This window comes from Oryctolagus cuniculus, chromosome 6 (genome assembly GCF_964237555.1).
Source record: "Oryctolagus cuniculus chromosome 6, mOryCun1.1, whole genome shotgun sequence".
Taxonomy (NCBI): domain Eukaryota; kingdom Metazoa; phylum Chordata; class Mammalia; order Lagomorpha; family Leporidae; genus Oryctolagus; species Oryctolagus cuniculus.
Window position 1 is genome coordinate 78,546,542 of NC_091437.1, and position 121,896 is coordinate 78,668,437.

At 39.9% G+C, this 121,896-nt stretch overlaps 1 protein-coding gene across 4 annotated transcripts; it reads right to left on the bottom strand.

Moving 5' to 3' along the window:
• Positions 1–9,981: 9,981 nt before the first annotated feature.
• Positions 9,982–121,381, bottom strand: ATP6V1H (ATPase H+ transporting V1 subunit H). Of its 4 annotated transcripts, XR_007919035.2 has the most exons (15): positions 121,011–121,364; positions 119,836–119,983; positions 116,571–116,673; positions 112,341–112,430; positions 101,152–101,265; positions 98,639–98,743; positions 94,550–94,603; positions 82,815–82,912; positions 75,353–75,545; positions 67,825–68,003; positions 65,433–65,558; positions 53,864–53,965; positions 40,938–41,051; positions 36,482–36,572; positions 9,982–10,322 (listed from the first exon to the last, which is right to left on the bottom strand). XR_007919035.2 is itself a non-coding variant. In XM_008255525.4 (14 exons), exons 2-14 carry the CDS (start codon positions 119,946–119,948, stop codon positions 10,262–10,264), a joined length of 1,452 nt encoding a protein of 483 aa, XP_008253747.1. In that variant the 5' UTR covers positions 119,949–119,983; positions 121,011–121,381; the 3' UTR covers positions 9,982–10,261. The 4 variants fall into 4 exon arrangements, 3 of the variants coding, with proteins under 3 accessions (XP_008253747.1, XP_008253748.1, XP_069932707.1); XM_008255525.4 differs by lacking the exon at positions 36,482–36,572 and having other exon boundaries at positions 121,011–121,381; XM_008255526.4 differs by lacking the exons at positions 36,482–36,572; positions 94,550–94,603 and having other exon boundaries at positions 121,011–121,320.
• Between the last annotated feature and the right edge of the window lie 515 nt (positions 121,382–121,896).

Below are 121,896 nucleotides of genomic sequence, written 5' to 3' on the forward strand. Positions count from 1 at the left end.
AGGACACTCATTTTAGGGTGATGAAAGGCACAGTTGCTTCCTCTACTGGATGGTCGCATCCACCAGTACAAATGTCTTATAAAATGGTTTTGCAACAGTCTATCAATTCAAAACCTCACTTTTGCAATTATTTCTTTAAAAAAATTTACAAGGAGGGTCACAGTCACATGGTCTGTTTACAAGTATACAACACATACATTTGCTTAATCTTTTATGTCAAAATGTGGCCTAAATTATTTAGCGTTAAAAGCATTTTTAAGATACTACTTGCAAGGCCAGCATCCCATAAGGGTGTAGGTTCAAGTCCTGGCTGTTCCACTTCATATCCAGCTACCTGCTAATGGTCTGGAAAAAGCAGCAGGAAAATAGCCCAAGTACTTGGGCCCCTACCACCCATGTGGGAGACTGGGATGAAGCTCCTGGCTCCTGGTTTCCACATGGCTGAGTTCTAGCCAATGCAGTCAGTTGGGAAGTTAACCAGCAGATGGAAGGCCTCTCTCTCTCTCTCTGTCTCTCCCTCTCTCTGTAACCCTTTCACATAAATAAATATGTCTTTTTAAACAAATAAATAAAAACAATAACATTTTAAATGACAAAAAGAATGAATTTATGTTTTGGAATCAATAAAAAGAAAGTAATTTGTTTTCTTTTTGTTTAGTTTTTTTTTTTTTTCATTTTATTTGAAAGGCAGGGATAGTAACATAGACTGAGGGAGATTTTCCAATCACTGGTTCATTCCCCAAGTTCCAGGGCTGGGCCAGACCAACCCCAAGAGCCTGGAACTCAATCCAGGTCTTTCATGTTGGTGGCAGGGAACTGAATACATGAACCTTCATCTGCTGCCTCGCAGGGCATTAGCAGGAAGGTGGATCAGAAGTAGAGGAGCTGAGACAGTCACTCCTATATGAGATGTTGCCATTCCAAGTGGCAACTCAACTGCCACACCAAATGTCCATCGAAAAGTAAAAGGTAGAATTTTACCCAAATATTGAAAATAAAAAGAAACTGATATGAATGACCTTCTAAAAGTTTGTTAGAAATATATATTATCAAAAACCCATGCATAGGTTTCAAATTATTTGCACCAAATTCCTTTCCACAATTGAAGTACCCATGTACTTGATCAAAACAATAACATTCTAACTAGAGCTATTTGTAATGAAACATGTTGCCCATCAATAGTATAACTCAAGTACAGGCAGGATATTCACCTGTTAAGTTACATGAAATGATCATCATATTAACTGTATGTAATGGTTATAGTCTGATTTTAATCCAAACACATACTGATAGCAACTGCAGATGCTAATAAATATTTGTTAGAATAGACAGCCTCTAATATAATGTTTCAACTATGAGTCCAGAATCTGGTACACCTGCCCTCTGTATTCCCACATGTAAAAGGAACTTATTCTAAAATGGAGTCCACATGTCAACACGAATTAAAAGTACCACCTCTGGACTTTGGTTCATGTGACAAACTAAACACACACATTTATTTCTGCTTCCACCACAACCCTATTTGAGATACTAAGCGGATTGTTTTTTTATTCAAATACTTGGGGCCACAATGCTGTTATCCCATATAGCAGCAATGATTTGAGTCCCAGCTGTTCCACTTCTAATCCAGCTCCCTGCCAACGAACCTGGGAAAGCATCTGCAGATGGGCCAAGTGCTTAGGCCCTTGCGATCCATGTGGGAGACCCAGGTGGAGTTCCTGGCTCCTGGCTTCAGCCTGGCCTATCCCCAGCCATTGTGGCCATGTGGGGAGTGAACTTGTGGATGGAAGGTCTTTCTCTCCCTCTCTCTCTCTCTCTCTCTCTCTCTCTCTCTGTTGCTCTGCCTTTCAAATAAATCTTTCTTAAAAAAAAATGGAATATGCAAAAAACAAAAGGAATAAATGCACATGGGTACAGAGAACAAAAGAGAAGATGGCAGGCAATACTATCATGAAAGTTTTAGAAGCCAAAGATTCATTGAACAAATTATTCCTGTTGTTTCCATTGTATTAACAGCTTGCAAAGGAGCAGGAGCAGAAGTCAGCCACGTGGCACACTGAACAGCCCTCTCTCCAAATCCTGAACTGGAAGCAATGGAACAAACAATGTATATTGGTGGGATTCTCAGATCTCCACCTGCTACTGAGGTTACCGTTAGTGTTTTTTTCTTATTTTAGAAAACTTTTATCTGATAAATATAAATTTCGAAAGTACAACTTTTGGATTATAGTGGTTTTTCACCCCATAACCTTCCTCTCACCTGCAAACCATCCCATCTCCTACTCCTTCTCCCATCTCATTCTTCATTAAGATTTATTTTCATTATATACAGAAGATCAACTTAGTATATACTAAGTAAAGATTTCAACAGACTGCACCCACACAGACACACAAAGTATAAAATACTTTTTGAATACTAGTTTTTCTGTTAATTCGCGTAGTATAACACATTAAGGACAGAGATCCCACATGGGGAGTAAGTGCACAGTGACTCCTGTTGTTGCCGTTAGTGTTAAGCTTACTTTCTTGCCATTCTCTGCTCCTCTTTCCCTGCCCTCTTTTTGATTGATCAAGTATTTTTAGTATTCCATTTTATCTCCACAAATGTCTCTTTAGCTCTCTTATTTTGTTTATTGTTTGTGTGGTTGCTCTAGGTAATTACCAGGCATCTTTAACTCATCACAGTCTATTTGATGTTAATGCTACACCACTCCATGTCTGATGGAAGAAACTTATAAGAGAACAATTCTATTTGCAACATTTGTGGTATTGATACAGACATCTTATTTTGACAAGTTATAAGCATTTATTTGATGCTTTTTGTATATTGGTTGTTTCAACCAAGTTTCTTGACATTTCCTCCATCCTTTCCTTAAGATTTATTTATTTTTGAAAGGCAGTTAGAGAGAGAGAGAGGAGAGGAGGCGGGGAGAGAAATCTATCTTCCATCTTCTGGTTAACCCCCCAAATAGCAGCAACAGCCGGGACTGGGCCAGGTTGAAACCGGGAGCCTAGAACTCCTTAGGTCTCCCATGTGTGTGTCAGAGGCCCAGGCACTCAGGCCATCTTCTGCTGCTTTCCCATACACATTAGCAGGGAGCTGGATTGGAAGTGGAGCAGCTGGGACTCAAATTTGTGCTCCTCTATGGGATGCTGGCAATGTGGCCCCATGTCTTCCATTTATATTATGTGGTCAGCAATACATGTGGTGGCTTTACCGGCTGTACCACATCTGCCCAAATTTTTCTTTCTTTAAAAAGGAAAAATGACAGTGGTTTATAAATACTTATTGTAAAGTAAAATATTTTAGACCAGTTTTCCTTCAATCATACATGTGTTTTCTTCCACTTTCATTCTATTTTTGGGAGACTAATTGCACTTTCTCTTTGGAGAACTAAAAAAGAATGTGAGCTTAGTGTCAGATTTGCACACCATGTTGAAGGAGCTTAAAATTGTTCAGAGACCTTCCTTCAACTGACTCCCACTGGAAACTTGTTCAGGAAGTTAAAGGAGCCACATCTCTTAACCAGAACAGAACATTTTGTATAGCAAACAAGAGAAAAACTTCAAACTAAAAAGAGATTTCATCTCAAGGTTCAGATTTGGAAAGTAACTTTGCCACCTACTAACTTTGACTGATTTCAAAATTTAATCTGATGTATTTTGTATTATCAAAGGCAAAGAACAAGAACAGAGAACCTTTTAAGTAATGTTCAAATAAATCAAAAGCACCAAGCTTGACACCGTGCTTCCCAGATTTGACAACTGGAAGTTACAAAAGTATTTAAATTTTAATTATATGCAAATTAACCCATTATTCTGATATGGCTAAATAGATTTTTTTAATTGAAGTCTTCTGATATTTGTACGTGGCAGGTGCAATGTGTGGGAATGAGCTCCACCTGCCAAAAGGTATGGGCATCTGATGTGTCTTTTAAAAGAAGCAGGGTGAAGCCTGTGCTGTGGCATAGTGGGTAAAGCTACTGCCTGCAGTGCCAGCATCCCATATGGGCACTGGTTTGAGTCCCAGCTGTTCCACTTCCAACCCAGCTCTCTGCTATGGCCTGGGAAAACAGTAGAAGATGGCCCAACTCCCTGGGCCCCTGCATCCACGTGGGAGACAGGGAAGAAGCTCCTAGCTCCTCATCGGCACAGCTCCAGCCATTGTGGCCTTCTGGGGAGTGAATCAGCAGATGAAAGACCTCTCTCTCCCTCTCTCTTTGCCTCTCCTTCTCTGTGTAACTCTTTCAAATAAATAAATTAATTAAAAAAAGCAGAGTAAGACCCACAAGAAAACAAGGTATGAGTTAATTCTTCCTTCAATGTGAATGTGTGCTTCTGAAAATGTTGGAAGTTTTCTTTTCGTCAAATTTCTATGCATATGTTCAGGGTAATCTGATGGCTAATGATTAATGGATGAAATTTTAGAAATTGGTTTATTTGCTGTTGAAATCCTTACTTAATGTATACTAAGCTGATCTTCTGTATATTAAGATAATCGAAAATGAATCTTGATGTGAATGGAAGGGGAGAGGGAGTGGGAAAGGGGAGGGTTGTGGGTGGGAGGGACGGTATGGGGGGGAAGCCATAGTAATCCATTATTCGTACTTTGGAAACGTATATTCATTAAATAAAAGTTAAAAAAAAAAAAAAAAAGAAATTGGTTTATTTGGTTGGGTCTCTTGTTAAACTCTATAGAACCTATTATGCCCTATAAGAAATCCAAACACACATGTAAATTCTACACTAAGTCTTTTCCAGTGTATTTCAATGTTAGTGAAATTGTTTTTGATAAGTTAAGAACAGACTGATGGCCAATGAAACACAAAAGGATTTTTAAGAAAAGAGAGAAAGTGGCTAAAAGGTCCATGAGAGTCTCACAGGCATGGGAAGCCATGACGCGGTGGCAAAAAGCAATCTAAATGAAAGATCCTGGTGAACAAGACCCCAGCAGAAGGAACAGGCCATCAAGGAGGGAGGCGCCTTTCTCTGAAAGGAGGAAGGAACCTCCACTGTGATATGGCCTTGACTAAACAAGTTCAGAGTCAGTGAACTCAAGGGGCTTCCATAGCCTAGACAGCTCATAGCAAGAGTCTCGGGTGATTGCTGATGTCATAAATAAGAGTGCCAATTGTTAAATCAACAACGGAAGTCACTGGGTACAGGCTCCCCATGCAGGATCTCTGTCCTTAATGTGTTTTACTATGAAACTTAAAAACACTACTAGTCGAACAATGCCTATACCTTGTGCGGTTGTGTGAGTGCAGCCTGTTGAAATCCTTGCTTAGTGTATACTAAGTTGATCTGTATATAAAGGTAATTGAAAATGAAACTCGATGAAGGGCGGGATGGGAGAGGGAGGGGGAGAGGGGAGGGCTGCGGGAGGGAGAGAGGTTGGGGGGGAGCCACAACAATACAAAAGTTGCACTTTGTAAATTCACATTTATTAAATAATAAAAAAAAAAAGTGCTCCTAACAGGCAACACTGAACTCAGGTTGTATACATTACCTTGTTGCAAAAATAAATTTGCATAATTGATTAGACCACCTGAAGAGCCTCAGCTTTAAAAACTCTAATGGAAAAAAAAGCTGACCACACCACCATATGAAATGTGCCCCATCAGCAGTTGGATTGTCTGGGACAGCACTTCCAGTCCCCAGATCTCTATCAAGGTTTATTGCTTGGCCAGTGCCGCAGCTCAATAGGCTAATCCTCCACCTGTGGTGCTGGCACCCCGGGTTCTAGTCCCAGTCGGGGTGCTGGATTCTGTCCTGGTCGCTCCTCTTCCTGTCCAGCTCTCTGCTGTGGCCTGGGAGGGAAGTGGAGGATGGCCCAAGTGCTTGGGCCCTGCACCCGCATGGGATACCAGGAGAAGCACGTGGCTCCTGGCTTCGGATTAGCGCGGTGCACCGGCCACTGCGGCCATTGAGGGGTGAACCAACAGAAAAGGAAGACCTTTTTCTCTGTCTCTCTCACTGTCCACTCTGTCAAAAAAAAAAAAAAAAAAAAAAAAGGTTTATTGCTTAGCCCATGTGGTGCCTCACATATTCAACCAAGTGTCATTCACAGCTCTGTGACAGATACTCAGAGTCTTAATCTAGTAACCTCAGCTGGCCTGAAATGCTAGGTCTTGGCCCTCTGTGTTGGGTCAGTCCTAACAAACCAGCCAGAGAAAATGAAACAACTATTAATGCCTATAAAATTGATGATTTTGTGTAAACTGTGACTATATATGGGTATAATAAATAACACACAATTACTGGACTCTTCGTTTATGCTGTTCTTAAAAAAAATGCTTGGCCTGCGCCGCGGCTCAATAGGCTAATCCTCCGCCTGCGGCACCGGCACCCCAGGTTCTAGTCCCGGTTGCTCCTCTTCCAGTCTAGCTCTCTGCTGTGGCCTGGGAGTGCAGTGGAGGATGGCCCAAGTCCTTGGGCCCTGCACCCCCATGGGAGACCAGGAGAAGCACATGGCTCCAGGCTTTGGATTAGCATGGTGCGCCAGCCGCAGCGGCCATTGAAGGGTGAACCAATGGAAAAGGAAGACCTTTCTCTCTGTCTCTCTCACTGTCCACTCTGCCTGTCAAAAATTTAAAAAAAAAAAATGCTTAATAGAACTTGTTCTACTATATGTATGCCTGATTAGACTCATAAGTATTTACTCCTTAGATTTTGCCAGATTTATATAGCTACTCTGTTAGATGTTCACCGTTTAATTGAACATGTAACTAGTATTAAATTTTAAGGAGGATTTAATCACTACTAATCAAAAATATTATACAAAGAAAAATTGAAAGTATGTTTTTGAATTCTATATGTTCTGTAAGCTAAGAGTAAATGTTTAAAGGGGAAAAGGTACCTAGAGATGCCTAATTTTAATATACAGGATAATAATCAGAACACAACATGGGAGTACTGCTTCTCATATACAAAAAGCACTTTTTGGGAACTAAAGCACTAATGATTTCCACTGGAATTGTAACTGTACCAAAAACATCTTTCATGTTCTGATTAACTACTGAGCTTGCAACTAATTAGTGTCTGTTCAATTCAACACACAATGCTTGTTTGTGAATTCCAGAAACCAGCCTTGGGAGTCAGCTGAAGTTGCAAAGCAATCCGGCCCTCCCTCCCGGGTCAGCATGACCACAGGATTGGGTGTTTTGCAACAGAATGAAAAGGGATACAAATAACTAAGGGCATAATAAGCTTGTGCCCTAGGCTGAGTGGGCCTCATCAGGGTTAGTCAAACACTTAACTGAATACTTGGGCTCTTTCATACACTAGCCAAATAATACTCTGTAGCTGCTTCCTTGTGCAGACCATCCAGTTTTGCCTTCTGCATGATAATGTCAAGTCATCAGCAAGTTTCTCAAGGAGCTGTGTTGACATTCAAGATTCATAAAACACCATTATCAACACTGTTTTCAGTGCCTCTCTACTTCTTTTTTTTTTTTTAAGATTTATTTATTTATTTGAAAGGAAAAGTTACACAGTGAGAAAAGGAGAGGCAGAGAGAGAGAGAGAGAGAGAGAGAGACATCTTCCATCGCTGGTTCACTCTCGAGCTGGCAGCAATGGCCAGAGCTTTGCTGATCTGAAGCCAGGAGCCAGGAGCTTCTTCCAGGTCTTCCATGCAGGTCAGGGACCCAAGGACTTGGGCCATCTTCTGACTTCCCAGGCCATAGCAGAGAGCTGGATTGGAAATGGAACAGCCAGGTCTCGAACCGGCACCCATATGGGATGCCAGCACCGCAGGCATTGGCTTTACCCACTACGTCACAACACTGGCCCCACCTCTCTACTTCTGACATGCCATTAGCCATTCTCAGCAGCCTAACTTCTTTTTCACTCCTTAAAAACCCCAGACGACGCTCACTGATGAGGATGGTAGTTCTTGAAACATTAATCTGCCACCCTTCTTATTCACTGAGGGATTGTTAAGCTTTCTCTTTCCTTTATCCCCAAACCTTGTCCTCATTATTCTGATTTGGTATGAATGACAAGGACCAGACTTCCAGTAACAGAATGATAGTCACTGATCTCTACTTTTAGGACTACAGGGTTATACAAAATGAAATTAAGATCAGAATCCACAACATCAAAGAATCAATGTGTCCTTGTGAAATGCAGATGATTCCAGTGTCTCTAGATATAAGAATTTCAAGAGATTGACTAATTTAAAGTCTAATAGCTTTAGAGACCATTAATACATTAACATGAAAATTGATCTTTTGCTAATATAAAATCTGCAATCACCACTGAAAAAAAGCTCATTCTGGTATTTGTGCATTTTTCAGAGAGTAAAAATATCTAGGTTTAAACTATTTTTTTTTAAAGATTGATTTATTTATTTGAGAGACAGAGTTACAGAGAGGGAGAGACAGAGAGAGAAGCTTCACTGGTTCATTCCCCATTGGCTACAATGGTAGAGCTAGGCAGATCCAAAGCCAGAAGCCAGGTCTCCAATGTGGGTGTTGGGCCATCTTCTACTGCTTTCCCAGGCCACCACTAGGGAGCTGGATTGCAAGTGGAGCAGCCAGGACTCGAACTGGTGCCCATATGGGATGCAAGCACCTGCAGGCAGAGCCTTAACCTATTATGAACAGCACCAGTCGAAGCTAAGCAATTTTTAAAATTTTAAACATTCAGTCAAAAAAAATGTTAATTTGATCACACTACTTATATTCTAGCAAATATAACCCACCCAGTCACATAAACACACTGCCAAACCAAAAACATCCATCATTGTAACTATTTTTTCTTATAGGTCTCTAAGGAGATTGTTTCCGTTTTAACATAAGCAAGTTATGAAGCCTCTAAATGTCTTTTTATATGAAAAAAAACTATCAAAATAAATAAATTTATCCTAGCATATTTGCTCAATGACTGAAAACTCATAAAACTGCTAGGAATGAAAAGTTTTCATGCATGCCATGGATGCCCTGTTGAAGGGCTAGAGCTCTAGAAAAAAAGGGGAAGGGGAAAAATAAAATATTTACTGGCAATAGTTAAGTCAAAAAGTATAGCAACAGAACAAACTTTAGGCATTAAAACCAAGGATAAAAATACAGAAAATCAGGACTGGCACTACAGCACAGAAGGTTAAACTGCTGGTTGTGACACCAGGATCCCATATTGAAATGCTGGTTTGGGCCCCAGCTACCTGCTTCTAACCCAGCTTCCTACTAATGTGCCTGAGAAGGCAGTGGATGATGGTCCAAGTGCTTGTGGGAGACCAGGTTGGAGTTTCTGGCTCCTTGCTGAAGGATGGCCCAGATTTGGCTATTGTGGCCATTTGGGGAGTAAACCAGTGGAGGAAAGATCTCTCTTTCTCTCCCTCTCTGCTATTCTGCCTTTCAAATAAATAAATCTTTTTAAAGATATATAGAAAATCAATGAAATTAATCTAAAGCTAAAACTTTTCATTGAGCTCAAAAGCAAAACTTTTACACCATAACATCATGTTAAAAATTAATTTAAGATTTTAAGGCTCGGCCGGCGCCACGGCTCACTAGGCTAATCCTCCACCTTGCGGTGCCGGCACACCGGGTTCTAGTCCCGGCCGGGGCGCCGGATTCTGTCCCGGTTGCCCCTCTTCCAGGCCAGCTCTCTGCTGTGGCCAGGGAGTGCAGTGGAGGATGGCCCAAGTACTTGGGCCCTGCACCCCATGGGAGACCAGGAGAAGATTTTAAGGCTCTCTAAATATTGCTAACTCTAAGTAACAGATACAGTGTGTGTACAGATAGCTGATAGAGTAGACATGAAGAGACAGACATTAGAGATGAGGGATGGATGACTGACAGGTGGACAGATAGATGGACGTATGTTACAGATAATGGATAGTTGGATGATAGATAACTTCAAAACATTTACTTGCCATTAAATACCTTGCAAGAAAAATTCTTTCAATTTGCTTTGAAAAAGGACAACAGGTGACTTTTGTTCCAAGTCAGGAAGAAGTAACACAAAATGACACGTCTGGAGTGAGAATCCTTTAATAACTATATTCATTTCCAGAGAACAATAAATACAGGAATTGCAAGCAGTATATATAACAGTAGTATTTTCTTTAGATACAGAAAGCAGCAACTTTTTTACAACTTAAAGACCAAACACTTGTTTTTGAAAATAGCACTGAGAAAAGCCACACGATGGAAGAAAAATACTAGCAAAATGAAAAGTGATTCATTCTCAACCCTAAACACTGAGGTCCCCACTCCAGGTGCTCTGCCACAGATAAGGGGGCTGAGAGGCAGCGCTCAACTCCGTGCAGCAGTAGTCTGAGGCTGCTCTGATTGAAGCTGTTTGCCGAGATATTCCCTAAAAAATAAGAATGAAATGACAGAAGCAAATTAGAATTTAAGGAACACTTTCAAAATTGAAACACAAATACACTGTCATTATAGACTTATTTTAACATCTGAAAGTTAGTAATAAAATAGCCCTAGCAAACTAAATTTTCCACATTTCAAAAGTACTTGTACTATATGGACTCTACTCTTTGTACCCTATAAAAGTAAGTCATGACACACAACTAGTAATTCTGCAAGCATGAATGATCACAAGGCAATGTGAGCAGATTTCCCGAGGAAAGTCTACTTTCCTGTTCAGATGAAAGTTTTGTTTATTACCACTGCCACTTCCTCAATTTTAGAAGTTCAAAAAAATCAACTGAATTATGATTCCAAGTGGCCTCCTACATGGAAAGCACATTTCCTGATGCTAGAGAACACACCCATCTGCACCCTTGGGGGAACCTGCACGCACAGGAAGGGGAGGCCTGAGAGTAACATCAGGATCACAGATCTAACAGAAACTGTGAGGTGCACTCATTTTGCATGGCTCGGCCGAACGCCTGCACGAAGCCAATTGCACTGAACCCCCAGAACCATCACAAGCGCTGAGTGATGGGATGCCCACTCTACACATGGAGCAACAGCACCTTGGAGCAGTCTCCTTCAGAGAAAAAAACTGACTATGTACCCACAATTTAGCTCTATGTAACATACAGATGCTTCTATTCAGTCCAGGACAAAAAAATAATCTTTTTCTAGCCTGTGAAGGAGTTGCCCAAACTTTTCTTTAGAACTAACTAACAAGAGCCCAGAAAAATATTTTTTAAGACTATGAAAAATATTCCCTTTTATAAAAAAGAAGAAAACATGTTTCGGAGACCTAGGTTTGCATTCCAGCTCCTTCACTTCATAGACATTCTAGCCCCAGGGGTCACAATGTCCCTGCAAGGGTTCAGAGGTACTGTGTGTGATGGCCCAGGATAAGCAGCAGGCAGCATGAGTCAGCACCATCCCCTCCTGCCTTTCAACCAGCCATTCCATCGCTTCTATTTATTTATGTATTTATTTATTTGAAAAGCAGAGGAGACATACAGAGAGAGAGAGGGAGAGAGAGAGAGATCCTATTGGTTCACCCCCAAAATGGCTGCAATGGCCAGGGCTGGGCCAGGTGGAAGCCAAGAGCGTTATCCAGGCCTCCTACTTGGGGGCAAGGGCCCCACACACCTTCTACTGTTTCCCCAGGTGCATTAATGGGGACCTGGGTAGGAAGTGGAGCAGTTGGGACTTGAACTTGCACTCATATGGGATGCTGGCACCACAGACAGCAGCTTAACCTGCTATGCCACACCTCTTCTTGTTTGTGCCCCACTAGGAAACTTTGGGTGCCATCAGTGTCTAGTGAAAATTGCTACTCTTCCTTTCTCCAGAGAGGCCTGAATAAGGAAAAAGGAATAACCTGTGTGTTCCACCTGCTATGCACTGTACTTTGCTGTTACAGCCTAGTTCAGAGCACTAAGATAGGAAACAAGACTGAGAAAAGCAAGAAGCCCACACAACAGGAAAGGGGAAAATGACATGCAGTGGTATAGGAGAAGGAAGAAGGAAATCCCTACTTGTGAGATGTCCCAGATCCCTTAAAGGCTGAAGAAAGTGAATGGTGGTTGCAGACGCTGGGAGGCTGACATGAAAATGGTTTATGATCTTTTTTTATCCTTACAGGAAAGTTCTGATGACTGACTCACTAATTTGGGGTGTCACATCAAAGTGTATAATAGTTTCATGTTACTAGCAACTACCCAACATAATTAGGCAATGGAATCTTAATTCTGTAAATTATTCTGTAAATAGCAATGTCTAATTTATGTAAAGATTAAAAGGAAAGCCATCCTATAAACTTCATTAGAAGGAAAATTGCAAGAGTTTACGACAACTGTTCATGATGCTCCTCTGGGAAGGCCTGAAACTAAGACGTATCTGTGCTGCCAAGGTTGGTGTTCTTAGGGTGGGTGGCTGCAGGGTGGGGTGATGACATTTACCACACAATTTCCAGATCTTGCATTAGCTTTTTCTAAATGTACATAAGTAATTAAGCCTGAATTTAGATATATGCACTTCAAGGGGCTCTTCAAATATTCTGACTTTGAATGCTCCTCTGTTTAGTGTGGTTTCTTAGAAAAAAAATGTAAACAGGGAACTTAAAGACTTTGTGCTGCCTTCAATTCCTCAGCCATGGTTCTTGCCATAAAGGACCAATGTCAAGGACCTTGTCCTAAGATGTAAGTTTCCTAGACACCTGGCAAGAGGACGTAGCAATGCCTCTAGGAGCTCACACTGTGAACTGCTAAGTGACACAAAAGGTCCTCACGGGTTTCGTCACACACAGAGGCCTCCAGATATTTAAAGCCTGGCTCATTCCCCTACCAGACTGAACCAATATTTAGGGAACAAGAGTGAATTCTTGGAGCTGGGGAAAATCACTGATTCCCAAACAGGGCATTACTGAAGGAGGGTCAAGGCAGGAGGGTATTTCAACAACAAGGAGGTGAGTTGTTCTAGCAGAGAATTTAGAGATAAAGCAAATCACAGCTCCTTTCCTGTTCATCTTCTTCCATTTGTTCTCCTGGCCAAAAGTATACATTTGGACAACAGCCTCTCCTACACTCTCATTTTTTCCATATATACAGGTGCATACCAGAGGCATCTCCTTCTGCATAACCTGTGGAAAAATCACAGTCTCCTTTCCTCTGTCTGCCAAGGAGTCTATATAATTTAGTATTTGGGGGAAAGACAGGGACACAGATAGACATAAATGATGCAACTGACAACTTAGAGGCCAAGGGCCCCACATGGAACTTCGTGAGCTGAACTTGTGGAAATATAGATCACAAAATGACAAAGGCCAATCAAACGAAGAATCCAGACAGTAGGCATAGAGAAACTAATCAAATCTCCTGAAGGGTTCTTAAAATCACCATGTTTGGTGTGGTGTGTGGGTTGTTAAAATACTGGAGGGAGCTGACTAGTGCTCACGTGGAAAAGATCCTGTACTATGGAAAAGGACTGGAACTGCTGTTGTGGTGTAGAAACTTAAGCCACAGCCTACACCATTTTGCTCTTCTTGTCACTCTACCTTTCAAATAAATCTAAGTTGAAAAAAAAAAAGCAAGCAAAGGACTTAATATACACAAGGGTTGGAAGGAAACTGACTCCTTTGAACTTGGCTTATAAAGTGTCATAATCTGCTCCCCTGGGCCCAAATGCTACCTATCATCAATGATAACATTCCCAAGATGAAAGGACACAAGTCCTGCCTCTGAATCCCAGTGACCCCAGGCACAGTGAAGTTTAACAACACGAACTGAGGATTGAGAATACAGACTGGCTACCACCATTCCCACTGAATCACAAGCTCTCACAGAACATTTACTTCAGGACATCCACACATTATCCCCTTTCATTGTTTTATGCCCCTGGTGAAGTAGGTGCTCCCTTCCCTAGGACAGCTGCCAGTTTCCAAAAAGAGCCTGGAAAGGTGCAGAAAATAGATGCTGTTTTCTGTTTTTCAGATTGGAAGACAACTAGAAGGTGTGAATATTTCTTCAGATTAAAGTTACATTACTATTAAGACAAAAGAAAAAATTAGTATGGATTTTACTTTAGGGGTTATAATTATAACAAAGGACTCAGGAAGAGATGTTTTAAAAGAATTATCTGAGTACTGAGTCAATCTTTCTTTATACACGTGAAGATGACCAACAAAAATTCCACTTACAATTCACTGAAAAGGAGCCTGACTTATATCAGCAATCTTCAGAAGTCAAATCTTCACTTCTACTACCTACAAACCATAATCTGAGAAGTATAAATGTTTCTCTTTGATTTCATCCCTAACTGAAATATTTTGGAATCCCAACATCTCTGAAACTGAAAAAAAGGAGTAGTCTAAACATCAACTTGCCTTGTTAAGAATCCAAAAACAGTTCACAAAGAGATCACACCATCTGGTGCAAAAGTGTCTGCATCTCCCTAAGAAATACTGAAAAGCTGCTTGCCAGTCCTATAAGGCACCATGAAGCAGCTGAGATGGGACAGAGGCTGAAGATAATGTTTGCTATCTGGCTTCCATTCTGATTTCTAGAAGCTAAGGCACCAGGAAGCATCATTAACTCAGAATATCAGAAAGGCCTTCAATGTGTTATGTACAGGTAAGCCACACTGTCATAGTTCCTTAGTTGTTTCAAGACTCAAATGTTCTTTCTTTAAAACTGTACTTGAAGATACTGACTGATAGAGTGTGACCTGTTAACTTCACCTGTGTAGTTTGAAACACATGGTAACTTCAGCTATATAGTTTAGTGCTAAAAAGCACTTGGTAAGTTTACCTATAAAATTTAGTGGCATGAAAAAAAATGAATTTTTGACTAACAAACATATCAGGCAACAAAAATCCAAAGTCTTATTTTTCTTTTGCCTTGACTCCCACAAAAGTTCAACAGAAAACCCACTATTAATAGTATTTTTGTACTATTTTCCCTAGTTTTCTTTCAGTATGTAAATTTTTCATAACTAAAATCATAGTGTTCCCAGAATTCTAAACCCCAGTTTTCTGCATGTTTATCATAATAATTAATAAAAGTGCATTTTATTTGATCTATTTGTCATAACTTTTACCTATTCTGCTTTGGAAACAAGTTAGTATAATACAGAGCATTAATAAAATCTTGTTTTCAAATGTACAAAAACAATTTATCTTAGAAAATATGAACTTTGTAGTTTTTTATAATTCTAATTTATATTTGGTAAAGAGAAAAATAGTGTAAACAATTTTATAATTACTGTCTTAATGCTAACTCACTATAGTTTAGTTAATGAATTTAGTAATTCCCCCTACTTTATCTGGATTTTGAATATTAAACATAAAGCAAATTTTGTTTTTATGAACTGAAAAAAATAGCTTTTCCTATGTAAAAAGTGAGCACATAAAAATTATTTGCATCCAATTTATAGAAACATTTAAATTCCAAAAGTAAGTACTGTATAGCCAGTTTCCACAATATTTTAAACTCAGTAATATAGTATTTAACATCACAATACAAACTATTCCTTAGTGTTTGCTATTTATTTAAACACTGTGCTACTTGCTTGAAATAAATTTTCTTCACAATAATATCCATAAATATAAATGAATCCCATTTTATAAATAAACAGCTAGAGTTTAGCAATGATAAATGACATATAAAGTTAGGAAAACCAATTATTAGCAGACAACATATCTGCTCAATTTTGCCTGACTTTAAAATTCAGTTTTAATCACTACACACTACTGCCTCCTAGTACATTATTCTACTTCCTACTGGCTGTAGAGCTATTATTGTGTAGATTTAAGCAGAGTAAGTGCAAGAACATTTCTATGTGAACCCTCAATTTATATTCTCAAATATATTTTCATAATCACTGGCCATTTTCTTTTCTAATAGCATCAAGATTCAAAGATTGACAGATTAGCAGAATTCCTAAAGAGGTGATTCATGGAATTTTTTTAAACAGTCAGTGATCCTGGGGCCAGCACTGCAGCATAGTAGGCTAAGACTCTGTCTGCAGCACTGGCATCCCATACGGGCATGGGTTCATGTCCTAGCTGCTCCTCTTCAGATCCAGCTCTCTGCTAATGGCTTGGGAAAGCAGCAGAAGCTGACCTAAGTGCCTAGGTCCCTGCATCCACATAGGAGATCCAGAAGAAGCTCATGGCTCCTGGCTTAGGATCAGCCCAGCTCTGGCCATTGCGGCCATTTGGGGGAATGAACCAATGGATGGAAGACTTGTCTCTCTGCCTCTCCCTCTCTCTGTCTACAACTTTACCTCTTAAATAAATAAATAAAATCTTTAAAAACAATTAGTGATCCTAAGAAATAGTCTACTTATGCAAGTTATAGCAAATCAGAAACAAAAGCACACATTTTAAAAGCAGTTGTATTTAAGTTCTCAGTAACAAGTTAGTTTTGTACCTGCTTACCTGATCTACCAGTGCTATCCCTACACCAGCAGTATCTTAGTAATACAGGTCATCCTGTTTGTAATCTATGGTTGCATAGAACCTGAACCTCTCAAAAAGCTAAAACTGGCAGTAAACACTCCACTTCCTCTTCAAAATGCTGGTTCCTGATCAGCAAGTAGTTACAACCACAAGCAATATGCACAGCATGCCCCTCAATGACCACAATATATACAAATCCAGTTACACAATGTGCACAGTGGGAGATAGGTAGGGCTATGTTGTTATAATGACTTTTAAAGAGAAAGTTTATTTTAAACTTGTTACAAAGACAGCAGGAAAGCAAAGTCCACTTGAACTACAGACTCCTTTTTCTTAAGGATATTTAGAATGCTAGACTAAGTACCTGAGCGCAGAGAGGGTATCTGATCCATCTTACTCAGATCAGAGCCTGGCATAAACTAAGAGCTGAATGACTATAAAATGAAAAGAAGCTGAAGAATCCTACAAGGATCCTAGACCCTTTAAAAGGGTGCATTCTTCTCCTTAACGTGCAAAGTGCTCAAACCCCAGTAGAGACAGCCACTCTACTTCCACATACCTGCTCAAACAAAAACGTAACTTTAAAAAAAATTATACTCTGCTTATAACACAAGAATGTTCAATTAAATCCATGGTAAAGAATCAATATTTTAGGAAGCGAGTTCAATGTTTTAATGATAGGGGTGGAAGTAGAATTAAATAAACTATTTTATAATTAAACTTAAAAGACTCCTGGCTTACAAAAGTATTCTTTGGGAATCATTTCCCCCGAGATATGCAAAAGATCTAAAATAAACAAAACCATGTCAGCTAATTGTTTCTTCAATATGAATTATAACCTAAAATGGGTTTCAGAGCTAATTAAAGAATGAAGCAAGTTATAAAACACTGGCACACTACACACAAGCAACAAGCTTTGGTTTCTCTGATTCTTTTTGGTAACTAAGAATATCAGCGAAAAACCTGGGGAATTGTTAGTCTCCCTTGTCTTATTTTCCCCACATCCAACTGGTCTTCAGGTCTTACAGTCTATTTCCTCAATATACTGAGCCCATCCTATCCTCTCCAACCCTTGCTCCTGCCTTACTCAGTGGATATGCTCATACTGTACAGTGTAGCTTAAATCTGCAGCCTCCTTAATGGTGTTTTTCCTCCAGTCTTATCCTATCCAATCCAAGGGCTTCCACTGTCTCTCAAATAGTCTTGATTTAATTTTTACAGTCACTTGGTAGTTTTCCATAGCTTTCAGAAAGTAATCAAATTTCTCATCTCAGCCAAGATGGTTTGTCATGATTGGGTCACTGTGGATGTCTCTAACCTTATTTTTAGTTTCTTAACAAGATGCCAGTGATTTGGAACCACTGGTAACACTCCAGCTGGGTCAAGGTCTTCTAACTCAACATATACAAATTCATGGCTCTCCCTTCCTGGAACATCCCCATCCCATCTTCCCAAAGTACCTTTACTGCCTACTTCCTCCTAGCAGTTAACAGCTCTCAGCCAAGAACCTTCACAGGTCTGGACCAGGCCCATTTTCCACATGGTCACAAATCCTTTCCCCATATTATGATAATGAAGTATGTTTGTCACCTTCCACCACAGGATGAACAATCTAGCTTTCCCTGCCAAAAAGGGATATCCAGAAAATTTAGATTTGTTCATATTTGGAAATCTAATATAAATGTCATAAGTATAGACCTGCCAACAACCATTGAACTTGTGTGTCAAAAAACAGTATTCAAATTAAATTAAAATGAATTTCATTTAAATAGAACCCATAATCAGGTATTTTTCAGTTAATAATTCAATAGAAGTGGTATAACCAGTTCAGTGGTTTTAATTTCTAAACATTTAAACATAAAAATTATTGGCAATATCTATGCTGTAAGAATTACTAAGTATTAACGTGCAAGGATTACAAATGATTTTTCTAGGGATTTCCCGCAAGATGCCAGAATAGTGAGGGCGCGCACTGATAGTCCTGGAAAAGATAGTTTAATAAAAGTGGAGTTACTGTAGTCTCAGGAAAAGACTCAGGAAAAAATCGCAGAGGAAACTCTTCCAGATCTAGTGGATGTGACACGGAGGACCTATGGGAAGAGCAAGGTTGCCCACCGCGTGGAAGCCCAGCCGCAGAGTCTGCGCGCCAGCGCTGGAAGTGGAGGTGAGACAAAAACCTCGATAACCCGAGACATTGGCGGGGAAAGGCAGAAAAAGCCTAGAGGGAACGAGGCTTGAAGCCCCACTGGGGAAAGTTCACCAGGCTGACTGGAGGAGAGAAAAAATAAATAAATAAATAAATAAATAAGGGGAACCAGCACGGACACTAGCCTCTCTCTCCACTCACCTTACAAAGCCAAACAAGACAAAGAGCAGACACCAATTTTGGACATACATAAAGCGGCGCCCGCCATCAGCCAAGCAGAAAAAACTGACTCTGGTGGGGAGAAATACCAGGTGGCTAGGACCTTGTGAAAGGGTGGAGCTAACGAACTGAGACTGTGAAAATCTGAGGGGGAAGCAAGAGAACTCACCGAGTACACAAACTCGGTAACCTTGGCAACCCCGTGAGAGACTGTGGAGAAATTCGAGACCACACTGAGGGCTGCATAAACTCTGTGTGTGGTTCCAGCGGTAGAACAGATGAATACACATAGGAGCCAGACTTCATACATCAACTACCCTCAATTCCACTCAGCTGTGTGGAATTACTTCCCAACTGAGTCAAAAAAAAAAAAATACAAAAGAGAGCGAGAGAGAACAATCTAGATGAGTCACCTTTGACACACCCTTAAACCTGAAGAACCAAACAGAGCTCCCTGGCCACACCCATCACAGCCTCTAAGGATCCATCAAAAGCAGATAGTCCACTCAATCTAGAGTCATAGTATAACGAGAAAAAGCACCACTGTGAAGAAACCAAAGAGTATCTCCACAATGCCAAACAACAAATGCAAAAACAGAGGTAACAAGAACAAGGAAGACACTATTATGCCCCCAGATGAAAAAGACACCACAATTCAAGATCATGAAGAAGATGAGATAGAAGAAATGCAAGAAGCAGATCTCAAAAAATTGATAAGAACATTAAGAAGTTCTCAAAAAACAAATTCTTGAACTACAGAAATCCTTAATGGACAGGATAGAAAATCTATCTTGTAGTGTCAGGCAAGATGGTGGAATAGGAAGGGAGCACACTGATAGTCCAGAAGAGACAGTTTAATAAAAGTGGAGATACTGCAGGTTCAAGGAAGAGTAGGGGAAGAAACAGCAGAAGAAACTCTTCCGGAACTAGTGATTCACAGTGGACCTGCGTGGAGAGCGTGGGAGCCCACAGTTCGGGACACCAGTGGCAGACTCCACACACCAGCGCTGGAACGCGAGGTGAGCCAAACCTCAATAGCTTGACACACCGGCAGGCAAGCGGAAAGAGGAGACTAGAGGGAATGACCCCCGGGGGGGGAAAGTTCACCAGGCTAACTAGAAGAGAGAGAGAGAGAAAAAAAAAAAAGTGACCAATACGGACACGGGTTTCTGTCTCTCTGCTCACCTCTTAAAGGTGAGCAAGACAAAGAGCAGGCGCCATCTTGGACATACGTCATAAGCAGAGCGACCTCAGGTCTGCACTGGCCCTAAGCCTAGCAGAAAAACCTGACTCTGGGTGGGGTGAATTAACAGGAGATTATGACCTAGTGAATTTGTGGTGCTACTGAACTGAGACTGTGAAAAAAGAGACGGTGGGGGAGAGAACTCACGGAATTCATGTGAGTACTCTCCAGAGACGCTGCAATTCCGTAACTTTGGCAACCCAGTGGGAGACTGAAGGAGAATTTGAGCCCTCTCTGAGGGCAGAACAGATTCCCGGTGTGGTCCTTGGGAAAGAGCTTCCGATCTCTGGCTCCTGTGGGTATATCATTTGCCTGCTAACTACCTCCAACTTCATTCAGCTGTGCGGAATTACTTCCCTTTTGAATCAAAAAAAGAAAGAAAGAGAGAGAGAGAGATCTACCACGCCTAACCTGGGAGTGTCACCTTTGGCACACCAAACAGAGCTCTCAGGCCACACCCATCTCAAGCCTCTAAGGCTCCATCAAAACCAGACAGTCCACTTAATCTAGAGTCATAGTATAACAAGAAAAAGTACCACAGTGAATAAACCAAACATCTCCAATATGCCAAATAACAAATGCAAAAACCGAGGTAATAAAAACAAGGAAGTCACTATGACGCCCTCAAATGAAAAAGACACCCCAATTCAAGATTATGAAGGTGATGACATAGAAGAAATGCAAGAAGCAGATCTCAAAAAATTGATAAGAACATTAAGAAGTTCTCAAAAACAAATTTTTGAACTACAGAAATCCTTAGTGGACAAGATAGAAAATCTCTCTCGTGAAAATGAAATATTAAGGAGGAATCAAAATGAAATGAAACATCCACTAGGAACAGGAAACTGTGATAGTGACGAGAAATCATAATGAAGTGAAGAATTCAATAGATCAAATGAAAAACACATTAGAGAGCCTTAAAAACAGAATGGGTGAAGCAGAAGAGAGAATATCAGACTTAGAAGACAGAGCACAGGAAAGGATACAGTCAGACCAAAGAAGAGAAGAGGAAATTAGAAACCTAAAACATATTGTCGGGAATCTGCAGGATACTATTAAAAAACCCAGCATTTGGGTTCTAGGAGTTCCTGAAGGCATGGAGAGGGAGAAAGGATTAGAAGGCCTTTTTAGTGAGATACTAGCAGAAAATTTCCCAGGTTTGGAGAAGGACAGAGAAATCCTAGTACAGGAAGCTCACAGAACCCCTAATAAACACGACCAAAAGAGATCCTCACCATGACACGTTGTAATTAAACTCTCCACAGTGAAACATAAAGAAAAGATCCTAAAATGTGCAAGAGAGAAATGTCAGATTACTCTCAGAGGATCTCCAATCAGACTCACAGCTGACTTCTCATCAGAAACCCTACAAGCTAGGAGGGAATGGCGAGATATAGCCCAGGTACTAAGAGAGAAAAACTGCCAGCCCAGAATATTATATCCTGCAAAGCTCTCATTTGTGAATGAAGGTGAAATAAAGACTTTTCATAGCAAACAGAAATTGAAAGAATTTGTCGCCACTCGTCCAGCCCTGCAAAAGATGCTTAAAGATGTGCTACACACAGAAACACAGAAACACGGTCCTCAATATGAAAGAAGGTAAATGAAGGAAACCTCATAGCAAAAGATCACAGGGAATTCAAAGCATATATTAGAACTTATCTTTGGCAAATGGCAGGGCAAAGTTACCACTTATCATTAGTCACATTGAACATTAATGGCCTGAACTATCCAGTTAAAAGACACCGATTGGCTGATTGGGTTAAGGAACAAAACCCATCTATTTGCTGCTTACAAGAAACACATCTTTCCAACAAAGATCCATACAGACTGAAAGTGAAAGGCTGGAAAAAGATATACCATGCCAACAGAAATGAAAAAAGAGCGGGCGTAGCTATCTTAATATCGGACAACATAAACTTTACCACAAAAACTTTTAAGAGAGACAAAGAGGGACACTATATAATGATTAAGGGATCAATTCAACAGGAAGATATAACAATTATCAATGTATATGCACCTAATTACAGGGCACCAGTTTATCTAAAAGATTTGTTAAGGGACTTAAAGCGAGACTTAGACCCCAATACAATAGTACTGCGGGACTTCAATACTCCACTCTCAGAAATAGACAGATCAACAGGACAGAAGATCAACAAGGATACAGTAGATTTAAACGACACTATAGCCCAAATGGATCTAACAGATATCTACAGAACTTTCAATCCTACAGCTAAAGATTTTACATTCTTCTCAGCAGTACATGGAACCTTCTCTAGGATTGACCACATTCTAGGCCATAAAGCAAGTCTCAGCAAATTCAAAAGAATTAGAATCATACCATGCAGCTTCTAGAACCACAGTGGAATGAAGTTGGAAATTAGCAGCTCAGGAATCCCTAGAGCATACGCAAACACATGGAGATTGAACAACATGCTCCTGAATGAACAATGGGTCATAGAAGAAATCAAAAGAGAAATCAAAAATTTTCTGGAAGTAAATGAGGATAACAGCACAACATACCAAAACTTATGGGACGCAGCAAAAGCAGTGTTAAGAGGAAAGTTTATATCAATAGGTGCCTACATCAAGAAATTGGAAAGGCACCAAATAGATGAGCTTTCAATTCACCTCAAGGATCTAGAAAATCTACAGCAAACCAGACCCAAATCTAGTAGGAGAAGAGAAATAATTAAAATCAGAGAAGAAATCAACAGAATTGAATCCAAAAAAACATTACAAAAAATCAGCCAGACGAGGAGCTGGTTTTTTGAAAAAATAAACAAAATTGACACCCCATTGGCCCAACTAACTAAAAAAAGAAGAGAAAAGACCCAAATCAATAAAATCAGAGATGAAAAAGGAAACGTAACAACAGACACCACAGAAATAAAAAGAATCATCAGAAATTACTACAAGGACTTGTATGCCAGCAAACAGGGAAACCTATCAGAAATGGATAGATTCCTGGACACATGCAACCTACCTAAATTGAACCAGGAAGACATAGAAAACCTAAACAGACCCATATATGAGACAGAAATTGAAACAGTAATAAAGGCCCTCCCAACAAAGAAAAGCCCAGGACCAGATGGATTCACTGCTGAATTCTACCAGACATTTAAAGAACTGACTCCAATTCTTCTCAAACTATTCAGAACAATCGAAAAAGAGGGAATCCTCCCAAATTCTTTCTATGAAGCCAGCATCACCTTAATTCCTAAGCCAGAAAAAGATGCAGCATTGAAAGAGAATTACAGACCAATATCCCTGATGAACATAGATACAAAAATCCTCAATAAAATTCTCGCCAATAGAATGCAACAACACATCAGAAAGATCATCCACTCAGACCAAGTGGTATTTATCCCTGGTATGCAGGGATGGTTTAATGTTCGCAAATCAATCAATGTGATACACCACATTAACAGACTGCAGAAGAAAAACTATATGATTATCTCAAGAGACGCCAAGAAAGCATTTGATAAAATACAACACCCTTTCATGATGAAAACTCTAAGCAAACTGGGTATGGAAGGAACATTCCTCAATACAATCAAAGCAATCTATGAAAAACCCACGGCCAACATCCTATTGAATGTGGAAAAGTTGGAAGCATTTCCACTGAGATCTGGTACCAGACAGGGATGCCCACTCTCACCACTGCTATTTAACATAGTTCTGGAAGTGCTAGCCAGAGCTATTAGGCAAGAAAAAGAAATTAAAGGGATACAAATTGGGAAGGAAGAACTCAAACTATCCCTCTTTGCAGATGATATGATTCTTTATTTAGGGGTCCCAAAGAACTCTAAGAGATTATTGGAACTCATAGAAGATTTTGGCAAAGTAGCAGGATATAAAATCAATCCACAACAATCAACAGCCTTTCTATACACAGACAATGCCATGGCTGAGGAAGAACTTCTAAGATCAATCCCATTCACAATAGCTACAAAAACAATCAAATACCTGGAATAAACTTAACCAAGGACGTTAAAGATCTCTACGATGAAAATTACAAAACCTTAAAGAAAGAAATAGAAGAGGATACCAAGAAATGGAAAAATCTTCCATGCTCATGGATTGGAAGAATCAATATCATCAAAATGTCCATTCTCCCAAAAGCAATTTATAGATTCAATGCGATACCAATCAAGACACCGAAGACCTTCTTCTCAGATCTGGAAAAAATGATGCTGAAATTCATATGGAGACACAGGAGACCTCGAATAGCTAAAGCAGTCTTGTACAACAAAAACAAAGCTGGAGGCATCACAATACCAGATTTCAGGACATACTACAGGGCAGTTGTAATCAAAACAGCATGGTACTGGTACAGAAACAGATGGATAGACCAATGGAACAGAATTGAAACACCAGAAATCAATCCAAACATTTACAGCCAACTCATATTTGATCAAGGATCCAAAACCAATCCCTGGAGTAAGGACAGTCTATTCAATAAATGGTGCTGGGAAAATTGGATTTCCACGTGCAGAATCATGAAGCAAGACCCCTACCTTTCACCTTACACAAAAATTCACTCAACATGGATTAAAGACTGTACATTGTGATTTAATGCTATATCTAGTACTCAAACAGTATTTTACACTTTGTTTTTCTATGTGGGTGCCAACTGTTGAAATCTTTCCTCAATGTATGCTAAACTGATCTTCTGTATAAAGAGAATTGAAAATGAATCTTGATGTGAATGGAAGGGGTGAAGGAGCAGGAAAGGGGAAGGTTGGAGGTGGGAGGGAATTTATGATTGGGGGGAAGCCATTGTAATCCATAAGCTGTACTTTGGAAATTTATATTCATTAAATAAAAGTTAAAAAAAATGATTTTTCTAAACTCTTATATAGATGAGGAGGTTGTGAAAGGTCATGAACCCCAGGCCTAATTACATCTTCCTTGATTATCTACCCATGGGAGGTGGGTCATATGGCTCCCAAAGTCCTAAGGGTCAAAATCAAAACAATTATCATTTTAATTCACAAGAGCACAGAGCAAATTTTACAACCAAATAAGAACCTGCCAGTTGTTCCCTAATACTCTTGTCTCTTTCTTCCCTGGTAAGAGAACCCCAGAATTTTGGTGCAGCACACAGACTACCAGAACAATGACTTTTCTAGTTCCTTGGATCCTCCTAGGATCCTCCCCACTGCCTGGAAAACCTATAAGGAGCAAAGAACCACACCACAGGGATGGAAGCAGGCTTAGCTAGAAGAAACCTAGATCCAAGTACTTCCCAGTCCCATATTTTTATATGAGGTGGAAACACACATCTACCTTGTTTATGCTATGCCTGTTCTGTGGGTTCTATTACACCATTAGTTGAACCTATCCTTCTGGTGATTTCTTCTCTTGAATAAAAATATCAATATATATACAGGCATACTTGTTTTAATGGTAGTGCATGTGATTAGATCAGTGAACCTGGATAAAATATGCTTAGCTTATAGTTTAGTTACAAAAAACTTAAATAAATCCACACAGATAGCAGTAAAACTCAGATTATTTTTAAATAATAAAAGTATAAAAGTTTCCTCTGTGGCTCATTTCAATATGCAACAGTGATGACACAATTCCCACCTGACAGCTTGTCTATTATTTGTTGCTCCAATTGTAATTCTCATCCATGCAAATGAACACAAAGGTTGACTGTGGCATGAGACCAGAGCTAACAAAATAAAGGTTAATAATAAATGATACATGGCCAGCGCTGTGGCTCACTTGGCTAATCCTCCGCCTGCGGCGCCGGCACACCGGGTTCTAGTCTCAGTTGGGGCGCCGGATTCTGTCCCAGTTGCTCCTCTTCCAGTCAAGCTCTCTGCTGTGGCCCAGGAAGGCAGTGGAGGATGGCCCAAGTGCTTGGGCCCTGCACTCGCATGGGAGACCAGGAGGAAGCTCCTGGCTCTTGGCTTCAGATTGGCGCAGCTCCGGCCATTGCAGCCAGTTGGGGAGTGAACCATCAGATGGAACACCTCTCTCTCTCTTCTCTCTCTCTCTCTCTCTCTCTCTGCCTCTCCTCTCTCTGTGTAACTCTGACTTTCAAATAAATAAATAAATCTTTTAAAAAAGGATTTTTAAATTTCAAATCAAATATTAATGATATTTCTAAAAGCATAACACAAAGGTACTTCAAAAAGTTCATGGAAAAGAGAAAGAAAACATTCTGTTAACAAAAATTTTTTGAAATCCATGCATAGTTCTTTTCAGAATGTGCACTTCCACAAACTTGTTGAAGCTCCCTAATACATGACCAGATAACTTTGAAGAACAGTACCACTGTCAACAAGCCATGAAGTGAAGAAAAAAACTAGGAGAAATTTTTAATTAGCAAAATGCAGAGTAAACCAAAATTCTCTTTTAAACATTGCAGATTACAACTTATACTCAAATCTACCCAAAAATCATTCAAAAACATTAATCTGAGCCACTCTACTAGTTACCTATCTTTGAAAAAATGTTTTCTCTATGTTATGCCATAGAAAACAATACTTTCAAAAACTGCAAATATTCTGTTGTGCAAACTTACATATTTTCTTTTGTGTTTAGCAACCAACCTTGATTTTATGTCATAATTTACCATATTTACTTTCATTTAATGTCATATAAAGCAAAATAATCTCTCTCTCTCTCTCTCTCTCTCTCTCTCTCTCCCTCTCTTCCTCTCTCCCACTCTTTCTCTCCCTCTTCTCTCCGTAACTTTGACTTTCAAATAAATAAATATTTTAAAAATTCTTATTTTCAGGAAACTAACTGCTTCCTACTTGTCATAATATTTTTAAAAAATTCTGTTCTTATATATGTTAGTGAAATGGTGCCATTCTATCTGAGGTGCCACCTTAAGCCCCAGATGCCATCTTAGGCTCTGGCCCAGTCGCCATCTTGTACAGTAAGTTTGACCTCTCCAGAATTCAGCCTGGCTTACTAGGAGTCAGGTGACCAAATGGCCCAACCACAAGCGTCAACTCCACCCCCACTTTAACAGGATTCACCGCTCCCACCCCCTCATGCCTACAAGGCTACAAGAAGGTGTGCTTTCCTGCACAGCCTCTCTCTTCTTTTTCTTTTGCTCTCTCCTTTCAGCCAGTCAGGTCCCCTCGCCCCACCCACCCCCAACTCCACAATAAACTTTTTCCCTTACTCCTGTGTTTGCTGCGTTTTGTGGTGGCCTTTCAATGGTGCTGTGACTCAGATCCAGTTTCTCCTGTCAACCCTGCTGTCCCCTTGGGGATCTGAGCTGCTTCCTGGATTCCTGCCAACCACAAAACATACCCTCGGACCTCCTTCTTTGCCATTGAATACTATGCTCTCCATCCACACACAGGCCCTTCACAATTTTGTGGTAAGACGGGATGGGTGGAGGATTCTCTCATTGTGACTTTCTATGGGTTGTGGGTCTATGTGACTTCACCCCAAAGTCCTGGTACCTGGTACCACAACTCCTATGGCCTTGTGCCCCTCTACAGACTTTGTGTCCTGGGCAATAGCAGATGTGGGTGATGACTCAACCCCTGTTTCCCTTCTTCAGGCTTTGTGCACCGGGCTCCAGCAGGTACAGGTGACGACCCCTACCCTCTGCTCCCTTACTCTCCTTGTCAGACTGCCATGATCTCTGGGACACCTGCTATCCACCAGCCCAACCACCACAAATCACTATGGGAGCTTCCTCATGCCACATTCCGTCCGTCTGATTCTCCCTTCAGCTGTCTCTTAAGTAATCTCATTTCTTTTCAATTGGCCCCAGAACTCAAATGCCATCACCTCATCTTTCTTGGTAATCAAGTGTGGCCCATTTATGACCTCAACAACCAGGCCAAATGGCCACTTGATGGTACGTTTAACCCCAACATTACTGGGGAATCTCTACCACTTCTGTGAGCATTTGGAAAAGTGAAAGGAAATTTCCTATGTCTAAGCCTTCTCCTATCTCCACTATAAATGCTCTCTCTGCACCTCATGTCCTCCAGCTCAGGTCCTCATAGCTTCCAAGGTTCCCACTGAAGAGCCAAAATGCCTTTCTTCTACGTTTGCTGCTCTGTACCTCCTCCTCCCACCCAGGAATTCCAAGCAGTGGCATCTGTTTCCACTCCCCCTGTCTCCTGCTTGCCCTTATCTCAGAATCAGCCCTTGTCCATTTCTACTCCCCTTGCCTATCTCATGATCCTCCTCTAACACTGTCTTCCCAGAGGAGCAAAGGCAAGTTTGGGATGGGCAGACTGACCCTGCCAACCCCATGGGTGCAGATGTGGCCCTGGGACAAGACCCCAACTGGGATTATAACTCTCCCAATGGCTTAATGGCCAGAAATCATTTCATTACCTGCTTATTAGCTGGTGTAAGAAAATCCACCAGAAAGGCAAAGTTAAAGTGGCTCAAGAGGGGCCTATTAACTCCACAGGCAAAAATGCTAGAGGTGGGAAGAGAGCTCAAAAGGCCAAATTTCAAATGCTGGCAAAGGCCTTTCTACAACCTGCTGCCTCCAACAGCCCCACTGACTGCAGGGGTCCTCTGGGTCTGTGCTTTAAATGTGACCAAATGGGCCACTGGGCCACAACATGTCCTGACTCTAGGGACCCACTGAGTCCTTATCCTAAATGTCACCAGAAGGACCATTTGGGTGTGGACTGTCCTCTTGTCTATCAGGTCAGTGGCCTTCCAATCCACCCATGCCCTGAGTTGGCCTTCTAGGACTGGCAACCAAGGATTAAAAGAGCCCAGACTCCACCACCCAACTACAACCATCACCCCATAGGAGCCCAGGGTGACTGTGAAGGTAGCAGAATTTTTCTACAGACAAACCCTTCTACCCACAAGAGATGAATGGCCTTTCTCCTGGTTTTGGTTGGGATCAACTTCACAGCCTTCCTCTCCTCAGTAGTGATCTCAGGAACAGCTTTGGGCCACAACGGTATCTTGACAAACCGACTCCAAAAACTCCAAAAGTTACAAGAAGAGGTCACTAGGTCCACTGAGACCTCAGCTGATGCCATCTGAGGTCTCCAAAGCCAAATTACCTCACTAATAGGCGTGGTCCTATAGAACAGGTGGACCTTAAATCCTATGACAGCTAAAAAGGGAAAATTTGTATTTTTCTGGGAGAACAATGTTGCTATTAATCAATCGGGCCAGGTAAAACAAAATTTAAATTACTTTATTACTGCCACTCCTAGGAACACCGACTGCTATTCTCACCCTGGCCTTTATATTACCTTGTTTGTTTAAATGCTTATACAGGGAGTGATAATGGAAGGAACCAAAGCCTTCACCAACCAGGCAGTCAACCAAATACTGCTACAGGGGTATACTCGGCTCTCTACCCAGGAGATTGTGGCTTGAGACATCGCCCCATACCAGCAGAGAGTAACTTGTCGCCCCATGTCAACAGGAAGTGGTTCTAGAAGATAGAGATCATCATCCCACCACCCATCCTGGGCTCTTGAGGCCAATGTAATCCCACATAATACTTGCTTTATAAAAAATAAAAGGGAGGTGTTAGTGAATGCTGCCATCTTATCTGAGGCACCATCTTCAGCCCCAGATGCCATCTTAGGCTCTGGCCCAGTCGCCTCCTTGCACAATAAGTTTGGCCTCTCCAGATTCCAGCCTGGCTTACTAGGAGTCAGGTGACCAAATGGCCCAACCACAAGCGTCAACTCCACCCATTCTAACGAGATTCACTGCTCCCACTCCCTCATCTCTGCAAGGCTATAACATGGACTGCTTTCCCACACAGCATCTCTCCTCTCTCTTGCTCTCTGCATCCAACCTGTTGGGTTCCTCACTCCCAACCCCCCGACAATAAACCTTATCCCTTATGCCAGTGTTTGGTGAGTTTTCTGGTGGCCTTTCAATATAGTCATAATTTTAAAAGGTATGTTTTTAATTATTCAAGTTTAAGGCACCAAAAATTTTTAATTTCCATAGAGACAAGTGAGCAGCATTAAAATAAATCAAAGCTAAGAGATTCTAAGTAGACACTACTGTACCATGCTACCAAGAGGAACTTCAGAATACTATTTAAAGAAGACACCCAGAGCCAGCATTGTGGCATAGCAGGTAAAGCTGCCACCCGTGATGCCAGCAACACATTTGGGCACTGGCTGCTCTACTTTCAATCCAGCTCCCTGCTAATGACCTGGGAAAAGCAGTGGAGGATAGCCCAAGTACTCGGCCCCTGCCATCCACGTGGGAGACCTGAATAGAGCTCCTAGCTTTGGCTGGGTTCACCACTGTGGCCATCTGCGGAGTGAAACAGCTGATGGAAGAATTCTCTCTCTCTCGCTCTCTGTAACTCTAACTTTCAAATAAATAAATACTTAAAAAAGACTTCATGATTTCTCTTTGAAAGCATAAAAACAAGAGCCCCCCAACAATTAAAATATTCTGCTATCACCAGCAAATAACTTCTGTATATCTGAAACCCTAAAATGTAAAAAGGCAAACCATAAGAGAAACATAAAATAGTACTCCAACGAGATTACAAAATGATAAAGAAGTGTTTTCTTAAAAATATATGATGATAATACAGAAATTTCACAGTATGGGGTCTTGGACAAGAAAAAAACAGGCCCTAAAATTGCTGGATTAAAAATCACTACTTGTAAAAAGTCTCAAGTGAATATTTAATATAGGCACAGATTTTATAACTTTTTTTTCTTCGAAAGACCCAAGAGGAAAACAGAGAGAAAAAAGCTTCTATCCACCAGTTCACCTCCCAAATGCCCACACCAGCTGGTGCTGGGCTGAGGCTGAAGTTGGGAGCTGAGAACTCAATCTAGGTCTCCCAGGGTGTCAGGAATTCAATTACTGGAGTCATCACTGCAGCCTCCCAGAGTCTGCATTAACAGGAAGCCGGAGGCAGGCATCACACCCAGGTACCCTGAGGTAAGATGCAGTCATCTTAACTGCTAGGCTAAATGCCTGCCTCAGTTCTTTAATATTTTAAAATACTAATTTAACATAAGTTATCTAATTTATTTATTTGATTCTATACTAAAATGAGCATAACAAGCAAAGTGATTACATGAGATAGAAATCATTCTAAGCTGGCTTGAGGCTCACCAGGCTAATCCTCTGCTTTGCGGCACCGGCACACCGGGTTCTAGTCCCGGTCGGGGAGCCGGATTCTGTCCCAGTTGCCCCTCTTCCAGGCCAGCTCTCTGTTGTGGCCCAGGAGTGCAGTGGAGGATGGCCCAAGTGCTTGGGCCCTGCACCCTATGGGAGACCAGGAGAAGTACCTGGCTCCTGCCATCGGATCAGCACGGTGCGCCGGCCGCAGCACGCCAGCCGCGGCGGCCATTGGAGGGTGAACCAACGGCAAAGAAAGACCTTTCTCTCTGTCTCTCTCTCTCTCACTGTCCACTCTGCCTGTCAAAGAATAAAAAAAAAATTTAAAAATTTAAAAAAAAAGAAATCATTCTCATGACTTAAAAAAACAAGAAACCAAAAAAGAGAGGGAGAGAGAAGCAAATAGTATTTATTTAATCTGTAAAATCTGAAAGCAAAGATAATAGCCATATTTACTTGATTAAAATACCTGTAACTCATATTCTGTCCACTCTTAAAATTATCGGGAAGATGATTAATTTAGGGCTTAGGAGTCAGGCGGAATTCTATTTTTCTCAGAAGTCATTTTCTTAACACCAATGAAGTCTAGTCACTTTCCCTTTTACTGGCAACAGAATCATCACTCCAAACCTAAAGGAGAAACGGGGGTGAAAAGGCATCTCCTTCTACCAACAGCCAGCCAGGAGCAGCATGCAGTGCTTAACGCCAGCCAGTCAACCTACTGGGGCAGACCTAGTCCCTGGGCATAGGAAAGGAGAATCTGATTGCTAGGGAAGACCTGCATATAGTCAGATCTCCTGCACAAAAGCCAGAGTGTGTGGGAGGAACAAAAGAAGAGACCAACAAGAAACATTTAAATCATTCCATAAACCGCTGGCAAAGCAGCTGCAATGGAGACAGAACTGGCCAGGGCTGGGGAGATGGTGGATAAGGCAATAGCAACAGACATCCACAATGAAAACAGAAAAGACAAGCTCCACAGCAGCGCCATCTGCCTGGTACAACAGACAGGCTGGAGATGTCAGAAACCATGTGGCTCACAGGGAAACGGAGATGGAAAAAAATTACCGCTTGCTTCTTGTCAGCTTTCTAGTTCTCAGTATGAGGAGACAGCTTGACTTTACCTACCATCAGATCTTGTGTGCTACCTATATTTAAGCTAATGAATTAATCTTCCTGTATTTAAGCTAACTGGAGTAGGCTTTCGTTTTGGGCAAACAAACCAATCCTGGTGAAGATAAGGAACAAGCAAAATATATTTAGACTTTAATTTACTAAGATATTCTTTTCACCAGTAGAACCAATTACAATTCTGTTTTGCTCTGGTAGAAACTCTAGTAGCTAACTTTTTTCTAAAATATTATTTTTAGACTGGGTTAAGCCACCACCTGCAGCACCAGCACCCCATATGGGAGCAGGTTTGAGCCCTACCTGCTCCACTTCTGACCCAGCTCTCTCCTAATGTGGTGGGAAAGCAGCAGAGCTCCTGGCTACAGCCTAGTCCAGCCCCAACTGTTGCAGCCATTTGGGGCATGAAACAGCAAATGGAAGCTCTCTCTGTCCCTCTCTCTGTCCCTCCCTCTGTCCCTCTGTAACTTTGCCTTTCAAATAAATAAAACAAATCTTTAAGAAGTCATCATTTACATTATTTCTTAGCTAAATGCACAGCTTCTTCTGACAACCTATGAAAAGAGTGCATTTTTTTAGATTATCATTGAAGGGTCAACTTTAACATCACTTAAATTTTAGCAAAAATGTAATAAATCTGGAAACATTTTCTTAATAACTTGTACTTCTTAGTACAAAAATTTTTGACAAAAGTGTAGGTTGTCAAGAAATAATAAACTGTACATATCTGACTTTAAACACACAATATGCAAGAGACATCTTACAAACAGGAAATGTGTGCATGCCTGCACAGGCACAACAACACAGTTCTGTAATGTAGGCAAAGCAAAATTAGATATGAAAAAAGAACAGCCTCAAAATTATCATGCTTAATGTTCTACTAGCATATCTAACATACAAGCCATGAACATAGGAATCTTACCATGCGCTACATCTCACTCACAGTAACTGAACTAGTAACTAAAGAAAACAAATGTCTGAAGTAATCTAAATTCCTTAGGAGTTATGTTCTTTGTTTGCTTTTTTAATTTTATAAATAAGATTGATTTATGTTATTTGAAAGTCAGAGTTACAAAGAGAGAGAGAGGTACAGTCAGAGAGAGATCTTCTATCTGCTGGTTCACTCCCCAAATGCCCACAAAGGTTGGAGCTGGAATGGCTGGAGCTGGGCTGATCCAAAGCAAGAAGCCAGGAGCTTCTTCCAGGTAGCAATTGCCCCCAGTTTGTTGGACAAACTGACTCAGGAGCTTCCTGACAGAAACACTGGAAGCACATCACATAGCCCTTGTGGTGTTCCTGCACAAAATGCACAGCCTCAATCTAATCATAAGGAAGCATCACAGTGACATTCTAAAAAGTAGCTGCCCCATAGTCTTCAAAGGTAGCAACGATAAGACCGACCAAAAAATTGTTATATTTAAAACAGACTAAAGAGACAATAACAACAAAATGCAATGTGAGGTTCTGGATTGGACAAAAAATATGAAGTGACTTCAAAAAGTCTGTGGAAAACAGGACATTTAGGCTAGAAGTGAAGATGCCTCTTGAAACATCTGTATCCCATATCAGAGTGCCTGGATTAAAATTCTTCCACTCCCGATTCCAGCTTCCTGCTACTGTACACCGTGGGAGGCAGTGGCAATGGCTCAGACACTTGGGTTCCTGCCAACCACATAGGAAATTTAGGCTGAGTTCCCTGCTCCTGGCTTTGATGTGGTCCAGCCTCATCTGTTACAGGCATTTAAGGAGTGAAGCAGGAGATGGGCATTCCATCTGACTGTATTTCTCTACTTCTCACATAAATAAAAATAAGCAAATAATAATAATAAATTAATGATATAAAAAGTTATTGTATTGCTATATAATTCTTATTAAATGTAAATTTCATAAAACTTCAATTTAAGGATATTTACATCAAGATGACAGACTTAACAACCATTTGTTTGGGCAATTCCTCAGATTTTTAATAGTGACAAAGACCTGTCAGTTCATTTCCATTATACATAAGTTTATGTTGTCTCCATCAAGATGTAACAACTGGGTGACACACATAAAAGAAAACTTGGAAAATAATTATAAAAATGTAATTAAACTTCTTAAGGGATAAATACAAAGTTTACTTCAGTTTTCATTTTTAGCATTATCTACAGGCCATTCTACTGCTGTTTAATTATTTAAAATATACACATGGGGCTGGCGCTATGGTGTAGCGGGTAAAGTCATCACCCACAGTGCCAGCATCACATATGGGCGCCGGTTCAAATTCCAGCTCTCTACTATGGCCTGGGAAAGCAGTAGAAGATAGCCCGAGTCCTTGGGCCCCTGCACCAGCATGGGAAGACTTGGAGGAAGTTCCTGGCTCCTGGCTTCAGACTGGCCCAGCACTGGCTGTTGCAGCCAACAGGAAGTGAAACAGTGGAGTCAGAATGAACTTTCTCTGCCTATCCTTCTTTCTCTGTGTAATTCTGACTTTCAAATAAATAAATAAATCTTTAAAAATTAAAATAATAAAATAATAAAACATACACACACACAAAGCCCAAATAAAACAGGCCAGTGACCACAATGTAACTGCCCCACCCACAGAAAGAAAAAAAGAGAGAAAACATTTAAAAGCAAAGCAAGTTAACTCATTTGTTTTCTCTGTTGCTTCTTACTGGACAGCCTTTGTTTTTGTCATTGCTTTACTAATCCTTCAAAACCCAATTCAGATATTTACTTGTCTAACTGACTGACTGGTCTTATTCAAACAAAAACATGAACTCAATCCACAGATCCATACAACTCAGTCACATGCGCATGTGCAAAATCTGAGCTGGTTTCATAATTATTTATAAAGGACACAGACTCCATTACCCATCAGGCATTTTACTTTCTTTACTGTCAAGTGGCTATTAGCCATCTCTTCCAAACGGTAATTTAGGTTGGTGCTTTGCAACCATCTAAAATTTGTATTACACTGGTATTTCTAAAGTGACTGTAATTAAGTGTAGGGTACATAGTGTCCACGGAAATAAAAAGTACAGCCTCAAGAAGCATCTCTTTTTTTTAATTTTTTTTAAAGATTATTTATTTACTTGAGAGGTAGAGTTACAGAGAGTGAGAGGGGGAAACAGAGAGAAAGGTCTTCCTTCCATTGGTTCACTCCCTAAATGGCCGCAACAGCCGAAGCTGTGCCAATGTGGAGCCAGGAGCCAGGTGCTTCTTCTCAGTCTTCCATGTGAGTGCAGGGGCCCAAGGATTTGGGCCATCTTCTACTGCTACCCCAGGCCACAGCAGAGGAGCAACCAGGACTAGAACCAGTGCCCATATGGAATGCCGGTGCTGCAGGCAGAGGATTAACCTACTGTGCCACGGCACTGGCCCCAAGAAGCATCTCTTAACTAGCAAAGCTGAAGCAACTTTAGACTAGAAAAGAATCATCAACTGATGGTGAGAAAACGGCTCCAAAGAATTCCTCTCTCCTTGGAATTGGTTGTGATATTGTTTTAAACCTGGTTGCATTTGTATTTTTAAAATACACAAAACCTAGGATGGTACAGATATTTGGAAAGAGTTCCCCATTAAAAATGTCTTAAGAATACTGTGAAAAATTCCAGGTACCAAGAAAGAGACTATAATTTTCTAAATTAATTCTGGAAAAATATTATATCTGGACATATGAGTTTTTAAATTCATATGGAATATCTTAGTAACATAATTATTAATGTTAAAAGATTTTCTTCTTCAATTCAGATAAGTTACTATCTTTTTTTTTCTTTAAGATTTTGTTTATTTATTTGAGAGGTAGAGTTACAGATAGACAGAGGGAGACAGAGAGAAAGATCTTTCATCTGCTGGTTCACTCCCCAAATGGCTGCAATGGCCAGAGCTGAGCCAATCCAAAGCCAGGAGCCAGGAGCTTCTTCTGGGTCTCCCATGCGGGTCCAGGGTCCCAAGGACTTGGACTATCTTCTACTGCTTTCCCAGGCCAGGCAAGATTGGAAGAGGAACAGTCAGGACTAGAACCGGCATCCATATGGGATGCCAGTGCTGCAGACGGAGGCTTAGCCTACTACGCCACAGCACCAGCTCCATAAGTTACTATTTTAATCACTATGCATGGTTACATCCTTAAAGACAAACAAAAATATTGTAGGCATATGGAAACATCACACAACAAAGTAGCATTACCCATATCTGAGGCTTGGTGAATTTCTTTGCTGTATTAATTTACCTATATATAAAAGATATAGAATGGGTAACACTCATATAGCTTATTATTCCGTTTGAGAAAAGGTTGAAAACAAATCTAGAAACACAAGCAAGAAGTTCTACACAAGATCCTCTACCTACAAAATTCAGTGTGTCTTTCCTGAAGTCCTGAGCTGTCCATATGCACACATTGCTGCTTCTGAATTAGAGGTTGATTACATTTAAAATCATTCTGTAGGAGAAAAATGATGACATTTTATGATGTTAAATTATTAAGTTTGAACTGCGAGTAAATACAAAAGTTCTTCAGAGTAAGTTAAGTTGTCATTGCTTATAAATCTTGTCAAATTTATGAGTATAAAAATGTAGTACTGCTGAAAAGAACAAGAGATGCACCAGGAATGCCATAGTGAGTATGACAGGATCAGAGATCTGCATGCATCATTTGGAGGGGCACCCGTGAGTTGGATCACCCTACCCAACCTCCTGAGTTGAGGGGGCCCAGTGTGTGCCAACTGTCCCCTCCCTCCCAGCAACTCTACTCCTCCACTGTATTCCCCACCCCCACTCAGGGTTATTATAATCCATTTTGTAATGTCAATACAGATGTCAAGTGGAAATGGAAAAACACTGGCTATTCTAAGACCTATAATTCATGAAAATAGTTTTGAATTAATCATAAAATCATGAAAAAGAATTATTTTAACATGTTACATAACTGTATTCTATGCCATATATAAACTCAAATCTTTCTCTATATCATCAAGAAACCTAATATTTATCTCCTAAAAACAGAATCAAAACCAAGGTAGATAGCTAGCCAGTTCCATCACGCTGTAAGTATTTAATTTAAACTTAAAAACTTAATTTTAATATTATACTCATTATTTTTAAATTCCCTGCAGAAAGAAAGGTTAACTTTACTGTATCCAAATTTATGATTTAGTCTAATAGAAACTTCCAGAGTAGCCTAATATCAAAAAATATCAAACTCATTTAGGGGAGAACAGTAAAAACATCAAAGTTGTACTGGAAATCTGAAAGCACAGCCTCAGCAAACCGGGCTTAGAGACCATCCTGGGGGTCAGGAGAGGCCCAGTCTGCTGCCACACAGACTTCTACTCTCCTTTCAGCCATGACTGTATTTTAATTACTTTCAAATAGTTTATTTCACTTGGAGTATTATAATAACTCATTCTAATCTAAATCAAAACAAAGATTACAAAAAAAGAAAAATCAATGTGTTTTCAAATTTTCACATAGCATGAAAGTGAACTCCAAAAGAATTTTATAAGATTTAATCAATATCTTCAGAATATGGTAGCATATTTCAGGTCCAAAAGCCCATATTTTAGGTAAGTAGAAAGACAGACTTTACTAGTATAGTTTAGTAAAAGCAAGTAGGATACTTACACAAAAGCATTGATTGAAACCCCTTTTACACTTGGGAATATATTTTGCAAGTTTACTTTCCCAAATGATATTCTATTTGGTCTCATAGTAAGCTGATATTAAACTAAATTGCTACAACTGGAGCAATTTTCATTCTCTGGCACAAAGAGCCAAAGAATAAATCACAAGGAAGTACAGGGGTCATACGTGAATTCTAATCTTCCTTTATAGGAAAAAGTCTTTATAAAGAAATATATAGAAAAACTGCAACTAAGCTGCTCCATTAAATGCAAAAGAGATATGTCATAATAAAATACTCAATACTCTGGAACATAATTAGAGACAGGAAAGAAAAGGGAAACTTCTAGTCAATAAGGAAGAACAAATGCCCTGTTTATAAAGATACACACATAATCACACATGGAAAAATGTACTGAGAGACTAAGGCAAGTTCCTAAATTCAAGGGGAAAAATCTAATTTTAAAATTTTCATCTTTCATGTGTGATCCTTGAACAACAAAAATTCTCAACCAAAAATTTTTCTTCACTGGCAAAGGGAAAAAAATCAACATTCTATTTCATACAAAATACAAACAAGAAAAACAGTACATAATAGCAAATACTACATAAAATAAAAAAAATAAGAAAAATATTAAACCTTACAGCAATTTTTAAAAGAACTATAAGAATGAAAAAACTTTATTAATAAAAATGAAAATTATATTTTAGCAACCCTAATTTCAACAAAAAGAAAAAATCTTTAGAAAAGATTTCACAGAATCTTTAGAAAAACATCTGGCAAATATTGTGTTTATTGGCTGGAATAGCATTGAACACTATTAAATATCAACATTCTTTAATTCCACAAAAGATAAATAATATCAAATTATTCAACAAATCATTTATGTTGAAAATTCTATTTTGGAGTAAAGTGAAACAAGAGAAATTCAACCTAAAGATTCTGTGAAAGTCAGTTTTATTTTTCCTTTTTGCTGAAAATAGGGTTGCTAAAATATAATTTTTATTTCCATCTTTTACTGACAGGCTTGAAGTTCTTTCCTCCCACTAAATAGATGAAAAACAGTTTAGCATACTCTCTGCTTTAATTCCATTCCTCTTGTACTAAGGACATCCAGAAAGTAAAAATACTTTTAGATCATCAAGTGTGGTTAGCACAAGCCCTGAAATTTTCTTCAAGTCTATCTATTTCTCATCTCAGTTTTTGTTATCTAGCCAAATCACCAACCAACTCTATACTAGACCACCATGAGAATCAATTAAAACAGTCTTCTTGTTTTCATATTTACCCTATTCTGGCTTGTTGTTGTTGTTGTTGTTGTTGTTTTTGACAAGCAGAGTTATACAGAGAGAGAGAGAGAGACAGACAGACAGAGAGAAAGGTCTTCTTTGTGTTGGTTCACCCCCCAAATGGCTGCTACAGCTAGAGCACTGCGCTGATCCGAAGCCAGGAGCCAGGTGCTTCCTTCACAATCTCCCATGCGGGTGCAGGGCCCAAGCACTTGGGCCATCCTCCACTGCCCACTGCCCTCCCAGGCCACAGCAGAGAGCTAGACTGGAAGAGGAGCAACCAGGACAGAATCCGGCGCCCCAACTGGGACTGGAACCCGGGGTGCCAGCGCCACAGGCGGAGGATTAGCCAAGTGAGCTGCGGTGCCGGCCTACAGTGTTCTTTATAACATAAACAAATCTTGTCTTTGCCTTGCCTGAAAACCTTTCAACAGCTTTCACCTCTTTGTACAACAGCAAGAGTCAAACAACAGTCTACAGGAATCCACATAACTAAATCCCTGCCTAACTCTCCTCATCCATATTTTTCAAAGCTGACCGATGCATCTTCCTTTGAATGAATTTCTCTGCCTGAGCACTGACACAGAAGGCCAGAGAACTGCCTCATGCAGCAGACTTCCAGTGCAATGCAGAATATTTAGCAGCATCCCTAGTGTCTACCCCTCAGGTGAAAGTGGCAACAATCCCCCAAATGTCACAACTAAATGTGTCTCCATACATTGCTTTAAACAAGCCAAGATCATTCTTACTCCATGGTCTTCCTGTTCTTATTCACTCTACCTGAAATGCTTAATTAAGCCCAATAACTGAACCGTATGGCTGGTTCCTTATTTATTATCTCAGCTTAATTGTTCTTCTCTTACTCATCCTCTATAAAAAGTTTCACTTATTATCATCAAATCTATAGCCCAGCATTTAACATAACATGATACAAAGCAAATGTTCAAAAAGTAGCTGCTCTAAGAAGGCATAAAAGTCAGTATTTATAAGAAAAGCATTCAGGTGACAGAATCATAACCTTTAACATATGATATCACAGTAGCACTCCTGGGTATTCCCCTACCCTGCACTGGCTTGCATCTTCAAATGTACTCCTTCTAGTGCACCATTAACTCTTTCCTTTGGAAGCACTAGTAGCATTGTCATCAGTTAGAGGCAGTGCATATTTGTTTATTGGGCCTTGACAAGGATAGTCCAAAAACCAGAGTATCCTTCTGTGAAGTGGAGAATTAAGAAATATGTGCACTTTCCACAAGACAAATTATAGTACTGAACAGCCAACACACAGCTAAAGACAGCCATGCCAAAGAGAATCTTAATTGGTTTCACCACGTACACAGAGGGCTGGCTCCCCACTACAAGCAGTTATCCTTTATTTTATTTGAAGTGGATACAGAAAAGGTCAACACTCTTGAAAAGCATGACTTCGGTTGCTTCAAAAGCAAAAAGATATAATAAATAAGATGTGAGAGTTGAAACTGAGTTGATCAGTTTTCAGTGTTTTTATGTGAGCTGGTAAAATCCATTCAGCTTAACTGTATGCTTAACAGTTAAAACTTGCAAAACTGTAGAAGAATCAGTAAAGTAAATACATTACATTAACTCCAGAGAACATGTATTCACTTATGCCACAAGGCCCTCTCAGTCACCTCTGGAGTCGTTTTTGATAGTAATACTTCAAATGTATATTTTGTGAGACCATTGCACAGTTCATCTCTCTAAAATTATCACATCATTGACGCTCTGAATTACTAAAATACATTTCTCAGTTTCTAATGAAAATTACCAACTTTAAAAACAATATTTCATGGGCACATTTTACATAACAACTTTTCAAATAGCCCAAACAAGAGCCTGAAGACCAACACAGAAGTGTGAACAAAAAGCTGTGACATACCAGTTGTGCACCATGAGCTTCTGCACGGCCAGCAGAGCATTGTAGCGGACCTGTTGGTCTTCATGATGCATGTGGTTCATCACCAGCTGCTTCCCACCAAGCTGTTCAATAACCCTGCACAATGCAAGAGACTTGATGAAGATGCTGCCATTATTTTCAAACTCATTCTGTTCAAGAGCAGAAAGTTCATGGACCCATTGCCAAGAGATTTTAAAAAGAAAAGTCACAATATGTATAAGTAAATCAACACATGTCCTTTTTATGTCATACCCTGAATCATAGATTTAATCAAGTATTTTCTCTTTAAAATTCCTAAGGACAAACCCAACTATTATTCTCACTTATTATAATTAGGATTTATTTAATTGTGATGGGAAGAGAGAAAGAAACAGAGAGAGAAATATCTTCGTCTGTTGCTCATTCCCCAAACAGCTACAACTGAGGCTAAGCCAGGCTGCAGTCAAGAGTGAGGAACTCTATCTGGGTCTCCTAAGTGAGTGGCAGGGGCCCAAGCACTTGGGTCACCATCTGCTGTGCATCAGCAGGGAACTGGATCCAGAGTGCAGCAGCTGGAATTGGAACACTAGCACTTCACTTTGGGATGCTGGTATCACAAGCATCAGATGAACTCACTTTGCCACAACACTGCCCCTGTTATTTTCATTTTTGAGTCCAGGAAAATATCATCTACTTGGATACCTCACAGTCTATGGTATTCCAGATTATAGTTTTCAACATGACTGAGTATTGACTTATTACCAGTATTTCTGACTTGCTTGAAATCAAAACTGAATAAAATCTAACATTCATAACAATATAAGATCAACATTAAATCACCAGTTATTGTGCTGTGTCATAGGCATTGGTTTTAGATGAGAGGATAGGGGTCAGAGGATCGATAGGATATCCCATGTGATCTCTGGCAGTGAGACAGAAAAAATTCTTATCTTCAAGAGCAGGACAAGATAACAACCTACACTGACCTCCTACCATTGTACCCCAGCACCCAGAAAATCTATTTTCTACAGACACAAAAAGAAGTGAAAATGGCTATATGCTTCATGAATAAAAAATGGTTCTTTGTTTCTATGCAATAGTGGAGTTGTTTAATTTCTTGACTCCAACACAACAGTGTAGATTTCTCCATCCACCTAGTCAGATGGTTGACACCTTAACACAATAGGGCATTTCATGATTTAAGACAATTTCATAGATCAGTAAGCTTCTAGAACAGATAAGAAGTGCACGGATGGAGGTCAGAGAGGAAAGGGAGGCTTTCACCTGTATACCTTCTCATACTTTGTGTTTTAAGTATCTTTTTTTCCCTTAAATTCAATAAAATTTTAGAGCACAACATGAGCATAACCAAATACTATCAGAGGGCCTGTCATGTGCAAGGCACTATGTTTTGAAATGTCATCTTACCTAACACATTAACTGGATTATTTACATGAAGCAGGTCATTTAATCTAGAGGATTTTTCCCTGAAAATGCTGTGAAGATGAAAGGACAGTGAGCCCATGCCTACTGCCATGATGATGATGATGCTGAGGATACAAGGGGCTGCTCCTCTTCAATTCATTCTCCTTACTTTAGTCAAATTGGTCTTTCACAAAACTCGCAATATCATTTCCCCTGCTTCAAACAATTCCATGACTCCCACTGCTTTTAACAAAAGGATCAAAATCTTTACAATGATGAACAGGCCTTTCACCAGCTGCTATAGCGAACCTGCCTCACTCCACAGAGCATTCTTAGTTCCTGGGCTTGCTCTGCACATCAGGCTGGGGGCCAGTAGCACTGTAACTTCCACCTGAAGGACATGGGCCTGACCCACACATTTTCTCCACAGGTGCATATATCACTGCCTCCTAGGCTTAGGAACATTTGTGATACTTCGGCACTACATTTCGGAGCCATTTTGAACAGCAAAATTGCAAAAAGCAAGCACAGAAGTTCAAACGATGTGCCACTACATAGATCCTGTAAAGGACAAATGTTTATAGTCCAAGAACAAACACATCATCTTGTTCTACATTAGCTTGGAATTTGCTAATGATGACTCAAGTTTTCCACCACAATGAAGTTGAAGGTTACTTGTTTCTGTGCTCACGAAACTTATAATATAGACAGTATTTTTCTACATGGATATAAACACATTTGCTTTCATGTAAACATAACTATTTTATCATAATTATAACTGAAATATAACTATTTTATCAATATGTGTGTAATCATATCATGTGATATAATTACATTATGCACTAACAACCATAAACAGAATACTAAACAATAGAATCCTTATCAGCATATTTTAGAGAAATTTGTCTGAATTTTTAACTACATTAATAGGGAAAAGACCTTTGGAACAAATGAAAATAGTTCTGTGCTTTTTAGGATATTTATGGTTTATTCTAAAAATACATTTCTCTGTTTTCACCAGCTGGTGCATTCCTTAAATGTTCTTGCCAGTGTGGAGCTTGTTAATGGTATATGATAATATTCCAAGTCTTTAAAACTCAAGACACTATTGACTCCAATGGTTTTGAAATACAGTTAGCAAGGGGCCAGTGTTGCAGCATAGCAGGTTAAGCTGCCTTCTGCTATGCTGGCATCTAACATGGGCACTGGTTTGTGCCCCAGCTGCTCTGTTTTTGATATAGCTCCCTGCTAATGCACCTAGGAAAGCAGTAGAATACGACCCAAGTTGAACCCTTGCACCCATGTGAGAGACCAGGAAGAAGCTCATGGCTCCTGGCTTCCACATGGCCCAGAACTGGCTGTTGTGGCCATTTGGGGAGCAAACCAACAGATGGAAGAAACCTCTCTCTCTCTCTCTCTCTTTCTCTCTCTCTCTCTTCCTCCCTCCCTCCCTCCCTCTCTCTCTCTCTTTCTGTAACTCTGCCTTTCAAATAAGTATAAATAAATCTTTTTTGGAAAAAAATGAAGTATGGTTAGCAAGGTTTTGCTACTAACTTGTAAGTGAAGCATTCTAATTTAGTTCTACATTAAATCAACAAATATCCTGTCTTTTAAACAGTCTTTTTATAATCTGCCAACTGATTCTTTTTCCACCATTTATTCAAACACCCATGATATAAAACATGTTTTAATATGAAAGTAACCAGTTCTTCACTTGTATCATAGCAGTGAATTTCGGTGGGGTGAGACTATCCACTGTCAGTGAGACAGCCAGAATCTCTTGGTTGGAGAGCAGCAACATATAGTTTGAAAGTGAATGCTTAATAAATAAGTAGCATAATATCAATTGTTAAAAGCACAGCTCTCCAAAACTTCTTGGCTGGAAGTACGACGAAAAGATAGTGTAAAAAAGCAAGTTTTCAAAGTGCCAGAAACACTTTTCTACAGAGTCCAAGGCAGTAAGTACACTTGTTTTGAAAATTACATGAGATACAAAATACAAAGCATTTTGCATTTAGCACAGTGCCCAACACATAGAAAAAATGCTAATAAAAGTATTACTGTAAATGGTGTGTTATCTTTCTGTTTTTATCAGTCTTGCTTTTAAAATTTATTTATTTTTATTTGTTCAAAAGGTAGAGAAAAAGGGAGAGACAGACAGTAAGACAGATTGCTGGTTGGTTCACTTCCTAAATGCCTCCAACAGTGTTGGGACAGGCCAACATCAGGATTCAGGAACTCAATCAGGGTCTCTCACATGGGTGCAGGAACCCAACTAATCGAATCATTGCCTGAAGCCTCCCATGGTGCATACTAGGAGGCAGCTGGAGAACAGAAATAGGACTCAAGCCCAGGCACTCCAGTATGGTATCCCAACCACTAAACAAACACTTGCCCCAAGTTAGTTACGTTTTAAAAATTTTATGCAGAATGTTTGTAAAATTATGTGGGGAATATTGCACATAAACAGGTAAAAGTAGAAGATAAGATAGAGTTATCACAGTTCTGGAAGAAAAATAAATACATAGAAGAGAAAAATTGATTGTTATAAACTTTCATCTCAGAGTTTATAGTATTAAAAGTGTTTTTCCAGGGCTGGAACTGTAGTGCAGCATTCCATATGGGCGCCAGTTTGAGTCCTGTCTGCTCCACTTCCAATCCAATTCTCTACTATGGCCTCGGAAAGCAATGGAAGATGGCCCAAGTCCTTGGGCCCCTGCACCCGTGTGGGAGATGCAGAAGAAGCTCCTGGCTCCTGGCTTCGGATCGGCGCAGCTCCGGCCATTCCAGCCAATTGGAGAGTGAACCATCGATGGAAGACCTCTCTCTCTACTTTTCCTCTCTCTGTGTAACTCTGACTTTCAAATAAATAAATAAATCTTTTAAAAAAAAAAAAAAGTGTTTCTCCTTCACTATTCTTTTCTGCATTTTTCAAGTTTTCTATAATGAGCAATTGTTACTTAACTATGAATTTACAAAAATTAATTAGGTTTCATGGATAAAATGATTTTTATCTGTATGTGCTGTTCTGGGTTTGTGTAAAGGAGAGACATTAATGGGATATAAAAGTCTATATTTGAAGAGAACAAGCATGAGTTCTTCGGTAGCTCTCATCTCCCACTGTGTAGTGAATGCTATAGAGGTCACATTCAGCTGTTCTATTTTCAGAAGTTCACAATCTAGTATGGGAAAGAGACATAATCAGGTTATTATTGTATAACTTGAGAAGTTCAATATAGTGGAAATAGAAATGTACAGAATATTGTGCTTTCATACAGAAGCTGGACATTTGTGTCATCTATCAAAAGTTTGTCTTAAAAAAAGGAGAATCTTGTGTCACAGTCAGCACTTTTATGCAAGTAACAGAAACCTGACTCAACTTGATTCAGCACCTTGAAATGAGCCAGATCCAAAGAGACAAATATCAGATGTTTCTCTGATTTATGGCAACTAATAGATAGAGTCTGAAAAATTTTAATGTATATGAGTAAAATTGACATTTTCAGATTTATTATTTATAAGTCCTTGCCTATATGCCTGTAGAACAGTGCTCTTTTTTTCTTGTTATTGGAGCATAAAGCCTTTGACTATAAAGTAAATTAAAAATGTCATCACAAAAATTTAAAAAAGGGAAAGGAAAGGGAAGGAAGAAGGGAGGGAGAGAAGCATCATTACGTTCTTAGAATTAGACCTATGCACTACATGCAATCTGTTCTCTTTATGTTAATAAAACATAAACTTGTTTTAAAAGGAAGGCAAGCTATCCAGGCTGAATGGCAATTGATGTATCCAGTAAGGGTGCTGTTCTGGCTGGGCAGCTGACCTTGAAGTTTACTCTTCTTGCACGCAGGCATCAGAATACTATCACTCCTCCTCTCAAGACTGCTCACCCTGCTTCCCTCCTTCACTCACTCCTGCTGGAAGTCTGGGGAAACTACATCTGATTTGCTGAACTAGAGCCATGGCAGAAAGAGGGCTTTGCAGCTGCACATGCTCCATAAGAGAGTTCAACAAGGCTCTGGTATCAAAACAGCATGGTACTGGTACAGAAACAGATGGATAGACCAATGGAACAGAATAGAAACACCAGAAATCAATCCAAACATCTACAGCCAACTTATATTTGATCAAGGATCCAAAACCAAATCCTGGAGTGAGGACAGTCTATTCAATAAATGGTGCTGGGAAAACTGGATTTCCATGTACAGAACCATGAAGCAAGACCCCTACCTTTCACCTTACACAAAAATTCACTCAACATGGATTAAAGACTTAAATCTACGACCTGACACCATCAAATTATTAGAGAGCATTGGAGAAACTCTGCAAGATATAGATACTGGCAAAGACTTCTTGGAAAATACCCCAGAAGCACAGGCAGTCAAAGCCAAAATTAACATTTGGGATTGCATCCAATTGAGAAGTTTCTGTACTGCAAAAGAAACAGTCAGGAAAGTGAAGAGGCAACCAACAGAATGGGAAAAAATATTCGCAAACTATGCAACAGATAAAGGGTTGATCACCAGAATCTACAAAGAAATCAAGAAACTCCACAACATCAAAACAAACAACCCACTTAAGAGATGGACCAAGGACCTCAATAGACATTTTTCAAAAGAGGAAATCCAAATGGCCAATAGGCACATGAAAAAATGTTCAAGATCACTAGCAATCAGGGAAATGCAAATCAAAACCACAATGAGGTTTCACCCCACCCCGGTTAGAATGGCTCACATGCAGAAATCTACCAACAACAGATGCTGGCAAGGATGTGGGGAAAAAGGGACACTAACCCACTGTTGGTGGGAATGCAAACTGGTTAAGCCACTATGGAAGGCAGTATGGAGATTCCTCAGAAACCTGAATATAACCCTCCCATTCAACCCAGCCATCCCACTCCTTGGAATTTACCCAAAGGAAATGAAATTGGCAAACAAACAAGCTGTCTGCACATTAACATTTATTGCAGCTCAATTCACTATAGCTAAGACCTAGAACCAACCCAAATGCCCATCAACAGTAGACTGGATAAAGAAATTATGGGAAATGTACTCGACAAAATACTATACAGCAGTCAAAAACAACGAAATCCGGTCATTTGCAACAAGATGGAGGAATCTGGAAAACATTATGCTGAGTGAACTAAGCCAGTCCCAAAGGGACAAATACCATATGTTCTCCCTGATCGGTGACAACTAACTGAGCACCAAAGGGGAAACCTGTTGAAGTGAAATGGACACTATGAGAAACAGTGACTTGATCAGCTCTTGTCCTGACTGTTGATGTACAATGTAATACTTCATCCATTTTAGTATTTTTTTTGTTTTGTTCTAGAACTATTGGTTGAACTCTGTGATTAACACACAATTATTCTTAGGTGTTTAAATTTTAACTGAAAAGTGATCCCTGTTAAATATAAGAGTGGGAATAAGAGAGGGAGGAGATGTACAATTTGGGACATGCTCAATCGGACTTGCCCCAAATGGTGGAGTTAAAATCATGCCAGGGGATCCCAATACAATCCCATCAAGGTGGCATGTACCAATGCCATCTCACTAGTCCAAGTGATCAATTTCAGTTCATAGTCGGTCACACTGATAGGTCTAAGAGTCAAAGGGATCACACAAACAAGACTAGTGTCTGCTAATACTAACTGATAGAATCAAAAAAGGAGAGAATGCTCCATCATGGGAAGCAGGATACACAGCAGACTCATAGAATGGCAGATGTCCTAAATAGCACTCTGGCCTCAGAATCAGCCCTTAAGGCATTTAGATCTGCTGAAGAGCCCATGAGAGTATTTTAGGCATGGAAAGCCAAGACACTCTGAAAAAAAAAAAAAAAAAAAAAAAAGAAGAAGAAGACCTAAATGAAAGATCTCTGCAAGTGAGATCCCAGTGGAAAGAACGGGGCCATCAAAGAAGGAGGTACCTTTCTCTGAAGGGAGGAGAGAACTTCCACTTTGACTATGACCCTGTCAGAATAAGATCAAAGTCAGAGAACTCAAAAGGCTTCCATAGCCTTGGCAATTCATGACTAGAGCCTAGGGAGATTACTGACGCCATAAACAAGAGTGTCAAATTGTTAAGTCAACTACAGGAGTCACTGTGTACTTACTTCTCATGTGGGATCTGTCCTTACTGTGTTGTCCAATGTGAAGTAGTGCTATAACTAGTACTGAAACAGTATTTTATACTTTGTGTTTCTGTGTGGGTGCAAACTGATGAAATCTTTACTTAATATATACTGAATCGATCTTCTGTATATAAAGATAATTGAAAATGAATCTTGATGTGAATGGAATGCGAGAGGGAGCGGGAGATGGGAGGGGTGTGAGTGGGAGGGAAGTTATGGGGAGGGAAGCCATTGTAATCCATAAACTGTACTTTGAAAATTTATATTTACTATATAAAATATTTTTTAAAAAATCAAGATACTTTTGTAAGCCATGATATTTAGTCCACCAGTAAGGAATTGAGGGTCCTGGAAATTTAATCATGGTAACGCAGTCTTTTTTAAGTTATTAATTAAAAAAAGAATGGGTGCACTTGAAAGAATTTTTTTTTTTGAACATTAGGAAACAAAAAGAAGTCAGATGAGTCAAATATAAGCGTAAGGTGCACATCTTTTGGTTTCTCATCAAAGCTCACAAAACTGCCCTTGTTCATTGCAAGGAATATGCAATAACTCATTTGTATAATGGACAAGGACTCCTGAAAAAGCTTTGCTGGGTGTTTTTCTGCTAAAGCAAAATACTCTCACAGTAAGCAGATGTTATTATTCTTCAGCTTTCCAGAAAGTCAAAAAGCAAAATGACTTAAGCATCTCCAAAAATGCTTGTTAAAACCACTGCTCTTGAACAGGTTGTTTTTGTTTTGACTGGACCACTTCTACCTCTTGGTAGCCCTTGCTTTGTGCTTTGTCTTCAGGATCATACTGGTAATGTCGTGTTTTATCTCCAGTTCAATTCCTCTTGTTTTCTTAATTTATTTGAGACGCAGAGGGACAGACAGACAGAAAGCTCACATCTACAGTTTCATTCTCCCAAAAACCTTCAATGGCTGGAGCTGGGCAAAGGGCAACACCAGGAGCCAGGAACTCTATCTAGGTCTCCCATGTGAGTGGCAAGAACCCAACTATTCGAGCCATCACTGCTGCCTCCTAGGGTCCTCATTAGAAGGAACCTAGAATTCAGAGCCAGAGGAGGTAACTGAAACCAGGCACCTAAACTTAGGATGTAGGTATCCTAACCACTAAACCAAACATCTGCCCCTCCATTTGTCTTTGAAGCTTCTTGTAATGCACTAAGCTCTTTAACACACACACACACACACACACACACACACATATTTATATGCCTATTTGTACCTGTGCTACTTGCTGTCTGAGGTGTACCCAGATTAAAGTTCTACACAAGACCCAGTAACAAGGATTTGCACTAGTGAATCAAAATGAAAATGAATACCATATAAACACTGAGTGATTCACTAGCCATACTAAAGCAGTTCCCACTTTCCCTAAAGTATTTACCAATATCCTGAATAATGTCCCATGTGTCACTCGCCTACTGTTTCTTTTCTCATTTATCCTCAAGAAAAGCTCCAATTGCAGAACACCCATGAGGTTATCATGCTGTATTTTGCAAAATTATCCATTGTTTCCACATTATTCCAATCTAAAACAAATGTCAAAGACAGTCCCCTCATTCCAAAAGGATCTGAACTACAACCTTGCCTTTGCTTATCTGAACCTGTATCTTACCTATTCTAAGCCAAGTTCTCCATATAATAGTGTCAATCCTGACAGCTTAGTATGGGACCCAAATGTTGTTACATTCCATAGTAACAAAAAATTCTGTTTCAGATGAAACTATCATAATTTTGGAGTTAGGGTTACCAAGATGCAACAATGCAAAGCAGCCTGAGCTATAAAATATAGAAATAAAATAAGATAGGGGCTGGCACCACGGTGCAGTAGGTTAATCCTCTGCCTGTGGCGCAGGCATCCCATACGAGCGCCGGTTCTAGTCCCAGCTGCTCCTCTTCCAATCCAGCTCTCTGCTGTGGCCTGGGAAAGCAGTAGAAGATGGCCCAAGTGCTTGGGTCCCTGCACCCGCGTGGGAGACCAGGAAGAGGCATCTGGCTCCTGGCTTTGGATGGGCACAGCTCCGGCTGTTGCAGCCATTTGCGGAGTGAGTCAACGGACGGAAGACCTTTCTCTCTGTCTCTCCCTCTCACTATCTGTAACTCTACCTCTCAAATAAATAAATAAAAATCTTTTTTAAAAAAAAAAAGAAGTGTAAGTGCACAGTGACTCCTGTTGTTGACTTTACCAATTGACATTCTGTCTATGGCATCAGTAATCTCCCTATGCTCCAGTCATGAGTTTCCAAGGCTATGGAAGCCCTCTGAGTTCTCCGACTCTTATCTTGTTTAGACAAGGTCATAGTCAAAGTGGAGGTTCTCTCCTCCCTTCAGAGAAAGGTACCTCCTTCTTTGATGACCTGTTCTTTCCACTGGGATCTCACTCGCAGAGATCTTTTGCCAGAGTGTCTTGGCTTTCCATGCCTGAAATACTCTCATGAGCTTTTCAGCCAGCTCCGAATGCCTTTAGGGCTGATTCTGAGGCCAGAGTGCTATTTAGGACATCTGCCATTCTATGAGTCTGCTGAGTATCTCACTTCCCATGTTGGATCACTCTCCCCTTTATTTACTCCATTGGTTAGCGTTAGCAGGTACTAGACTTGTCTATGTGCTCCCTTTGACTCCCAGTCCCTCCACCATGACCAACTGTGAACTGAAACTGATCACCTGGAACAGTGAGATGGCATTGGTACATGCCACCTCGATGGGATTGAATTGGAATCCCCTGGTATGCTTCCAACTCCACCACTTGGGGCAAGTCAGCCTGAGCATGTCCCAAATTATACATCTCTTCCCTCTCCCATTCCCACTCCCATGTTCAACAGGGATCACATTTCAGTTAATTTTCAACACTTAAGAATAACTGTGCATCAATTACAGAACTAAACCAGTCATATTAAGTAGAACAGACAAAAAAAACTACTAAGAGGGATAATGTATTAAGTTGTTCATCAACAGTCAGGGCTATGCTGATCAAGCCACCGTTTCCCATAGTGTCCACCTCACTCCAACAGGTTTCCCTCTTGGTGTTCAGTCAGTTGTCACCGATCAGGGAGAACATATGGTATTTGTCCCCTTGGGACTGGCTTAGTTCACTCAGCATGATGTGTTCCAGATTCCTCCATTTTGTTGCAAATGACTGGATTTCGTTGTTTCTTACTGCGGTATAGTATTCTAAAGAGTACATATCCCATAATTTCTTTATCCAGTCTATCGTTGATGGGCATTTAGGTTGGTTCCAGGTCTTTAGCTATTGTGAATTGAGCTGCAATAAACATTAGGGTGCAGACTGCTTTTTTGTTTGCCAATTTAAATTCCTTTGGGTAAATTCCAAGGAGTGGGATGGCTGGGTCGAACGGTAAGGTTATCTTCAGGTTTCTGAGGAATCTCCAGACTGCCTTCCATAGTGGCTTGACTAGTTTGCATTCCCACCAACAGTGGGTTAGTGTCCCTTTTTCCCCACATCCTTGCCAGCATCTGTTGTTGGTAGATTTCTGAATGTGAGCCATTCTAACCAGGTGAGGTGAAACCTCATTGTGGTTTTGATTTGCATTTCCCTGATTGCTAATGACCTTGAACATTTTTTCATGTGCCTGTTGGCCATTTGGATTTCCTCTTTTGAAAAATGTCTATTGAGGTCCTTGGCCCATCTCTTAAGTGGGTTGTTGGTTTTATTTTTGTGGAGTTTCTTGATCTCTTTGTAGATTCTGGTTATTAACCCTTTATCTGTTGCATAGTTTGCAAATATTTTTTCCCATTCTGTCGGTTGTCTCTTCACTCTCCTGACTGTTTCTTTTGCAGTACAGAAACTTCTCAATTTGATGCAATCCCAATAGTTGATTTTGGCTTTGACTGCCTGTGCCTCCCGGGTCTTTTCCAGAAATTCTTTGCCTGTGCCAATATCTTGAAGGGTTTCTCCAATGTTCTCTAGTAACTTGATGGTGTCAGGTCGTAGATTTAGGTCTTTAATCCATGTTGAGTGGATTTTTGTGTAAGGTGTAAGGTAGGGGTCTTGCTTCATGATTCTGCACGTGGAAATCCAATTTTCCCAGCACCATTTATTGAATAGACTGTCCTTGCTCCAGGAATTAGTTTTAGATCCTTGATCAAATATAAGTTGGCTGTAGATGTTTGGGTTGATTTCTGGTGTTTCAATTCTGTTCCATTGGTCTATCCATCTGTTTCTGTACCAGTACCATGCTGTTTTGATTACAACTGCCCTGAAGTATGTCCTAAAATCTGGTATTTTTTTTTAAACTTTTATTTAATGAATATAAATTTCCAAAGTACGACTTATGGATTACAATGGCTTCCCCCCCATACCGTCCTTCCCACCCACAACCCTCCCCTTTCCCACTCCCTCTCCCCTTCCATTCACATCAAGATTCATTTTTGATTATCTTAATATACAGAAGATCAGCTTAGTATACATCAAGTATGGATTTCAACAGTTTGCTCCCACACAGAAACATAAAGTGAAAAATAATAGATGATTTTTTTTTAAATGATGATGAAATCAGAGCAGACCTATTGTCATGTTTAATCCCAGTGAGAGTCAAGTTGGGAATTGATAATTTCTTTTTTTTTTTTTTACAGAGGATCAGTTTAGAATGCATTAAGTAAGGATTTCAACAGTTTGCACCCCCATAGAAACACAAAGTGAAATATATTGTTTGAGTACTCGTTATAGCATTAAATCTCAATGTACAGCACATTAAGGATTACTATTTTTCCAACAAAATAAAAAAGGCTTTTTGCCCCATTTAATGTTTTCTCCCTTATAATACTGACTCTTTGATTTCTCAATTTTCCAAAATAAATCCACCCATTTTTGTAAGCAATGTATGAACATTTAAGAAAATTTAAATGATGTGACAGTATCACTTCCTCTATGAAACCTTACCTGTCTCTTCCTATGCTTCAATACTTTGAAATATATAATTCCATTATCATGCACCTACTGTAACTTTTCTTTACAAATGTTTTCCTTTTGTACTTTGAATCTTACTAAAGTCAAAAACAATGTCTAATTCAGCTCTGTGGTTACAAAGGGTAGTTAAAAAAATAACAGTGCTCAAATAATAATGAGTGAATTAATTATACAAATTGAAGAAAATATCTAACATAAAATTTTTAATGTGATCTCTGGTGGCTACTATAAAATAGTAAGCAAGTGTAGTCGTTTTTATACTATCCAATTTTTAACTGAGTTTGTCATAATACCCACTACTATGGTGATTTTTATTTCATTTACTCCACTAGTTCTTTCACTAAACCGCTCTATTTCAGATATGTTCATGATCTAGGAGCCTGTGTTGAAGATTTCAACAAATCCAAATGAGAACAATGGTTTTGTCTTACCGTTTGCCCCGTGGATAATGCCGCACATATTCTCCAACATCGTGAGCAGCCACAGCTAAGACTTGGGGGTCATCTGACACCTCTAGAAGTTTTGTCAAGATTCTGAAATAAATTTAATTCAAAGAGAGATCAAGTTCTAATTTTTCTATGAAGCACAACACAGTGTAGCTATAACACAGGTATCATCCTAAAAATAGATATCTATAAATATATTTTGCCAAGGATTTAACTATTACATATAAGTTAGCAGTTTTAAAACCTTTATACATACATAACTGATTACTTTCAGATTCACAACGTTTATGATGCGCAGTTCCCTAAACATCAAGGACGCCTACTCTCTCTCAAGAGAGACAACTAGAATATCAGTTAAAGTTATTTCAGTAAGATTACAAGTGGATCTTTGCTAATTATATTTTCTTGATGAATCACTTGTAAACCACAGGCCCTACTATTAGTAGTGGAGAAAATTCCTTTCAGCATCCTATGATCAAGATGGTAGGTTGAGCCCTGAGCACACATAACACAAACGTCACAAACAGAATTAAAACCCCAACAGCAAATGTTTCTTAGAAGACAGCAACCCACAACTACTATCCTGACTTCCATGTCCCCCTCACATTCTCTACAAGGCAACCATACCAACTAATATTTCTATTGGAACCCAAAAGGGACTTCTAAGAACAGGAGCGAAGGACTAACATCAGAGAAGGCTTCCTCTGCCATAGTTCTGGTCTCCCTCCTCAAGGACCACCATATACCCAGGGGTGTACAGATCCTAGGGAGTGAAGGGGTGGACACTGATGCTGCTCAGAACCCAAGGAACTGGGAAAGGACTGCCCCTCATGCTTGCAAATGGAGACCATTCAATACATAGATAATTCCCGATGTTCTCAATTCATCCTTCAAGCAGAGCATAAATGGCGTAACAAATTGCTAGGGAAAATGAAGAAATGCACATTGAGCTAAGTTTTATTTCTGAGTTCTCTTTCATAGAAACTCTTCACACAATTATATTTTTAACACATCAAACTATGGATGCTCTTTCCAAAAGGTTAGCTTGCAAATTATTTAAAAATTAAATTTAATTCAACTGAAACAGCTTAATAATTTCAAAGAATTAAGTGTCTTTGATATTTTTATTGAAATTTAGTATTAAGAAATTATTTTATGAAATCATAATCAAATTAACCTAACATAAAATTCCTCAAATGCATAACATATCATTTGCTCTGAATACCTCAAACCATAGGTCAGAAAAATCACATCTCAAGTACAAACATGGCTGCTTTCTCTTCTTTTAAATAAAATTTTAATGGAACACAGCTACACTCACAGCTCACAAACCCTAAAATATTTTCTATCTGGGCCTAAACAGAAAGTATTTGCCAATTACTGCCTTAAACCAGTGACTTAAGTGTCTCCATAGAGCTGACACTCGTGTCATTCAAGATATGGCATATACACCAGCAGCTGTATCATCTGGATACTTACTAGAAATACTAACTAACAGGCCCTACTCTAGACCTACTGGTGAATCTGCATTCTAGCAGGATCCATCAACATTTGTAAAGCATTGTCTTTGCCTTAAAGATTCTTAGAATTGGAAGTAATCAGATTTCTCATCCTATCTATGAAACACAGAAATGATTTTTATGGTTATCCTGTAGGGCCATTTGGTCCACTGAATATCTTCAGCAACAGTGAAAGTATTATTATCTGTAAATATGCTGAGCATGCTACTTCTATACTCAAATCATCTATAAAAAATGTTCAAAGAACAGGTTCAAAGAAAAGGACTCTTGTGGTAAGAAAAAAGAGAGCTCCCTCCAAGTTGTCTCTTACTACTATTGTTAAGTCAACAATGGATTCATCAATTCTAATCCAAATTCCTATCACCACATCAACCACAAGCCCTAATTTTGTCACATTCTCCCATGGTGTCCAAATAGCAACATACTGCAGCTTCGTATTTGAACTAAATGTGAATTCCTACTCTGACATTTGCTGGAAACGTACTCTTTAAAAAGGTCTATTCAAATCTAAACAAAATTTACATTATTATTCTACTTAATCACTCAATAAATTTGCTGTTGTCCTCTTTCACAACATTTTCCCCAGGTTCATAAATCTGTTTGTGCTCTCTCATCCTTTGCTTTTTCCTCTATCATCTCCATGTTTTCTTCTATTTCAGAATATCTCCCTTTTCAAAAAATATATACTTAGTTCAAAATTATGAGTTACAAACTACAAGGTGGTAAGAATTCTCAGATGTCCTAAAATAAGTTACAAGGTAGAAGACAGAAGAAAGAGTTCAGAGAGGATTATATTAAACTGACAGCTCTGGGCTAAACCAATAAAGACAAGACAAAAAGAAATTATTTCACATTCCTTTCCTCCATGAGAAAATAAGACAAAAAGGCAACACAACTAACCAGCCAACAAGCAGCAGACAAGCAGACAAACAGAATTAACCAGTCAACAAGCAGCAACCACTTTTCTTCATGGACTATCCTCTATCGCAGGACTTAGTCCATTGGCTATTGTTCTACCCCTCTTATTTATAGACAGTGTAGGTTCAATATAAGTGACTTACATTTTTTTCTCCTTCAGTTTTACCTATAAAATGCCCTGCCTTTTTAGAGTCCATGGACATTTTTCAAATGCTATCTGCCATGCTGCTAGTGGCCAAGGGAAACTGTCCAAGGACGACTCCTTTATTTTGATGAGCACCTGTAACATTGCAATACAGCCTCTTAACTTCAGAGATTTCTTGGTATTTAAATTTTTGTTTTAAGAAAATTATTTTCTATATATTATTATGCTCAAAGTGATAGAAGGAAAAATAAACTTAGATACTTGCTAAGTTTGGAATGGACAGAAAATAGGTCATAATCTAATGTAAGTGTGGTTTTCCACAGATTGGGGGTGGGGGGGACCCAGAAGTACTTGGTTTTTTTAAATAGTAAAATTAAATAAAGAATTCATTAGCATCAATTTTATCAACTAATTTGAAGGCAGCCCTGCCATGCTTTTCCTGTCAGTCATCTAACCATCCCATCAATCATTTCATGATTTCACGCAGATAATTTATTGGAATAAAAATTAAAGATAAACATTGATTTCAAATTTCTCATCATCACATAAAAATAAAACAAAATACCACATATCAGTGTTTTCAGCTACACAGAAAAACAACAAAGGTAAAAGAAGTAATCTGAAGGAACAATAAAAATTAAAAGCTAATGCAAGAAAACAGAACACAGACTCTGAAAGGCTCTTATTATGTGTATCATAATGAAGATACACATAATGCTTTAGTAATCATTTGCTAAAAGCTTCCCTCCATTATATTAAGCTTTTCCAAAGATTACATTTAAAAAACAATATCCAAGCTCTTTTTTTGCTGTTAAAAACAAAAATGGTGGGGCTGGTGCTGCAGCACAGCAGGTTAAAGCCCCAGCCTGCAGCTCTGGCATCCCATATGGGTGCCAGCTCAAGTCCCGGCTGCTCCACTGGAAGCCCCAGCTCTCTGCTATGGCCTGGGAAAGCAGTGGAGGATGGCACAAATCCTTGGGCCCCCGCACGCACGTTGGAGACTTAGAAGGAGCTCCTGGGTTTGGATCGGCACAGCTCTAGCCGTTACAGCCAATTGGGGAGTGAACCAGCAGATGGAAGACCTCTCTCTCTCTCTCTCTCTCTCTCTTTCCTTGCCTCTCCTTCAGTATGTAACTGTGACTTTCAAATAAATAAATAAATAAATCTTTAAAAAAAAATTCCAGTTCACAATAGCATCAAAAGGAAAAAAATTTAGAAGTAACTTTAAATAACCTAAATAAGTGGAGAAACATATTGCTCATAAATATGAATAGTGAATGCTATTAAAATGCCAATATTTCCCAAATTGAAAGTTTCAAAAAATCCTCAATAGATTCCCAACCAGTTTTTTGGAGAAATTAACAAGGTGATTCTAAAATTCACCTGAACTAGCAATGGGACCCACAATAGTCAAAACCATCATAAAAAGAACTGACTTCCAGTTCAACATGTAAACAGCATAGAACTCATCATTCCATCCCCACAAGCAAAACCCTAGTCAAACTAAAAATCAATAATTCATTATAGATCCAGGAATCAGAAAATTGCGGTCCCAGAGAAAACTTCCACCACAAGTTAGAGGGGTGAAGACAGAGAATCAAAGCTTACTGGGAGCAAATACTGCTATTGGATCCATCAGTTGTCAGGAATACTTAAAGGGTAATTGATTAACTCCTAAAGATTAAGCAAGGACTATTTTGAAAAAAAAAAAAAAAATTCGGGGCCAGCGCTGTGATACAGTAGGTTAATCCTCCGCCTATGGCACTGGCATCCCATATGGGCGCTGGTTCTAGTCCCGGCTGCTCCTTTTCCAATCCAGCTCTCTGCTATGGCCTGGGAAAGCAGTATAAGATGGCTCAAGTCCTTGGGCCCCTGCACCCATGTACGAGTCTGGGAAGAGGCACCTGGCTCCTGGCTTCGGATGGCGCAGCTCTGGACATTGCGGCCATTTGGGGAGTGAACCATCGGACAGAAGACCTTTCTCTCTGTCTCCTCCTCTCACTGTCTGTAACTCTACCTCTCAATAAAAAGGGCCGGTGCCATGGCTCACTTGGCTAACCCTCGACCTGCAGCGCTGGTACGCGGGGTTCTAGTCCTGGTTGGGTTGCTCCTCTTCCAGTCCAGCTCTCTGCTGTGGCCCGGGAAGGCAGTAGAGGATGGTCCAAGTGCTTGGGTCCTGCACCCGCATGGGAGACCGTGAGAAGCACCCGGCTCCTGGCTTCAGATCGGCGGCGCAGCGCCGGCCGTAGCGGCTATTAGGGGAGTGAACCAACGGAAGGAAGACCTTTTTCTCTCTCTCTCTCACTGTCTATAAAGAATAAGAAGAAAGAAAAATTCCTAGAGACCCAACAAATAATCTGAATTGGTCTGCATCTACAAAAAATATTAAATCAAAAATGTATAACCTCCAAAAGAGAAAGCAAGAGGCCCAGACAGTCTCACTGGTGAATTCCATCAAACACTGAAAAAGCAAGTGGCACCAATTCTCTATAATCTCTTCAAAAAAACAGAAGCAGAGGGAACACTTCTTGACTCATTCTATTAGACCAACATTACCATAATCCCCAAATCAGACAAAGACATCATAAATATACATGAAAAAATCCTCCAAAAAATAGCAAATCAAATCCAACAATATATAAAAAGAATGACATACCACAGTCAGCACTGATTCCAAGTATACAAGACTAGTTCAATATTTGAGAATCAATTAATGTACTCCATCACATCAACAGACTAAAGAATAAAAAAACACATGATCACAGCAATATACGTAGGAAAAAAATCACTTGACAAAATTCAATATCCATCCATGATAAAAAATCTCAGCAAATTAGGAATATAAGGGAATTCTTTCAACTTGATAAGGAAGAAAATCTACAACTAATATCAGACTGAATAATAAGAAACAGATCTTTCCCTTAAGACTGGAAACAAAGCAAGAACATCCCCACTCACTATAGACTCATTCACTGGAGGCTGGAGGTACTAGCTAGTTTAAAGACAAAACAAGAAGGGATAAAAGAAATAAGCAATTACAGCAAAGTTGTGGAATACAAGGTTAATTAACAGCCAATTCTTTCCTATACACCATCAATGAACAATTGTAATCTGAGATTAAAAACCAAAATACCTAGGTATAGATCTACTAAAACAAGTACAAGATCTCTATGAGGAAAATAGGAGAGAAATGAAAGAAATCAAATAAAATCCAAGTGGAAAGATATTCCATGTTCATAGATAGGAAAACTCCATTGTTTCAAGCTATCAATTCTTCTCTGCTTGGGGCGCCGGATTCTGTCCCGGTTGCCCCTCTTCCAGGCCAGCCCTCTGCTGCGGCCAGGGAGTGCAGTGGAGGATGGCCCAGGTGCTTGGGCCCTGCACCCCATGGGAGACCAGGAAAAGCACCTGGCTCCTGGCTCCTGCCATCGGATCAGCATGGTGCACCGGCCGCAGCGCGCTGGCCGCGGCGGCCATTGGAGGGTGAACCAACGGCAAAGGAAGACCTTTCTCTCTGTCTCTCTCTCTCACTGTCCACTCTGCCTGTCAAAAAAATAAATAAATAAAAAATAAAAAATAAAAAAATAAAATAAAATAAAATTCTTCTCTGCTCAATCTATAGATTCAAAGCAATCATAATCAAAATTCTAGCAACTTATTATACAAATACTGGCAAACAAACTAAAGTTTGTTTCCTTATATTTTCAAGTTATGGAAAGCCAAAAAGTTCAGAATGGCCATTAAAACACTGAAGAAGAACAACAAAGTCAGAGGACTAGCACCACCAGCTTGATAACTTACTGTAAAGCTACAATAATCAAGGCAGTGTGATTTTGGCAAAAGAACAAATAAAACAGAATAGACAGCCCAGAAATAGAACCACACAACTATAGTCAACTTTCTCCAACCAAGGAGGAAAGATAATCTTGTCAAAACCAATAGAACCATAAAACACAGAGAGTAAACTATACAATAAGAAAAGTGAACCCTAATATAATATAAATTATGGACTTCAGTTAATAAAGTATCAATATTGGTTTATCAACTGTAAAAAAGGGTGCCATACCCTAATACAAGATGTTAAAACAGGGAAACTGCTGCTGGAGACAGAGGGAATACATGATTTTTTTTTTTTTTACACAGAGAGAGGAGAGGCAGAGAGAGGTCTTTCATCTGATGGTTCACTCCCCATTTGACCGCAATGGCCGGAGCTGCACCAATCTGAAGTCAGGAACCAGGAACTTCTTCCCAGTCTCCCACGCAGGTGCAGAGGCCCAAGGACTTGGGCCATCTTCCACTGCTTTCCCAGGCCACAGCAGAGAGTTGGATTGGAAGTGTAGAGCTGGGTCTCGAACTGGCACATACATGGGATGCCAGCACTTTAGGCCAGGGCATTAACCCACTGTGCCACAGCGCCAGCCCCAGGGAATATATGATTACACAAGTACTTTCTGCTCAACCAAAGGGGAAACCTGTTGAAGTGAAATGGACACTATGAGAAACAGTGACTTGATCAGCTCTTGTCCTGACTGTTGATGTACAATGTAATACTTCATCCATTTTAGTATTTTTTTTGTTTTGTTCTAGAACTATTGGTTGAACTCTGTGATTAACACACAATTATTCTTAGGTGTTTAAATTTTAACTGAAAAGTGATCCCTGTTAAATATAAGAGTGGGAATAAGAGAGGGAGGAGATGTACAATTTGGGACATGCTCAATCGGACTTGCCCCAAATGGTGGAGTTAAAATCATGCCAGGGGATCCCAATACAATCCCATCAAGGTGGCATGTACCAATGCCATCTCACTAGTCCAAGTGATCAATTTCAGTTCACAATTGATCACACTGATAGGTCTAAGAGTCAAAGGGATCACACAAACAAGACTAGTGTCTGCTAATACTAACTGATAGAATCAAAAAAGGAGAGAATGCTCCATCATGGGAAGCAGGATACACAGCAGACTCATAGAATGGCAGATGTCCTAAATAGCACTCTGGCCTCAGAATCAGCCCTTAAGGCATTTGGATCTGCTGAAGAGCCCAGGAGAGTATTTTAGGCATGGAAAGCCAAGACACTCTGGAAAAAAACAAAAACAAAAACAAAAAAAAAAAAAAAAAAAGAAGAAGAAGACCTAAATGAAAGATCTCTGCAAGTGAGATCCCAGTGGAAAGAACGGGGCCATCAAAGAAGGAGGTACCTTTCTCTGAAGGGAGGAGAGAACTTCCACTTTGACTATGGCCCTGTCAGAATAAGATCAAAGTCAGAGAACTCAAAAGGCTTCCATAGCCTTGGCTACTCATGACTAGAGCCTAGGGAGATTACTGACACCATAAACAAGAGTGTCAAATTGTTAAGTCAACAACAGAGTCACTGTGTACTTACTTTTCATGTGGGATCTGTCCTTAATGTGTTGTCCAATGTGAAGTAATGCTATAACTAGTAAACAGTATTTTACACTTTGTGTTTCTGTGTGGGTGCAAACTGATGAAATCTTTACTTAATATATACTAAATCGATCTTCTGTATATAAAGATAATTGAAAATAAAAAAAATTAAAGTTGATAAAAAGTTACAGTAATTCTTGCAATGAATTAACAGGAAAATCTGGAAATAATCTTAAATATCCATCAATGGGAGACTGACCAAATAAAGTGAGAAACAGGAAGGAAGGGGAAGGGATTGAGGTAGAAAGGGAGAGGACTCACACTTCCTCTTTTTGAAACCTAATATAAAGCAATAGTAATCAAGACAGTGTGGTGCTGTATCAGGATAGCCATCAGACCAATGGAGAGTCCAGAAACAAATACATGTGTCTAGAGTCAATTTATTTTTGGCAAGAGGAGCCAAAGACAAAACAAAATGAACTGGACCAAAAGTTTAAAACATTTATGTTTTGACGGATACTATCAAGAAAGAGAGAAGACAACTCACAAAATGGGAAAAATATTTGCAAGTCACATTTCAAATGAGGGACTTATATCCAGTATATATAATCCTCAGGTTACAACAGTTTGATTTATGATTTTTCAACTTTATGATGGAACAAAAGTTTGATAGGCAAACAGTAGAAACTATGCTTCAAATTTTATTTTGCCAGGCTAGCAGCATGTAGTGTGATCCTTGGATAATGGGCAGCAGCACCAAAATCAGCTCTCAGTCTGCCATGATACACTGAGTGCAAACCACTGATTCCCTATAGTATACTGTGTTGCTAAGCTATTGTGTTCAGTAGAATGGAAATTAAATGAATTTTTGACTTATAACATTTATCAGGATGTAACCCCATTCTAAATTGAGAAGCACTGTATAAAGAACCTTTACAACTAAAGAAAAAAATGGCAACTCAACTAAAAGCTGAGCAAAGATAGGGCAAGCATGTGGCACATGGGTTAAGCCACTGGTTGCGACACCCTCATCTCCTATCTGAGTACTAGTTTGAGTCCTGGATTCTCTGCTTTTGATCCAGCTTCCTGCCAGTATACCTGGGAAGGCAGCAGATGATGGCCCAAGTACTTGGGTTCCTGCTACCCATATTGAAAACTCAGATAGAGTTCCTGGCTCCTGACTTCAGCTTGGCCCAGCCTCACCACTGTAGGCATTTAAGGAGTTAACCAGCAGATGGAAGATTCTTTCCCTCTACCACCACTTCCTCCCTTTCTCCTGCTTTTCTTTCTCTTCTTCTCTCCTTTTCTTTATCTACATTCTGCCTTTCAAATAAACAAATCTTTAAAAAAAAATGAGTAAGTGGGGCCAACATTGTGGAGTAGAGAGTTAGCTGCCGCCGGTTGCACCGGCATTCCATATGAGTGCCAGTTGGAGTCCCAGCTGCTCCACTTCTGATCCAGCTCCCTGCTAATGTTCCTGGAAAAGCAGCAGAGGATGTCCAAGTCCTTGGGCCCTGCACCAGCATGGGAGACCCAGAAGAAGCTCCTGGCTACTGGTTTCGGGCTGGCACAGCCCAGCCACTGTGGTCATTTGGGGAGTGAACCAGCAGATGGAGGACCTCTCTCTGTCTCTCTGTCTCTGTCTATCTGTCTCTCTCTCTCTCTCTCCCTCCCTCTCTCTCTCTGTAACTCTGCTTTTCAAATAAATAAAATAAACTTTTTTCAAAAAAAAGAATCTGAATACAAACTTTGCCAAAGATATACAAGTGTACAATAAACACATGAAAAGATGCTTGAGAACATTTGCCATCCAAAAATACAAACAGAAACTACAAAGAGATACAGCTGCAAACCCACTAAGATTGTAGAATCAAAAGGTCATATACTAACAAGTCTTGGCAAAGAGGTGGAAAAATCAGAACCCTCATATATTGCATCTACCACTACAAAGTGCTAGAAAGCACTTCGGTAGTTCATCAAATGGCTAAACAGAGCTACTACATGACTCTGCAATTGTACTTACAGGTACCCAACCAGGCAAAGGTAACAAAAATACAATTCTGCACAACACTTTGTATTGCAAGTATTACTGGCAGCATTATTCATAATAACAAGAAGGTAGAGGAGCCTTAGCTGTGGCATAGCAGGTGGGGCTGCCCCTGCTGTGCCAGCATCTCCTGTGGCATCCCAACTGCTCCATTTCTGATCCTGCTCTCTGCTGTGGCCTGGGAAAGCAGTGGAAGATGGCCCAGGTCCTTGGACCCCTGCACCCGCATAGGAGGCCTGGAAGAAGCTCCTGTCTCCTGGCTTTGGATTGGTGCAGCTCCGGCTGTTGCAGCCATTTGGGGAGTGAGCCAGCGGATGGAGGGCCTACCTCTACGTCTACCTCTACGTCTACCTCTACCTCTACCTCTACCTCCACCTCTATGTCTACCTCTACCTCTACCTCTACCTCTCCTCTGTGTAACTCTTTAGAGTAAATAAATAAATCTTAAAAAAAAAAAGGTAGAAATAACTCAAACATCCATGAACTGATAAGTGAATAAATAAAATGTGTTCTTAGCCATACAATGAATATTGCTATGGTTTGAATGTTTGTCCCACCAAACTTAGGGGTTAAGTTCCTAAAGTCTTATTTATGTTAATGGAACGAAGAGGCTGAAAACCTAATGCAACTATGCTGTTTTGAGATAGAACCTTTGGGAAGTGATCAGGTAGAATCAGGTCAACAGGGTAGAGCCCCCATGATTGAACAATGGCAGCTTTATAAGAAGAGAGACCAGTGTACACACTCATGCTCCCTGTTTCTTGCCACATGATGCCCTGTGCACCTCACGGACTCTGCCAGAAAGAAAAACTGCCATCACCAGAAGCTGAACCAAGAGAGTCCACTGAACTGAACTGTGAACCTCTAGAACTCTGGGCCAAATAAACCTCTTCTTCATAAAGTTAGGCTGCCTCCAGTACTTTCATTGTAGTAACGAAACACTGACCAAAACAAATATTGTTCAACCATAAAAAGGAATAAAAACATTGGTGAAGCTTCAATATATTATGGTAAGCAAAAGAAGCCAGTCACAAAAGGACAAATACTAAATTATGCCATTTGTATGAAATTTCTATAGTAGGAAAATCTTCAGAACACAGATTTGTGGTCACTTAAGGATAGGCAAATGGGTGGACAGAGATCTGACAGCTACAGAATATAAGGTTTCTTTCTGAAGTGATGAAAATGCTCACAATGGACAGTGTTGATGGCTGTACATATCTGCGTATATACGAAAACCACTGAACTGTACACTTCTAGCAGATGAATTGTATGATATGTGAATTATATCTCACTAAAAAGGAAAGATACTTACACATATTTGGCCATCTTATTATGACAAAGGCAAACCTCAAAGCACCAGAGGAGATGTTATTTTTAGCAAACAGTGCTAACAAATGTTTTAGCAAACAGATGTTTTGAGAGAAACAGAAAGGGAGAGGAAAAAAACCACATCCACACAACTTTTAGACTACTAAATTTAAAGAGTGACAAAAACGTGCCAGTGAATATTTGAAAAGAGGAATAAAAAACTTACTTTAAGAGTTCGTAATTCTTCTCATTTAACCTCACTGCATTCTCTCTCCAAAATTTCTCAGATTTGTGCACAGGACTCCATTCCAACCTTCCAGATTTAAGTTCCGAACTGTACTCATCAAATGAGCTATAAAAATTTCCATAGAATTCAAAGTTTACAAATCTGAATCAAAATGCAACATCTTCACTGATGATTTACTTACAAAACTAACCATCCTTTATATATTAACAGTGCCATCAAACAAAGTGTAAACAACTTTAAAATATCTAACAAATCATGTAAAATTTTACTTAGGGTATTAAAATGCAACACTCCTGTTACATTTGCATGCTTGGCAGGCAACACTGAAATGAGTTCTTGCCTTCAAAAATCCTTACCTCGATATATACATGAATGTATATCAGTAAAAAAAAAAAAAAAAGATCTACCAGAATTCCTATCACTATGCACTTAAAATTTGTAGACTACTAGAGATATTAATGTAAATTATGTAAAATCATAGTCCTTGTACACAAAATAATAAACTCTAAATAGAAAGTATAAATATCACAAACCACCATAATATATCACAAAAGCAATATCACAAAAGTATCAGTACATTTTATAATATGATTATCAACAATGTAGAGGTAACATATTCATTAAATGAATCCATTATAGATGAATTTAATATAAAACTTCTGTATACAACAAACTATAATTCACCTTGATTCAAAAACTATTCATCATTTGTTAGTTTGTTATTTGAAGCTTTACAATATGAACATTTTTAATGAGGTAGGCTAGTTGGCAAACATAGTATCAGAATTTGCTTAGACTTTCTTTCAAGCAAAAAATTTTAAAAAGAAATGTAGCATCTCAGCATCGACTGATAATTCCACATAACTGGGATTTTCTAGGTAAGTTGATCAGTTTGAATAAGGTAGTAATTTAATGTAAGGTCAGTTATTATAAAAAGTAGGTCAGTATTTTTAACTTTCATATCCAAACCTAAAGAAAAACAGAGACACTTCTTTCAGCTGCATCCATTATCCTATTACCTTCACATCAAAAATAGTATTTTTCAAATTATGAAATTCAAGATGAAATAGCAGTAAGTAATAATAATTGGCCTACATGAATTAAATAATTTAGAAAGCTATCATTAATATTATTTTTAAAAGCAAGCCTTGATGATTACAGAATTGATCATATTTCTTAAAATAGACATAATAATAAATTTTATAATTGTGAAGCCTATTGCTGACCTATCATATTGTAATTAACTTCTCCCTATTTGAAATTATAAAATGTAATAATTGCATCCCTCCATGTAAAAATTATCACAAATCACTGATTTAGAGAGCAGCTCCCACCTCTATGAAATCCTCTGGCATTATGGCTTCACTGAATTATCCAGTAAACACATTTATATAGCATATATGGAGGCACTTCAAAGAGTTCATGAAAACTGGAATTAACAGGTAAAGTTTATTTTGGTATCTAAAAGTTTCATAGTTATGTTTATAGTGCATATTTATGTGTTTTCTATGAACTTTTTTAAGGTCCCTCAGAACTGCACTGAAGGGATTGCTGGGCAGTAGGAACCTCACAATAAATCATGCAAAATTAGCATTTTGATGACTGTGAAATCAAAAGAAAAATTCAGAATGTTTTTCTCCATGCATATGGAGAAAATAGTCAAACAATTCAAGTCCAAGTCAGCTTTGGCTCCCAAACCCAATCCACCTACAGGAAGGGTTCTATTTCCAGAGAGTAACTCTCTTTCAAAAATATGTCAATAGTTTAAAAACAAAGAATATACTTGTTAATGGGGAAAATCATCAAGATATTACTAAACAAAACAAGATGCAGAAGGCTGTATAAAACCCCAGGTATGGGGGATGAGGGGAAGGAAAAGGGACTAGGAGGCTTCTGGAAGCAAATAAAGAAATCCAGAGGAGGGAAACTGGGTGGAGAAGATGGCAGGTGCAATGAGACCCTTCAGTATATACTATGCAAGAGGCCTCTTTTTTATGTATAACATTTCTATGATTTCTAATATAAAAAAATAAAATATGCCAATAGAACATTCAAAAATAGAAAAAAATACTTTCCAAATTGAACAAACATTGACAAATTAACCAAGTCCCATTGCTGCCTAAAAAGACTCCCAAGGAGTTCCAGGTTCAGGCCAACATCCTGTGAGAGTAAGGCACTCAGGCTCTAAACAGAAAACGAAGAGGTCACACACAGCTCTGACCAAACACCGCCATGTAAGTGTGGCGTCTTAACACAAGATGTCTCACTTGATTCTAATAGTTGGTAAAAATTCAGATTTTCTTAAAAAGCTATGCAAGTGAAACAAAGCCCAACAGATCTAGCATGTGCAAATTCAAAAAGAACAACACACCTAAGATCCTGGACACTCTCACCAAGTTTTTCCAGAAGAAATTTGATATCTTCACTGATATCTTCGTCATCATATTTCTGCTGTTCCAAGTTCTCCAACTGCTTCAGAACTTTGCACTGAATCATTGCCAAAGCATATTCTTGGCGAGTTTCTCTTTCAGTTGATTTTTCTAAAAAGTTCTGGGTTAAGACAAACAGATAATGAGAAGCTACATAATTTGTCATGTGCTGTTCTAAGACTTCTGCATTTTCTTTTACCCTTCTCTCTTCTGCCTAATCTCAGGTTTAACCATCACCTTAAGTGGATGACTTTATCTCAAATCCTAACTTATTTCCTGAGCCCGTCCTTTATCAGAAACCTATTTATGATTACTTACATAATAACTGGCTTACTAAACATCCTTACTTATTGATCCACATGAATCTCAAAATACTGAACATATTAACTATGAAATCCATTGCAATCCTTCCTCCTTGCAACCTTGCTCCTGAGCATACTGCAGTGAACATGTTCGTTGCCTACCTAACGTACTTAGAAAAAAGGTTTCTTCAAATATCTCTAGTTTCCACTCAGTCATCTTCCCCAATGGCTAATCAAAGAACAACAGGGAAAAGTGAAAAACTCTCCTGCTTGAACAATTATTAGAAAAGTGTTCTGATTCCAGAAAATTCCATAGCCTTCTACAATTTTCTGCTTTCAAGAGTACTTACAAAAATAGCAAAGGAACTCGTGAACTTAAAAATTGTTCATTAAATTAACCAATATTTCTGAGTAAGGATCATGCTCAACCCAAGGACAAACAAGCTAGGGCCCCTCCAATCAAGAAAGTTATTTCACCACTCTGGTAAAGACAATCTGTCAAATGCTAAAATAATAATAATAATATAAAATCACTTAGTAACTATTAACTCCAAATTAATTGTTCCCAAAATTGTAATTTTAAAATGTCTTATTGTAAGCAAGTTATACCTTTAATAATCGTGCTAAAAAAAAAAAGCAGAAAGAAATTCAGCCTAACATGTGGAAGTTAGTGAGATCAACCTCCCTTTATGGTTTTCACCAGATTTTAAGTACCTTTAGAATAGTGTGTCTCATTTTTCTTTGTATCACAGTGCTTGGCACAGTATTTGGTTTACAGTTGAGAGTCAATAAAATATGTGTAAACCTAAAATTACCCCCTCAGTGTTTACATCTATAAATGTCAATATTTCTAGTAATCTTTTTTTAAAATTTATTATAGATAACAAGTAGAGTAGCAACACAAAACCAAGTTAATGTGCTTCTAGAACTACTTCAATGCCATTTTTTAGGCCATTGAACAAGTGAGGAAAATGATTTTTTGAAAAAACCATTCTCAAGTTGCTACAGTCTTTAAAAAAAGGATTTCACTGATGAGATTGTTTGACGACGTTCTGGTCACATATTTCTTTCCCATATCCTGAAGTTTTTGTGCTTAAGACCTTAGGAAGCTTGCAGAGCTACTGTCTTCAATTCATTATTTCACAATGATGACAGGTTTATTTCTTTCCTTTAAAATTTATTTAAGATACATAAGTTTTACTTATTTCATATATACAGATTTAGGAACATAGTGATACTTCCCACCCCACCCTCTTTCCCGCCCATGCTCCAACCTTCTTTGTCCTTCCTATCCTATTTCCACTCTAATTTTTATAAAGATCTATTTTCAGTATACTTTACACTCATAAGGTTTAACCCTATGCTACAAATTCACCAAATAGTATGCCTTAATAATAGCTCAATTTTAATTCAGTTGTATGGATGTCTAAAGCATTCTTCTTTCAGTCCTCAGCATATTAGCATGGCAACCGTATTAACTCAAATTTAGCATAGCAGAGCCACAAAAAAAATAAATAAATAAATAAAAATAACCCTAGTATGTCTGCCAATGGATTGGGTCTATAAACTGATATCCAAAATCAGACAATGAAAGCTCAGAAGATATCCTATTAAGTTCTAGGCATTTTGGTTTTTAAAAACATAGCAACTATAAATACAGCTTAAAATAAGATTTTTAAATCTTGCTAAATATTTGTAAAATATTCATGCTGCCTCTTCTAAATCAAACAAAACTTCACTAGATTTTTGTCTGGGCTCAACATCAATTCAGCACGACTCCAAGTTGTGGAGAGAAAAGGTCTAAAAAGGCAAGCTGTAAAGAGAAAAAGCAGGGAAACAAATATTGTATGTAACTATTTCTAGGCACTCCATTTGTCACCTCATTAAGTCTCTACGCAGTATTGAAAAGAGTTAAGTATTATTAATCATCTTCCAAGTTCTATCTACTCCAGTCTGTCATTCTATCATACCATACTGAAAATGAGGAAAGAGTTACACTATTCCACTTCTCAAATTTCTTTTTTCTTTAAATTTATTTATTTATTTATTCATTTATTTGAATGGAAAGGCAAGAGAGAAGCAGAGAGAGAGGTCTTCCATCTGCTGGTTCACTCCCCAAATGGCCACAATAGCCAGAGCTGTGTCGATCCAAAGCCAGAAGCCAGTAGCTTCATCCAAGTCTCCCACACAGGTGCAGGGGCCCAAGGACATAGGCCATCTTCTACTGCTTTCCCAGGCACACTAGCAAGGAGCTGGATCAGAACTGGAGCAGCTTGGACTTGAATGAGTGCCCAAACAGAATGCTGGCATTGGAGGTGGCGGCTTTACCCATTATGCCACAGCGCTGGCCCCCACTTCTCAAATTTCAATGAAAAGTACATCACAGATCCAGAGAGCTCCCAAATCAGGTCAAAAGAATGGCTATGATTTTGGATCCACTCTATGCTTTTATGAATTATTGGGCCTGCGTATTATAAACATGGTGATTTCATCAAGTTACTCCATCAAGACAAAGAGTCTTTTTCATCTTTGCACAGCCTTAGAACTAACACATTACCTTCATATATTTGGTCTTCAATAAACTTCTAATGCATTCTTAGGTGAATAATGCATGAGACAGAAGGAAAGGAGGAAAGAAGAAAGACCTATTTCCAATGACCCATTTACTTTACATAGTAATGATCCAAAATGAAAAACAATGGAGAGAAGGAACAACTAAGTGAGGACAGAAAACTAAAGACTGTCAGAAGCTCAGATATAATGGCTATCTTATGATGTTTAAGGTAGTTTACGCTGACCCAAAAATTCAAAGTTCAAAATGTTCCAAAATCCAAAACATTCTGGCCAGGCAATTCAGAGCTTTGATTTTTGGAACAGGGATGATCAATCAGTCGAGTCTTTCCAAATATCCCCAAATCTGAAAAACTGTGAAATCTGATACACTTCTACTCTCAAGCATTTCAGATAAGGAGTACTCAATCTGCACTATAACTTATTAGAAGTCCATTGTTTTCTAGAAACCTGAAAAAGATGCAACAGAGAAACAGATTACAGACCAATGTCCCTGATGAACATAGATGTAAAAATCCTCAACAAAATTCTAGTCAATCAAATCCAACAACACATCAGAAAGATCATTCACCCAGACCAAGTGGGATTTATCCTTGGTGTGCAGGAATGGTTCAACATTTGCAAATCAATCAATGTGATACATCACATTAACAAACTGCAGAACAAAAAACATATGATTATCTTAATAGATGCAGAGAAAGCATTTGATAAAACACAACACCCTTTCAGGATGAAAACTCTAAGCAAATTGGGTATAGAAGGAACATTCCTCAACACAATCAAGGAAATTTATGGCAAACCCATGGCCAGCACCACACGGAATGGGGAAAAGTTGGAAGCATTCCACTGAGATCCAAAACCAGACAAGGATGCCAACTCTCACCATTGTTATTCAATATGTCCTGGAAGTTTTAGCCAGAGCCATCAGGATAAAAAAAAAAAAAAAAAAGGAATCAAAGGGATAAAAATTGGGAAGGAGGAACTCAAACTATCCCTATTTGTAGATGACATGATTCGATATATAGGGGATCCAAAAGACTCCACAAAGAGACTATTGGAACTCATAGAAGAGTTCTGTAAAGTTCCAGGATACAAAATCAATACACAAAAATCAATAGCCTTTGTATACACAGACATTGCTATAGCTGAGAAAGAAATTCTAAGATCAACCCCATTCACAATGCCTACAAAAAAAAATCAAATACCTTGGAATAAATTTAACCAAGGATGTTAAAGATTGCTATGATGAGAATTACAAAGCTTTAAAGAAAGAAACAGAAGAACATACAAATAAATGGAAAAATCTTCGATGTTCATGGATTGGAAGAAGCAATATCATCAAAATGTCCATTCTTCCACAAGCATTTTACAGATTCAATGCAATAGCAATCAAAATACCAAAGACATTCTTCCCAGATCTAGAAAAAATAATGCCAAAATTCATATGGAAATATAGGAGACCTCAAATAGCTAAAGCAATCTTCCACAACAAACACAAAGAAGGAGGCATCATAATACCAGATTTTAAGACATACTACAAGGCAGTTATAATAAAAATGAATCTTAATGGAGAATGGAACTGGGAATGGCAGAGGGAGGAGGTAGTGGAGTGGGAGTGGGGTTGGGAGGGCGGGTATGGTGGGAAGAATCACTATATTCCTAAAGTTATACTTAAGAAATCTGTACTTATTAAATAAAAGGTTTCTTTGGTGGGAAAAAAAGTATTTGGCATTACTTATCAAAAGAGTAAAAAAGCATATCTCTCTGACTCAGTAATTCCATCTCTTGACTATATTCAAATGAAATAGTCATCAAAGTGGGGAAACACATAAAACACATGTAACAGAAAATGGAAATACTTGACATAACCAACAGCAGGACACTAGTAAAATAAATCACTTTACAACAACACAATGGAATAAATATAGTCATTAAAAAGAATACTAAAGATCTGTTTATACAGAAATGAAAATATATTTATTCTTTGCTGTCTTTAAAAAGTTGCAGAACAGTATTTAAAGTAAAATGCTGTTTTATTTTTACATACAAATAAAGCATACATCTATTTACATGTTTCTCTCTACCTGCTTAGAAATATCTGAAATGTTAGTTGCTATTTGGCAAATGTGTTTTCTACACTATTAACATTTTTGCATATATCTTAACTACTTTTTATTTTTGACTTGTTTATTTAAAGAAATCACAAGAACAAAGAGTAGGTAAGCCGGCGCCGTGGCTCAATAGGCTAATCCTCCACCTTGCGGCGCCGGCACACCAGGTTCTAGTCCCGGTTGGGGCGCCGGATTCTGTCCCGGTTGCCCCTCTTCCAGGCCAGCTCTCTGCTATGGCCAGGGAGTGCAGTGGAGGATGGCCCAGGTGCTTGGGCCCTGCACCCCATGGGAGACCAGGAAAAGCACCTGGATCCTGGCTCCTGCCATCGGATCAGCGCGGTGCGCCGGCTGCAGCGGCGGCCATTGGAGGGTGAACCAACGGCAAAGGAAGACCTTTCTCTCTCTGTCTCTCTCTCTCACTGTCCACTCTGCCTGTCAAAAATTAAAAAAAAAATAAAAAATAAAAATAAAAATAAACAAAGAGTAGGTAAGAACACAAATTCTGGGGCTAGTGTTAAAGAGGGTTAAAGTCAATATTTGTAATACCAACATCCTGATGTGGGCACTACTTCCAGTCCTGACTGCTCCATGTCCAATCCAGCTCCCTGGGAAGGCAGTGTAGGATAGCCAAGTGCATGGGCCCCTGCACCCACGTAGGAGACCCAGATGGAGTTCCAGGCTCCTGGCTTTGGCCTGAACCAGCCCTGACTGTGCAGAAGAAAGATGCTCTGTCTCTATCTCTTCATTTCTCTGTGTAACTCTGCCTTTCAAATAAATAAATAAATCTTGATAAAAGATTCTGAAGGCAATAACCTATAATTGAATATCTATCAACTACCAACAATGTGATCCCTTTGCCTCACTATCCCTATCTACAAAGTGAAGACCAACATAAATACCCATCATACCCATATACTATGGTGAGCATTAAATGAGTTAACAAATGTAAGGCCCTCTTGGAGCAAGTGGAAGGCACCGAGCAAGCACTAGATTGGTTCACTATTATCACTGTTGAGTAGTGTTCTTAAAAGACCTAGGTCAGAGCCAACGTTGTGGCATAGTGGATAAAGTTGCCTCCTGCAACACCTGCATCCCATACCAGCACCAGTTTGAGTTCCAGCTGCTTGACTTCTAATCTACTTCCCTGCTAACGTGCCTGGGAAAGCAGCAGAGGACAGCCCGAGTACTTGAGCTCCTGCACCCATGTGGGAGAACTGGAAGAAGCTCCCAGCTCCTGGCTTTGGCCTGGCCTAACCCTGGTCATTGTAGCCATTTGGTGAGTGAACCAGAGAATGGAAGAAACCTCTCTCTGCAACACCCCCGGCCTTTCAAATAAAATAAATCTTAAAAAAAAAAAAAAAACATATAGAGACACATGTCAACCAAGCCATTTTCTCAGAAGCCCTCTAACACCCAAGGCAAACAACAAAATCATCAAGGCAACTGCTAGAGTGAATACATTGTCTCTTGGTAACCAATTAGCAGTACTTCCTTTGTATGTTACAACAGCCTGGAAACCTGGGCTTCATATTCTACCTCAGCTCCTCTCTGGTGCTCAACTTTCTCACCTATTCAAGGGAGGAAGCTGACTTAGATAACTGATAGATTTAATAACCTAAAAAATAAATAAACCTGCATAGTGTCTCAGAAATATAGTGCTAATCAACAGATCTAGAAACAAAAACACAATTGGTCAAGGAAGGGGGAAAAAATGGAGTAACATTAGTTTGGGGCACTTACAATGAGTTGGGAAGCCACTGTTAAACCAGATTTCAGCTAGACACACTTGCAGCTAAACCTTTAAATGAGTGTGCAACCAGGTGCATGCTGTTCACTGGACTAGACCAAACTGAAATTCAGTAGCTTATGTTAACCATTTGTAAAACGCCCTGCCTCTCCTGAATTATAGGACAGCTTGATTCTTGACAGCACCATGCACAATTCTTAACAAGCAAATAATGTAACCACCACCACCACTTTGTGATCTTAAGCTTCAAATACAGCTATCATCTTGTAAAATCTTGGAGCATGCTTTCAAGACTGCTTGAATCTGTCTTCCAGACTACAATCCTGCATAGCCACAAATAGATGTTATTTACTCTGTTCTCAACTATGTTGATTTTATCCTATGCCAGAAAACTCTATAACTAAAATATGGGCACAAGAAGAGAAAAATTTCAACAGTCTCAGAATGCACTATTGCAAAATGGAACCTCTCTCCCTCTGACATTTTCTTAAACGAACACACTTCATTCATCTAGATGGTCTCCTCCCACTTGTCCCATTGTCACATGTCAGAAATACAAACTAGTGGTATTTCACTCTATGTTCACCACGACTCTATAGTTTCACAACCACATGGAAAACAAGCAACTTTTTCTATAATAACAGGGAAAACAAGCAACATTTTCCAACCTGCTAAAAACTCAAAAATATAGCACAGTGGAAAATGCCAGACACTTACATATCAAATACAGACCACTTACACGGAATGCTGCAAGAATGATTCTTGTTACTTTCTCTTTGACGGATTCTTGAAGGATATCGGACAGAACAGGAATGATATTGTAGCGCCGCAGGTGTTCACACATTTGAGGACTGAATGCCAGGAGCCATATTGAAAAAATCATTTGATATTGGAGTTGAAAACCACACTTGTTACTCAAAACTCCCATTATGCTGAAAAAAAAAAAAAAGGCACACACATTTAGAAAACATTTAATATGATGGCACAAGAAGGAGGAAATTACTCCCTTTTTGCATTAACGAAGCAAGTTTCTCTGAATTATGTCCTCTGTTTCTGCTGGTAGCAATATGCAGCTAGATTGCTACTCACAGAGGGCCATTTCCAGCACAGCTCCTCTCTCCAGAAGTCACAGGACCTCAGAAAGCAGGAATGCTTGCTACAAAGAAGCAACAAGAAGACAAACAGCAGAAACTTGGAACATGGCAGAGGGAATGGGGACAAGAATCTAACAGGGGGCCAATGCTGTGTTGTAGTGGGTAAAGCTGCCCCTATAGTGCCAGCATCCCATATGGGCACTGGTTTCAGTCCTGGCTGCCCCTCTTCCAATTCAGCTCTCTGTTATGGTCTGGGAAAGTAGTAGGAGATGGCCCAAGTGCTTTGGCCCCTGAACGCGTTTGGGAGACCCGGAAGAAGTTCCTGGCTCCTGGCTTCAAATCAGCCCAGCTCCAGCCCTAGCAGCCATTTGGGGAATGAAACAGCAGTTGAAGACTTCTCTCTCTCTGCCTTTGCCTCTCTGTAACTCTGCCTTCCAAATAAATAAATCTTTAAAAAAAATCAATCTAACAGACAATAGGAAGCTCAAATCAGCAGGCTGCAGTGACAAAATGGATATATCAATACTTTAAGCCTGGGCAACCAAAAGGATCATTTTTTAGCTTCGGTTCGGCACAGCTCCAGCCGTTGCAGCCAATTGGGGAGTGAATGATCGGATGGAAGACCTCTCTTTCTCTCTCTCTCTCTCTCTCTCTGCCTCTCTTCTCTCTGTGTAACTCTGACTTTCAAATAAATAAATAAATATTTAAAAAAATAAAATGTACAGAAAACAGGATGAGCTTGGAGGAAATCTGTGACGAGTCCAAATTTGACACAGCCAATCACTGATTTTGGGAAAATCAGAAAAAACTTGGAGGCTTCTAGTCTGATCTCTTATTTTACTGGTGAGAAAACTATAGGGCCAGTATTGTGGTATAGAGGGTTAAGCCACTGCCTGGGACAACAGCATCCCAAATGGGTGACAGTTTGATTCCCGGCTGCTCTACTACCAATTCAGCTCCCTGCAAATGTGCCTGAGGAAGCAACAGAAGATAGCTCAAATCCCTGGGTTCCTGCACATGGGAGACCCAGATGAAGTTCTTGGCTCCTGGCTTTGACCTGGCCCAGTACTGACTGTTGCAGCCATTTGTGGAGTGAACCAGCAGATGGAAGATCTCTCTCTCTCTCTCTCTGCCTCTCTCTCTTTCATATAAAATAAATAAATCTTTTAATAAAGACAACAGAGGGGCTGGCGCTATGGTGTAGCAGGTAAAGCCACTGCCTGCAGTGCTGGCATCCCATATGAGCGTCAGTTCAAGTCCCAGCTGCTCCACTTCTGACCCAGCTCTCTGCTATGGCCTGGCAAAGCAGTAGAAAATGGCTCAAGTCCTTGGGCCCCTCACCCATGTGGGAGACCTGGAAGAAGTTCTTGGCTGCTGGCTTTATATCAGCCCAGCTCCGGCTATTGAGGTCATCTGGGGAGTGAACCAGCAGATAGAAGACCTCTCTCTCTCTGTCTCTGCTTCTCTGTAACTCTCTACCTTTCAAATAAATAAATAAATCTTTAAAAACAAACAAAAAAAAAAGACAAAAGAAAACAAGAAGAAAGGAAGAAAGAAAATTGGAAAAGCTATAGGGCAGCAAAAGAGGAGAGAGAACAAACATAAGAGAAGAAAGCTAAGGAAATTTCCCAGGGAATGCTTACATGCAAACAATGAAGGACACAAATAATCAAACAAAATCAATAAAAATTGGCCAGAAGGGTTAAGGGAACTCAAAATCCACAGGTGTCCACCAGAAAGATTGAATATATATATATATATGCATATGTGTATGCATATATATATATAATGGATCTAAGTTATTGCAACAAGATTGAGTCACCAATTGAGACAACTGTAATACAATAATGTGCGATGTTGGAGAGAAAGAGGAGGACATATATGGGAACACTCTGTCCTTGCATATTTTTCTGTAAACCTTAAGCTGCTCTGTTAATAAAAATTTAATAAACTTAAATCCAATTTTACAATCTAAACCTACTATTAACTTGGTGGAAGACTTGAATCTGCTCTGTTTCTCCATTTCTGTTATTTGTATAGAGTTCTAAATTTGCTAAATTTTCCTTATTTTCTCATGCATGGTTTCTTTGAGTCTCTATTTATGGTCGTTATGTAAAGCTTGCTTTTATTTAATAATGACATCAGTATTTCAAATGCTTTTATATTATAAACACCCCTAGTTTCTGTTCTGGTTTCCTTAGCTCTCTGATCCAGTTATCAAACTCAGCCTTCACACTTTGTGATGCTGTGGGCAAGACCCTGGAAACCACAATTCTGCTTTACCAGCTGGCTCCACGTTAGGCTCCACCAAACGCAGGAACTAGAGGCTGAAGACAAGGATGGAAGAAGAAGAAACTTCCTTCCATCTGCTTCCGGCTCTTGTGATCATCACCCCAGCAACACTTACTCACTCTGGCAGCAGTTCTTTCCCGTGGCAGCAGCTAAGTGTAGTTTGTAGTTTTTCCAGCTCTAGCAGAACAAGCCTTATTACACACCCTCAGAGATACCAGAGCCAGCAAACTGGGCCCTTCCTCTCCTTGGTTCAACATCAGACCTCCCTAAAGTTCTAAATTTCACTTCAGGGGCAGGTGTTTGGCTAATCATTAACCTTTTAGGATGCCTGCAATTCATATCAGGGTACCTGGGTTTCAGTCTCAGTTCTATTCTGGATTCAAGCTTCCTGCTGGTGCACACCCTGGGAGACAGCATATGGTGGCTCAAATAGCTTGGTCCCTGCAACCCACCTAGGAGACCCAGATTGAGTTCAGCTCCTGAATTCCACCTGGCCCAGGGCCAGCCATTGTGGGCATTTGTGAGTAAACAAGCAGACAGAAGTTCCCTCTATCTCTGTCACTCTTTCTGTCTGCGTCTCAAATAAATATAAATAAAATTAAATTTCAGCTTCATTCAGCCACCCTTTCAAACATGCAAATTTCAGTGATCCTTGGTGTCAGCACTGTGACACAGTAGGTTTCTCCAGAGAGAAACGTCTTCCTTTTTCTGTTGGTTCACAACCCAATGGCCGCTGTGGCCGGTGCACCGCGCTAATCCGAAGCCAGGAGCCAGGTGCTTCTCCTGGTCTCCCACGCGGGTGCAGGGCCCAAGCACTTGGGCCATCCTCCACTGCACTCCCGGGCCACAGCAGAGAGCTGGACTGGAAGAAGGGCAACCGGGACAGAATCCGGCGCCCCAACGGGGACTAGAACCCGGTGTGCCGGTGCCACAGGAGGAGGATTACCCTATTGAGCTGAGGCGCCGGCCTCAGATCGTATGATCCAGTCATCTCACTCCTGGGAATTTACCCAAACCAAAAGAAATAGGTATATGAAAGAGTTATCTGTACTCCCACATTCATTGCAGCACAATTCACAATAGCTAAGATATGGAATCAACCCAGATGTCTATCCACAATTGATTGCATAAAGAAATTATGATATATATACACTATGAAGTATTACTCAGCTGTAAAAAAAAAAAAAAAATCTGTCTTGCAACAGGATGGTCACAACTGAAAACCATTATACTTAGTGAAATAAGCCAGTCCCAAAAAGACAAATATCATGTTTTCCCTGATCTGATGCAACTAACAGAATACCTGAAACGTAATATATTGCAGCAAAATAGACATTTTGAGAATGGATGATTGTTTATAGCCCTTGTCTCTTCCATTGAGGAATAATCTTTTGTTTTGTTTTCTTTCTCTTCACACTATTTGCTGAACTTCTTTACCTAGAGTAGGATTAACTATAATGATGACTAAATATACTGATAAGAGATCACTTTAAAATTTAAGAATGGGAATGAGGCCGTGGTGGGGAGGGTTGGAATGTGGGCAGGAGGGAGGGGATGTCTCACTATGTTCCTAAATCTGTATATATGGGGGGTAAGCGCTGTGGCGCAGCAGGTTAAAGCCCTGGCCTGAAGCGCTGGCATCCCATATAAACGCCGGTTCTAGTCCCAGCTGCTCGTCTTCCGATCCAGGTCTCTGCTGTGGCCTGGGAAAGCACTGGAAGGTGGTCCAGGTCCTTAGGCCCCTGCACTCACATGGGGGAACTGGTTGCAGATCCTGGCTCCTGGCTTCAGATTGGCACAGCTCTGGATGTTGCAGCCATTTGGGGAGTGAACCCGCAGATGGGAGATATCTCTCTCTGTCTCTACCTCTCTCTTTAACTCAGTCTTTCAAAAAAATTTCAAATAAATAAAATAAAAATTTTAAAAAACATCTGTATGTGTGAAATATATGAAAGTTGTATAACTTAAATAAAATTAAAAAAAAAAGAAAGAAAGAAAGAGAGGCTTGCAACGTTGGCTCTTGATTGGCTTCTGACAACTTCATTGGTAAATGGTTTCCTACACTGATACAAACTGTTCCCTAAATGATAAAGGCAGCTCACTACCTGAACAGTTTGTAGAACATGGTTTATGCTAAATGCCTACTGCTATGGTTTAGATGTTTATGTTCCTTCAAAATTCCTACAATGAAATCCTAGCCTCTATTGTGATAGCATGAGAGGGTGGAGCCTTTGGGGGGTGATAAAGGTTATAAGGGTACAGCCCTCATGACTGAGATTAGTGTCCTTGTGAAGAGGCCCAAGATAGACCCCTCATTTTTCTATCACTTGTCATTATGTGAAAATATGGCCATCTATGAACCAGAAAGCAAGCCCTCAACAGACAGCAAATCTGCTAGTGCCTTGATCTTGGATGTCCCAACCTCCAGAACCGTGAGATAAATTCCCACTGCTTATAAGCCTCCCAGTCTACAGAAATCTGTTATAAACTCTTATTTTCTTCTCAGGACTCTGATATTTTGGTATGTCACAGGCAGAGTGTGCCTACCTGAGTAACCACCAGTAAAATACCCAGGAGTTGAGTCTCTAATGAGTTTCCTGGACAGGAACCTCATACAAATGTTGCCACATTTAAGTTGCTGGGGGAACATGCAATTTGTATGACCCATCTCATGGGAGGGACAGGGTATAAAGAAGCCTCCAGATGAATTCTTCCAGATTCAGTCTGTGTCTTTATCGATTACAATCCAGCTGTGCATCCTATTTCTTTATAATAATTCTCAGCCATGAGTATCACTCTCAACTGAGTCCCATGAGTCTTTCTAATCGGTCTCCTAACACAGTGTAAACAGAGCTAAGAATCCAGAATTTTTTATTTCCCATTCATAATGGCAATCAACAGAGGAAGGCATTTCATAGTTATTAATCAGAAGAGGGAAAGTAATAAATAGCACTCTCTTTTCTTACAATGATGGTGAAAATGACCATTTTAAAGTAAAATCTTCAACGGTGAGCCTTTAGATGACTACATCATGAATGACTCCTCTCAAAATCAAGAAAGGCCAGCTCTCTGCTGTGGCCAGGGAGTGCAGTGGAGGATGGCCCAAGTACTTGGGCCCTGCACCCCATGGGAGACCAGGAAAAGCACCTGGCTCCTGCCTTCAGATCAGCGCGGTACGCCGGCCACAGCGCACCAGCCGCGGCGGCCATTGGAGGGTGAACCAACGGCAAAGGAAGACCTTTCTCTCTGTCTCTCTCTCTCACTGTCCACTCTGCCTGTCAAAAAAAAAAAAACTGATGAATGAACAATGTATTTTTAAGGACAGGGAGAAAATAGAGCATTCTCACCAAGCGAGCCATTCAACATGAGACATTTTGAGAAAATACTCTGCAACAAGAAGCTGCACTATTTTGATCAAGGACATGATTTTCTTTAACCTTTTATGATATGTGTACATCAAAATTTACTTTAAGATTTATTTATATATTTGAAAGTTAGAGTTACTGAAGGAGATCTTCCATCCACTGGTTCACATCCCCAGATGGCTGCAATGATGAAGCCAGGAGCTTCTTCCAGGTCTCCCAGATGGGTAGCAGGGTCCAAGAACTTGGGCCATATTCTGCTGCTTTTCCCAGGCCATTAGCAGAGAGCTGGATCAGAGTGGAGCAGCCAGGAGTTGAACCAGCACCCATATGAGATGTTGGCATTGTAGGAACTGGCTTCACCCACTATGCCACAATACTGGCCTCAAAATTTACTTATTACAAGATTAGTCTATTATCTAATTCGTTTAATTTTTATAAAATGACTATATATAAAAGGGTCTACTGGACCCAGATAGAAAACTAAGATGCCCATTTTTCCTGGAATATTGAAGACTAAGCAGTAATAGACTGAAATTCTTCAGATAAATACAAGAACAATTACTACCTTTCTAAGTTGATAACTATTGAGTAGTTTGTGACAATTAAGTCCAATTCCTAATAGCAGCCATTTGCAAAAGTAACCTACCCCAGAATAGTTCATGCAAAGGTCCAATGAGACATTCAGAATCTTTGGGTCCCTTTCACAGGGATATCCCTACACTGGAGAAGTACTGTAGGAGTCTGACGGAGTCTAACGACACTAGTATGAGATCATTCAATCAACTCTTGTTCTAAATTCTCATTCACTAAGCAATCTGTTCTTAACCTAGCTTCCTGTACAAATTTGCCAACAGAAAAATAATGCCCTTACTAAATGGTATTTGGGTTAAAAGTAGTTATATCTCTCATTAGGAAATAAGTTGGCTTTCGGGTAGTAAAATAGGATTTCCAGTATTTATTTAGGTGAGGAGAGTGTTAGGTTGTTTATTTCGGTCAGTTTGTTAAACCTGAATAGGCAGAGGCATATCCTCAAAGTTTCTATACCTGCAAATGAAAACCCCACAAAGAATGAACTAAATCATATGGCATTAGAAATAATGGTTTATTCTCAATTCTTTTCTGAGTACAACCTTTTCTCATGGATTTTGCCTGCATTCACCACAAAATACTTATGTAATTTCTTTATCTAAATACCTGGAATTTGTTCTGACCAGCAGTAAGTTCTTAGGAAACTATAACCTCTTATAAAAGCACAGACCAAGCAAGGGAAGGGAAACATTCAGATTGATAGTTACTGACTTCTAAGAAGGTTAGCATAGTCCATTGTTAAACAGACATGAAAAAAAAAAATAGTACTCTACTGAGATGATTAAATGTATTAATTTCTTTGAAAATGTCAAGGGGAAATACTTTTCAATGTTATTCTACATTAAAAGTAAAGGGCACTCACCAGTTTACCCCATCTGCTTCCACCCAGGCAAAGCGGTACTCATTGACCCGGAGCATCAGCTGCAAACACCCAGCAACGCACTGCACGTATTGAGAACTCTATGCAAGAAGAAGTGCACACTTTTAAACTCGGAAAGCATTTAAAAAGTCACGCACACAAATGTCTAGATGAAAGGTCTGGTATTTTACTAGAACTTGTTAGCATGAGAGCATCCAAAACCCCCTATCTTTTCAAAGGCTGATCTTCATCTTTGCTTTTTCTCCACCTCTTAAAAATGAAGACGATTTTGTCTCCTAAATTAAATCAACACAAGTTAAGACTACTTAACACACATAGTTAGGAAAGGCACGGATAGTTATAACTTTGATATAGTTTGATAAATAAGCATTCTGCCTTGCAACATTTCACATACCTCTGAATAGAGGCAGTATATAGAAAGAATACCACTTGACATAAAACACAAATATTAAAGAACAAAAAACCCTGACAGTATCTGCTTTGAGACAAGCCTATATTTGTATGATCTCCAACTGGATCTAATATTGTTTCTTCTTCCTTCACGGGGACCACACTGTCACGCACCCTGAAGGACATCATTGGGTTGAAGGGAAATGATTCCATTTAGCACACAGGTAGATATATTAGAAAAACTCAATAAATGGTTGAACTTTAAAAAAAAAAAAAAAAGACCTGGGAAGTCAGTGTTGGGCCAACTGGTTAAATCATTTGTTGGGACACCCATAAACCCTAGCAGAGTCCTGGCTCTGCTCCCAATTCTAGCTTCCTGCTAATGTACAACCTGGGATGCAGCAGATAATGGTTCAGGCATTTGGGTCTCTCTCATTCATATGGGAGACCTGAATTGAGTTCCCAGTTCTCAGTTTTGACCTGGCCCAGCCTGGCTCTGTGGGCATTTGGAAAATGAACCAGCAGATAGGAACTCTGTCTCTCTCTCTCTCTCTCTCGTTTTCTTTCTCTCCTCTCTTCTCCCCTCCCCTCCCCTCCCCCCCTCCCCCCCCATCCCTGCTCTCTGTCTCTCACATAAACAGAAAGAAAAATCTATATGGCATATAAAAAGTTAAATACTTGTAAAAGATAGTCTATGATTTTTAAAAAATAAGTTCAATGGCACCATCTCATAAAAACCGTGCTTAAATCTGAAATTTATTAAAATAAACAAGATTCAGGGCCAGCTTTGTGACCCAGTGGGGTAAGCTGCCACCGGAGACGCCAGCATCCCATATGAGTGCTGGTTCAAATTCCAGCTACTCCACTTCCAATCCAGCTCCCTGATAATGTACCTGCGAAAGCAGCAGAGGACGGCCCTAGTGCTTGGGCCCCTGCACCCATGTGGGAGACCTGGAATAAGTTCCTGGTTTCAGCCTGACCCAGCCCCAGCCATTACAGTCATTTAGGGATTGAACCAGCTGATGGAAGATAGATAGATCTCTCTCTCTTTCTCCTGCTTTCTCTGTAACTCTGCCTTTCAAATAAATAATAAATAAATCTTTTAAGAAAAAAAGCAGGGGCTGGCGCTATGGCACAGTGGGTTAATCCTCCGCCTGTGCCACTGGCACCCCATATGAGCACCAGTTCTAGTCTCTGCTGGTCCTCTTCCAATCCAGCTCTCTGCTGGGGCCTGAGAGGGCAGTAGAAGATGGCCCAAGTGCTTGGTCCCCTGCACCCGAGTGGGAGACCCAGAGGAAGCTCCTGGATCCTGGCTTTGCATCAGCACAGCTACGGCCATTGTGGCCATTTCGGGAATGAATCAGCGGACGGAAGACCTTTCTCTCTCTCTCCCTCTCACTGTCTGTAACTCTACCTCTCAAATAAATAAATAAAATCTTTAAAAAAAAAAAAAAAAAGAAAGAAGGAATCATACCTAGGAAGTTGCCAGTCTGCATCCATTTTCCTAAATATTTACAATGAGCTTTCTTTCTATCTTTAGGAAGTAGAGAGACAAAAGGAAACTTCAGACCCTAAACTTCATAGGGAACATGCTAGTTAAAAAAAGAAGAAAAATTTTTTTAGAAAAAAGAATCACAGATGTTACATAAAATCAGAAAGCTAATATATATGATGCCACTAAACTGTGTTCTAATTTTTATTAATGTTAATTTATTTATTATCATCTATTTCAAAAGCACACACAGAGAGAGAGAGATTGATTTTCTATCCACTGTTCACTCACCAAATGCCCTCAACAGCCAGGACTGAGCCAGGTTAAGCCATGAGCTGGGAACTCCATCTGGGTCTCCCACATGAGTGACAGGGCCCATGTCCCTGAGACATCATCTACTATCTTCCAGGCCATGCATTAGCAGAAATGTTGAATTGAAAGTGGAATAGCCAGAACTCAACACCAGCACTCTGATATGGGTTGCAGGCATATAAAGTAGCAACTCAATGCACTATAACACCTATCTTGTGTTCTAATTTAAATAACATATAAAATTTAAAACTTCAAAGGAACTGCAAGCACTAAAACATACAATCAGAATAATACAAATACACCTGTTGGGACGGACATTATTAAGAAAAGATTATCTTGGCCGGCGCCTTGGCTCACTTGGCTAATCCTCCGCCTGCAGTGCCGGCACCCCAGGTTCTAGTCCCGGTTGGGGCGCCGGATTCTGTCCCAGTTGCTCCTCTTCCATTCCAGCTCTCTGCTGTGGCCCGGGAGGGCAGTGGAGGATGGTCCAAGTCCTTGGGCCCTGGACCCGCATGGGAGACCAGGAGGAAGCACCTGGCTCCTTGCTTTGGATCGGCGCAGTGTGCCGGCCATAGTGGCCATTTGGGGGGTGAACCAACAGAAGGAAGACCTTTCTGTCTCTCCCTCTCTCTCTCTCACTGTCTAACTTTGCCTGTCAAAAAATAAAGAAAAAATAAAGAAAAGATTATCTTATGTTCCAACTAGAAAGTAGTGAACACAGTTTATACAATATATCCAGGAACGTAATTTTCCTGACAACTCAAAACATTAACAGAAATTAACAACCAAAAAGAACATTTTCAGTTCTAAAATAATCTTTCATAGTGGGAAAAAATTTCTTTTTCCAATTACATCAGCAGGTAGCAACCTTGACTGAAGGATATGAATTTCAACTTTCTTATCTAGAAAGAGAACCTGAGCAAGGTTTCTAGACTGAATGGATTTGATAAAGGCAACCTGGGCATTCCCTCCTCTTCCACTTATCATCAATTCCTTCTCAACACAAAAATTTGTTCTTTCTCCTTCTTTCTTGTGTCCATTCACCATGTTACAAGGAAATACATAACACACTACAAATACAGATTTTTCATTATTTATGGCTTGAGCATTCACATTATAAACAAGCATATAAAAGGTGCTGGTCCCAGGCCAGGCAGTACCCTGTCCTATCAAACACTACAAGGCAGTTCCCACATCATTCCAGATATGCTTTTCAAAGTACAGAGTAACAACAGCACTGTTAAATGACTGAATTCTTGCTTTCAATTGAACAAAATAGAATGCATCATTTGTCATCACTTAAATTGTCTCACTACTCTTGTAAAAATTATTCAATTTTTTTTTAAAGAAAATAATCAACTTTGGATCAATCCAACCAGTCACCATCTCTAATGCTACACAGGGAAAATTCAATAGCTCTGGAGAAAACTCATACAACCACGCAAAGCCACAAACACCTGGGTCTCTGCTGTTTCTACCAGTTCCCAGAATCCTTGCACACATTCACTACTCTTCTCCTGTCCTGCTGCTTTCCCTCACTCTCAGCAGGTAAGAGAAAAACAGCCTACTTGCTAGTGACTCACTAAACTACCATTACCTCACCTTCAACCTGATCTACCTTTCCAGCCACTCTTACATGCCTGTCACCTAGGAGAGACAGTTGACCTTCCTCCTGTCCAAAACCCAGACCCACAGCAGGGTCTGTGTCCCCTTACACCCACACAACACAATTGGCCCCTCTCCCCAGGCTCACACTTTTCATCCCTTACACTTCCTAGGATAGCCAAAGCAAATCTGAATCCCTACATGAGACCGTTAATTGGGCTCTTGGACTCCATGCTTCTCCCTTATACACAATGCTGCATGTTTACGGAAAGAATACATTCCACAATTACTTGTTCAGGCTGTTCTCTCAGATAGAATATAACCCTCTGAAGCAGGACTCACGCCTGCTGAGATCAGTGTTAATCTTTCAGCATGATGCACTGTAACTAGAAGACACTCAATAATTATTTCTTGAATGAACAAGCAAAAGTGCAACTTAACTCTATATCTTACACTAATTCCAAATGAACAATATTCTAATACATACAGTTTAAAGGTCTAAAAGTTTAAAAATTTGACCAAAATTTCTATACTTAAAATAATTAATAGCACAGAAATAATAAACAATATAGTATTATCATAATCTTGGGGTGGTAATAGAAGTCAGCTCCATGTTTGAGCTAGTGCTCTTTGTACTGTGCCAATATCCTGGCACATCCTAAGCACTTGCCAAAAAATGCACTTTCTATGCAGCAAACTTCAATGGCAAAGAAAAACCCTATTTTTACCTGTGAGCACACTTAACTGCAACTATATTACATGATAATATCATAGGGGAAATAGCAACTGACAGGATTTACCTGCCTGGTGAATATCATCTTTAAGAACCATAATCTGAAGAATTATAGAAAAATTCATAAATGAGAAATTACAAAATAAGTATGCAACAAAAGATAAACATGAAACATGAGTGATATTGTACCAAAGTAAATTTAATGTTATAAAAATGTTCACACTGTTTCATATTTTTCTTTATATTTTTGTGATAGAATGTGCAAAATACATTTAAAAAGCAAGGATGGTATTCACATCTACATTTTGGAGTTGTAAGCACTTGAGAAAACAAGCTACTGCATAAAAAACATCTGTTTCACAGTGAAAATTGCAATACCCTGCTATCAGTGGAGCACAAACATGAACTTGTGAAACACAATAAGTGAAAATAAGTTTGAGAAACTAGTTTTAGATAAAATGGTAGGAAATTATTAATGGTCCCAGAAACATTAAGTAGGTTTCATGCCTATGAAAAGATTCATCTGTAGAACAAGTGAACTTGTACACATGTATATGTGTAATTCTTCTTATACTACAGAATCATTTACTTAAAAAAATAACACAGGACAAAATCAGGTGTTAATAGGGACATAGAACAAACAGGATTCTCATACTTTGTTAAGAGCAACATAAATTGGTTTAGAAAAATAACTGCCAGTATCTATTAAAACGAAATTTACATATATCCTATTACCCTGCAATTCCACTCTAGAATTATGCATTCCACACATAATTGTATACCACTGCCCCAAAAGACATGCACAAGAATGTTCAGAGCAATGTTATTCACAATAGCCAAAAACTAGAACCCAGTAAGAGAATGGATTACACTTGTATTCATTTATAATAGAATAACACACATCAGTGAAAAAGAATTACCACTGAAAATGAGTTGACATCACAGATACAATAGCAAGCAAACAAATCAAGAAACATTAAGAATTCATACTGTATATGATCCCATTAATACAGAGTTTACAGATTGATATTGTAGATAACAATATTAGAGTTCATAATAATGAAACATTTATAAATGCTGAAATGAAAAAAAAAGGATCAAGTAAGATGAACCATAAGGGATAATTCATCTTGGTGAACACTTAACATCTGTGCATCTTTCTTTATGTAGGTTATGACATAATATGAAAAAAAGAAAGACAAGAAGAGGAGGGGAAGGACTGAACACTAGAACCAGCAATCAGAAGTTCTGCCACATTATCTTGAACAAATCATTTAACCCCTTCAAAGTTGTTGGTTCATCAAAAAAGGAAAATAATTTCCACCCCATCAACCTAAAAGTTTCTTTTAGAAAATCTGCTATGAAATCAAAATCAATTACTATAAAACATTAAATAATTGTAAGGTAAACTATTATTATCTGATATTCAGGAACTAAAATATACATAGCAAGAATGATGTTAAAGTTGACTTACTAAAAAACCCCTCCAGTTGGGGCCGGCATTGTGCCTTAGCAGGTAAAGCCGCCACCTACAATGCCGGCATCCCATAAGGGTGCCAGTTCAAGGCCCGGCTGCTCCACTTCCAATCCAGCTCTCTGCTATGGCCTGGGAAAGCAGTAGAAGATGGCTCAAGTCCTTAGGTCTCTGCACCCATGTGAGAGACCTGGAAGAAGCTCCTGGCTCCTGGCTTCAGATCAGCACTGCCAATTGGGAAGTGAACCAGCAGATGGAAGTTCGGTATCTCTCTCTCTCTCTCTCTGCCTCTCAGTGTAACTCTGACTTTCAAGTAACTAAATAAATCTTTAAAATAAAAACCCTCTAGTCAATATGCATAAAATACTTAGATTAAATTAAGGTAGTCTCATAAAGAGATATTTCACTATTTACAAGTTTACAAATAAATCTTCAACTACACTCTTAATCTTATTTGGGACCTTACTATAGGTAAAAAGATTTTTTGTGTTTTTTTGTTTGTTTGTTTAGTTTTGTTTTTTAAGATTCATTTCATGTGTTTGAAAGGCAGGTTAGAGTGAGAGGGAGAGACATATAGAAAGGTCTTCCATTGGCTGATTCACTCCCCAAATGGCTGCAATGGCAAGGGCTGGGCCAGGCCAAAGCCAGAAGTCAGGAGCCCCAACTAGGTCTCTGACATGGGTGGAAGGGGCTCAAGCACCTGAACCATCCTCCGCTGCTCGTCCAGGTGCACTAGCACACAGCTGGATCAGAAGTGGCACAGTTTGGACTGGAACCGGCGCACACCTGGGATGCTGGCATCACACAGACAGTGGCCCTACCCATTATGTCACAATGCCAGCCCAGGGATTATCGATGTAACTAAGAAAACATGATTTACTATATAAATTATTGCTGTGTGTACAACTTCCAAGAACATACTTAAGATATAGTATTACTACTATTGTTTATGGTGCTGTATTTGAAAATGACATGTAAAAAGAAACTCTGATACTCAAATATTAATCATTTAACTTTCTTTTGAGTTGCTAAAATATACCTCCAGGCAATCCTTCCAAAATCTGATCAGAAAAACCAAAGTCATAGATTCTTATCTTTCCTGCAGTCTCTTAACATTCTCCCATGCACATATTTTAAAGATTTATAATATATGAAAAATATTAACTTTGTGATAAAAAGACAATAAAAAAACATCAAAAACTGCTTTAGGTGAGTAACAATGCTCCTGAAATACACACAAAAAGACATGTACAGGTGATTCTTCCCAATACTTATCTGCCAGGAATACATTCCAAGACTGCCAGTGAATTCTAGAAACTATAGAATAGTACTGAACACTAAATGTCCTATTTTTTCCCATGTGTGCATACATATCTATATAGTTTATAAATTAGGCACACCAAATCATGGACAACTATAACAAATCATAAAATAAAACAATTACAATAATAGACTATAATTAAATCTATTTTTAAATTTTATGAGTTATTTCTGGTATTTTCCAGGTAATATGAATATGCAGGGAGGATGACTGTAACTGACTGAGGTACCCTGAGTCCCCACACACTTCACAACTCACAGCTGGAGCACACTACTGTTAAGCAACAGATTTTCTGTGTTATGTGAGTTTCTCACAGCCAGTTGATTTCTGCTGCTTGGTAGCACTTTCTTTTTAAGACTTATTTTATTTAAGAAGTTACAGAAGGAGAGGGAGAGATACACAGAGCAAGAGAGATAGTCTACCCACTGGTTCACTCCCTAAATGGCCACAATGGCTGGGGTTGGGCCAGGCCAAAGCCAGGAGCCAGGAGCTTCATTCAGGTCTCCCATGTAAGTGCAGGGTCCCACGCACTTGGGCCATCCTCAGCTGCTTTCCCAGGTAAATTAGCAGGGAACTGGATTGGAAGTGGAACAGCTTAGACTCACTGGTGGCCATATGGGATGCTGGCATTGCAAGAGGGTATTTATCCCAATGCACCGCAACTCTGGCTCCTGGGTAGCACTTTTGATGGATTTATCAACAAAAAGTGAAGCACTAAACCCAGGGAGTCCTCCCCTCTTCTGCAAAATGGCCAAATGTCACATCAGTGCAGCATTCAATTAAAAACAAAGCCAAAGTGACAAGATAAAAAAAAAAAAAAAAAAAAAAAAAAAAAAAAAACACCTCTACTAGCAAGGACATCAGAATCAGAACTGCCACAGAAAACAACTTTAAGGAATCTAGTCAAAAGTCAAAAGTCAAAAAAAAAAAAAAAAAAAAAAAAAAAAAAGAAATATTTTCTCCTCATCTAAAATGCTGTTAGGTTTAGCTTTGCTAAAACATGGATGAATCTCAAAAAACATTATGCTAAGCAAAAGAAATCAGGCACACAAGGCCCTGTGTATCATTGTTTACATGAAAAAGGTAAATCCCAAGATAGAAAGTAGATATGTGGTTGCCAGGGGTTGGGAGGAGAGTAGAAATGAGAAAGAGACTATTCATGTGTACAGGATTTGGTTTCTTTTTTTTTTTTTTTGAAGTGCTACAAATGTCACAAAGTTAGACTATGGCAATGGTTGCACAGCTCAGATACACTAAGGTCCACCCACCTGCAAATCAATGAATATCATGGTCTGTAAAATCTACTTCAATAAAGCTGCTTTTAAAAATCCTTAACTAAAATTGAAAATTTACTTTCTTGCTCTCACTAGCCACATTTCCAAGTGCTCCAGTGACATACAAGGCTTCTGTAGAGGATAGTGTGGATACACAGAACCTTTCTATCATCACAAGTCTAAAGAACAGAGCTGCTGCAGAAACATTAAGATGCAAGATCAAAGGAGAACGTACAACTTCAATGAGTCACTTATTACCTGTGAAACAACGTCCACCACGCAATACTAAATGCTATACTAGGATCTGTAACAACAGGAGCTAGAGAACAGGTTACAGTCAAATTAAGGAGCAAGAAGTCACCCTGCTCTCCTACATACACCTACAAAGAAAGTGGGCACAGGAAAAAGGGAAACAAAGAAACAAGCAAAAAATTCCCAGATCCTTTCTAAATTTTCCAAAGGTCAGAGATCACAGCATCCTCTTACCAGGACATCAGCACAACAATCTACTTCCCAGGCAGGGATGCTTCCTCAGAAGAGATGATTTATAATTCCCTTTCAAGAACCAGTAAAGAACTGAACAGGCTGTTTAAGGTAACTACCTGTAATTTGATGTTGTCTATTATTTTCACAACTAAATAAAGATAATGCATTTTGAGGAAGTCCCATTTATATAATGTCATTTAAATTAAAATGTTTGTAATGATCCACTGATAAATCATGATAATACTGCTGTGACTATTTTTAAAAGACTGCTGAACTGTGTTCATTTTGCATTTCATAATGCAAAATTTTGTTTGTCTTATACTGCCATCAAGTGGCAATGTTATGGAATGCAGTTTGTGTTTGTCTCCATTCTGAAAACCTAAGGGGATTTTAAGATATGATATGGATATATTAAAAAATCTGAGTAGACATTCTGATTTGAGAGATGCATTAAAGATCCAATTCCAGTCCAGTTCTCTTAGGGAGTAACCCATTTTGTTGCAGCTCTGCCATTCATTTGTTATATGACTTGGGCACACTGGTACACTTTGCTGCTTGGCCCCATGGCTCAGCCACAAAGTGTGGCTAATAGTATGACCAACGAAAAAGACAGCAAGTGGATCTTCAAGGGTATGTAAATGTCAAATAAGTAAAACAGAGCCATGTATATAGTAGGTGCTCAATAAGTAGTACCTACTAGACTAAGATTCCCCCTTTAAAACACAGGTATCAAAGGAAGAGGTGACACCTTTCTCAGTCCACTTATTGAGGCCTTCTTTTCAAGTGACCGTCATTTGAAAAAGTGAGAGCCTTCAGGAAGCGTCAGAAAATGTTCAGGTTTGAAGGGTACTCAAGAGAAGAGAGAAATCAAAAGCCGTCTTTTCCATTCTCACAATTACACCCACTAATTCCATTTGGAACATAGGTGTATGAATCCACTGATAAATCACTTTGACTAACGCATTGCCAGTCCAACTTATCAGTTTTGTTTTGTCAGTACACTGGAGAAAGAAGAGCAAAATCAGAATGTCCTGTTTGCAGAGCTTATACCTTCTCATGTTAAGCTCTAATAACTTACCAACACTGTAACAACTACCTAGGCAAGTTTGTAAGACAATCCTGAAAGTATCTGTTTTTAAAAATCCACCAATATGTATAAAATACAAAAACTGAACAATTTTTCAAAAATTTCAAACTGGTAATAATTCAAGGCACACGAGATAAAGATTCCCACGTGAAACCCTGCCTATGACCAAATAATTAGACTCCCTACCTACTACTTCTCCCCACCCTGGCTCTAAGATGGCTTCTTTAGTTGACAGCTTCCTCTGATTCCACTTTGGAAGATTCATTTCCATTTCTATCAACCTACACCCCAAGACAATCCCAGCTGTTAGCCCTGAAAACAGATTCTTGGGGCATGCATTTGGTGCAGCAGCTATGAGGCTGCTTGGGATGCCTGTATCCCACATCAGAGTGTCAGATATAGCTCCTCCATTTCCAATTCAGCTTCCTGTTAATGTGCACCCTGGGTGATAGCTCAAGTAGTTGGGTCCCTGCCACCCATGTGGAAGACCAAGATTGAGTTCCCGGATTGGCCTGACCCAGCCCTGGCTGTTGTGAACATTTCAGCAGTAAAGTAGCAGATGGAAGATTTCTGTCTGTCCCTCTGTCTCTCTTTCAAATAAAGTGAAAATGAGTAAATTAAAGAAAGAATTGGATTCTGCTGCCAGCTACAGTCTTAGGACACACATACAGGTAATTACAGAAGCCTCAGTAATCAATATAGGCATTAATTAAATGGTATCTACAGAGCTTCATTTAGGTCAATTACAGGCAGGTTAGAGACAACACCCTCTAAAGACACTTCCCAGTTTCCCAGAGATATTTCCAACAAACGAAATCATATGCACCTCACCTACATTTCTCTTCTTCCTCTTTCTCTAGACTGGCTCCCATCATGCCAAACCTGACTAGTCCAAACTTATTGCTATCTTAAGCTATTCCTGGGATACAGCAAAGTTAACTCATTCCCAAGAAGGAAAGATAATTTACGTCAAGAAACGACCATTGGGAGATAGGACAGTTTTTAACCTTTAATCTTCTGGCTCTACAAAAATGTATGGAGAGATCATGAAAAAGGTAGGGAACAAGTTTGGCCCTCACATAGTCTCACTTAAAGCACTGAGCAGCATGGTGCAGCTGCAAGTTTCGGTGCCATCATTTAACTCAGTTCCCAGCAACTGATGCACTGTTCTCCTGTCAATTAGGTCATTAGACTGTTTATCAGACAACTGAAGTTTGAAGAGAGTGATTTCATGATTATTCACTCCAGTTATACATCTGAATTTAGGCTCTTGCTTTGACTCTCAGGTCTGAAATAAAGTGATCTGGAAAAAGAAGAGCAATAGGGAAGAACAAGTCTCATGTCTATCACAGAAGAAGGGACCACTATGGACCATAAACACTTACATACAGTTTTGCAACACAATTAACCTAATTGGAGGTGATAAAACAAATCCATGAAATTAAGTGTTTGGGAACTAGTAAACACTTTAAGAATTCTGTGACTCAAAATAATTTATTTTTAGGATGTTAAGAGATAGTGAATTAAGAAGGAATATACTTACATCACTTGAAGAGACTGTTCCTGTTTCAACAGCAACACCGCTACCACGCAGTTTCTATTACAAAATAAATAACTTATTACTTAGTTTTGTTTTTAATTTTATCCTAAATTAACATCTTACAGAAGGGAGCTGGATGAATTTTATAATTATTTCTCTAATTCTACTTGAAGAAAGCATGAGGATGACAAAATACTCTGAATTTCATTACAGTCTTCCAGATAGTTTCTTAATAAATTACTAACAAACTGAATATTAAGCTCCAGTTAAATTCTGTGAGGCTAGTGCAAATTTCTAAGTCTCAGGATTTACCTGTTGAATGACTACCAGCAAGATGACTGCTTTAAACTGAACTATTTGCACTATATTCTGGAGCAAAGTTTTTCAAAATAGGTGCCTAATGACAGGAAGAGATGATATAGTATCAAACGAGGTTATCTAGAGAAGTACTATCAAGTTAAAGTAACAAACAAAATCTCAGGTATTATATAGAAATGACCAAAGAAATTTTAAAGCAGAAAGTCAGAAGTTGAAAAGTGCAAGAGAAAAGTGATAATGAACTCCCAAAAGAAAAGTTTTGTTTGATTCAGTAAGTGTCAGGCACAAGCCTCCATAACAAAGCATAAAACTACCAAAAGGAGGCTGCCAAATGTCACATAAAGTCAGAGGAAAAAAATACCCAAAGTTGCAACTAATTTGGTTTTTGTACGTTTATTTCTATTAGAATCATGAAGTTGTGGTCCTCTTTATAAGGGAGAAAACACACATGATAGAGAAAAAGAGACCTTCCAGATAAACCAGATATATGACATTTGAACAAATGTCATATGTGACATTTGAACAAAGCAGCTACACAACCTTCATAAAGGAGTCTATAATTTAATCCTGATCAAAGGCTCTGCACATGATGTGTCTGCCCACAGCCAAAGAGAGTGGGATAACAGGCAGGCTGAAGCAAGACCAGACTCTGAAGAGCAAAGCCAGAGGCACGAGGTGCCCTGCTGAGGGGCCCAATAGCAGAAGGGCTTACAGAGCAGAAAGGCCAGAACACGAGTTAAAGCCAAAGACTGATAAAGAGTGCGCTTAAGAGACACAGAAGAGGTCCTGAAGAACATTTATCTAATATCAAGTAGCTCAATTCTAATTAGAAGTGTTCTAGACACGGAGATATCTGTTTTATCTTTCACTAGTGATGACAGAAATGTCTCCCCCACCATGGTTACAACCAGTCAACCATTCCAGGAAAGGCAAATCACCTGTGAGGCAAGAAATAAATGTGACTTCTATGAGAAGTCGAAGGTGAAAGGGCCCACAAAGCTAGCAGCATGCTGCAGTAGTATAGAGATTCTTCTCCACCAATTTTATTTCATGACCCAGGTACAAGAGGCCCTTAGTATCAGAAAGCCAACACTGATGCAGGGTGAAGTTTATATAAAGGGAGATAGAATTTCAAAGTAGAAAATGGGGGAGAGGGGCAGAGCAGTGTTTCCTAGTTAAGCATTCTGAAGTCAAAGTAGCAAACATTTTGAAATTTGAAACCTCATTTTCAGATACTGATTTTTCATGTTTTAAAAACTTGTTTTTTTAAATACCTCACAAACAGTAAAATCTAGAAATTGGTGGTTCTTATTAAAAATATCTTTTAAAATTAAGTCCAGAAAGAGGCTAAAATTGATACTACTGACATTTAAAAGATTTATTTTTATTCAAGACACTGAAATAGCCATCCAGGGTCCAGCGTTGTGGCACAGTGGATAAAGCCACTGCCTGCGATGCCAGCATCCTTATGGGCACCCCTTTGTGTCCCAGCTGCTCCACTTATGATCCAACTCACTGCTAATGGCCTAGGAAAGCAGGAGAGGATAGCCCAAGTGCTAGGGTCCCTGCACTCCAGCGGGAGACCCTGATGAACCTCTTGGCTTTGGCCTGGCCCAGCCTTGGCCACTGCAGTCATCTAGGGCGTGAACCAGCAGATGGAAGATCTCTGTCTCTTTCTCTGTCTCTCTCTGATTTTCAAATAAATAAATACATCTTTTAAAAAATTATTCAAATACAAAAGGCAATTAGGCTCTCTCACAAAGGTAGACAATGATAAGATCAATAGTGAATCTAACCAACTGTCAAGACATTTCTCTCTCATGCCTCAAATTAAAACCTGTAAAAATAACGCTAGCAAAGTCTCCTGAAATCTACATTACAACTTACTAAAAGTCTATTTCGGCCGGCGCCGCAGCTCACTAGGCTAATCCTCCACCTTGCGGCGCCAGCACACCAGGTTCTAGTCCCGGTCGGGGCGCCGGATTCTGTCCCGGTTGCCCCTCTTCCAGGCCAGCTCTCTGCTGTGGCCAGGGAGTGCAGTGGAGGATGCCCCAAGTACTTGGGCCCTGCAACCGCATGGGAGACCAGAAGAAGTACCTGGCTCCTGCCATTGGATCAGCGCGGTGTGCCGGCCGCAGCGCGCCGGCCGCGGCGGCCATTGGAGGGTGAACCAAGAGCAAAGGAAGACCTTTCTCTCTGTCTCTCTCTCTCTCACTGTCCACTCTGCCTGTCAAAAAATAAAAACTAAAAAAGTCTATTTCAAATAGACATATTTTTAATCTATTGTTGGCAACAAAACCAGAAAAAGTATTCCTCTTGGTCTCCTTCCTTCATGTTGTCCAACCCCACACCAAAATCTCAATACACTCTTCTGTCTTTTCTTCTCCAGATAGTGCTCACCCCACCCTCATTTCATTTCTTTTCTGAGCATCAATCACATTAGACCTCTCACGTAGCATTTAGTTACTGGAAGCCTAACAAAAAGCCTCCTCAGAGCCATGCTAAGTGTCCTGTCTTTGCCCCATCCTGAAGAATCATGAAGATTAAAAACAGAAAACTTGTCATTTTCTGGGCTATCACACCAGCAAGCTCTTTTCCTCCAGGGAAAAGTGAGCTAGAGAGGCCCAGAAGCAACTAAGACAACCAATAAGCAGATGCCATGTCTTAATTTTCAGTCTCACTATTCAATCCCACTGAGAAACTGTGAAATCAAGGGAAGAAGCCACTGTGTGAGACAGAGTCATTTTGGCAGCTCCAGGCTTACTTAGGGATACCACGCAGGCTGATCTATAATGTGGTGTTTTCAGTCTGCACCCTCCTGGCAGCACCCAGGGCACTTTGTTTACTGGTATCACTGGTTAGAGAGTTTGGTCCGGTTATGTTATCAAAAGGACTTAAAAACTCCATTTAGAAACTTTCAGAGAAGTCTCCCAAAACAAAAGTTTGCACAAATCTTAGTGGTTCACAACCCTAAGGCAGAAATGGAAGCTATGCCTGTAGTTTCTCAACCCCAGAATTCATCTGCATGCTCTCTCCTGCTGTACCACTTCTCTTCCTTTGTCAAAAGTCTCATGTGAGTGTTTGTGGAGTTGTGCAGGTCATTTCAATTATCCAACCTACGCGGCCAGCATTGTGGTGCAGCAGGTTAAGCTGCTGCCTCCAATGCCAACATCCCACATAAGCACCAGGCTGCGATGCCAAGCTGATCAAGCATCTGATCAAGCTCTCTACTAATGCTCCTGGAAAAACAGCTGAAGATGGCTCAAGCACTTGGGACCCTGCCACGTAGGAGGTCTAGAAGAAGCTCCTGGATTCTGGCTTTGGCGAGGCCCAACCTGGGCCATTGCATCCATTTGGGGAGTGAACCAACAGATGAACAATCAATCAATCTGTATGTATGTGTGTGTGCATGCGTGTGTGTGTGTGTGTGTGTGTGTGTCTGTAACTCTTCCAAATAAATAAATCAATCTTGAAGAAAAACCAAATTCTTCAACCTCGAGTACTGTAATCTTGGCAGCCACCTGGAACACAAGATACTCCCTGACCTCTGAAAAGCAGGAGTAGAAAATGCAGAGTGGCAGAAAAGACAGAAAGGTTTGAATTGCAGCCAAACAAAGAAAGCAAAGCATTCTATTGTACTTAGAGGAGTGTGGTGAATGTACCAAGTTCAAAGGGCATTATTTTTTTAAAAAATTTTAACATATTTACCATAAGAACTTAAGAGAACATGGATGTTACATTCCACTCAAAGATACTAGAAGGAATTTCTTTTACCTGTGAGCTCAGCTGAGTTTTTATCCAATTGAAATAGTAATTTAAGTCACTGCCCTCCATCAATTCTTTTCCCCAAGCTGCTAACTTGGCAATAATTCTTGCTGCCTAAAAACAAAAGAGAAAAACATTTGAATACTATATTGATTCTAAAAATCTCACCCTGTTCCTAACAAGTCCAGGATTTGTAACCACTTTGCTACATGATTTTTCTAACACTCACCTCTTGCCCAAAACCATTGTTTATAATTCATTTTTAAAAAGTTTGAAATATAAACATTCAAAATATACTTTTTAATATTTCCACTAAAGTGAAACAAAATTGGTTGCATTTTATGAATTTTGTACCATTCCCCACATTTTTCCCACTTTAATATTTTTTATTTTTTTAAAAAATTGACATGTAAAAAATTGTACATAGTAATGATGTTTTGGTACATGTATACATTATGTAATGTCCAATCAAGTAAACATATCATTTATTTATTCAAACTTGTAGCATTTATTTAAAATGAAAACATCCAATAATCCTATCTGTTAGTTTCTTCGTAACAAAATATGTAGTATATTATCTGTAGCCACCCTACTATGTAACAGAACCTCAGAACTCATTCTCATCTAGCAATAACCTAGCACCCACTAATCAACCTTTCCCTGACCTTCGCTTCACCCTTCCCTCTCCAGCCTCTGGTAACCACAATTATATTTCTAAACTCTATGAGATCACCCTGAATTTCCAGACTCTACATTTAAGTGAGCCTTGTATTATTTTAAGCTCCAAAAGTAAGATTAGACACTTGCTTGAGTGCCCTGGTTTATGTAGAATTCTGCACACAGGGGCTATAACCAGAGCACCTTCACTCCCTCACTACTGATTGGTGACATGCTGAAGTTTTCACAGGCTCAGATAAGTGACTTTACAAATACAGTATATGACAAACAGCTGACTTCATAAGATTCCTGTTTGGAACCCAAAAACTAAAACTACTACCAGTAGCAGTGGGTATACAAATACAGAGGAAAAGACCAAGGAACATGAAACCTGATATGTCCACTCCCTAGCTTAAGCTCTTCATTGGTACATAGTATACCAATGACAATCTGACCCTCAAAATTGATAAGATTGGTCAAAAGAGATTTTTTATCATCAAGAAGTTAACATGGATTTAGCTACACAATTAATGGTGAATTGTGCCCTTGGTGTATACTTGTTCTATAATATAACTTGTCAATTATATTACAACATTAGGGAGATTTTTAAACCAGCTATCTCTACAATAAAAACATGCTCCTACTCTTTGAAAGAATATGCTAGCAAGTTTTTTTAAATATTCTTTAATGTACTGCTTATTTCATGAGTTCTCTTTTTTCTCTTTTTATAATGTAGGCAAATGCAAATACACTGGCATATAAATGAATATAGATACATGTGGAGGGGGAGTAAAGGACAAAGAGAGAGGGAGAGAACACACATGCTCAAAAATGTTTCACTGGCATTGGTCCTTGAATTGAAAATTTTTAAAGGCATCTATGAGCGGCTGGCACTGTGGTGTAGCAGGTCAAGCTGCTGCCTGCAGTGCCGGATTCCCATATGGACGCTGGTTCAAGTACCGGCTGCTTCACTTCTAATCCAGCTCTGGATTTTCTGGCCTGGGAAAGCAGTAGAAGATGGCCCAAGTCCTTGGGCCTCTGCACCCGCATGGGAGACCTAGAAGAAGTGCCTGGCTCCTGGCTTTGGATCGGTGCAGCTCCAATCATTGCGGCCATCTGGGGAGTGAACCAACGGATGGAAGACCTCTATGTCTCTCCACCTCTCTCTCTACCCCTCTCTCTCTCTGTAACTCTGACTTTCAAGTAAAATAAATAAATCTTAAAAAAAAAAAAAAAGGCATCTATGAGACAATGCTCAGGTCTCTTGGCTGTACACACACAGCCTACTCCATGACGGGATTTTAGAAGGCATGGCTGTGCAAAGGTTTATTCTCTCAACCTTTTCATCCCTTCTCCAAACACCATAAAAGATTCTTCAGTGTTAGGGCTGGCTGCCAAACATAGTATTTAAAGTATTAAAAAGTAATTTTAATCATTTAATTAAAATAAAAGTAAAATGCAGTCACTGTTTCAAAGCAAAATTTTTCCATAGTAACATGGTCAATCCTGCTATAGACAAGCTTGAGCTGTTGGTATGTGTAAATTCACCACAGATTTTGATGCTAATGAAATCATCATTATAGTCTAAAAAATTTTAACTCCATTTGAGGAAACCTTCTCCTTCTGATCTTTCAATGACTCTTCTTTACTGAACACTAAAAAGAGAAGCTAATAACAGCAGCCATTCCTCTGGGAGCAGGCAAGTTACCTGCTCATAAACAGAGGAGATTTGTTTCTTGCTTAAATCAGAATGTGATCACAATTTTAGCTGTTAACTTATGAAAAAAACAAATGTTTAAAAAATATATTCCCTTCTTACACTGTAGTTAAAAAAAAATGAAGAATGTAACCAATTCAAAATTTACCATATGAACAGTAAAGGGATCTTGGCGATTCAACATTGGCAGAAAGTAGGGCCAGGCAGTGTTCTTGCTACGTTTTGCATAGTCAAAGAAAATGCTAACACGTTGATGATTTTCCTAAAAAAGAAAGAAATATAATTAATCAGAGTGAATTTTACTATAAAAAATGTTATCAAGTCTGTATTGCTTCTCAATCTTTCATTTTATGTCACATCAATGTGTGTTCTTCCACACTGGTATCTGGCCTTGCAATAAAGATGCTGTTTGAGAGGCATGCATCCCATATTGGAGCACCTGGGTTCAGTCTGATCTAGCTTCCTGCTAATGTGGACCCTAGGAGGTAGCAGTGGTGGATCAAGTGGCTGGGTCACTGCCACCCTCAATGGCAACATGGATGTAGTTCCTGGCTCCAGGTTTGGCCTGGCCCAGCCCCGATCATTGCAGCCATTTGGGCAGTGAACCCAGATAGGAGCACTCACACATGCTCTGTACTTCCCCCTCCCTCACCTCTCTCACTCAAATACACAAACACAAACACACACACACACACACAAACAGATATACAGAACTGGTAGCTGAAGATAATGTCAGCCACCTAAATCTGAATCTCTGAATCTCACCGTTGATCCTTCATAAAGAGAGATCAACAAAAAGGCCAAATAAAACTACACAAAACTAATGCCCTCAGAATAACAAGAGGACAGAGAACATATCTTTAAATTAACCATTAAAAAAATCAGCACCAGGGCCAGTGTTGTCGCATAGTGGGCTAGCTACCTACAACACCAGAATCCAATATGGACACTGGTTCTAGTGCTGGCTGTTCCATTTCCAAATCAGTACCCTACTAATGCACATGGGAAAGCAACATGAGGTGGCTCAAATCCTTGGGCCCCTGCCACCCATGTAGACAGAGTTCCTGACTCCTAGATTTGACTTGCCCCAGCCCTAGCAATTGTGGCCAATCAGGAAGTGAACCAGCAGACGGAAGATATCTCTGTAATTCTGCTTTTCAAATAAATCTTAAAAAAAATAAATAAATAAAGGTAAACCACAGGATGGGTATTTGGCAAAGCAGTGAAGACACACGTGTCCCATATTGAAGTGTCTAGGTGCCAGGCTCTGTCGCTCCCCGTCTTCGTGGAGGAACGACACAGGACCCTGCGCTGTTCTTTCATCTGCTCGGCCCTCCCCGGGTTTGCTGCTGGTTCTTCCCAGGTTGGCTACCGTCCCTTCCACCTCCGTGGAAGGGCGGTTCCCCCTGCCACATTCCCCACTTCCGCGGGGGAGCGGCACACCGCCGGCCGGCTTTCTCGGGGGGCTGCACAGGTGTTCCCTCAGATGTTCCCCTTAGATGTTCCTGGTGCATGCCGTCTCTCTCCTCCTTTATAGTCCTCCTCCGCCAATCCTAACTCGGCTGCCCACACGCCGAGTACGCTGCTCTCCTCCAATCAGGAGCAAGTCCTACAGTTTATTAGCTGAACTGGAGGCAGCTGTGCGGAAGCTGTTTACTTCTCTCCCAGCGCCATATTGTGGGAGAGCAGATGCATAGAATAAGTCTTAATTCCAGTAACAATATAGTCCGAGTTGCTCCCCACAGTGGGAGAGCAGATGCATAGAATAAGTCTTAATTCCAGTAACAGTATAGTCCGAGTTGCTCCCCACAAGGCTCCATTTCTAACTCCAGCTTCTAACTCCTGGGGTGGCAGAGGTGATTGCTCAAGTAGCTAGGTCCCTGGGACATCCGAATCTAGTTCTGCCTGCTGGTTTCGGGATGGTCCAGCACTGGCTAATATCATAATCTAGAGATTGCACCAGCAGATGGAACATCTCTTTCTCCCTATTTTCCACTATGCCTTTCAAATAAATTCTTTTTTAAAAATTTTAAAATGTAACTGACAAACGAGGACAAACTGTACTATGCATTGACATATTCTTGTATGTAAAGAACACTTAAAAATTGAGAGGAAGGGGGCCAGCGCTGTGATGCAGCAGGTTAAAGCCCCGGCCTGAAGCACTGGCATCCCATTCGGGTGCTGGCTCTAGTCCCAGCCACTCCTCTTCCGATCCAGCTCTCTGCTATGGTCTGGGAAAGCAGCAGAAGATGGCCCAAGTCCTTGAGCCCCTGCACTCTCGTGGGAGACCCGGAAGAAGCTCCTGGCTCCTGCCTTCAGATCGGTGCAGTTCCAGCTGTTGTGGCCATCTGGGGAGTGAACCAGCGGATGGAAGACCTCGCTCGCTCTCTCTACCTCTCTCTGTAGATCTTTCAAATAAATAAAATAAATCTTTTTTAAAAAATAATTAAGAGGAGGGGCCAGTGCTGTGGTGTAGTGGGTGGGGCCACTGCCTGCAGTGCCGGCATCCCATATGGGCCTGGTTCAAGTCCTGGCTGCTCTACTTCTGATCCAGCTCTCTGCTATGCCCTGGCAAAGCAGTAGAAGATGGCCAAAGTCCTTGAGTCCCTGCACCTGTGTGAGAGACCTGGAAGAAGCTCCTGGCTCCTGGCTTCCTATCAGCTCAGCTCCGGCCATTGCAGCCAATTGGGGAGTGATCCAGCAGATGGAAGATTCTCCCTCTCCCTCCCCCTCTCCCCCTCCCCCTCTCTCTCCCCCTCCCGCTCTCCCTCCCCCTCTTCCTCCCCCTCTCCTTCTCCCTCTCCGTCTCTTCCTCTCTGTGTAACTCTTTCAAATAAATAAATAAATCTTTAAAAAAAATTGCAAGGGAAAAAAAGACCTACAGTCTGATAGAAAAAATAAAATGGGCAAAAACATGAGCAAATACCCATGGAGTACAAGTGTGTATATGTGTGTATTTGTGATATTTAAGAATCTCTGAAGATGGGCAACTTCAGATACCACTACAACTGCAAAAATATAACAGCTTGACAACTCCCTTGGTTGGCAAAGTTGAAAGGAAATGTACTCACCCATGCATGATAGGAATGCAGAATGGAACATGGCCAGCATCTTAACAAAGTTACATAATATAGTTCCCTTTCACCCATCAAGCTGGTTTATAATAATTTATCATGAAGTATATGCCCAACAATATGAAAATACATTTGTACAAGGCTACTATTTGCTTCATCATTTCCAGTGACAAAATACTGAGAAGAGGTGTTTGGCATAGTGGTTAAGATGCCCAGTGCTTGGGTTTGACACCCAGCCCCAGATCTTAGCTGCAACTTCCTGCCTATGCTGACCCTGAAAAGCAAGAGTGATGGCTGAAGTAACTGGGATCCTGCCACCCCGATAGGAGATCCAGATTATATTCTCAGCTCCTTGCTGTATCCCAGTCCAGCCCTGACCACTGCAGGCATTTGGGGGGGAAAAAAAAAAACAGATGGATGCTCTCTGTCCATCTGTCCATTTTTCTCTGACTCTCTCTAACCTCAAATAAATAAAAATTTAATATATATATATATATACATTATATATGAACCAATTTCAATGCCATTTATGTTAAAAAAAAAAAAAAAACTATGATAGATCCACTAATGGAGCACTATGTAGCTGTCAAACAAATACTGGCAAGGAAGGGTAGACAATTGGCCCAGTGGTTAAATAGCTACTTGGATGCCAACATGCCACATCAGAGTACCTGGTTCAAATCCTGGCAACTCCACTTCCTATTAAGCTTCCTGCTAATGTACACCCTGGGAGGCAGCAGGTGACAGCTCAAGTATTTGGGTCCCTGCCACCCAAGTGGGTGACACAGATAGAGTTTTGGGCCTCTTGCCTTGGCCTGACCCAGTCCTGGCTGCTGCAGGCACTTCAGCAGTGAACCAAAGGATAGACGATCTCTCTGCATCTGTCTGGCTCTGTCTCTGCCTTTCAAATAAAATGAACATAAATAATTTTTTAGATAATTAAAAATTAATGTTAATGAAGAATGGGATGAGAGAGGGACTAGGAGGTGGGATGGTTTGGGGGTGGGAGCACGGCTATGGGGGGGAAGAACTGCTATATTCCAAAAGCTGTACCTATGAAATTTGTATTTACTAAATAAAAGCTTTCTAAAAAGCAATTTTTAAAAGGAATATCTTATAAACTGATATGGAATGATTTAGAAAGTATTTTGTTAAGGGAAACAAGAAAATAACAAGAGCTTATAGTATCTTTATATAACAAAAGGAGGGAGATAAGAAAAATACTGAATCTGCCTGTTTTTACAAAAAGAAGGAAAACAAGATAAAGCAGAAACCAATGTTGTTGATCACTGATAAGAAGTAGGTGGAAATGAGGTGCAAGAGATGGAATGGTGTTCATGATATTTCTCTTAACATAAGTTTCTGCATAACTTTGACTTCTGGGAGCATGCTAATGTTTTACACACTCAAAAATAATAAAGCATGCACAAAGATGAAGGAGAAAAAAACTAAAGTATAATATAAACAGAAACAAATGACTATAACAGGATTTAAAAAAAATAAAAAATAACCATTGATCCAATATGGCTGAATAGGGTATAGTCACATTAATTTAATCTGCTCTAGGATAAGAAAAGAAGGACTACATTTCCGGGTGTCTGTCAGAAATTTCCAGCAAAGAAGTGAAAAGAAAACAACAAAGACTCCGTGGGACAAGAGAAGAGAAGCCAGAGACACTGCCTCTGCCAGCTCTGCATTGCAGCCAGCTACTGGCTATGAACCGCCACCTTACCACCTCAACGCAGGAAGAAATCGCCATGCACCCTACTACTCACAGTTTTAGCTGACAGTGAGTTCTACAGTCACTCTCTTACTTTTACTTCAGCCTGAAGAGCTGACAGTGATCTGAGCAACTGCCTGGCATGCAGCAGGGAGGCCGACTTGCTTCCTTCCCCTGCTCCACTCCCACGGAGCACAAAACTCGGCAGCAAAAAGTCAAGTCACACAGCACACATCTGCTCTACCAGCTTCATAGCAAGAGTCAGGGCAACATGTAGAGCAAAGAACAGATCCCCTGCATCCTGCAATGGTGGGAGTTGTGGGGCATTAGCCCCAGAGCTACACTCACACACTCTGTATCAGCAAGAGGGGTTCACCTTAGCTTCTAGGGGCTAACACCAGAAGCAATCCTCAAGAAAAAGAATCTGGTTCCACCTTGGGAAATCCAGGAAATGACCCCACTATACCCTGCAACAGCATGACTGTTAACAATTCGTTCTAAATTTCTCAGTGCCACTGCAATCTACCTGGTGGACATAGGGAAGAACCTACCTGTATTCCACCTCTCTGGACTCATATCCATCCTCCAGAGTAAAATCTCCTGTATACTTTGAAGTCACCCTATAGGGCTGAAATAGGGTTCCGTTCACATCCCCTAGTCTTAAGACTAGGGCTATTGGCATTATAAGCCACAGCATCACTTAGACTCTCCTGACTTTACCTTAGGAAGGGTCAATCTGTATCACACAGTCCTAGAGCCACAGCAATTGGTGCCACAAACCCCAGCGTCACTTAGGCTTGCCAGTAGGACAAAGGGGCTACCATCCTTGTCTCCTTCAGCACCAAGAACAAGGCCTTGGCTAGTACATCCACCAGGGGGACCCTGAACTCTGTGTGGACCAAAGATACACACCAAGGAAACCCTTACTCTTCTCAAAGCCACATTCCTAGCCCTACAATCTGCAGCAAGCTAGTCCGCTGTGTCACTTTTAGACACAGCTGACATAGATTAAGACAAAAGAAAGCACTCAGAGACTACACTCCTGGCCTCAACTAGAACTAAAGCAAAGCAACAAGCCAAGTGATACCTGCAGGCCAGCTAAACCATAAACTCTTTTACAATAAAACCTTCTCCATAAAGAAGAGATGAATACCCCAGATGAGCAGAAGTCAACATAGGGACACGGGAGACAAGAAGCAGCAAGGTAGCATGACACCTCCAGAACACAATACTGCTCCAGAATCAGATCCTGAACTTTTCTCTAATCCCTGCCCACCTCTTACTTCTCTTTCCTATCACCTCTATTTTCCTTGCACCTCTACTTTACTTTCATTTCTGACCTGATTGGGAACAGGAGCCCAGAGCTGCTTAGGTCCTAAGTTTTGTCTCACCTTTAGCCTGCCAATCCCCTTCCTGCGGAGGCATTCAGGAACACCACTATCTGCTGACCAGATTTTCATCTTCTCTCCCTTCCTTTTCGATTAAGCTGACCTCCAGAGCAGAGGCTTCTTGTCATTCAACCAAAATCACATCCAAACACCGGCCTCAGCCCCTTGAGAGGTAAGGTAAGACTCCTCTGTCAGGACATATACAAGAGGTGCCCTAGGATACTGGCCTCAGGTCCTGGGGACCCAGATCCTCTGCCTTTAGGCTCTGGCTTTGGTGGCACCCACCAGTGAATGAGGGGACTAAGTCCACTGCTGCACACACTCTATCTACTGGCTCCAGCTTCAGCCTGCCCCACAGTGAATGGAGGGGACACCCAATTTCACTACTGCGCCTCCATTTCTCCAGTCTCTATGTCAAGTGACAACTTGGCCCACAGGCAGGAGTCCTTTGCTTCACACCAGGGGTCCAGAATTTGAATTCCTAAAAAACTTGGCCTGCATGTTAAGAAATCTTAAACCTCTGGAACTGACAGACCTCCAAGTTTGCAAAATGACACATCTTTGCTTACAAATTTGGCCTCAATACAAATTAGATAACCACAACCACTGGCCAAAATTCGGCACTTCTAATCAAAATGTCCTTTATTTATGGACCTATGCAACATCTTCAAACAGAATGGCAAGTAGTCCAAGGTTCTCTCCTCCCTCTATTCTCTCACTCCCCATTTCCAACTATGCGGGTCCAGTTTCTCCCCCATACCTACAGGCATTCCTCACTTTTCCTCCTATGAACTCCTTCTCTGTTCCTCCTCTTTCCCTCCTGGGCCCACCTCAAAATGCAAAGCCGATTCCTCACTCCTTTTCCCATAACACTGACAAGCCTCTCCAAGACCCCCACATCCCTCATTGGTTCATCAATGACAGTTCCCAAAAGACATTGCCCTGTGTGGCAGGATATGCAATCATACAAGGAAACATCTCTAGTCTCTCTAAACACACTCTTTTAGAAGCACAACCCTTGCCACTCAAAACTACTTCCCAGAGCTTATTGCACTTTCCCAGGTTCTCACACTAACAAAAGATAAACAGGTAAACATCTTAAATACACCTATAATATTCTTCACTCTAATATCCTAATCTACAGAGAACTCAGCTTTCTCACTCAGAAGGACACCCCTATAGTCAATGCCTCTCACATTAAAGCTCTTCTCGATACAGCCCTCCTTCTCAAACAAGCTGCCATACTCCACTGTCAGGGTCACCAAAGAGATAAATCCCCCTTGGCCATTTTAAGTAAAATCACAGACTAAGCGGCAAAACAGATTGCCCTCAGCTCCCAGAGCCCTTTACTTGCCCTGACAGCTACAACCTCAAAACCATCCCAACACCCATCTAACCCTTCTACCCCTGAAATCCTCTAATCTCTACACTCCCTTTTTCATCCCTCCACTGAAGTCTTACTGCAATTCATAAAGACTCACTTGTCCTTACAAACCCTAGACCAACAATTTCTAGAAAACCTCATTAAGACCTGCCCCGCCTGCCAACAGACAATCTTGGCACCAATCTTTCACCTCCAAAGTTCCCCATTCACCAGATGCAGGGCTCCCTCCCTACCATTGACTGGCAGACAGACTTTACTCACATGCCACCTGTGCATAGAGTGAAATTTTATCTCCGTGTATTCGTTGACATTTTCTCGGGGAGTCAAGGCATTCCCCACTACAAATAAAAGGGCCCCCACGGTTGCTCACTTCCTAACAGAAATTATACCACATTTTGGCTTCTCCTCCTCCCTCCAATCAGACATTGGGCCCAAATTCACCTCCCAGGTGTCTCAACAAGTCCCTCAGGACTTTCATATCCCTTAGAAATGTCATTTTCCTTATAGGCCTCAATCATCAGGAAAGGTCGAGAGGACAAACAGATCCTCATTAAAAAAAAAAAAAAAAACTGTACAACTCAGCCCCTTTGAAGTCATGTTTGGCAGACTAAATGCCCTCCCATTCTTGAGCAGGACCTGCACAGCCACCTTCCAGCCTAATGGCCTTTACCCTGCCTCAACTCTACGCCTTCCTCACAGTGCTACAGGAAAACCTCTGGATGACTTCACCTAAATCTCCTCATTTGACAACCTCCAACACCTGGCCTGACAAAGGATTAATATTCTGAATATATCAGCAATTTTAAAAACTTAAAAAAAAAAACCACCAATCAAGTAATGGGCAAAGCATTTCAATAGACAGTTCTCAAAAGAAGAAATACAAATGGCCAATAAATATATGAAAAAAATACTCAACATCACTAGCCATCAGGGAAATGCAAATCAAAACTATCATGAGACATTATCTCACCCCTGTCAGAATGACTAAAATCCTAAAATACAGAGAGTGATAAATTCTGGCAAGGATGTGGACAAAGGGGAACACTTCTACACTGTTGGTGGAAATGTAAATTAATGCAGCCACTGTGGAAAGCAGTGTGGGAATTCTCTAAAAACTTGAAATAGACCTGCCATATGATCCTGCAATCCCACTACTAGAAGTATACTCAAAATACTTGAACACAATGTATCAGCAACATATTTGCACAAACACAGCAGCACTATTCACAACAGCCAAAACTGGAAGCAACCAAGGTGTCCATCACCAAATGAAGGAAGCAAATGTGGTATATATACACGATGAAGTATTGTGCAGCTATAAAAAATGAAATTCTACTATTTTCAGCAAAATGGATGCAACTGGAGGACATCATATTGGGTGAAATATGGCAGACCCAGAAAGACAAATATTGCATGTTCTCCCTTACATGTGGGAGTTAAAACTTAAAGAGCAAACAGAAAGAAAAAAGAAAGAATTGTCTACCAGTATGGTTGCATAGTTTTATAAAACTTCTGTTTTATATCTTCAACAAACCAATGGCTAGGAATGTTGTACTACTATAGTTTTAATGATATGAGATTACTTGAAAAATTATTGTATATTTGGGGAAATGGTCATTTTCCCATTCAATAATTAATAGCTTTTGTCTATATTCCCATTAAACTAGGGACTTTCTGCTTTTCACTTGTTAAATTTATTTGGTGAGGTATTAAACCTTTTTTTTAGAAAACTTTTATTTAATAAATATAAATTTTGAAAGTACAACCTTTGGATTATAGCTGTTTTTCCCCCCGTAACCACCCTCCTACCCACAAACCATCCCATCTCCTACTCCCTTTGCCATCCCATTCTTCATTAAGATGCATTTTTAATTATCTTTATATACAGAAGATCAACTTAGTATATACTAAGTAAAGATTTCAACAGATTGCACCCATACAGACACACAAAGTATAAAGTACTATTTGAAGACTAATTTTACCATTAATTCACATAGTACAATACATTAAAGACAGAGATGCTACATGGGGAGTAAGTGCACAGTGACTCCTGTTGTTGACTTAACTGACACTCTTATTTATGATGTCAGTAATCACCCAAGGCTCTTGTCAATGAGCTGCCAAGGCTATGGAAGCCTCTTGAGTTCACAAATTCTAACCTTATTTAGACAAGGCCATAATCAAAGTGGAAATTCTCTCCTCCCTTCAGAGAATAAACCTTTTTACTGTAATGTAATTTTAGAATGTTATCTCAAAAATTTAAAAAGACAGAAAAGTTGAAAGAAGGAGGGTGGGAGAGAGAGAGGAGGAGGAGGGGAGGGAGGAAGGGAATATCATTATGTTCTTAGAATTGTATCTATAAATCACATTGAATCTGTTAAAAACTAATTAAAATAAAAATAAATAACCAACACTCTGAAAGAAACTTGAATACAATATTGCAATTACATAGCCTCAGTCTTTTAAGACAAAGAACCACAAAGAAATATTAAATTCTATGTAAAAGGCTTGTTTTTCACAGTTGTATGAGTCAGCAACTTTGAAAAACTTTCTGAGTACTGTAGAACATAACAAGCGAAGACACTGAGAAGTGGAGCTTGCAGTGTTACTGTCACAAAAGACTTACAAACAGGGAAAAGACAGACTGAATTGATCTACGGTACTGAGCTGAAATGAAATGGGAGATCACTATGAACTCATGGATTTTAATTTATAGAGATGTATATATGTAAAATAATTGAGGACATGAGTGTGCATGCACATGCATATAAAACCTAAGTCTACATGCCAACTAACAGCTCCTGCATTCCAAGGTGCAGCCCCATACAATAATCAAGACAGCCAAGGCCAACCTTAACACTCTCATTTTTCTTAATTACTATTTTAAAGGAAAAAGTGCTGAGACAGAGCAAGGTCATTTTCAGACAGGTCTGCATCAGCCCAGGCTTAGGTTGCTCCTTCCTCACATAATAAAATTGCTTTGTTCCTGTAAAGAACGTGATGGTCCCCAGCCAGACAACACCATTCTTCTTAATCTTTGAATCCTCATCAAGAACACAGTAATCCATCACTATATGTTTTTTCTTGTAAACAAGGAGAATAATACTCCATGGGCACATATACTGGCAGGTCTCTTCAAGTCCCCTGAGACAAGCAGACAGCAATTGGATTCACCAGCTGGAGGGGTTATCTCCTAGGAACTGCTCTGCACACCTCTAAGCCTAGACTCAACTCTAGTCTAAAACACAAAATTATGAATAAAGCAAGCCCCTCTGCATTCATGGGCAGTAAGGCAATAAACAGAAATTTGACACAAATGGAAATGTTTCAGATAATAAGCAAAACTGTTCTTAAAGGAAACAAAAGTGTCAAACCCCCAGAGCCTGGTATTAGCCTGGAATATAAAGGTATCAAAATTTGTTGACTGACTGAAAGAAAATGAACCATATATGGAAGTACATAGAGCATCCAAAGTCTCAAGTGATTCACGAAACTTTGCTGGTGTTCAACAAAAAATGGTATCTCAAGGAAAAATACACTTTGATTACTTGATATCCTAAAAATGATATCCTGAAAAGTAACAAAAAATGCTAATGTGTGAGCATTTCCACCTTTAGTACTATTAGTAAATTACACTCACATAATTAAGAAAAATATATTATTACACTCTATTAAAGAACCAATGCTACAAGTAAAACCTTAAAAAAAATGTTGATTTTGTGAAACACATCAATAGATGACATCACCAATGGTAAGGAAAGATTTGCCTACCTGCAGCATATCATCCACCATAGTCAGTATATACTGCACTGTCTGTTCCTTGGAGATGTGAGTCATCAGGTTTATAAATGTCTTGGCACACTAAGAAAAAAAATTAATTCCAATTATTGTTTTCATTTTCAAAAACAACATTTTAATGTACCTTTAGTAAATCATTTCCTTCATAAATTTTGATATAAATATATTAAGTTTTAGATACTAATGACAGAGACACAGAAAGAGAGAGATCTGCCATCCACTGGTGGATGGAGATCCAGGCTCTTGGGTTCCACCTGGCCCAATCCAAGGATCACATCCATTTGAGGAATGAACCAGTGGATGGAAGATCTCTCCCTCTTTCTCTGTGTCTCCCTCTCTCTCTCTAACTCTGCCTTTCAAGTAGACAAATAAATCTTTTTAAAAAAAATGCACATTCTCCATGACCTCTTTTGAAATTCCTTTCATATATTTTCTATCATTAGTACATCAGAGCACTTGTTCAAATACGAGCTGCTCAGCTTCTGATCAAGTTCTCTGCTGATATGCCCAGGAAAGCAGCAGAAGATGGCCCAGGTACTTGGGCCCCTGCCACCCATGTGAGAGACTGGAATGTAATTCTTGGTTGCTGGCATTTGTATTTGGGAGTGAACCAGCAGATAGAAGCCTCTCTCTCTCCTTCTTTCTTTTTCATTCTGCCTTTCCAATGCAGGGGGGAGAAAGGGGGAGGAAAAACCAGGTTCTAAACTCATCATATAAATAAAATGGAATACAATGCTCCCCCTTCAACATGGCTTTATGTACGCAACACCATTCAAGCATACGTCTTGAGTCATACTTTGACAAACTTTCAGTTTTCCTAAGGATGTATAAATTCAAGTACATTTCATTCAGTGTTCATTAACTCAATAAATCCTCAATGTAACAAACAGAATGTAATAAAGGTCATGTTACAATGAAATCATACCTTATCAAAATCATACTCATTCCAGAGCTTATCCCATACTTATGAACCATGTCCTCCATGAACAGAAAATCTACTTACCATAATGAATAACAGAACTGAAGAGATTACAAAATTAATACCTGTAACATCATTTAAAAAGTTAACAGTAATAAATAATTGGGTATTTTTAGTCAAAATACTAAAGGGGAAACTCTTTAACCTATTAGCCAAAAAATAAAATAAAATAAAATAAATTGCCTGTGACATTTCTGTCACAATTCTTCTTTTCAGATATACTGCTGTTTTGTATGGACAAAAGCAGACACTTCCTGACAACAACCGGTAGAAGACCAGATATTGCAATTAAGAAAGAATGGTTTTAACTTCTTAAGGGAACTGTCTTGACTTATTAACACCATTCTCCCAGTCTTACTGTGTACATGATACAGACTCATTTATGCCTTGGTTGCATAAACAACTGAACGAGATGTTTCTTCCAGTGCATGTGCACTTGGGGTAAGGAAACATTTTCAAAGGATGACACCAACAACAGACATCACAAAGGAAAGAAGGGAATAGATCTGATTGTACAATTTAAACTTTAATATGGCAAAGGGTACCATAAATGAAGTTTAAAACTCAGCCAACAGGCTAGAGAAATAAGACATATACAGAACCTTATGTATAAGTAACACATAAGGGAAACCTAACAAATCAGTAAGAATAGTAAAAACACCTCCACTGAAAAGTAGACACATAAAAATAAATAGAAGTAGTCACTATGGACTCAGCAGAGGTCAAAAAATCATTTTTAAAAGTGCAACACTACAATTACATTAAGATCCTATTTTTCACCTATCAAAATGACAAAAACATAAAAATGATTGGTTAGACCCAGAGTGCATACTACATTGCTGGCAGGCTTATAATTGGTACAAGCTAACAAGCAGGCATTTTCATGGCATATGTCAAAACTCTTACAAATGCTCAAATTGATCAATAATTACATTTCTAGAATCTATAATTATATTTCTAGAATCTACTAGAAGAAAAAAGAATGTTTAACACAAGACTGCTTATAACAGGGAAAAACGGCAATAACTAAAACATGGAGGGATTATGAGTCATCCATTAAATGGAAAATGACACAATTGCTTCTAAAAGCCATAGAAATATCTTTATATGGGGTGAGAGGAAATATAATCACTTAAAGGAACAAAACTATGTACACATATCACTCCATTTTTGCAAAAACAAAGTTCATTTTTGCATTAATAAACGTGTAGATTATATATGTGTAGCAAAATATCTAGAGAAGTATATACTGACGTGCTGCCAAAGGAAATTTTGAATAGAGTATTTTCAGGAAGAAATAATATTGCTGGGTTTTTTTTTTTCCTTAATAATACTTCCCTATTTTTCTGCAACAAACATGTATCTCAAAAACAGGTAAAACTAGGCCGGCGCCGCGGCTCAACAGGCTGGTCCTCCACCTAGCGGCGCCGGCACACCGGGTTCTGGTCCCGGTCGGGGCGCCAGATTCTGTCCCGGTTGCCCCTCTTCCAGGCCAGCTCTCTGCTGTGGCCCGGAAGGCAGTGGAGGATGGCCCAAGTGCTTGGGCCCTGCACCCCATGGGAAACCAGGAGAAGCACCTGGCTCCTGGCTTCAGATCAGCGCGGTGCGCCGGCCGCAGCGCTCTGGCCGCAGCGGCCATTGGAGGGTGAACCAACGGCAAAAGGAGGACCTTTCTCTCTTTTTTTTTTTTTTTTTTTTTTTTTTTTTTTTTTTTTTTGACAGGCAGAGTGGACAGTGAGAGAGAGACAGAGAGAAAGGTCTTCCTTTTGCCGCTGGTTCACCCTCCAATGGCCGCCGCTGCAGCCGGCGCACCGCGCTGATCCTGGCAGGAGCCAGGAGCCAGGTGCTTTTCCTGGTCTCCCATGGGGTGCAGGGCCCAAGCACCTGGGCCATCCTCCACTGCACTCCCTGGCCATAGCAGAGAGCTGGCCTGGAAGAGGGGCAACCGGGACAGAATCCGGCGCCCCAACCGGGACTAGAACCCGGTGTGCCGGCGCCGCAAGGTGGAGGATTAGCCTATTGAGCCACGGCGCCGGCTGGACCTTTCTCTCTGTCTCTCTCTCTCACTGTCCACTCTGCCTGTCAGAAAAAAAAAAAATACCAGGTAAAACTTCAGGGCTGGCGCTGTGCCATAGCAGGTAAAGCTGCCACCTGCAGTTCTGGGACCCCATATGGGCACCAGTTGGAGTCTCAGCTGTTCCACTTCCAATCTAGCTCTCTGCTATGGCCTGGGAAAACCGTAGAATATGGCCCAAGTCCTTGGGCCCCTGCATCATGTAGAAGACCCAGAAGAATCTCCTGGCTCCTGGCTTTGGATCAGCTCAACTCTGGCCATTGTGGCCATCTGGGGAGTGAACCAGTGGATGGAAGACTTCTCTGTCTCTGCCTCTGCCTCTCTGTAACTCTGACATTCAAATAAATAAATAAACCTTTAAAAAAAAAAAAGTAACACTTCAACATATGTAACTCCGTAAACATTTTAAACTGTATATGAAAAAGTCTAAAAAAATTAAAAGAAACAGTATCCATGTTTGCCACAAATATGGCAAATGTTAATAATTTTTCTATGTAAAAGGATTTCTAAACCAATCAAAAAGTACCAAAAACCTTACGAATTATAATGAAAAAAAACCATAAAACAATGGGAAAGAACTAAAGTTGGAAAGTAGTAAGTAATAAGAACTAAAGCAGAAGTTTTACCCTTTTTTGAGATACATGTTTGTTGCAGAAAAATGGGGAAGTACTATTAAAGAAAAAAAATCCAAGCAACATTATTTCTTCCTGTGTCAGCATGTCAGTATATACTTCTCTAGATATTTTGCTATGCATATATGATCTACACATTTATTAATGCAAAAATGAACTTTGTTTTTGCAAAAATGGAATGATATGTGTACATAGTTTTGTTTAAGTAGTAAGAACTAAAATAGAAAAAAATTCTTTAAAAAAAGTTAAACAATTTTAAAACTTCACATACTCTGAAATAATCACTTTGCTTCTGGAAAGCTATTCTAAAAAGGTATTCAAAAACGTAGAGAAGGTAGTCTAAACATACTCAGTACAACATTACTTTCAAAATTAACAAAGAAAATTGGAAATCACTTAAATATTTTCCAGTAAAGGGATTTTAGTTAAATTATGATCCATACCTACAATGTAATATACAACAACTAAGATTTTTCTAGAATTCATTGTGACATGGGGATGTGCTCATATGGGATCACCTGACTGCCTTCAGTTTGAAGCATTTCTTGCTTCTCTTCAGGACTTCTTTTCATCTCAAATCTTTGGATAAACTCACAATCTTCAGCAGAAATCATCTGCCCCCTAGAAAGCAAGAATAAGTTATTTTGTTCAATAAGAACTGAAAAGCCACAGTGAGCAAACAACAGAGAATTCCCTACCTTTCTCCTCTCTCCTTGGTAGTCTGAAATAAAGTTAGAAGAGGCTACTGTTTTGAACAAAACTCCCATACTAGGCCCCAACAGACTAAATAAAAACCAAAGGAGAGTCACTCATCACCAAACAGAAACTAAGTTGAGAATATTCCTCCTTGAGAAATCAGGAGAGAAAGCAGCCAATGTCTCCATTGCTTAAATCCTTACCAAAAAATGAAACCAAAAGTTCACTGGTTATTTTTCTAATGTCTCCCTGCTCCTGCCTTTCAAGAAAAGTAACTTTGAAATTACCACTTCACTTTTTGTCCTTTGTTTCTGCTTTCTTCAGTCCTTTTATATTTGTTATTATTGACCCCACTCATATGACTGGCAGGTTATGTTGAAGTGATGACTGGTATGTCAGTTCCAACCCAAACAATCTGTAAGCTCTTTTAACAGAGGTCCATTTCATACCCTAGTGTCCCCACTCAATACGCTGAACAGCAGGCACACACAGCACACGGACATATAGAGTGGAGGAGTTTTATATAGGAAATTGTGAGCTAGACAATAGAATAAAGAACAGAAATAGGAAAAAGAGGAAATATAACATATGTAGCACAGAGGCCCATGGAACAAAAGAAACCAAAGAGAAAGCAATTGAAAAACTCCTTGTAACTAAAAGTGTTCCAAATAGAACACTCTGCCAGTCAGCCACTGCTTTATGATCAACAATATCATTCTATTTAGGTTACAAACAGACTCAGGCTTTGTAAACATCAAATTCCATATCCTCTAGTCTAAATGCACTCGAGCTGAAGAAAATAGGGAACAGAGCTCAGACCTCTTAACTTCACAGGGGAATTAAACAATTACACAGATACCAATGAACAAAGAATTAGAAAGTCTCTACTCCTCCTTTCCTTGTCATGATAATCCATCTTCTTAACATGGGAATCCAGCAGTCATCCCAGAGTTCTCTTACCTGCTGATGACTAAGATGTTCTCAAATCCATACAAATTCTACTTATCTCAATCTTTTGCCTCTTGCTATCTTTACACTGAAAGCAGAAGAATCCATGCAAGAGGCAAATCTGATCATCTGACTGTCAGCTGTAAATGTCAGCAGTTTCCAACAACCAGTGACTAAAACCATACTCCTTGAAGCCCTGCTGAAGATGGTGAATGACCCCAACTCATTAAGCTTTTTCATCTGCTTTACATGACAAGCTTCCTTATTATTACTCTTTAAATCAACCACAGCTTAAGAATCACCTTGAGAGGCCAGCACTGCAGCCTAGTAGGTTAAGCCTCCACCTGCAGTGTCAGCATCCACTATGGGTGCTGGTTCAAGTCCCAGCTGCTAACTTCCAATCCAGCTCCCTGCTGATAGCCTGGGAAAGCAGTGGAAGATGGCCCAAGTGCTTGGGCCCCTGCACCCATGTCAGAGACCGGGAAGAAGCTCCTGGTTCCTGGTTTCAGATCTGCCCAGCTCAGGCCACTGTGGCCATCTGGGGATTGAGCCAGGTGATGGAAGACGTCTCTCAGAGTCTCTCCCATTCTCTCTCTCTCTCTAACTCTGCCTCTCAAATAAATAAATAAAATAAATCTTTAAAAAGAAAAAATTCACCTTGAAAAGTACTAATTGATAGTATCAAATCCAAATTACTTCCAGTAACACACAGGACCTTCCCAATCAGACCCTGGCACAATCAGACCCTCTCTGGCCTTCTCACTGCCTCCCCACCGACTGCCTCTAAAACATGAGTGACTCCCACTTTTTGCTTCCCTGCCTTTGTCATACGGTCTAGTCTACTTAGAAGACTGTTCCTTGTGGTCACACAGCTAAATACTTCAAATCTTCATTCTTCAAATCTCAGTTCAAGGACCACCCCCTTTAGGAAATCTCCCTGGTCTTTTCTCATCAGATCCTGTGCATCCTTCCATTATTGAACTGAATTAAAATGTTGTTTGTACATCTGATTTCCTCACGAATGTGTAAGTTCCTTTAGGGACAGTACTCTGTATCTTTTATCTTTTTTCTGTAGCCCCAAAGACTGGGAAAATGCTTCAGAGTTGTGAGGTAGTCGATAAATGATAAGTGACTAAATTAACAAATAAAAGGATTGCTTTCATATAATGTATATCCCTTCTACAGCAAAACAAACGGTTAAGTATCAAAATCAGATTCCCCAATTTGTTTTCCAAAACACACATGCAAATCTGAGCTGAATTTCCTTAGTAACTCATTCTGTTACAAATATAACAAATAAATATCAAATTAAGTCGGGATAAAATATGGTCAAAAACAAATGAATGCTCATTTTACAGATACATTTTACAGGATACTGAAACACCATCACACTAAACCTTTTTTCTTTTTCAATTTTGGATTAACATGCAATGCTTGCACACTTTTAAGGGGTAGAATGTAGCTTTCCAATATATCTACATAACTTAAACCAACCATACCAGGCAATCAGCCTTTCCATTTCCTTATCTTTAAACTAAATCTACACACCAAGAAGAAGAATCAAAATGTATTAAGTGGAGTCAATATATTAATGATTGTATTCAATTGTGCTAATACTTTAAATGCTTCATTTTTGCAACAAGTCTGTAGGATAGTTATTCCTATTTCACATTTACTTTATTGAACCTCAAGGAAGGTAAGCAATTTGCCTTAAATCACTCTATTACTAGAGAAACAGAATTCAAACCCAGTCTCACAAATTCAACACTCAACTAATTTGTCATGTGAGCCACTCTGCAACACCACTGGTCCCCTCATTAACCCATCATGGCACACTAAAGAGTCTGGCTCACTTTACTCATTATCCCCCTCCTCCCTACACAGCCAGTCAACTTTCACCCATGTTTCCCACTCATTCAAAAAGTACTTCTTAACAGAGATCAAATGTACCATGAGCAGCTCCACTTCCCCACTGGAGGCCCAAGCTGTTTCCACCACTCTACCTTTTCTAACACAGGAATTATTCTGAGGAAATGTTTCTTCCACATTTATCAGTACTTTTTCCAGTATTTCTCTCATAGAAGCATGACCATGCAAAAGCACATGATTATCCATGATTCACAGCAAATTGGTACTCACTGAAGATAGGACTGCCAGTTCACTTTGTTTGCACGAACTTCTGCAGCCTTGGCAGCAATAATATTGGTTGGGACAGCAGCATCCACAGCACCTCGGATATCCATTTTGGTCATTTAAATTTTATAATCTTGAGTGTTTTTCAACAGATCTTCAATTTAGATTCAATGCAAAAACAGAATACCAGGCATTATTACTTCACAACTATCCTGTCTGAAAGCACTATCATTCATTATATTCCAAATCTTGCCCAATTATGCACTGATTCATAAAAGCATTTCCTAGAGGCTTTTTCTTTCCTAGGAAAGCTCTTTTAAATTGTCATCAGTATTGCAATGAGATTTGTCAGGTGACCACTTAAGATACGGACATCAGAAATCATGATTAAGTAGACTAGGCACACAAGATAGGAAACTATTTTAAATTTATACAATTTAGACAATTTTTGTTTTCTGACAGGTAAGTGCAATTACTATATTAATGTTTACTAATCAACATTTGAAATAATAAAAATTATAATCTCTTTCTAAAATTGATCCCTTCAAGTTCAAATATAAAAAGTGGGACAGTAATTTCTCGGAATGCAATGGTTTCCCTATCAATCAAAATTTACAGTATTTTCAAAATCAATTTTGGAAGAAATGTTGAACAAACGTCTGTTACAATTTAGGTACAACCAACAGAGAATCAAGGCTGAAGACAAGATCCTACAATAAAAGGCCTTTCATAAGGACACAGATTTTTATTACAACACAAAACATAGGCTCCCATTCGCAAAATATAAATTCAGGGTCTGGCCACAAGAAGCTAAATTCATAACTCAAAATTCTATTGCGGGTTCCCAACGACCTTAGTCAGTTTGGAACGTTATCTCTAGATCTAAGGATCTGCTGCCTAAACAAGACCCAGGCCTAGATCGGGCAGGAACAGGCCTCGTCCGGGCCAAGCTGGAACTCTGCAACCGAGGAGACAGCCCCAGCGGCCTTTCCAAACCCATCCCCCACCACGACCGGGCCCGGCCCCTCAGTCATTCCACCTGCAGGGAAGGCTCTGCCTGTTTTCGCAAACCTGAGGCCTAGAAGGAAAGGAATTCCGGGGCCAGAGGAAGACGGGCGTGGACAAGCAGCGAGAGGCCGCACGCACCAGCGAAGCTGGAGAAACCGCAAGGGTAGCCTCACCTGGGCGGGTGCCGGAGACAAAACAAGCACCGGGACCCCCACAACGCACCCAAAGGTGGTAGGGAGGGTGCGGCGGTCCGGGACGCCGGGGCCACAGCTGGGCTGGGGAACCGAGTCAAAGTCGAGCGGCGTCCTCTTTCCGGTCTGGAGACCCGAGCAGCGGCGGGACACCCGGAGACCAAAAAGTGAACGGGATCCCAGCCCAAAGAGACGTTTAGGACCGCACCGGCTGAAGGAAGTCTGAGCCGCTGCAGTAGAATGACAGGAGTGCCTGTCACGTGATCAGAAGCACGTGACCGCTGCGGAAGCCGGGAGGGGCCAAAACAGCCTAGGGAGAAGTGTTGCGCTGAGGAGGGCTTGCTCCGTGGGAGGAGCTGGACACCAAGCGACCACGAGGTGGGCTCTGAAGGGACGCGTAGCTCGCTGTGTGGCCAGCCTGCTCTGGAGGAGAGGGGCTCAGCAGGCCGGGAACGCGGACCTAGGACCCCCAAACCCAGCGCTCCGCCTGGAGGCAGCGAGCAAGGCCCAAGCCTTAGCCCTGTGATTCTTTTCAAAAAGTTAGCTTTAGTAAATAGATTGGTTTTCATCTGGATTTAACAGCTCAGTGAAGAAGGCATTCTTATTCTTATTTTAAATATAAACCGAGGCTGAGAAGTGAGTCATACGGTTACAGATTCCACAAATACTGTATGTTCCATGCAATATTTGCAGTTAATAATAAAGTTACTCATTGGTAATCTACATTTTAGATTCAATTGGGCAACCAGTATGTTATACTGACAACCCTATCCTCAGCCCGTTTTCCTTAGGAAAGGACACAGCTCCTCTCTCTTTCTTCAAATAACAAATACAACTGCACTGCTATTAGGCAGGTATGTACATACAA

Bases quoted from the DNA above. Each gene is read 5' to 3' on its own strand.
- ATP6V1H (XM_008255525.4), bottom strand. From the start codon at position 119,948: ATGACCAAAATGGATATCCGAGGTGCTGTGGATGCTGCTGTCCCAACC. The intron at 101,266-112,340 runs GTAGGCAAATCT...TTTCTTTTTTAG, and splicing joins TGGTGGATGATATGCTGCAG to GAAAATCATCAACGTGTTAG. The intron at 65,559-67,824 runs GTGTGTTGTTCT...AAATTTTTATAG, and splicing joins GAGAGTGTCCAGGATCTTAG to CTCATTTGATGAGTACAGTT.